Raw genomic sequence first — 141,031 nt, 5'->3', positions numbered from 1 at the left:
CTTTTTCTCTCCCTCTGCCCCTCTCCTCCTTTCATGCTCTCTCTCTCTAAAATAAAAATAAAATTTTTTAAAGTATATTTCTTTGTGTATATAAACCACAATTTCTTCATCCATTCATCAGTTGATGGACATGGAGGGATTTTTTTGAGTCTATTATGGTTATGGGGGGGAGGGAGGGGAAAGTGGGTGATGGGTATTGAGGAGGGCACCTTTTGGGATGAGCACTGGGTGTTGTATGGAAACCAATTTGACAATAAATTTCATATTAAAAAAATGAAAATAAATAAAAACATACAAAAGTTCCTACCAAAAAAAAAGTATATTTCTTGCTAGAAATACGTGGAACCGTATATAGACCAGGCTAGAATTTTCTTCCTTTGTCAAAGGATTACAGAGACTTCCCCATGAGGCCATGGGCTTAGGGAAAGTTTGCAAAACAACAGTAGATGGATGAAAGTCTGAATTATACACCTTATGTGTGCCATCAAGTCCTGCTCTCCATCTAAGTCACTTTTAATTGGTGGAATGTTTTTTCCAGTTTGCTTAGGGCAGTCTCAGTTTTAGCACTGAAAATCCCAAATCCTAGGAACTTTCTCAGTGCAGGTAAACTGGGAAAGCAAGTCACCTTGGTTACTGCACACACCCAACATCATGGCTTGGATTAAATGAGATCCAGTTTATAATATGCATCTCCAGCAGCATGTTCTCTTAGAGTCCCATGATCAGGTATTAAGTTTCTACCCACCCACCGAGGCCTAATAGCATTTCAGAAGTTTTCCCAAAAGGAAAGAGTAATTTTCTAGAGAAAATATAGCTTTGCTCCAAAATCCTAAAGGCCTACATTGTAAGTTCCTTCAGGAGCTTGCCAGAGCCTCTGTAGTATCCAAACATATATGTATATTATGTACAAAGAAAGTACAGGAAGCTCTAATATATCTGTTCCCCCTTCCCCTACACAATTTCTCCAATTTTTAATATGTTGCATTTGTGTGGTACATTTGTCACAACTGATGAACCAATATTTATACAAAAGTTCAGAGTTTACATTATACAGTTCTGCGAGATTCACTGCAGATCTGGACAGATGCATAATCCTATAGTCTGCCATCAGAATATCATATAGAATAGTTTCACTCTCCTAAAATGTCCTGTGCTCCATCCATTCATCTTTATTCCCTTCCCCTGGACCACTGGCAACCACTGATCTTTTTTACTGTTTTCATGTTTTACCTTTTCCGGAATGTCATATACTTTGAATTATGCAGTATGCAGCTTTTTTCAGACTGGCTTCTTTCACTTAGCAATATACATTTAAGGTTCCTCCATGGGGTTTTTTTGGTTTTTTTTTTTTTGTTTGTTTTGTTTTGTTTTTTTACAGCTTGATAGCTCATTTCTCTTCTTGCTGAATAATACTCAATAGTATGAATGTACCACACTTTGTTTATCCATTCACCTATTAAAGGACAACTTAGTTGTTTCCAAGTCCTGGCAGTTATGAAGAAAGCTTTTATAAACATTCCTATGCAGGTTTTTGTGTAAACATACATTTTTAACTCATTTGGGCAACTACCCAGTTGTTCAATCTTGACTCATATGCCAAGCCTATGTTTAGCTTTCTAAGCTGACACACTCTTCCAAAATGGCTGTACTATTTTGCATTCCCACCAGCAATGAATGAGAGTTCCTATTTCTCACATCTACTACACCTGCATTGCTTTACAAGTTGATGATAAACATGTGAATCTCTTCCTCTCAAACTTCACTGTTGCAAACTGAGGTTTCTTTTAGGTCTAGCTCTTTGAAAGGCCCTAGGCTGAGGAAAGACCTATAAAAAGGTAAATGTTTATGAACATCAGAACCAATTTCACTATAGAATGTAAGCTTCCTAAAAGTTTCTCTTACACAGGCTGCAACCTGATTAACCCCAGATGAAGATCTTCTATATCATGAGGGGAAATTTTTGAAGGTCAGTTTGGGAAGTGGATGGCTTAGCTGAACATTTGCGTCTTTAAGCCTCTTTAAAGCAAGTTCACTTACACATCGACTTGGGACTTTTTTCCAAAGCTGCTATATGTGATGATTCTCCCAAGATATATCCCAGTAAGAAATTAAGCCTTGTTAATGGGAAAGGAATATCGCCCACTTCTATTTTCATGCAAATGGTCCCAGCAGGATAAAAAGGGGGACAGTGAAAGTGATGACACTGATCTAATTATCTGCAGGCCAATATCACCAAGTTCTTGAAAGGAACCCACAGAATGGCCTGACACAGACACACAAAACACAGCCAGGAAACAATTGGGACCTTAGCAACAAGGCAAAAACTGGCTTCTCTGTGCATAAAGAGCTGTTTTATGAGCATTTCTTGTTACTTTCCATTAAGTCCCACTACCTCTTCCAAACAAGGGTGCAGTCTATTTTTAATTGATGCCCCCTTGCCTAGAATCACTGACATGTACCTTTCCAACCTCTGCTTTCCAGGACTATTGTCCACTCACACAGCTTCAAGCCCTGGTTTCATGGGAAATGTAACACAGAAGAATAGGACTTCAGTGGATACAAACCCTCAGCATCCAAACACAACCTGTCTCTCACATCATCCTATTAACCACAAAATGAAATTAGGTTAAAAATGTCACATTTTAAAATAAGGAAAATGAGGGGCGCCTGGGTGGCTCAGTCGGTTAAGCGTCTGACTTCGGCTCAGGTCGTGATCTCACGGTTTGTGAGTTCGAGCTCCGCGTCGGGCTCTGTGCTGACAGCTCAGACCCTGGAGCCTGTTTCAGATTCTGTGTCTCCCTCTCTCTGACCCTCCCCCGTTCATGCTTTATCTCTCTCTGTCTGAAAAATAAACGTTAAAAAAAATTTTTTTTTAAATAAGGAAAATGAAATCCGAGGAGATGAGGCCACTTGACAAAACATTCAAAGCTAGCTAGCAAGTAGAAAGAGAGGAGTCCCAAGTCTAAGACTCTTTATACTGCACCACATTGCAGCTCTGTTAAGATGTCAACAAAATGAAGAAATGAGAGGTATGCTCCAAACAGCAACATTCAGTGCAATTCAGCAAACAGTTTCCTGGTTTGTGCTTTAGTTCCCTGCATCCAGCCTGCTTTACCTGGGATCCAGAGCCCTCCCAACCTTTCCTGAGGAGCCTCTTCTCCGCATGGGATGGGCTCCGGGGCACCTGGGTGGCTCAGTGAGTTCAAGCCCCTCATCGGGCTCACTGCTGTCAAGCCTGTCAACACAGAGCCCACTTCAGATCCTCTGTCCCCCTCACTCTTCCCCTCCCTCGCTTGCTCTGTCCCTAAAATAAAATAAAATAGGATGGGCTTCATCTCATCTCTCTCACCCATCTCTCTCTCAGTTAATCTCTTGTTAACTATGGTCCTATATCAAATCCTGGCTGCCTTATCCCCACCTTGTAGTTACCTAAGTACCATCACTGCCTGGGGCCAAGTCATGCCCTGTCCTGTTCCCAGATAAGTCTTTGCCTCCTAATACCAGCTCAGATAAAATCAAGTTCATTACAACCCCTTAGGGTCCTGGCCATCCCCCTTAGGGATCGGATTTACAGTTTACTTCCCCTGGCCCTGCCTAAATCCAGCCCATCCACTTCTCTAGGGCCTCATAGTAAGGTTCCACACACTCTAGCAGAGGCAGTGTTTAGTAGGCAATTATCAAAGACTCTGGAGTCAGGCATTCAGGCCTGGGTTTGAATCCCATTAAATGAGCTGGGCAAGGTATTTCAGAAGTTCTATAAACTTCTATTTTCTTACCTGTCTATGGAGAATGATACAATGTACCTTGTGAGGAATCAGCACACAGTGATTGTTCAGTAAAGGCTAGATGTGTCCAAGATCATTATCTTCATTTATATTTAGTCAAAATTCTTTTACTGTTATTGAAGAATAACTACATTCAAATTAAACGGTAATAAATTGCCTTACTACTTAAAAATAGCTAACATTATTTAAGGAGTGAATAAATGATTAAATGAATGATTAAATAATTGAATGAATCAATCAGACTATTGGATATACCTGGTACAAATGAATCAGTTCACTTAAACAAATGAATATTAAATACCATCATGTTCCAGCTACTATGCTGAGTTCTAGGTAAATAGCAGTGAATAAGACAGATGGGATCTTTGCTTTCAAAGAGCTTATGGTCCAACAATTACTCTCTCCTTCCTTTGGTTTTTGATACAAAATCTACAATAACATTGCACAAAATGTATTGGAATTATTTGCTTTGGAAGCTGAGTCCCTTGTTGGCCTGTGAGAACCATGAAGGTAAAAGCTGGGTCTTCAGTACTGCCTCAGGGCCTGGTAATGATTCACGACCTTAGGTACTAGCCTAATTTCCCATCCTTAACAGAGATTTTGCTCTGGATTTATGGATCCAGAGAGTGAATTTTAACTATATATATCTTAAAGGAAAGTGCCGATGTTGTAAAATGAGTCCAAGATAGTATGTCAACTGAAGGGAGCAAGGGGTCAATGAGAGCCAGACTGCGCACCAAGGAGTAAGCCCATGGCAATGCCCAAATTAATTCTGGAGACCAGCATTGCCTGCTGCTCCCTGATGCTCCTGCTATGCATTTGGGTAAGCAGCCCAGCTTAAAGAAACAGAACTACATGGACACTGTTAACCTGTGGAGGTTTAAACCTACCCCAGTCCCAAACAAAATTTGGACCAAGACTGAGGAAATTTGAGAGTGGTCACCCTTTCCCTTGTCAGGAAAACCAGCTGTGCCTTTAGAGGCTCAGGCCTGATGAGAAAAATGAATTCAGTCAGCAACTGGACACTTGTACCAACAAGATGGGCCAAGGTTTCTTCACCTGCTTTCTGGTGCCACAGATATGGGGGAGGACAGAATATATGGACGAACAATAATTCGCCTCACTTATACAACGGATGAAGAACGGGAAGCCTCAATGCAACTGCCTCACTCCCGTCAGAGCTTGTAGCTGGACATCATGAACATCGGAAAGCATGTGGTTTTCAACTGTCTCACAGAGGAACCCTTTGGAGTAAATGGTATCCAGGAAGTCATTTCATAAGGCAGATGATGGCAGAGCTCTTGTGGCTGGAGTGAGGACACGAGGATACGAGGCCTGCTCAGCCTCCTCCTTGTCCGCCGCAGTTGGCAGGGGTGGGAGGAAGGGAGCAGGAAGGGAGAGAGCTGGGGAGAGGATGAGGAGGTTGTGGTTCATAAAAAGAAACCACCCCACTGCAGAGCGTTGGGATTTCATATTCTTTCAGGGTATTATATACCAAAACAATGGTGAACGGGAATGGTCAGGAATGAGTAATAATGGGCTGCCAGGATCCTTGTTAACCATGGTGATTATCTCCCAGCTAAAGTCAACAGGCAGCAGACCGATAAAAGACACATCAGTTCTTCTGTTCACAATTCAATTAAACCTTTTTTTAAAAAAAAATATGGAAGCCAATTTATTCAGATATGCAAGCTAGGTCTCTACTCGGCAAAGGGGCATTTGTTCCTTATCCCTCATCTTCTCTCACTCTTCAAAACCAGAGAGGAAAAGGTGCCAAACCAGCTGATCAGAAAGGTCTGCACTCATGCAGGACCTTCTTTCAAAGGCCCTTTGGAACCAGAAGCCTGCATCCCTGCATCCGCCTGTGGCCAAGCATCTTCGGACTTCCCCTCGCTCACCACACCCCAGCTTTGGGCAGCTGCTCCCCAGCTGCAGCGGCTGCCAGCCCAAAGACTGGAGAAAGAGGAATAAACTGTTGCCATTTATCACCTGTCAAAAATTCAGACTCTGCTTGTCCTGAACAGCATAGCCAGACACAAAAAGGAGACCACCAGTCAGAGGATAAGAAGGAGGGCTGAGGGGCCTGTATCCCACTTGCAGGGAAGAAGAAAGAAAGGTAACAATGGTTTGCCAATGTCCTTCTTCTTTTTTTTAGATTTTTATTTTTTTATTTGGAGAGAGAGTAGGGGAGGGGAAGAGAGAAAGGGAGAGAGAGAATCCCAAACAGGCTTTGTGCTGTCAGCAATGGCACCCCATTTCTATTGTCTTTCTGTCTAAGTAGGAAGGCAGAGTCTTCCAATGTGTGTCTCTTTAGAAATAAAAAGATCAGGCTGAGGGTCTCTATTCTACCCCTTAACTGTGTGCCTTCCAGGGGCGCCTGGGTGGTTAAGTTGGTTAAATGTCCAACTTTGGCTCAGGTCATGATCTCACAGTTTGTGGGTTCAAGCTTCACATCGGGCTCTGTGCTGGATCCTGCCTCGGATGCTGTGTCTCCTTCTCTCTCTCTCTCTCTCTCTCTCTCTCAAAAATAAATGAACATTAAAAAAAAAACAAAAAAAAAACTGTGTGCCTTTCAGAAACTTACTTGATCTAAGACCTGTTTCCTTCATCTGTAGGAGGACAATATGAACACCTGCTTCAAGGTTTTTGCAGAGATCAGCTAAAAAATATGATGAGGCTTGTGAACTGTAAAGCACCGTATGTGTGATTACTGAGTATCTAAAGACTCCCTGGAAGCCATCTGGGTCTGAGTGTTACCGTCCCCTTGTTTCTGTTTTTTCCTGTGTAGAACCATGTAGAACCATCAGTGCCCAGAGGGACTGAAGGAATTAGCAACTTCAGCGCTGCCTGGGACAGCGGTCTAATTATACCACCACAGCAGCTGCAAGGTAACACAAGGTTTTGAACACTGACAGGCTGGGGATCCAGTGTTGCTTCTTACCACTTCTGTGACATCTGACACAATATTTTCTCTGTGTCCCATAGGGCTAATAGCATACACCTTCAAGGTTAAGTTTAAGTGTCATACTGTCTAAAGTGCCCATGGGCGTCTGGGTGGCTCAATCGGTTAAGCGACCAACTTTGGCTCAGGTCATGATCTCAGGGTTTGTGGATTCAAGCCCCACATTGGGCTCTGTGCTGACAGCTCAGAGCCTGGAGCCTGCTTCGGATTCTGTGTCTCCCTCTGTCTTTGTCCCTCCTCTGCTCACACGCTGTCTCTCTCTCTCTCAAAAATAAATAAACAATTAAAAAAATTTTTTAAGTGCCCAGATCATTAAGACAAAACAACTGGAAATCGGTACTTTTGTACTGGAGATGTGAATTTCACAAACTACCATTTCATATTTTCTTTAATTTTTCCAATCTTCCTCAAAAGTTGCAGGAGCAAGAGGATTGAAAATTTTCAGTTAAATGGTATCTCTTTCTCTTCTGGTTTAACAGTCTCTTTTCTGTATCCTGGTATCTCGGAATAAACGCTGAGGATTTCTTTTTTTCCTCCTTCCTCTGATCCACCCCAGGAATGGTATTTGGATCTGTGAAGAGGAGTAAGATAGGTTGCCAACATAGGTTGGTGGCAGCTGGGGAGGAGGTCCTCACATCTCTTCAGGAAACTCCTTATACCTGGTCCCTAGACTGGGACACACGGAGGTGTTACTGATCCTACCAGATCTCTGGGGATGTCCTACACCAGTCTTCTCAGCACATCGGAGCCCCAGCACTGAGCTGAGCAGAAACTTCTGAACACGCTGTGTGCTCTTCACACATCAGGGGAAGAGGCACTACCTATGCCACCTAGCTAGACTGCTTCTTGGCCACAGCTCCCTAGTCTGGCCGGACTCAGTGCTAACCCACAGGCACAACTTCTACTAGAGGCGGACAGCATCCCTGGGCCCTGGACCCAGGCCACTAGTTTCAGTGCTTTCACTTTCCTCACACTCATCTGAGGACTTCCATGGTACAGACACACAGACAGGCAGATAGACAGACACAAACACACAACTCAAGGTCATACCCTCAAAGGGGACTGAGGGGCCGGGGGAATGAGGGAGGACTCCAGTGTCTATCTTATCCTACCTCTTCCATGCTCTGTCTTCTCCTCCCAACATTAACCATGCTAGGAGAGGTGGGATGTCTTCCCGAAGGGCAATACTATTTCCTGAAATTTTTGTTTCACTTTTACATGAATATATGTGTATGTGTGCATGTGCGTGTGCGTGTGTGTGTGTGTTAGGTGAGGATAAAAAAATGTATTTCTTACCAGGAATTGTGGTCAAAAGGTCTGAAAATCACTGGCTAAATTTAAATTCTTGTTAAAAATTTAAGCTTTGCTTTTGATATATAAGGGTAGCTTAAGACCTCTAGAAATCCATCTTTTTTGTCAAAAATGCCTGACTCTGAAAACTATTGTCTTTCTAAGGATTCGGCAAAGAATTCAGGTCTGAAACTGAAAGCTGAATGATGAATACTTTGCTCTAGGTGGTATCTGCCCTTCCAGTGAAAGATAATGACATTGAGTCATTGAATAAGAAGCCACAGGGCGCCTGGGTGGCTCAGTTGGTTGGGCGTCCAACTTCAGTTCAGGTCATGATCTCAAAACTCATGAGTTCAAGCCCCGCATTGGGCTCTCTGCTGTCAGTGAGGATCCTCTGTCTCCTTCTCTCTGCCCCTCCCCTGCTCATTCTCTCTCTCTCTCAAAAATAAATAAACATTAAAAAAAAAAAGGAGCCAAAGATAATAAAATTTATATTAAGATTCATCTGACTAGTCTAAAATGTATGATCCTCAATATAGCTTGTAGAAAAGCATGTATGCCCCTGGCAGCTAGGGCCCATGGTAATAACACAACTTATTACCCCCTGATGTCTTGCCAGACATCTCAGAATCAAAGACATTCTGACTGACTTATATCCTATTACAAACAGTCCATTAATAATCCAGTGATTATCTTCAGCAAAATTGGGTTATTCATTATTCCTAGAGTCAAATTTAGGGGTAGGCCAGCCAGGCCATTTCCCAAGATCCCAATTTATAAGGAGAGTGAAAGCAGGTCTGGATCATACCATATCCACACAAACGGTTTTAAACAGTGACAGCTGCCCAGTTTCACTAGGAAAAAAAATCCACCAATAGAGTCAGGAGAAAGCCTCAGAGTACCTTGCGTGATATGAGAAGAATGCCTTGGAGTTTGGCTTAATCAATGTAAGACCACCTCCGTCAGAATTCCATGCTCCTGATGGGGCCCTCACCTCTCTCTCTTTCCCTGGCTCAACACCCATAGCCTCACACTACTACCGTCTGCCTCAAGGCCATCAGAATTAATCTCATATGCCCTTTATGCTAAAGTCGGACATCAAAAGGAGTCTGGCTTGGGGCGCCTGGGTGGCGCAGTCGGTTAAGCGTCCGACTTCAGCCAGGTCACAATCTCGCGGTCCGTGAGTTCGAGCCCCGCGTCGGGCTCTGGGCTGATGGCTCGGAGCCTGGAGCCTGTTTCCGATTCTGTGTCTCCCTCTCTCTCTGCCCCTCCCCCGTTCATGCTCTGTCTCTCTCTGTCCCCAAAAAAATAAGTAAACGTTGAAAAAAAAAATTAAAAAAAAAAGGAGTCTGGACATCCTCATCCTCTGGGCTTTCATCCCCATTTGGTTCTCTATATCCTCTTTTCTGATGCCACTGACCTCAGGAGATACCTTAGGAAACCCTTCCACTGTATCCACCTGGAAATCAAAGCCAGTCATCAGTAAACCCTTATATCCTCAATCTTTACTTTGCCTTCTTGTTCTAATGGAAACCTGATCCTTCTGGGAGGACACTGCTTCCCCAGAAACCCTCTCAAGTGGTTGTTTTTTAATCTCCAAACTCCTTGGTCTATAGAGTCCAGGTGGAGTAAATGTTCTCCTTGCCCATTATAACGCCTCTGCGTGTCCCTAAAACTCCTAGTTTTTATTTTTTTAGTGTTTATTTTTTGAGAGAGAGAGAGACAGAGTGCCAGCAGGAGGAGGGGCAGCTCTGAGCTGTCAGCACAGAGCCAGATGTGGTATCGAACTCGTGAACAGTGAGATCGTGATCATGAAGTCAGCACTTAACCAACTGAGACACCCAGGCACCCCTAAACCTCCTAGTTTTAAATCATGTCACCAGACCATACTGCCCACTACCCTCTCTTGGTTGCTGTCATCTACTGACCTCTAGGTCATGCTTCCTCATTTCTTGGAAACTGTATTTCACTTTTATTCTTACTTAGTTATAATGTAATAATTTCATTGAGACATAATTTCAGTAATCATATAGATGTTCCTTCCTGTATCCTGGTTTCTGTTTTCCTTGGTCTCATCTCCTCCGATGATATTACCCTACAGCCCAACCCAGCCACTCATTCCCATAGTCTTATCCAACACCTTACTGTGAATCAATAATAGCATTTATCTCATCTCAGTTTCAAACATGCCACATTCTGATCAACACCATCTCGTATCTTTCCAGTCTTAGTATCCCAGTTCCAACAAATCTTGGACCACACAGTAACCCGCAATGCATGGACCCCACTCCTTTTCACTACCACCCACTCTAGCACCCTGCTGCAGTTTCACTTCTCACTTGACCCAGCTTACAGTCCACGCTCTGTCATTATAATTTCTCCGCTACATGCACCTTCAACTTTCTTTTCCCTTTCTTGCTTCACTGTACTCATCTTGAAAAACCCCAGCCTCAGTGAGATGCACCTCTTCACTTCTCCCAGCCTGCTTCTGAGCAGCTGAACCTGGCTGGAGGTAAATACACAGCCGTGCTGACTGGTCTGACTTTGTGTTCCTGACTCCTAAACTAGAGCAGGCTCTTGGAGCTGCTCAGGAATCAGGTCCATGGTCTAGTCTCTCTCATGCTTTCTTAAGGAAGTAATTCACCCATTTTCCTCTCTTTAAACCTCCATCTTTTCTTCCATCATTGCTTCTTCTTTCTCAGGGAAAGTAGAAACAGTCTACAGAACTTCCTGCAGCTGCATCAGCCCATTTTCCCTTAGACATGTGTCTGTGCCCACATTCTCTACGTTCTCCCCTGTTCCTGTGAATGAAAAGTCTTTGCTCCTACCTAGGGCCAGTTCTGTTGGCTGTATTTTGAAAGCATCTAAAAGCCAACCTCTTCTCCTTACCCATATCATTATCTCTTTGGCCCAAGATACTAAACCTGGTTTACTGCAATAAATCTCCTGACCAATGTCCCTACTTCCTCCCCTGATTCCTAAATCTATCCTCTAAACTTTTTAAAATGTGTCACTCCTCTGCTCAAAACCCTTCAGTGGTTCCTATCTCCTTCAGAATAAGAGCCAAGAAGCTCCATAGAGTAAACCATTCTCTATTCTCTGAGTCCTGTATGTACCACGGTGATAACACTTCTCACACTGAATACTAATGAGCTTATTCACTGGTCTGTTATTGCCTACTCTATTAATTCCTTGAGGACGTGGGGTGGGGGGCATTTTCTTTTTCTTTTCAATTTTGGTACTCTCAGCCTCTAACACAGTGCTTAATACCTAGAAGGAGATCTATAAATATTCATTGAATTTTAATTGCACATAACCACAGTGAGTCTGCCTAAACCTAATTTTTCTTGCAGGAAAGTCCCGATATATTCCCAACTAGACTATAAACTCCATGAGGATTAAGATTGCGTCTGCTTCATTCACAGCGCCTAGCATGACATCTACTATGTAGTGGGTGCTGGGGAAATGGCTACTGAATGAATGAGTGATGAATAAGTAATGAAATAAAGGTCCTACACCTCAGGCTGACCCAACCCCCACCCCCACCCCCCCGCCATGAAATGCCACTGTCATGTCCAGAACAGCAACTTGTACTTTTCTGAGAGAAGGCTTAGAGCTGTTAACTTCTTTCAGCAGTGCCGAGTTGGCAAAGGGGAACTGCTAGCCTCGTTTCCCGGGCTCAGCTGGCTGGGCTCCGAGCTCCATGCCTGGCTCTGGGGTAGGGGGAGAAAGGGAAGGCAACTATAGATCACTGCTTTGGTGAAGTGAGCAACACTTGCTTCCGTAAAGAAAATATCTTCTCTATTTACCTTCACCTCAAGTCAGAAGAGCTCCTGACCAGCCAGCTTTGTCCCCAAACTCTTTCTTCTCAGTCTCAGGAAGCTAGGAGCCAGAGCTCACTCCTGTTCTGGTGTGTGGTCTGAGTTTCAATTCTGTCTGGCAGACAGTATGGAGGACCCCAAGTCAGCAGGGTCATCAGAATGCTAAGAGGAAATCTGATTGATGAGCAAGTGTCAGCAGGAATGAATGGGAGCCTTAATTAATGACTTCTGCCCTATTTCAAAGAAAGGTTCCCTTACACCCAGTTCTCTCTTTTCTCTGAAAAAAAAAAAAAAAATTGGGGTGGGTGAGGAACTGAGGAAGAAAAGGAGGAAAAAACACCCCTATAATCCAAAGTTTTCTAAACGACATAAAGGAGACTTCAAAGACAGACATGGTCAGTTTTTTATGTGCAAGACTGGTTCAGTGATTCTCTCCTCTCTTTGTTTCCATGGACAGCTAGGCTCCATTCCAAAGCTAAAAAATAAAAGGCCACATTGTTCTGAGGGGAGCTTGCTTTTACAAGAAATTTCCTCCTCACCACTGGGGCAAATTAACTGCCTCGGCCCTGGGTGCTCTGGGAGTATTTCTTCCAGAGCTGGCTCAGCAGGCCAGCCCTCCATTCCTGCCCTGCTTACTCTCACCAGAGGAGAAGTATAATCTGCCTAGTCCATTCAACAGACTTTGCAAACTGACCAGCCTGGTGAAAGATCACAAGTCAGAGAGATGAGCATGGTAACAGGTCTGATCAGGGTTCGTGTGCAACAGGGGCAACACTAGATTCCAGGATTCCTAGAACGGGTAGTGTCTAAACTGAGGCTTACGTTCAGGAATTTTAGTTGATAACCCAGTATTGAACATCTGCCACATGCCTGGCCATGTAGATGGATGATGTAACAGAAGGTAAAGAGGAAAGTTCCAAATCACAGCTCAGGAAACCACTTAAACTCTCTGTTCTTGGAATCCTCATCTCTAATGTAGATTTCATCAATATCTATTTCCAGAGGTTGCTGAGGGAGTGATGAAATGAGACAATATAGGTAAAATTCTTATGTGGTATGTGCTTGGGACATAGAAGCTAATCAATCCATGATAGTTTAGAAAGGGGAAGGGGAACCCTCCCAGTCTAGTGAGAACATGAAACATAAGTAGTCACATTGCGTCCTAGTAAGTTCTAGCTGCTATAACAAATTAACATAGACCGGTGGCTTATAAACAACAGAAATTTATTTCTCACAGCTCTACAGGCTGGAAGTCCAAAATCTGGGGGTCCCACAGTCAGATTCTGGTGAGACCCCTCTTCTGGGTTGCAGACTGCCTCCTTCTTGCTGTGTTCCCATTCACGAGGGCTTCATTCTCATGACAAAATTACCTCCCAAAGCCCCCCACCACTCCTAATACCATAGCATTGGAGGTTAGGGTTTCATTAATTTGGTGGGGGGGGGGGGAGGGGGGCACATTCAGTCCATTGTGCTTTGTGATATTACAAAGGCTACAAAAGGTGTACACAAATATAAGTATGAAGTAGAGTGTACACAGAATAGTAACCGTGAAGGGAAAGTTTCAGCACAGATTTAACAAAGAGCCAAATTCGATCTGAGTGTTGAAAATCAAATAATTCACCAAGTAAAGGAAACTGGGAGACCATCTGAAGAGGAGGACCAGTAAAACTACATCAAGCGTCATACTCATCAAGGATGAGGGGAGATTCAGTAACAGATGGCACAGTGGGATGACAGAAGCCACCAAACCTACCAGTGGATTGGACATGGGTTGAGGGGCAGTGGGAGAAGTCAAAGATGGCTGAGGATGGGCTTGGTGGCAGGAAGATGGTGATGCCCCAAATTAATCTCCCAAGAAACGAGGCAGAGTTGCTCATTCAGGGCAAAGAGGAAAGAGCAGATTGAGTGGATCCACAAATCCCAACCAGTGGGGAAAATTCAGATGCTTTTATGCTTCTGGAAGCGGTGAGCAGGAGAGAGGACACTTAGCTAACTTTGGCCCAACATCCTCAAATTGTAACAGACCCCACTTCTGCAACTCCATCACCTCTATGAATTACTGCTGAAACCCTCATCAGATATTCCTCTGGCAGCCCTGTCAAGCAAGTGAGGACACTTGTCCTCACTTTAAAGAGATGAAAAAGCTGGACCAATGAGTAGCCCTTAACTGAAAAAACTGTAGGTCTGTTAATGAATTATCTTAAGTGATGTCACTGATTGTGTTTGAGTTAAAATCCAGGATCCAGTTTGCTGAGTTTTGTAAAAACACCTGAAACTAGTAAGTCAAATTGTTTTCCAATGAAAAACTAGGTCTATATGAAGTTAATATACAAACATTACTTTTTACAGATAGTTTTTTTTTCTTACCACTGTACATTTTTTTTTTTTTTGCTAGAAAATACATGCACGTGGTAAAGAAATTCTAAAGGTAGAAAGGTTACAATGAAAAGGAAATCGACCTGTCTCTAGCCACTTCCATTTATCCCTTCCAGAGGTAACTTACCAATTTCATGTGTATCTATATTCTTCTTATATAAATAAAAATATATTCTACACTAATAAAACCTTGTTTGTATACTTCCTTTTATTTACACAAATGCTATTATACTATGCTAACAGTTCTGTACCTGTATTTTCCCACTTAGCAATTTATCTTGGACATTGTTCCATCTCATTATAGATACAATTGTTCTGACTTTTTCACGATTTTCGCATTACCAAAAAAAAAAAAAAAGCCTTTATTAAATATTCTGGTATTTATTTATATACATATTTTGGTACCTTAATTTACAGTTTTTAGAATAAAGTCCAAGAAGTGGATTGCAGAAAAAGAGGATATGTTAATTTTAACTTTTTTTACTTATTGCCAAGTTGCTCTCTTGTTAACATTTCCATTAGCAAACTATGTCTGATTTCCTTCACCCCCACCAATGCAATGTGTTATTAAACATTTCCATTTTTGCCAACCTGGTAGGAAAAAAGTGGTTTTATTGTGAATGAAGTTGACTATTTTTTCACATGCTTAGCTGCAACTTGTATTTCCTTATTTATAAATTGGATATCCTAATTGTTGAGCTTTCTTAGTGAGTTATGGATATTTTTGATACACTACGTGTCAGGCACTGACATAAATCAATTCTTTGGGTCCTCATAATAACACCATAAACTAAGTTCTATGTCGCATCCCCATTTTCTTAAATGAGGAAACGGAAGCTCAGAGAGACTTCATAATTTGCCCAATGTCACACAACCACAAAGTGGCGGAGTCCGTATTTGAACAGAGCCATTCTGGCTCCAGAACCCAAGAGTTAGCTAACTGCTATAGAAGACGGCTTCTTAGCATTGTAACCCTCTTCTTCATCTCCTGTCCTCCATGTACTGTATGGCACTGGATGAAGCAGGGCACAAATGAATACTTGACCCAGTAGGAACACCAAAGGCGGAAGAATAAGGCTATTCAGAACAAAAAAGGGCCTCCCCTCTGTGCTCTGTCAAAAAGGGAGAGAAAGTGGGAAACTGGTTTTGAGGAGATCAACTTGTGGCCACCTCAAGGTCAGTGAGCCCTTAGGACCAGGGTAATCTGCATGAGTCTTAGGGCCCCTTGAAGAATGCTAATACAAGGTGCTTCATTTATCCAGATATTTCAATAGAGGTCTGGAGGCAACTTGAGCTGCTGTCCTTCAGAGAATGTGCTCCCGTAGACTGCTCTTGCTCTGGTCCTTCCCCTCCCCCACTCCCCCTAAACCACTGTCGCCAATGCATTTCATAAAAAAAGAATTGAGAAATTTTATTTCCAGAGGATGTAGAATTTGAAGATTACTGGAATCCCAATTGAAAACAGCCTTCCACTTGCACATCAGGATTGGGAAACCAAGGTCCCAAACAGGAAGTGATTCATGCAGCTCTTTCTATAGGGGCCAGATCTCAAACTTCTGACCCTGGTTCCCACCTCAGTACTTTTTATACTGTTGGGGAAATGCAATTATAAACTCTCTTCCCGATCCAGAAAACTTCTCCACAAAGGTTGCAGAGAAAGAAAATAATTTTACTATTAAATAAGCATTAAACCAGAATATGATGCATATCATGGGCAATCAATCCACAGAGATTACAAAGACAGAAAGAAACCTCACCCTTTTATATTGTTTCCATGAGCTGAATTTTTTTCCCTTTAAAATTCATATGTTGGAGCATCTGGGTGGCTCAGTCGTTTAAGTGTCCGACTTCGGCTCAGGTCATGATCTAGCGGTCAGTGAGTTCGAGCCCCGCATCGGGCTCTGTGCTGACAGCTCAGAGCCTGGAGCCTGCTTCGGATTCTGTGTCTCCCTCTCTTTCTGCCCTCCCCAGCCCACACTCTGTCTCTGTCTCTTAAAAATAAATAGACATTGGGGCGCCTGGGTGGCGCAGTCGGTTAAGCGTCCGACTTCAGCCAGGTCACGATCTCGCGGTCCGTGAGTTGGAGCCCCGCGTCAGGCTCTGGGCTGATGGCTCAGAGCCCGGAGCCTGTTTCCGATTCTGTGTCTCCCTCTCTCTCTGCCCCTCCCCCGTTCATGCTCTGTCTCTCTCTGTCCCAAAAATAAATAAACGTTGAAAAAAAAAATTTAAAAAAAAAAATAAATAGACATTAAAAAAATTAAAAAAAAATTCATATAGTGAAGTCATAACCCCCAGCCCCTCAGAATGTAAGTATATTTGGAGATAAGGCCTTTAAAGAGGTAGTTAAAGGGAAGGCCCTAATGCAATCTGACTGGTATCCTTCTAAGAAGACTAAATTGGGACACACAAAAAGCCACCAGGGGTGTGCGCACAGTGGAAAAGTCATGTAAGGACACAGTGAGAAGGCAGCCATCTGCAAGCCAAGGAGATGCCTCAGAAGAAAGTAAACCTGCTGACACCTCCAGTCTCCAGAAGTGTGAGAAAATCAATTTCTGTTGTTTAAGCCACTCCCCCACCCCATCTGTAGTACTTTCTTATGGCAGCCCTAGCAAATCAAGAGCCAAGCAGATGCAACCCATTTTGTTCATGTTCTCAAGATAAATGATAATATGGGGTGCCTGGGTGGCTCAGTTAAGTGTCCGACTTTGGCTCAGGTCATGATCTCATGGTTCATGAGTTTGAGCCCTGCGTCGGGCTTTGTGGTGACAGCTCAGAGTCTGGAGCCTGCTTTGGATTCTGTGTCTCCCTCTCTGCCCCTCCCCCACTCATGCTCTGTCTCTCAAAATTAAGAAATGTTGAAAAAAAATTTTTAAAAAGATAATAACTAGTCCTCAGTTAAGAGGACGTGGCAGCACCATTTGTCACACTCAATGCATCCTAGATTCACCTGGTAATTGAGGTGGCCAACTGGGTTGGCTAATTGGCTTTATAAAAAATATTAAAATTGGGGCACGTGGGTGGCCCAGTTGGTTAGGCATCTGATTTCGGCCCATGTCATGATCTCGCAGTTTGTGAGTTCGAGCCCCGCATCAGGCTCTGTGCTGTCAGCATGGAGCAGCCTCTCTCTGCTCCTCCCCTGCCTGCTCTCTTCTCTCTCAAAAATAAATGAACATTTAAAATATATTTTCTGTATCTTTATGAAAGGAAGTATTTTCACAAGTTGAAGCTGGGCACCCACAGAAGTTAGGCTCCTACCTTTCCACAGAACTGGGAGATGGGGGTGCCATCTGTTGCAAGATCAATTGTGGTGTCATTGCACAACAATGTGAGCGTACTTAACTCCACTGAACCATTTGCTTTAAAATGGCCAACACATGGGGCGCCTGGGTGGCTCAGTTTGTTAAGCATCCGATCTCGTGGTTTGTGAGTTCAAGCCCTACACTGGGCTCTGTGCTGACAGCTCAGAGCCTGGAGCCTGATTCAGATTCTGTGTCTCCCTCTCTCTCTGCCCCTCCCTGCTCTTGCTCTGTCTCTCTCTGTCTCTTAAAAATCAATAACTAATTAAAAAAAATAAAATGGCCAACATGATAAGTTTTATGTTATATATATTTTACCACAATACAAAAAGGAGAAATGGTTCCCAAGTCCTTGAGAAAGACATTCCTGGGTTGTAAAACTGGCGGGATGCTTTTAAAAGGATTTATATACGTCTCAAAGGGACGGAGAAAGAATTTATAAGTTACCTAAAGAAAATACTCCAAGAAAAAAGAGAAGTCTTTTCCTTACTCTCAACAGGGAGAATTAAGTCTTTTATTTTTAGTTTGTATTTACCCTTATATTCTAAATCTTACCCCCTAATCACACTTAAGGAAACTATGGCCCAGAAGGATCAAAGAGCTTGCCCAAGGTCACATAGCTGGTGAATGTCAAAGCTTGGCCTTGAATTCAGGTGTCCTTACACCCAGGCTAGTGCTCACTCCTGAAATACCCCCAGAGACAATAAAGTCACTCTACCTATTTGTGGAGAAGCCACATCTTATCTTGCAGCTCACTGTGGGGCTATCATGCATATTAAGCAGGCAATGTCCTTTGGCAGTATCTGTGTGGCTACAGCCAACATGATGTCTCCTCTCAGCTTGGGCCAAACAAACTACCAAGAAGCCTCCCTAGGGTCCTCACTCCCTGCTGCAAGGGGAAGGAGAATGAGACCATGAACAGTACCTCTGCCACAGTGCTTAGGGAAGTTCTTCTGCCTCCCTTTCTAATCTGTCTTGACTTGGACAAGTGGTATAATTTCTGTATTTCTAAACCACGAAAAGCCCTGTGAAGGCAGTAAAGAGGAAACAAAGAGGAGAAAATCCTGGTGCTTGGCCCAATGTGGTGCCATCACCAAGAGCCTGGATTATATGTTCCAAGCACTAACAATAACAGCAACCACATTTCAACAGCGCTTAATGGTTTCCAAAGTATGGTAAAACCATTATTATCATCACAATAACACTCTGAGTAAAAAGGAAATCTTTTATACACACCCACCACCTTCCTCTTCCCCTTCCGCTAACACACACGCGCGCACACACACACACACACACACACACCCCACTTCACCTTCCAGTCAAAATACATACATACATACATCTTTCCTCTCATATCCTATCCAATTTTTTTAAACTGTTAAGACATGCAGGAGATTGACCAAGATGGCAACACAGGGGCTTTTGAACTCCCCTCCTTTCATGGACACACTGAATAAACAGCTACAGTCAGAACAATTTCCTCTGAAAGAAACCCAGAAACTAGCTGAGCAACTCTTACACATCAGGCAAATGAGAAAATGCCCACATTGAAACAGGTAGGAAAGGCTGAGACACCCTCTTATTAGAGAGTCTACCTCCTGGGCAGTGCCATGCATTTGGGAAGAACTCAAGTCCTGAAGTGCACAGAGTTTGGACCCCATTTTTAGTGCTCTACCTTTTTTTTTAAAGTATATTAATATATTTTAAGAGAGAGACAGAGAGTGAGTGAATGGGGGAGGGGCAGAGAGTGAAAGAGACAATCCCAAACAGGCTCTGCACTGACAGAATAGGGTTCAAACTCACGAAACCATGAGATCATGACCTGAGCCAATATCAAGAGTCAAGAGGCTTAACCAACTGAGCCACCCACGTGCCCCAAGTGCTCTAATTTTTAATACCCCTAAGTGATGGACCCTCCAAAGCACCCAGCTCTGAAAGCCAACAGGGGTGGCATTCATGAGTCCCACAGAACTATAGTAAACAAAGAAGCAGTTCTTAATGGGTGCGCAAACACTCTCTCCCAGGGCTCAGTGCAGAAGGAGCAGGCAAAAATGACCATTTTCCAGTCTTTCCCTGAAAGGACTCTCCATCTGTATACTTTTGAAAGCTGCTGTCTGTGGGTCGGGTTTCTAATTTACTACAATGGATACCTTCCCTACTTTCTCCCTCTAGTCTGTTTCAATTCACCAGTATCAACCTGGAAGGAGATGTACACATTTCTGCACCCAGTTTTTGCAGCCATCACCCAAGAGATGGGTCCCCATATTATCTGGCTTTGATAGCCAACAGGGCTTGCGTCCACAAGTCCCATGGGACTGTAGCAAATAAAGACGCAGTTCTTAACGAGAGCAGCAGTGCACCCACCCTGTGGCTATACACTTGGGCCAAGCACAGAGGAAACAAGCAAAAACATGAAAGGGGTTACTTACATACTTTTCTAACAGCTGCCTGAGGGTCCAGCTTCCAAACAGCCTTCATCTAAGTGCTGAATTTGATCTTCCCCTTTGGGACACTGCTGGGTCTTGGCACACCTACAACCAGGTAGTCCTTCAGAATTGAAGGAGGCATCGATTTTTCAAGAAAAGCAGAAGCCAAAGGAATTCATCACCACCAGACCTGAAACTGTAAAACTCCTAGAAGAAAATACTGGGAAAAAATTCCTTGAGACTGGCCTTGGCAATGAGTTTTTGGATATGACACCAACAGCATAAGCAATAAAAACAAAAATCAGTAGATGGAACTCTATCAAACAAAAAATGCTTCTGCACAGCAATAGAAACAATCAACAAATGAAAAAGTAACCTATGGAATGGGAGAAGATATTTGCAAACCATATATTTGATAAGGGGTTAATATCCAAAATATACAAGAAATTCTCACAAATCAGTAGGAAAAAACCAAATAACCTGATTAACAATGGACAAAAAACAAAAACAAACCAACAAACAAACCCAATCTAGACATTTCTCCAAAGAAAAAACTATTTAAAGAACATGAGACTAAGAGTTCAATTAAAACACCAGCCAGAGAGACATGATGCTTGGCAAACTTTCTCAGTGAGAATCCCCTGAGAAAATTAAATCTTACAGAAAATATTTTGAATAAATTCTCTTAAAGATGGTGCATAGCTAGGGTAATTTCCAGATGCAATGGAGAAAAGTGAGTTCATTACCCACCGTGGATACTTTAAACAGTGGGGCATAATTCGTTCATGAAATACATGAGAAAGACTTTAATAGCCTGAGGAAGAGGGAAGGGTCAAGAAGGAAGCCTGGGTTTCAGGCTTGGGACTTGAGAAGGTGGGAGTTCTATTTACTGAAACAAGAAAAAATACCCTACACCCACCCCTCTGGTTGTAGAACATTCTGCTCCATCTACAGTAATAGTGCCTGTCCTTTCTCCCTGATTTCCCTAGATGTCTCACAAGCAGTAGCTTCATGTCCCAAAACCAAGTTGTCATTTTCTATTTGCCTACATCCTCTCTCTAGCCTCAGTTGATTGGACTGTATCCTGGAGATGACACAAAGTCAGTGTTTGGGAATCATCAATTCAAGAGCAGGGTCTCTGCAGATGTGTGTTTGCTGTCTCACACAGTGCCTGACACACAACAGAACTCCACACGTACTGAGTGAATAATTAGGAAAGCGTGTATGATGACTAAACTGTTTGGGACTTCTTAAGCAAGAAAGTGACTTAAGATTTGTGTTTAAAAGGATTACTCTGGCTACAGTGTACAGAATCTCCTAAAACAGGTTTTCCCCACCTTGGCACTGCTGGTATTTGAACTGGATAATTCTTTGCTGTGGGAGGCTGTCCAGGGCATTGTAGATATTTAACAACATCCCCAGCCTCTAGCCACTAAGTAGCATTCAATTCAATTATGAAAGCCAAAAATGTCTCTCCAGACATTGGCAATTTCTCTGGGAAGCAAAATGATCCCTGATGAGAACCACTGTCCTAAAGGGAAAAGATGAACGATCCTTCAGGTGACCGTTCACCAAATAATGTTATAGAAGGAAGAAGGAAGTGCAGTCACGTTGGTTAAGAATGTCTACTAAGTGCTGGGCACTTTACATGTTACCATATGTTAAAGAAGGGTATGGGACATGAGAGCCCTACCCCACACCACCTGCTCCCTGAAATCCCTTCAGGATTACCTGACATCAAGCTCCCAAATGATTAAGTCCTAGGACAGATGCCATCACTTTCCCTAGCCCCACTTGAGCACAGTGAAGACTAATTCCCACGCCATGTCAAAGAGGAGTATTTGACATTGCTCCATGGGTATTAATTTGTTATTCTGGGGAGGACTCAAGATCACTTTTCAGCCAGCTCCAAGGGGAAACAGAGCAGAATTTCTTTGGCACAAGTCGGTGAAATTTCAGGACTTGGTTATCTTCTTCCTTTGCCCAAGCCCTCATCCAAACTTGGGGAGCCGATCCTGGGGACCACGCAACAGCTGAGCTAAGAGCTAAATGCTGGAGCTGGCCAGCATTCTTGGGGAGGTCCAGCTCAGAGGGTCCTGACAGGTGACTGTGTTCACTTAGCAGCCTGGGGGCTCGGTTTGCTCCTCTCTGCTCCCACCATCACCCGCTGGCTGCTGCTGGTATTAATAACCTAAGCAGCAGGAGGCTTTGCACCAGAATCGGGGCTGTCTGGATAATTATCTAGTGGCCTAGGACCAGTCAGTAAATTACTCTGTGACCTGGGAATTCAGCAGGTTACCACCATCACTCAGGCCTACTCACTTTATTGCTCTCCCCTCCTGCTGCCCTGGCATTTATTTGTCTAGTTTACATTCTGAGCATCGATTTCATGCCTTTTGTTTTCCATCTTAGAGGTAAGAAGTAGACCCCTTGGAGAGACTAGTTCTCAGGTCAGTGTAGTGACACAGGGAGGGAGAATATTGGAGGTTTTGTTTTGTGCAATCACTTAGTATGCTCCCAGCACACCAGCACCTGCTCTCTGTGGCACCCCCAAACGTATTTCAATCTTTTTTGTCAGAGCTATGACACATTCCGGTAAATTACCTGTTTATGTAATCTTGCTTATTGGGGAAAGGAAAGTCAGAGAAAAAACATCTCGTGTCACTCCCACCTCACACACTACACTTCAGCTATACCAATCGGGAACAGCACATTTGAGCTACAGTTCCCAAATGCAGGAGTCTCTCCTTGGAGCATTTGTTCCCTTTATCTAGAGCACACATTGCCCTCACCTTCACCACACGCTTACTCACCTTCCAGGTCTTTCTTAAATGTCACTTCCTCCACCCAGAAAGCTTTTCCCCACCCATCTGTAACACTGTCAGGTTACTCGTACCCCTTTGGGACTGCATAGCCATCCTAAGCCGCCTTATAGGACTAACTCCAGCTGGTTGCAATTACCTGTTTTCTTGCCTAGCCTGTCTTTCAGACTGTGAGCTTGGTAAGAAGTGTCCTACATCGCTTCTAGGCCCCCATTTAAAGTAGCCAAAGAAAATTCATAAGTAGACATAGGAAGATATCCCCCTAACTCTACCTTCCCAGCAAACCTGATTCCCAGCTTCAGTTCAGCCAAGACACTCATTTATGCAACACCATTCTCTAAAGATGGCTGTTTCCCAGTGGAGAAACTATAGCTCCAGCTAAGGACCTTATTCCCATTCCCTGGAATTATCTACTACAAATCTCTCCCTCTTTTCAATGTACCAATTTCTATAGATGCACCTGAAGATACTCCTGTAACTCTCATTAAATGTTTACTTTCACCTCATAATCCATCTAAAAAACACAGATATTCCTGGATCAGCTGATTAAACTGCTTTATGGCCTCGATGAAGACATTTGTATGCAGTCACTCTTGATTTCTTCTTGCACAGAAGGAGTTCATGATCTCTTACGTGCCCTCTTTTCTGAAAGTTTTCTCATCCTAAAATTTGAAGTGTACTTTGTACTTCTGCAGCATAAAGGGGGCAACAGTTCCCATTTTGCTGCAAACCCCTGACAGACAGAATAGAAATCAAGAAATTAATTAAAATAAAGAATTTACCCACTTTCTTCACAAAGGTGCAGTGTGAGATCATAACCTGGCTCCTATGTACTCCTCCAACCTGTCACACTCCACTGCTAATCACAGTTCCTCTCTGCACAAATGCTTTTCTAGCCAATGTACTTTTATAGCTATGCTATTCCAACTGCTTACAATGCCCTGTTCCTCTGTACACCTGGAAAACTTCTAAATATGTTTGGAAGCCCAGCTATGGTTAACTCCTCTGGGAAGTCTTTCTTGATCTCAAGTGTAGCCCACCCAGCACAATGAGTAAGAGTTTAGACTGTAAAGTCAGACAGATCTGGGACTTTAATTTGGCCCACCACTTACCACTGTGGAAAAGTGACTTAGCTGATCTGACCAAGCCTCAGCCTCACGATAGTTTCTACGTCACAGGGCTACAAGGATTGAATGAAGTAACTTAGGTGAAGCAGTTGGCTAAGCTCCTGGCAAATAATAAGCACTATATAAGAGTTAGCTATTATTATTGACCTCAAGTTAGAATTAACCAATTCTGATGCACATTTATCAAGCTGAATTTACATGCCTGCCTCCCCTACCAGACTGCGACTTCCTTAAAGGCTAGACTTATTCAGAACTAGGCATAATGCCCAGCATACAGTAAGTAGTCAACAAATGTTCTGCTGAGTTAAAATGAATTAAACACTTAGAAGAGAATTCTTAAAAGAACAAATATTAAAAATAATACTTTAGGGGCGCTTGGCTGGCTCAGTTGTTTAAGTGTCTGACTTTGGCTCAGGTCATGATCTCACTGTTGGTGAATTCAAGCCCCGTATCAGGCTCTGTGCTGACAACTCAGAGCCTGGAGCCTGCTTCGTGCTCTGTGTCTCCCTCTCTCTCTGCCCCTCTTCTACTTGCACTCTCTCTCTCTCTTTCAAAAATAAATAAACATTAAAAATTAAAAAAAATACTTTAAACAAAGTAAGGTAAAATAAAAGTGAGCATGTTATTTGAAAATGTTCTAGATTGGCTGTGACACTTTCATATTTATGTTCACATTTTCAGTATGGTTCTCACAGTGGCTTTAAGTGGCAGGCATTATTATCCTGAGCTCACGAATTAGAGAAACAGACTCTGAGGGATCTAATTTTGGCCCAAAGTCAACAGAGCAATTTGCAGAATCCAAACGTGTATCACTTTTCTCCCCTCTTATGCTTCTCTTTCCTGCCCATCCCTTGCCCCGCCCCAAAAAGGAGTAGTGAAGCCACACTTTAACTCAGGTGTAAGATGTTAAGCTTCCACAAGTGATCCTTCAGCCAGCACTCAACGAAAGCGAGCGCTGATGAGACCTGGGCCCTTCTCAGAGAAACCATTCCCGCTGGTGACCATGGCCCCGGGTGTCTCCACACGCTGTGGGGAAAGCAGGCATGTGCTGTACAGTTTGCCCTCAGCATTCAGAGGAAACACTTGCTTTCTGCCAGTCCTTTGGGTTCCTCCAGACTTTTCCTGTGCTTTTTGTGCAGCTGAGAAGGTGAAGCGTACGGGTATCAAAAGTGGCAAACAGTCCCTACCTCTAGAGACAGGCATTTACTAGAAGAAAGAACGGACCAATGGCTTCCCAGAGCATTGTTCAGCCACATTAGAGAAAGGATTAAGCAGATACATTCAGCTATTCTAACAGATTTTCTTTAAGCCTTGAATACGCCTCTCACACTCACTCAGATAATCACATTAGTTTTGTCATTAAAAGCTCCCTTTTATAGAAAGTACCTAAACCGCTTAAACCACCCAGAGAGGTTGCATACATTATCAAACACCAAGACAAACAAAAGGGATTTTCTGTTCCACATCTCAGTTTTCCTTATTCCACAAAAAAAAAAAAAAAAAAAAAAAAAAAAAAGGGGGGGGGGGGGGGGGAATAGAGGTAGCGATGATTTTTCAAATAGGCAGTGGTTGGACAGCAATTCTCATTCCCCCCTTTCCTTGGCAGTTGCAACTGGGAGGACTGGAAAACCCCTTCAGCACTGAGGCCAGCAGAAAACAAAAGTTAAAACAGACATGGAGACAGCAGGGCAAGGAGAGGGTAGAAAGGAGAGGGTAGAAAGAAGTGTGCTTGCTTCTCTGCACAGGAAATTGCATTTGGAACCAAGGAAGGATAGAAAAGCACAGGATCTGGGATCAGAGAATTTAAGAAGAGAGGGGGGATAGAAGGGAGTCACTTCATTTCTCTTGGCTTCATGATCTTCCTGTATAAAATGGAGGTAATATCTGCCAGGCATGTTGAGGAGCTCACATGAGCAAAGGCAGGTGGCAGCGTTCTGCGATCTATAAAGTATGATACCAGCATTACAGGGGAGGTTTCCCTTGGCTTTCTTTTTAGGAACCCTAGTAAAATGGAAACTATGTCCTTCTGTCTTTCTTTCACAGTAACATGATCGGTGCCTAACCCTTGGTACATAATGTGTACTTAATAATTTTCCTTTAAAGCCTTCCTCAAACCTTCAGGGCGAATCCATCACTTCTGTTTTCATGCTCCCACAGCATCCTGAGTGCAACACAAATTCTTAGCCCCATCACCCGACATTGTGACCATCTCTCCCTAGTAATTAACACTGAGCTTCTTGAAAACAACTGGGCTTTGCCTTTGAATTCTTACTACCTAACACTATACTGCATAGTCAATTAATGTTTGAATGAACAAATGATAAACAAAGGGACAATCCAAAGAATTACAGTTATTTGGTCCAGGAAAAGTAAATTCAAGGACTAACTTGAGAATCAGTCCCCAAAATACATACAGGTTATTACATTTTAGAGAGGAGTGTGTCTGTATTAAACATTGTGCTATTGCATGGTTTACAGCATAAGGCTATTGGATGAATTGAATTAACAATAAGTTTTTCATCTTCTTTGTGGGGTAAAACTTGAGAAAAGGGCCTTAGATTACAATAGCGATTTAGGTTGGACTAGAGTTTTTCAACATCAGCATTATTGGCATTTTGAGTCAGATGACTCTGCTGTGGCAGGCTGTCCTCTGCATTGTAGGATGTCAAATCACACTAGACACCAGCCCACCTCAAATTGTGACAACCAATAATAACCCCAGACATTGCCAAATGTCCCCCTGGGGGGCAAAACTGACACCAGTTGAAAACCAGTTGGTCTAAAGACTAAATTCCTGCCCGTGAGGGTTATGTGGCATCAGAAAAAGAGACAAGGGTTGCTTGGGTGGCTCAGTCAGTTAAGCATCTGACTCTTGACGTTGGTTCAGGTCATGATCTTGCAGTTCATGAGATGGAGCCCAGCATGGGGCTCTGCACTGACAGCATGGAGCCTGCTTGAGATTCTCTTTCACCCTCTATCTCTCTGCCCCTCCCCTGCTCTCTCTCAAAATAAATAAATAAGCATTTAATATGAGACAAAGAAGATGGTGGAACTCTGACCATGAGTTTCTTTAAGACATAGCGGATGGTTTGTTTTACTGATTTACATTGTACCTTCCATTCTGAAGGCAGGTATTAAACAAATGAACTGATATCATGGTAACATATAAAACATCTTCTGTCAGCTGCAAGGGATATTTCTGAAACAGGAATAATCCGACAGCTTTTGTTGATGAGAGAAGGAAGTCATTTATCATCTAGTTACTTCCACTGTATTGCACTTATTCAAGGTCACTGATTGTACACCCTCAGTGTCATAGATCTTTACATATCACCTAAGCAAAAAGTTTTCATTTAGAGTTTAATATCTTAGAGTTACTGACTGGATGGTTTTCTGTAAATCTTTATTTGGCTATTTACCTCTGGGCTTCAGGAGCTACAAAACAGAGAGAACAGTTAAAATCATCCCCCAAAGCCATAGAGGAAGTTTGATGACACATGTGAACATCTCTGCAGTGGAAGAAGCATGTGATTCCTTGTCTCGCTCTGCATCCACATGGCTGGTGAGCTACCGTTGGTCCCATAGTAAGTTAACAGTATATTCAGGTGTCCAAGCTTGTTTTTTTTTTTCAAACTACTTCATTTGTGTTATAAAACAGCATTCCTTCTCCCTGTTCAACTACCTACTGAGGCATTCAAACCGGCCAAGACACATCTATCTGGTGAAATTTTGGCTGAGAGTGTTCCTCCAAACACTGTAAAATCTATTTTCAGATGAAGCCAGATCAGCAAAATATATACACACCAGTAGTAAATTTCATTAGCTCATTATAGAATAATTGCTGTACTTTGGTGTTAAGACTTTCCTCTGTACTAAAGGATCACATATGGATGAATACAATGAAACCTAGCCATATATGTAAAGAAGTTGAAGATCTCATTATATTTTTCCCCTTTCTGAGGCTCCTTTAGAACATTCCTGCCTTGGCTTCTCCAAGTTGATTGGTCTGGTTTATCTTACACACTGTGTGAACTGTTTAACTGACTTTGTTGTCTTCTTTGAAGATGGCTGCTAGAAAAGTTAGCCAACTTTTCTTGGCCCGTCTTCTGAAAATATATAGAATTCTGTAACAGTATTTCTCAATGGCTTCCTCAAATGCTGTTGAAAAGGGGGTTCTGGATCAAACAAGTTTGGAAAGTGTTGCATTCTTGGTGATTCACAATGCACATGGCATATCAAAGTTTTGAGAGATTCTGTAATAAAGATAAGCTGTTTACATTTATTTCAAGCATTTGCATCACGTATACCTTTTTAATGACCTACCCACTAACATCTGGCCATATTAGCATTCTGTAGAACCTAGCTGATAAATGCCATTTTATGGTTTGCATACTTAGATCCATTTTACATCTCTTTCCCTTTTAAATCTCTTCTGTCCCATATGCTGTGTTTAATCTATTATCTTTAGAACATCTGAAATCCTTTCAGAATGAGGTGTGACAAAAATTTAAAAACAATAAATAAACTGTTAGCTATATGACCTTGGGCAAGTAACTTTCACACTCCAGGCCTGAACTTATTAAAGGTGTTAGCCATGTTAAACACACATGCAGAACTAAGACTGAATTTGCACTTTGCTACTGTAAGCATCCATCCTCCGATCTTCATTAGTAGGTAACAAAATCTATTGAAACCAGCCCCTTCTTTCACTCTTTGCATTGAAAAATGGCTTCAGAGAAATCCATCCACTTGCATGTCTCCGTTTCTAGTGTTCTAGTTCCCACCTAACCTCAAGAGAGGTTCATCCCCTTGATAAAGACTGCCAGGCTGATAGAGTGGGAGAGGGAGCCAGGAACACACTCAGTTGAAGAGAGGGTAAATCAGGAAGTCTGTGTTCTAGAGGTATTGAGTACTAGGAGATCCCCTTTCCAAAATCCAGGGAAGCCTGGGGCAGGAGGTCACATGATAACATCAGAGATGTGAAAGGTACTTGCCTATAGAGACAGAGGGATAGAAAGTTTGGCCTTTCCACCCCGTAATGTATCTATTCATATAAATTTACAGAGGGCCTACCAAGACCTGGCTGCCAGGCTCCATCCTAGATGCTGGTTACGAGAAAGAAGGAGGCATAGTTCCTGTTCTCAGAGAGCTTGGTCTTCCTAAGAGGGTGAGAACATTTAGCAAAACATTACAATTGGGGATATGTGTGTTAAATTAGAGGAAGTCGGGCACTGTTTAAGGTACTAGAGATGCAGAGATGAATAAAACAGATAATCCTTACCTTGGTGGAGCCTACATTAGAGCTGACATACTAGGTGTGAACCTTGTTCTTTGAGAGCGTAAATAAGGAAACCATTCCCTTTAGGAAAGCTGAGAAAGAACTTCACAGTGTAAGTAATCAAGTTGATCTGGGCTTTGAAAGATGCACACAAGTTTGCCAGTGAACACATATTGGAAAAACATATTGGGGGGTAATGCTAGGAAAGGAATTTCAGAGGAATTTTAGTGTGACTGAATGGCAGAGCATAAGGAAAGTAATAGGAGGCAAGTAAGAATGGGAAATGAGTGCAGAGAGGTAGATCCCAATTTTAAGCCATGGTTGTACCACAGCACAAGTGGTGGGTTGGCTAAGTGTGGTCATATGTCCTACAGTTGTAGTACAAGATGTTTGGGGCTTACTTAATGTATCATGGTAAGTACGATACATTAGTGGCTCCTGAAGTTTCCTGAACACTAGAGTCCCGTGAACTAACATCCCAGGCTTTGATTACTATCCATTCACCATGGCTTTCCAGCCCAGACTGGATTCCAGACCTTTACATCCAACAGCCCTACTTGACAGCTAGCTCTACTTGGTTATTTCAAAAGTACATAAAACTCAGCCTGACAAAACTGAACTGAACCCATAATCTTCCTGCCAAACCTGGTCACCCTCTGTCCTCTGATGCTCCTTGCCAGTGCATGGCACCACAATCTATCCAAGTGCATAAGCCAGAATTCATCATCCTTGACACCTGCCCAACTCATATTTCATAGAACACATCACCAAATCCCATTGACATTCCTTACTAAAACTCTCACATTCCTTCACTTCTCGCTGTCACCTCTACCACCCTAGTCAGTGCCACCCTCTTCTCTAACATGCACAAATGCCAACAGTGGTCTCTACACCACATGCTTGCCTCCTACAATGCATATTCCACTCTATAGTCAGCATGACCTATTTATTTATTTATTTATTTATTTATTTATTTATTTATTTATTTTTAATATATGAAATTTATTGTCAAATTGGTTTCCATACAACACCCAGTGCTCATCCCAAAAGATGCCCTCTTCAATACCCATCACCCACCCTCCCCTCACTCCCACCCCCCATCAACCCTCAGTTTGTTCTGTTTTTAAGAGTCTCTTATGCTTTGGCTCTCTCCCACTTTAACCTCTTTTTTTTTTTTCCTTCCCCTCCCCCATGGGTTTCTGTTAGGTTACTCAGGATCCACATAACAGTGAAAACATATGGTTATTTATTTATTTTTTAAATGTTTGTTTATTTTTGAGAGAGAGACAGAGAGGCAGAGTGTGGGTGGGGGAGGGGTAGAGAGAGAGGGAAACACAGAATCCAAAGCAGGCTCCAGGCTCTGCGCTGTCAGCACAGAGCCTGACACAGTGCTCAAACTCACGGACTGCGAGATCATAACCCGAGGCAAAGTTGGATGCTTAACCAACTGAGCCACCCAGGCGCCCCTAGCCAGCATGACCTTTCTATTTTTTAATTCATTTATTTTTTTACATTTTATTTATATTTGAGAGACAGAGACAGAGCATAAGTGAAGGAGGGGCAGAGAGAGAGGGAGACACAGAATGTGAAGCAGGCTCCAGGCTCCGAGCTGTCAGCCCAGAGCCTGACACAGTGCTCAAACTCATGGACTGCAAGATCATAACCTGACCAAAGTCAGACACTTAGCCGACTGAGCCATCCAGGCACTCCCAGGATGACCTTTTGAAATGAAAATCTGTTCATGTCATTCCCAACCAAGGACTGTCAATGATTTCTCATTCCCTGTAATGATTCCTTATCATGGTCTACTTGAATGAGCTTTCTCCCTGCCCAAGCCTGCAGATTTATCTTATATCACTTCCCCTATGGTCTGCTATCCTACTACAGTGGCCTTCTTTCAGTTCTTGGAATATGCAACACTCAGGACTTTCACACATGCCATTTTCTCCACTCCGCTTCCTATACAGCTCCCATTCATCATTTAGATCACAGCTAAAACATCACATCTCAAAAAAGCATTCTCATATTCCTGTAGACTAGCTCAGATTCCCTGCCAAAATAGCCCCCACTCTTCATGGTACTTATACCAACTCATTATAGAACTTGACATTTCGTGTCTTTCTTCCACTAGACCATAAACCTTATTAGAACAGATACTATATTTTCTTTTCACCATCGTTTTCTCCAGGTCCCAGAATGCCTTAAGCCTTGTAGATGGCCTTAAGCCATCATTTTCCAAACTTGCGTAACTATGGATCTTTCTCCTACCTAAGCATTGGCATTTTGTTGGACATTTATGTTCTGAAAAACACTGTGTGATAGATAGATAGATGATAGATAGATAGAGTTGTCTGAACTGCTCTCTCTCCATCCTAGTGTATCTCTGAAGCCATGGTTTTATAACCTCATCCCTTTCTAAACACCTGTGGGCTTGTTAGGTGGTGCAGCCACAGGTGCCTGAGGACACCATGCTGGGATGTCATCATGGTCCTTGTGCCAACAGAAAAGAAGCTGGTCGGCAGAGAAAGAACAAAGCAACCATGGGAAGGGAAGCCTTAGGCAGGGCTCCCACACTCAGATGGAATTAGGCAAGACAACAGGAGTGAGGCAAATTGACAGGGCATGTCCTGTCTCAAGATATTCAAACTCAGAATTCTTTCAACTGCTGGTTCTCAAAATATGATCCCCCAGTATCCTCTAGAAACTTGTTAGAAAGGTAACTTCCCAGGGTTGACCGCCAAGACATATTACAAACTCTGGGGTGAAGCTCAGCAATCAGTGTTTTCAGTAATTCTAATCAGTAATTACTGATGCTCATTTGCATTTTATTCTGCTGGCCAAACTATAAAAATCTGAGGAACAAATCTCGCCCACAGGCTGGTGACCTCTGTTGAAAGCAAGACAAAACAGAAAGTAGCAGTCTTTTTTTCATGACTTTCTAGACACTGGCTCCCGCCCCCCCCCCCCAATTCCTGGTTTTATTCAAATCCTGGAGCTATGCCTGCATAGTTTCAATAAATTTCCTCTTTTGCTTAAACTAGTTTGTTGAGGTTTTGTTACTTATCCAAATAGAGATTTAGCTACATCAATGTAAAAAACAACAGCAGAACAAAACAAAACAAACCTGGATTTAAGGCCTGGTTCTACCAAAAATGAGCTATGACAAGTCCCGTCTCTCTGAGCCACAATGCCATCACCTACAAATGATGGGGTTGGACTGGATGATATCTAATTTCCCTCACCTTCTAATACACTAGACACTGATTCCTCTGGATAATCTCTTGATCCTCCAGATCCCTTAAGAAAGTTTCCTAAGTTTCTTTAGTTCTATCCATTGACTGAGGTAGTTAAAATACCAAAAATAGAAAATAGAAATACTCCAATTCTTCTTCTTTTTTTTTAATGTTTATTTTTTTGAGAGAGACAGAGTGCAAGCGGGAGAGGGGCAGAGAGGGAGGCACAGAATCTAAAGCAGGATCCAGGCCCCGAGCCATCAGCACAAAGCCCGACGCAGGGTTCAAACCCATGAACCGTGAGATCATGACCTGAACTGAAGTTGGACGCTTAACCAACTGAGTCATCCAGGCACCCCAGAAATACCATAATTCTTTACGTCTCTCTTTCCTTGTCTTTCAAAAGCATCATCTATTAATGAGAGAGATGCTTTAAATAATAACTTATTTCATGTTCTAAGTCTTTTTCAATGTAAATTAAATTCTAGCATTGTAATTAGGCTAACCTAAGGTTGTTGTCTGTAATGAAATGTACATTGAAAAATGTGTACGTAATACCAAATTATAATTGCATACAAATATAGTAATTTTGGCAGTTTTTCTCTTCACAAAAATGTAACTTATCCAAACAATGTTAAATTAAATGGCAAAATATTTTAAAGACTTTAAACAAGTATAAGGTTTCAAGGAAAATACCATAAAATCAATAGTACCTAAAATAAATAGTACGAATATCCTCTACTAAGCCCATAAACCCTGCTTATATAAAGAATAAAAACTAGTATTGTTTTGACCCTTAAATTCTCACTCCAGCAGACTTTTCTCTGATGCTGAAACGAAAATAGTGACCAAATGCTTTGATGGACAACTCATTACAATGAGAACTGAAGGCTTCCGAAACCAGACAAAGATTTTTTTTCTGTATCTCCCAGATGCCGGGAAAGTAAGGGAAATATTTCAGTTTCCCACCCAAGAATGAACTCTATGTCTGCACTTAAAAAACAAAAATAACTGCTTTAGAAATGACTGAACTCAAGGTACAGTTTTTGAAAAGCAGAAAATGTTCCCAAGGCAGGGTGAAGAAAAAAAATTATTGAGAGAAAATAAAAAGAAGGGGGAAGAAATCTTTCAACAGAGTAGAAACTGTTAGTCTCTCTGTGTGTCCCTGAAAGGTTTTGATCCAACCCTATTTGTTATCCTAGAAAAGCTCCTCTGAAGAAAGGTCTCAGTGTAAGAACTGCTTGAAAGAAGCCAACCCCTTGGAAATAGGAACGGCTCAGCCATTTATTAATGTCAAATATGCTGCCTGCACGAATCAGTCAGCTTGTCTCTTGGAAGCCATACAGAAAAGTTCTCGCACACCTGCCTCTTGGTGCCTGGACACTTCTGACTTTAATGACAGCAGTAACAACCACCAGAAAATAAAATCTAAAAAACAAAATGCTGAACATGACTATATTCTACTTTCCAAGTAGTTGATTCATCAATTTTTAAAGGCTTCTTGCTGAAGTATCATCAGTAACCACAGCATATAAAAGCTTGCTCAGATGTAAAAGCAAAAGCAAAACAGAGTCATTCTCCTAAACTGGCAAAATGTAACCAAATTACCACAAAACTGACCTTAGAAACAAAGAGAAATGGAGCAGAAAAAGGCCAGATTTCTTACTGGCAGTACCACAGTGGCAAGTATCCCAGAACTGAGAAAAGCTGCCAAGTAGAAGAGAGAAAATTAAAGGATTTTCCAAAAGCAGCCAAGCCCAATGCACACAGCATTACCAACAGCTGGAGTGAGCTTCAGAAGCAACACACAGGTATAAGGTCCAGCCTTATTCTTTATTTACAGCACAGTCAAAATCATTAAATCAAGTACAAAAGAAATGGCTTCCATTTCCTGGATTGGCATCAGACATCCTTCCTACCAGCTGCAATTACATCATTTTTGTCTATCTTCTGCTGTTCTTTTTTGAGGGAAGGGCTAGGGAGTGACAAACGGACCAAAGAGACTTTACCCTCAAACCCAAGAGGAAGCTCTGCTTGCAGAGAAACAAAGGAAGTGACCCTCCCTCTTGTGAAAGGCAGTCAGGAACTCTGCTCCAGTTATGAGGGCCACTGATGGTGTAGGAAAGCTGTCACAAAGAGATTCTTCCCAGGGGTGGTGTGAAGAGGGCGACGATTCAGGGTGTGGGATGGCTGCTATCACCATCATCACCCTCTCTTCTATCTCAACCTTTGCCTCATCAAATCTAATGACAAACCAAAGCAATTACATGTAGAAAACCAAAGTGAATGGGAACGTGGGTAGAATGAACAGAAAAGAAACTGAAAGTGATCAAAATTTCTCAGTGCTTCTTTCTCTGACTGGCATAGAAATCTCTGATCCATTGCTTCATGTGTCTAACTTCCAAGGAGCGGGCTAATAGCACGGTCGTGGGGTCAAAGGCATTTCTGGCTCGAAGATCTAGATGATGGGCCCCTTCTGGGATGGTGATCGCAACCAAGGTGTCTGTGATATCCTTGGTTACTCCACCTCCTGACCAGGGGTCTAGTTCACCATTGCTAAGTGAGGGAAAAAAGAAAAAATAAGATTGTTAGTTTTTCATATCTACACCCAGATAAGATAGGAGAAACCTATTATGTGCATAACATCAAAAATTACAAATTTATAACCTGGGGGATTTGATCTGAGATCTAATCTGTCATATAAAAAGGTGCTTCATGCTGGAATTTTACTTAATTTCTGTAACTAGGTGCAAGAAATAGAATCAGAGAAGACTGAAGGTGGTACTATATGAATCAACCCAGCTTCTACTAGGACATGGAATATAGAAGCCTGAATTTTAATCCCAGCTTCATCACTCAAAAGCTGGATACCTCACACAAGTTACTGACTCAGTTTCTTCATCTGTAAAATAGAGATAACAAGGCTGACCTCATAAGGTTGTTAATAAGGGCTAAACCAGATGGCACATGTGGATGTACTGAATAAGCACAGTGTCAGGCACAGAGGACTCCTTCAATTAATGCTGGTTTCCTTACTACCTAGGACCCCAACTCAGAAAATTTGGGCATTACTCAAAGATCTTCATTTTATATTAGCTTTAAACTTAAAGAAATGGTATTTTATTAGTCTTGGCTGTTTCACACAACACATTTCAGAATGATGTAAACAGGATCAGTCATTAAAATAGGCTATTTAGTTTAGCTGAGTAAAAAGCCAATATACCACTGACAGTATTCCTAAGAATATTATCAACAGCTCTTACTGAGCCATAATTCACCTATCACAAAAGTCACCCACTTAAAATGCACAATTCAATGGCTTTTAGTATATATTCAGAGTTTGCAACCATCACCACAATCAATTTTAGAAAAGTTCATCACCCCCAAAATGAAATCTATACTCATGGCAGTCAGTCCCTATTCCCTTCCCCATACCTCCTCACTCTCAGCCCCAAGCAACCACTAATCAATTTTCTGCCTCTATAAATTTGCCTTTATCTTTACATTTCACATAAATGGAATTATACAATACGTGGTCTTTTGTGACTGGCTTAATTCACTTTGGCATAATGTTTTCAAGTTTCATCCATATTGTAGCGTGTATCAGTACATTATTCCTTTTAATTGCCAAATAATATTCCATTGTATGGGTATATTACATTTTATTTATCCAGTCATTAGATGCACATTTGTGTTGTTTCCACTTTTTGGCCATAATGAACATTGTTCCTATAAATATTCATATACAAGTTTTTGCTTGGGTGCAGGCTTTCATTTCTCTTGGGTATATACCTAAGAATGGAATTTCTGGGATGTATGGTGACTTAACCTTTTGATGCACTGCCAAACTTTTTCCAAAGTGGCTACACTATTTTATATTCCCACTAGCAATATATGAGGGTTGCAATTTCTCTATATCCTTGCCAATACTTATTATCTGTCTTCTTGATTATAGCCATCCTCTGTGGGTATAAAATGGAATCTCATTGTAGTTTTGATTTTAATTTCCCAAATGACTGAAGGTATTGAGCGTTTTTTCATGTGCTGACTGGCCATGCGTATGTCTTCTCTGCAAAAAAATGTCTCTTCAGATCCTTGACTGTTTTTAAATTGAGTTATCAACTAATATCATTTGATCCATTTTAAGTTACTTTTTTGTATGGTTATGAAATAGGGATCCAACTTCATTTTTTGCTTGTGAATATCCAGGTTTCTCAGCATCATTTCTTGAAAAAAAATACTCTTTCCCCAATAATTTGTCTTGGCCCTTGTCGAAAATCAATTGACCATATATATACCAAGGGTTGACTTCCAGACGGTCAATTCTCTTTGACTGATCTGTATGTCCTTATGGTAGTATCCTAATATATTGGTTATGGTAGCTTTATAATAATAAATTTGAAAACAGGAAGTATGAGGTATGAGTTCTTTAAATTTGTTCTTTTTTTTCATAATGTTTATTGAGAGACAGAGACGGGGGGGGGGGTGGGGAGTGGGGGAGGGGCAGAGAGCTAAGGGGACAGAGGATCTGAAGCAGGCTCTGCACTGACAGCAGAGAGCCCAGCCCCATGCAGGGCTCAAACTCACAAAGTGCGAGATCATGACTTGAGCCAAAGTCGGACACTTAACCAACTGAACCACCCAGGTGCCCCTGTCCTCCCTTTTCAAGATTATTCTGGCTATTCTGGGTCCCTTACACTTTTAAGATCAGCTTGTCAATTTATGTGAAAAAGCGAGCTGAGATTTTCATAGAGATTGCACTGAATTTGTAGATCAATTTACAGACTATTAACACCTTACCAATATTATCTCTTCGACAAGAACATGAGATGTCTTTCCATTTATTTAGATTTTAATTTCTTCCAACAATGTTTTGTAGTTGTATAAGTCTTACACTTCTTTTGTTAAACTTATTCCTAAGTATTTTATTCTAGATGCTATTAGAAATCAAATTCCTTCCTAACATTTATTAACTCCATATCTGCATAGAGTAGTTTAGAATTTACAAAGCCTTGACTATTGTAACAACTCTGTGAGGTAGGTTTAATAACAACTCTTTATAGACAAGAAAACTAGTACCCAGAGAAACTAAAAGATTTGCCCATATCATTCATCTAGCAGCGGCAAATCTGAGATACAAATTCAGACCTTGTAGCTCCAGTCTAATGTTCAATCTTTCATGCACACATCGTAAATCAACAGCACTCTTGACTTGTATGGTGCAGAATAAGAACATGAGCTTTGGGATCAGACACACCTGGGTTCCAGTGCCAGGTCTGCGCCTCACCTTCCTAATCTTATGGAAGTTTAGATTCCTCAAAATAAAATAAAGACTGAAATACCTGGATTAAGAACCTGGTAGCTATTAGATTACTTTCCCCTGGTACTGTACTTTTTGGTATATCTTTATCTACATATCACTTATGGAACATTTCTATATGCTTTCTGACATTTGTTTCATGTACATTCCATTTTGCTGATATTGTTACAAAGCCTGAAATAACAAATATTCAAGGTCACATTATCAGATATATGAAATTGTTCCCATAATTTGCGTAATCATTTTTAAAAGTCTCATCTATAAGTACAATCTATACAGATGCCTATCCAATAATATCTTTTTTTAAAATGCTTATTTATTTTGAGAGAGAGAGAGAGAGCATGAGCAGGGGCCAGGCAGAGAGAGAGAGGAAGAGAGAATCCCAAGCAGGCTCTGCACTGTCAGCTCTCCAACTACAACTCCATGAGGGCAGGGATTTTTGTCTCTTTTGTTTATTACTGCCCACAGTGCCTAGACCAGAACTGGCACATGGTAGGAGCCAGGTGTTTATTGTGTGAATGAAAAAAAAAATTTTAAGTGTTTAGATGTCTGCGGCCTTGTACCAAATGCCCTACAAAGAGATATATAAATATATGTAGGCAAGTTCAGGCATATGAAATCACTTCAGTACTTTTTATGTGGGAAACCAAAGTTAATATAAATGATCAATATAAATCTAGAGAGACTAACCTTCAGCTGTGTGTAGTAGTGAGAAGAACCACTAACTAAGAAGATGTAAGTTTTATTGCCCTACCAGCCCATGACTTTAAGTAAGTCACCTAACATATGTGAACCTTAATTCCCACATATATAACAAAAAATAAATTTTTTTAAAAGATAATGCCCCTCCATCATAGAGATCTTGTGAGGCTCAAGTTAAATAATATATGTGGTAGTAAGATATAAACTATAAAATACTACACAAATGTGCAGTATTATTACAATAATTATCATATTCTGTAAGTATGAGAAGTATTAATACTTCTGAGAGGTAAATGAATCATGAAAAGGGATGTGAAAGCATGTCTCACAGACATTTGGCCAGAAAAGTAATGTGGTCAACATTTTCCGTGAATGTACAAGCTAAATGAGAAAATAAGCATTTAGGTACATTAAATATATGTGTGTTTGAGATACAATTTTAAATTCCTTTTACAATTCCCACCACATTTCTCTTTTAAAAAAAAATTAATTCAACTTCAACTTAATAACATCATTCTTGGAAAGAAATCACTCCAAAAATGTACATTTTTGGTTTCGTTAAAAATGAAAAGGAAAACTCACGTGCAAAATAACAGTCTTAGTTTTCAACTACCAGATAAATTCTTAAAGTAAACTACACAAGGGGTTAGATTTTCCTAAGTGAACAAATCGCCTTTATCATTATTCCAATTTAACAGGACCAACCCAGATAGGAAACTCTCCATTATTTGCAAAACAAAAAAGCCATCCCAACAGCCACATAATAAGCAAACTGCATTTGATTTAAAAGGTCATCTGAATCAGCCCAGTGGCTTAGCAACAGTGTTTGGAGTTGCCGAGAGACCCAAGATGCACATGGACTTGAATTTCTTGGTCCTAGACACGTGAAAGCTTAACCAGCCACTGGGACATTTACCAAAAAAAATACTGGCTTTCATGAGAGAGTCTAGATGCCTGGATAAAATTCCCAACAGTGAGCTTCTAATCACTAGCAACAATTAATTTGCCTGAGAAATGATATTAAACTAACCAGCTCCTCAGGGACTCCCTTTTGGATTTATATTTAAATTACTGAGCATGACCATTGGTAAAATAGTTTCTTACCAGTTGGGGTTGGGGAAAAAAAGGAATCCTTCTAACAAAACAACCGTACAATAAAAAAATTGTTGAAATGGAATGATTAATGGCTCCTAGTTATTAACTCCTCATTCATTCAACAAACGTTTACTGAGTACCTACTATGTGTTCAACAGTGAACAGACAAAATGTCCTCATGATGCTTACTTCCATGATAATCTATTTACTCATTAAAGTAACCTTGTTTGGTAGTCATTATTTCTAACTTTTATATATTGGCAATTTGCCTGAGTCTATACAGCTAACTTGGTCTCCCTCACTTCAAAGCCCAAGGTTTTAATAGCACTGACAAATTTCCTGTCTGATATGGACTAAACTTTCAGGAAAGCAGTCACAGTTGGACTTGGAGATGACCTAAGGAGAGAAGCTTGGACATAAAGATACTTTCCACCTGGTTCCTTGGACATTTTCTTACTCATCAACCAAAACCGTTTTCTAGTTGGTAGCCACTAAGTAGAGACAACAGAGGCACACCTAAGGCTGTTTCTTTACTTTGGGAATGTGTTTACTTTAGAAAAGCAGGACAATTTTGAATTTTTAAATATACTGGGGACGTCTAGGTGGCTCAGTCGGTTAACCTTCTAACTCTTGATATCGTTTCAGGTCATGATCTCATTCATGGTTCTGACATCGAGCCCCACATTGGGCTCTGTGCTAACAGAGAGGAGCCTGCTTGGGATTCTCACTCTCTCGGCTCCTCCCCCACTTGTGCATGTGCATGTGCATACACATGCACACACACGTACACACACTCTCTCTCTCTCTCTCAAAATAAGTAAACATTAAAAAAATAATAATAATAAAAAATAAAACTTCTATACTGGATTTCCTCACACCTAGCAGCATAAAGATTTCTTTTTAAAAGTACTTGCCACTGTAAAAAGATAAACTAGTACCTTCACATAGTCCTGCCTTTACACTCTCATATGCCTCTACAGACTTTCTAAACTTTGTATTTTGTTCCTTGTTTTTATCAACACACATATTTCTTGGGCATCTAGTATGTGCCAGGTACTGGATGCAAATGCTGAAAGCACAGATACAATTAAGTCAAAGTCTCTGCCATTAAGAAGTTTTCAATCTCATGGGGCAGACAGAAACATAAATAGATCATGTCCAGAGTGCTAAGTGATATTCACAGGCCTAGGGGAGCTAAGGGGATGGGGTAAATCTCACTTCCCTGGAGGAGTCAGGGAAGGTTTCTGGGAAGGTGCCTGAGTTTTAGGAAAAGGAGAAAAAGATGAAGGGGAAGGACATGCAAAGACGAATAACTCCCTATGTCTAGGACATGAGTACAAGGCAGAGTGTCCTTCCATTTATTCATTCAACAAATCTTTTTTGGGCACATATATTTGCCAAATCTGGGCCAAATACTTTCTTGGGTTAACTCTTAAGCATTATGCAACTCTGTAGGGTGAGTTATTATTATCATTTTATAGAAAAGAAGTCTGAGGATCTAAGAGCCTAAGTAATTTTTCTTAAAATAGCTCAGTTTACCTTTGCAAAGTTCTATTGGAAAGTCCTCTCTTAACACTGAGTTAAAAGTTTCTAACATTGAGCTAGAATTTCCACTTCTTGCTTCAGTTCTATTCCCAAAACTTTTCTCACCAAATCTGCCCCCTCCCCCAATGATGATGATGATGATGAGTTTGATAGCCTAAGGAAAATAATATAAAAGGGCAAATAGATTACTAAGATACTCATCTATGGTTGAATCCCATAACTCATACATTAAACTCATACATTAAACAAACTCATACAGTGCTCGCTTCGGCAGCACATATACTAAAATTGGACTGATACAGAGAAGATTAGCGTGGCCCCTGCACAAGGATGACATGCAAATTTGTGAAGTGTTCCATATTTTTTTTACCCAAGGTATACAGGAGTGCTGATGCATAGGGCCACTTGTACCCCAATGTTTATAGCAGCACTTTCAACAATAGCCAGATTATGGAAAGAGCCTAAATGTCCATCAACTGATGAATGAATAAAGAAATTGTGGTTTATATACAGAATGGAATACTACTTGGCAATGAGAAAGAATGAAATATGGCTTTTTGTAGCAACATGGGTGGAACCGGAGAGTGTTATGCTAAGTGAAATAAGTCATAAAGAGAAAGACAGATACCACATATTTTCACTCTTATGTGGATCCTGAGAAACTTAACAGAAGACCATGGGGGAGGGGAAGGAAAAAAAAAGTTAGAGAGGGAGGGAGGCAAACCATAAGAGACTCTTAAAAACTGAGAACAAACTGAGGGTTGATGGGAAGTGGGAGGGAGGGGAGAGTGGGTGATGGGCATTGAGGAAGGCACCTGTTGGGATGAGCACTGGGTGTTGAATGGAAACCAATTTGACAATAAATTTCATATTAAGAAAAAATACATACTAAAATAAAAAACTAAAAACAAAAACAAAAACAAAAACAAAAACAAAAAAACTATTGGCCATGTCCAGAAGGTAAAATTTGACTCTCATTTTAAAGAGATTGTAAAAGAATCACATTTACAGTTTAAACAATGGCTCCAGGTTAAGAGGCCTATATGCTATCTCTCTACTATTTCCATGTAGATTTGGGGACATTTTTTAAGTAACTTGTTTTTCTCTTAATAGCTGATAGGCTAAGGTTCAAACCAAAATATGGAAATTTTAAAATCACAATCACATACACATAGAGTCTACTCAATTAACCCTGATGTGAGCCAATACCCAATACATCCCTTCTAAAGAAGCAATGTAACATAGAGGAGCAAACACAGGTTTTGTAGTCAGGCAGGCCAAGGTTGAGATCTGGTTTACCACTTAGTAACCATTACAAAGCTGGATGAGGTTTGGCAAGAGACTGAACTCAGCGACCTTCGCTTTCCTCCTAAGTAAAAAAGAGACTATAACAACTACTTCAGAGGACTGCTGGGAGGATTCAATTAGGCAATTTATTTAAAGTGCCTCATATAGTGCCTGAAACAGAACAGAGTAGCCACCTCAAAAGTGTTTGCTGAAAAAATAGTGAAAAATATTTACTATCAATTAATAATAACAAGGGCAGTTAACAGTAACAAGGGCAGTACAAATTGAGAACAGCAAATGATACTTCATTTTGTGCTAGTTTTTTTAAATAAAATATTTAAGTTTTGTTGCTGTTACTGTTTTTAAGCCTTTAAGCATGTTTGTAATAGAGTATAAAAGTGTATCTCTGGCTCAGCATCCTGTCTTTCAAAGAAAGACATGATGGATACCACTCCTGTATTCTACATTGTTTTACTATCAGCAGCATTTTTCTGGTTCTACCTTCTCAGCTATTCTACAAATGTCTTCATCAACCAAAGTTTTTCTCTGCACCAGTAAAAACTCACCTAAAAACAATGTTGCTGTGTGAACTGATGTTTCTGCCTCCATACACAGTAGTGATCCAGGCGGGCCTTGGTCTCACACCCCACTGTTTAAAACAGTCATCAGAATATTCCCTAAAGTTCCATGAGCGAGGCTCAAACATGTCATCGATACCATTAGTACAAAAAGGCATGACCATTTCTGTGCAAGCCTAAAAAAGGAAAACAAAAGAGAATCCAATGACAAAATAAAGCACAAAGAGTTAAATAACTTGTCCAAAGTTATTCTGCTGGTAGCAGCAATCTAGGGTTTGACCTCAGGTGGTCTGGCTTCAGAGCTCCTGCTCTTTACCTATGTCATACCACCTCTCATTATTCCTGGAAAGGCTCAGCTGAGAAGTAACAAAAGTTAGGGCTATATATTCTTCATCGGTAAATTGCTTTCTTCCACATCTATTATCATATTTAACCCTCAGGAGGGAAAGTATTAGTATTAGTATTATTAGTCTCATGCAGGTGAAGGGATGGAGGCTCAGAGAGTCAAGTCAGACTCCCCTTCTTTTCTTCATCCATAAAATGCTTCCTTTTGATAGGAAGCATTGCTTTTGATAAGACTTACCAAGAGATATTGTAATGTTAGTATCTTTTTCAACGAACTATATTTAAAGGTGAGATCATGTCATATTTATCTTTGTATCTTTGGAGTCTAGCAGGTTGCCTGGCACATGGGTACCCAGAAAATATTTGGTGATGATTAAATACATGAAGGAAGGAAGGAAGGAAGAAAAAAAGATAATGGAGCCCAGATTTGGACCCAGGTTAGTGACAAAATCTTGTGAACTATCTTACAGTACAACCATATCAGCGGGAAATTCCACTTGAGGAAATTATGCAAGCTTACCTGATAGCTCCAACCCTGGGTTCCCAGATTGCTAGTTGTTGTCTCTGATATATTCAGGCATCTCGCCTGGCCTGAGTAATTGTAATATATATTCAGAGCTTGGAAAATATTCTGCAGCAGCTGTGCATCAGATAAACTGGGATTGTTCAAATACTTGCACACTACCTGTCATTTTAAAGAGACATAAAAGAAGAAGAGTCAGAATATATTTATAAAATCATAATTTTAATGAAATAAAGAAGAAATATGACTGTGATTTGCCTATAAAATAATCTTAAACATCTAACAGCACTGCTTGACAATTTCTATCTCTTGAGTATAATCCTGTTCATAAACGAATAAACCATTACTCTCCAAGTGTAAAATTTAAATTACTCTCCAAGCTATAGAAATAAACCAAAGGCATTGTATGGTATGCAAAGTATTCCACACCTACCACTGTCGCCTCATCTTTTTTGCACGCTTTGTTCCAGCCTAGCAAAACCATTCTCAACACACCAGGGTCTTTTTCTCCTCTTTGCCTTTGCTCACCCTAAAATACCCTTTTCTCACTCTCGCACTCCAGTAATGTCTGGCAAACACCAATACACCTTCTATAATACTTAGCTCAAGTATCACTTCCTCTATGAGGCCATCATTAGCTATGCCCTCAAGTTGGGGAGAACTAAATCACTACTCCCTTTGTGCTTCTACTTACCCTGTACTTGCTTCTATCAAAACCCCTGTAACACTGTACTGTACTCATTTGATTCCACAACATCCCCCTCAGCACTCAGCAAGGTATCTGACAACTAAATGCTAGCTGAATGAATAAATACATTTTTGTGAAAATGTAAAATTTATAAAATTTCTTATGGAAAAACTATACCAAGCTCCAGTATCTGTGGTGTGATAAGAAATATATCAGGCAGCAACCCAGCTTCCAAATATTCCTGCCACTAGATTATCATCAGCATCTGAAATCTAGTACCTAAAAATCACAGAGAATACTTGGGGTCAGAAGTGAGGGCAGGAATGACTAGATAGAGGCATGGGGGAACTTTCAGGGGTAGGGAAATAGTCCTGATCTTCATGGAAGTCTGGGTTACACAACAAACAGTTCACTTGCGATTTGTGCAATTCACTGTATATAAATTTTATCTCAAAAAAAAAAAAAAAAAGAAATACTGAACTTTAATTAATGATGATAAAGGTGAAGTATCCCTGAGAAGTATACTGATGTCTGCAACTTATTCTGAAATGCATTTTAAAAATAAGATGGAATGACGGATAGAGGGATGGCTAGCCAAAAATATCTGTGCTAAATCAAATCTAGCAAAATACTTTTATAGAATTTAGGTGGTATTTTTAATGGGTGTTCACTGTCCAATTATTTCAGTATTTCTGTGTTTGAAATCTTTCACAATAAAATACTGGGGAAAAATCACAGGCAATGGTTTCACAGCTGCATAATACCACCACTTACTGATTACTGAGCTCTGGGTTTACAACCATTGTATTATATAATCCTCAAGCAATCCTATCAGATATATTATTGTCCATTATTTTACAAAAAGAAACTGAATCTTATGTTAAATCACTTTACTCGAGGTCATCCACCTAGTAAATGTTAAGATCTAGATATAACCCAGATCTCTCTAGCTATGAAATAGGCATCTTATCCATTATGCTACACGGCTTAGGGAGCATCCTTTGTAAAACTGCAAATAGCCCCGATGGCAAGGGAAACACACTCAGCCTGCATCATGAAGTCAGTGATTTGGTCCTTTCTCATTTTATATGGAAAAGATGTATACAACAGGCAAGTCTGATTTTAAAAAAAGAGACAGGAAGAGAGAGGGACAAGCTGAGAGAAAAAGGAGCCAGGAAAGAAAGAGCCTAGTTACCCTACTTCAGGGAGAGACTCCACGCAACAGGAGCAACAAGGCCCAGGCTGGGGACATGCCCAAAAAGGAGGCACTGAGAAAGGAAGTGAACAGCAGAAAGCAAACCCAGCCTCTCCTCCTAGTTCTGTTTAGGACCAGTTTCCAGCAACACCTTTCTGAAAAAAGAGGAAATGTGAAAAGACTGCAGAAATGAATCATAAGGAAAATTCAAAGTCTCTCTCCAAATGCATTCAGCACAAAAATATTTCTGTGAAATGTTGAATGGCACTTTGTGAAAAAAAGGTTTCAGAGTCAAATAATTTTAAGAAATATTGTGTCAGCAAATGTGAACAGTTTACTTGACTGCGGGAATCCTCAGAGCCTTTAACATGCTCAACTACAACATGACTTTCCAAAAGGGATAGAGAGTATGCACTACTTCCAGTAAGTTTTTGGAAATAACAAATGTAAGAAAAGTCAGAAATTGGGGCGCCTGGGTGGCTCGGTCGGTTAAGCGTCTGACTTCGGCTCACGTCATGATCTCACGGTTTGTGAGTTTGAGCCCGCATTGGGCTCTGTGCTGACAGCTCAGAGCCTGGAGTATGCTTTAGATTCTGTATCTCCCTCTCTCTCTCTGAGCCTCCCCTGCTTGTGCTCTTTCTCTCATTCTCTCGTTCTCTCAAAAACAAACATTTTAAAACATTAAAAAAACAAACAAACAAACAAACAAAGCCTGGGACCAAAACATACATGCTTATAGTTTATTTGGGAATGTGATCCCAAAGAAGATAAACGACAGGGACAGAAAAAGGTAAGGAAAAAAAGGTGATACGGAAATGTGTACCAGGTGGTCACCACCACGGCCTTCATAAGGCGCCTATAAGGGATCTTCATGGAATTCCTCAGAACCCTTGTGCACTATGGGTGAGAATATAAATTGGTACATTGTGGAAAACAGTATGGAGGTTCCTCAAAAAATTAAAAATAAAACTACCATAAAATCCAGCAATTCCACTTCTAGGCATATATTCAAATGAAAGGAAATTAGGACCTAAAAGAAATATCTACACCCCCATGTTCACTGCACCATTATTCACAATAGCCAAGATAAGGAAACCTAAGTGTCCATTGATGGATGAATGAATAAGGAAAATGTGAGATGTATATAAATGAAATGGAATATTAATCACTCTTTAAAAAGAAGCCTTGCCATTTGTGAGAATATGGATGAAACTGGAAGACATTACACAAGCCAGATACAGAAAGACAAACATTGTATGATCTATTATGTATAGAATCTAAAAAAGTCAAACTCATAGAACCAAGGTAGAATGGCAGTTGGTAAGGGCTGGGGGAAGGGTGATGGGTAAATGCAGAAATGTTGGTCAAAGGATATAAACTACTTTCAGTTATAAGATGAATAAGTTCTGGAGATCTAATGAAGATATCGGTGACTACTATTAATAATACTTGAAATCTTCCAGGAGAGCCCCGCGTCGGGCTCTGTGCTGACTGCTCAGAGCCTGGAGCCTGTTTCAGATTCTGTGTCTCCCTCTCTCTCTGCTCCTTCCCTGTTCATGCTCTGTCTCTCTCTGTCTCAAAAATAAATAAACGTTAAAAAAAAAAAAATTAAAAAAAAAAGAAAAGTCAGAAATTAAGATGTCCAAATAACCTGGATATACCTTTAAAAAGTAACAGCGAGGTCATAAGAGTAAGATAAACCTGAAAAGGTGTACATGAAGAAACAGTACTGAGCTAACCTCAGAGCTTCGCAAACCTGTTAAGCCTAAAGCAATAAGAAAATGAAAGCTGAAGAAAAAAGGCAAAACAGTGTTTTACTTTTCTACAACTTTCATTTATTCATAGTAAGTCAAAAAATACCTAACAGTTGTTGGAAAATGTCCCTAAGAAATATGCCAATCAGAAACACTCAAGAAAATATGGAAATCAAGAACCAATCACAGAATTTGTTAAACTACTTATTGCCAACAGTTGGTCAGCATTGCTTCCTGACTGTGGACACTAACGGTGGATTCAGCTGTTTCCAAATGCAGCCTAAAGGTATGGAATGGACCCGCGGAATGCATAGGAGAGCATTATGTCCAAGCACAGCACAGTAGATGAGGCAGGGTGACAATGTAAGCCAGGCAGGAGGAAAAGGGAGCGCTGATGAGCAACAACAAACAAGTTGCCTAAAACTCTGTTAAAGAACAGTAGCAAGTAAGTGTGACTCACATGCTGGCATCAGATCCCCTCTCAGAGCTAGAACACTGGGCCTCTGTCAGGCAAAGAAAAGGAGTCCCCATGAATAGCCATCTCTGCAAACAGCAGTTACTGTCACTCCTTAAAAGACACAGGCATGGCTGGGGACCGGCACCGGCTGACAATACTTGGGTTTCGGCAGTGCCAGTTACTCAGAGGGAACATCGTGGTCAGAAACTTGGCGTCTACTAATAGAAATTCCATATCCAGATTAAGGGCACTCCTGGGCCCACTGTCCTCTGTAAGGTCAGGGCTCCCTTGGAGCACTGGGTCCAGTTCCGAGCACCACACTTTAAAAAGGACACTGACCAACATGAGAAAATGTAGAGGGGAGCAATCAGGATGGGGAGTTGAGGAAAAGTTGAAGCAATCCTACAATTGTTTGTTTGTATCATTTTTCCAATCTTTCAGTACTACAAATAAGGCTACAATAAATAACCTTGGGCCTAAATCTTTACGTACACCCTGAACTGTTTTCTTGAGATAAATTCTTAGAGGAGTTATTAGTTCAAAGGAAATAAACATTTTTAAGGCTTTTGCTACATCAAACTGCCTTATAGAAAGAAAGTGCCAATTTATAATCCTAGTGGCACATTAGATAGAAGGCCTAAAAAAAACTTCTTTTTGTAAAATATTTACAAATTTTTTTTAGTAAAATATTTACAAATTTACTAAGGGAATTTTATTATTTTAGGTGCTTCTAAAGTTCCTTTCTAAGTGAAAAATTCTGTGAGTACAAGCATCATTCTCTAGTGTAAACAACACAATCTCTACATATCTCTGTACACTACCTTAACAATTATGGTAGCAAAGAGTGAATAAAGTTTTCAAAAAATTACTGGAGTTATACTAGCAAAACCTCAGCACTATTCCCATGTTTATTCAAAAAAAGATAATCATGTACTTTTATAAAAGATCCACAGGATGCACAAAACTTCTCTAAATGTTAAGTTGAACCATATGAAGTTGCCATGTTTATAAGTCAAACACAGTCAGATATCAGCATCTTTGGTTCAACTTCATCTAATACTCCCTTCACCTTAAGCCTGATAATGTGCAGTTATTAGCCAATTGAGGAGTACAAGTACTTGGCCTGTTGATTGTTAATTGAGGGCCTGTAATAACAAGGAAAGAGTCCCTGCCAACCACTTCCATTCAGAATACTCAACACTCATGTAGCCCCTGTACTATATTTCCTATTTATCTTGTGGACACTATCAAATTAGCTTCTTCCAAACACTTTTTATATAAGGTATAGCATTTCTATTTAGGTCATAAATTCAGTGATATGAGAGCAACTGGGACTGAGGCTGCTAGTCCAACTTGTGGTTCCTTGTGGTCAGGTACTTTCCCTACGATGACCCAGGGGAAAACATATAACGCCCATCCCCATATCACAGAGGAGAAAACAAGCTCAGAGAGGTCTAGCTAAAGATATACAATTTTAAAACTATGAATATAAGTTCTGAACCCACACTTTGGCCACAAAGTCCTAGTACAACACTGCCTCTTTGTTACTATATACAACAATAATAGCTCTTGTTATTATTATATAATTAGTATCAATTTAGTGCTTACTAAGCACTGGGTCCTATTAAATTCTCATAATGACCCTAATAATTACTAGTAATTACAATTACTATTATCCCCACTTTGCAGATGAGGAAACTAAAGAACAGAGAGGTTAAGAATCCTGTCCCAGTCACACAGCCAGAAAGTGGCAGAGCTGGCATTCAAATGCAAGATTCGCTGTGGAGCTTCCATTTGTAACTGCCAATACTACACATACTCAACTTCAAAACTGTAGTGTAAGAGAAAAATAACAACACAAACAGTGCCTAAATATACCTGTAGTCTCACGCTTAATTTTTTAAGCAAAAACATTGTTTTAACGTTTATTCATCTTTGAGAGACAGAGAGAGACAGAGCATGAGTGGGGAAGGGGCAGAGAGAGGGAGACACAGAATCCGAAGCAGGCTCCAGGCTCTGAGCTGTCAGTACAGAGCCTGATGCGGGGCTCGAACTCACAAACTACGAGATCATGACCTGAGCCGAAGTCGGATGCTCAACCGACTGAGCCACCCAGACACTCTGCAAATTTTTTTATTCTTAGATTATCTTTATATTTTTCTAAGTTTGTTTTACATAAAAACTTAAATAAAAGGGATTCTGTGGCAATGTAAAAACCAAACAACTTTTTTTTTTATCATGCAACAGAAAAGAAAACTGTAAAACAGTAGAGTAATTCATATGAGGCTCAAAAATCAACATATGAAATAGACTTAATTCACTTTCTATTTCCTAGAACAAAGATGAACATTCTGGAAAAACTTAAAAAGAGCATTAGAAGTCCATTTTAATAATTCTTGTTTTAAAGAGTGTAGAAATCATGGTGAAAGAACATTTCAATCTTAGTACCAAACTAATTAGCTCTATACCCAGATATTTAGAATCTCCCCTTTGATCCCACATACACTAGACAGTGTAAAGATAATGATTTGTTTAAAAGCTTTATGTGTCCCCTTACCTATAAGGATAAACGTCTGAATAAGAGAAATAAAAAGGGGGCAAAGAAAATTTTTTAAAAGAAGGAAAGAAGATGGGTTAAAAAAAAAAAAGACCAACCTCCTCTCAGAAAGTATGGCCCATCCACATTAGAGAAAGGATTAAGCAGATACATTCAGCTTTTCTAACAGATTTTCTTTCTCTACGGCTTCAATACCCCTCTCACACTCACAGATAATCACATTAGTTTTGTCATTAAAAGCTCCCTTTTCATAGAATGCACCTAAACCGCTTAAACCACCCAGAGAGGTCGCATACATTATCAAACACCAAGACAAACGGAAGAGATTTTCCATTTTATGTCTTATTATTTCACTACATCTAACTGCATGCTCAGAAGGCCAAGCCAAAAGATTTGGTGAGTTATCAGCTAAAAAATTATTCCAAAATCAATAACCGCTATAGTATCCTTAAAAACTGTTCTTTAAGCTGAGAAGGGACCTAGTAGTTTCTATGCTGACAGAGCAGTCAAATGACAGAGAGGTTTTCTATTTCCCTTTTCTCTTCTTCCTTGTGCTCTCTCAGCCAAGTCCATGATTATTTCTGCATGAATGTTGCAGCTTCTGTTAACAGTAAACAAAAGCAAATGGAGTCTGAGTGTGCAAAGCCCACAAACAAATTAAAAAGAACGATACTTGAGTTGACACGGAAAAGGCATTCAATCACTGCCTCTGGATCTTTCAGAACCATACAGGGTCCAGGCAGAATTGGAAATCACCTACTTTTTTTCATAACCCAACTGTTACACATTATCTCACTATCCTAAGCCTAAGTTACAGACTTAGAAAAGGACGGCTGTTTGTCAGCCTTTTAAAAAGGAGGAAGTGTATCAGAGGGAGGAGGAGTTATGGTTAAATGGAACTATCCAAGTGAAAGAGCGGTCCCCAACTGGGTAGTGTTCCTGGGATTAGTGGGTTGGGAGAACAGAGAGGAGGTCAAGAAAGGAGAAATAGAATGAACAGTGAAAGAAAGTGATCTGAAGCTAAAAGTTTGGGAGGGAGACATGTAGTAGAAAAACTTTGAAATCATATAGGATAAAAGTGGAAATAGAGGCAATGGAAAGTTCTCAAGCAGGGGGCAATGAGAGATTTCTTTTGGTTGGGTGCAGGCAAGAAACAGAAACATAAATATATTATAAGCAACCAAGAATTCCTTAATATGCCAAAAGAAAGGATAAAACCAGTAAGAAATGACTGAAGAGAATAACAAGAAGTAGTCCTGGAGAAAAGAAGTAAAACCCGATTGTCGGGCAAAGACACAAATTACCTTGCCTTAAAAATAAACTTTTATAATGCATATATACAGAAGATAAAAGAAGGACTGTGCTAAATCAAAAATAAATGGCAGAATATTTGAGATATACTCTACTAATTTTGAATGAATGAATTTTTAATGAATACTTAGGAGAGAGGAAGGATAGGATATTTATTTACATGTGAGATGCATCAGCAAATTTTTCAAAAGGAACATTAAAGAAATGGGGAGAAAAGCAAAGTTAGTGTTCCTTGTTCCAAATCATAATACAAACGAATACAAAAAAGCTGTATTCTTCTGGCTTTTTTCTAAATCAGGGGTTGGCACACCCCCAGGCCAAATCCAGGCTACTGCTTATTTTATAAATAAAGTATTATTTCATAGTCTTCCTCATTTACTTGTATTTGCCTATGGCTACTTTCCTGCCACACCTGCAGAACAGAGCAACTGTGACAGAGACCAAATGGCCCACAAAACCTAAAATTTTTATTATTAGCTGTTTACAAATAAAGTTTGCCAACTTCTGTTCCAAATACCAAGGGAATTCCCTGTATGTTTTTGATTTATGTATTTATTTTGAGAGAGTGACAGAGTGCAAGCAGGACAGGGGCAGAGTGGGAGACAGCAAGAATCCCAAGCAGGCTCCGCACTGACAGTACAGAGCCCAGCGCGGGGCCTGAACTCATAAACTGTGAGATCATGACCTGAGCCGAAATCAAGAGTTGGACACTCAACTGACTGAGCCACCCAGGCGCCCCATTCCCATATGCTTATCATGTGACAACTCATTTGTTCTTCAAATGGGCATAAAAATGCAAACTTAATTTTCACTTTGTAAACAGACTATAGTTAAATTTGATAGTTGTCACAATGTGGCTAGAGATCCACCCCAAAATCCAGCCAAATCCTCTCCTAATCCAGTGCGATATGGTAAAAGATCAGAGGCTCTGAACAATGGTAGACCCAAGTTCAAATTGTGCTTTCCCCATTTCTTGACTGAGCTTAAATTTCCACTCCATTGTACCTCTTTTTCCCAGAGTATTTTTGTGGGGATTATATGAGACAGCATATATGAAAGTGTTCTGTAAATAGTAAAATAAGAGAGATAAGGCATTATTAGCATAAAGACATGTATGGAGGCTAACTGGCTCAAATTTAGTTTTTTTCCCATTATTTTGATTCAGGTTTTCTTACCATGAGAGAGATCTGATCTTTTAAATAACTCTGTATTGTCTAAATTCAATTGAATTCAATACAAATTTACCTCTGGCCTGCTATGTGCAAGACATCCACTTCTCATTCTAGTTTTTAGATGAAGAATAGGATCTCTAATAGCAAATGACCTTGTTCTATTTGGGTTACAAAGTTTTAAGTAAAATGTTCATTTAATAGTTCAAAGGGACTTATGGGGCACCTGGGTGGCTCAGTCAGTTAAGCGTCTTGACTTCAGCTCACGGTTCATGAGTTCGAGCCCCACATCGGGCTCTGGGCTGACAGCTCAGAGCCTGGAGCCTGCTATGGATTCTGTCTCCCTCTCTCTCTGCCCCTCCCCTGCTCACACACTCTCTCTGTCTCTCTCTCTCTGTCTCTCTCTCTTTCTCTAAAATATAAACATTAAGAAAAAAAAATTTTTAAATAGTTCAAAGGGACTGTTAAGTTCAAAGTGCTTTTGAAAACTGGTTTTCATCTGACCAAGTCTATTTATATTTCCAGCACTCATTCTACCTGTAGAATCAATTATATTCTCTAAACTTAACCATCAAGTTAGCCAAACTTTAATTTTAAAACTAATAAGAATATTCTTTACAAAGAAATGCTTAAAAGAGGATGAATACACAATAAAGAATTTTGTCATGAAAAGAACTTTAAAATTTATAGTGCGATGTATCTTTACAGTTTCCACAGTACTTTCATGTCTAATATTTTATTTGATCCTCAGCACAACCTTATGGAGAATGTAAGTATCATTACCTCACTTTGCAGAGGAAGACAGGGAGGCTCAGGAAGAAGACAGCCTTGCCCAAGATCACACAGCTGGTATATGGTGGTTCTGGATCAAAGATCCAGAGTCAGTACTCCTTCCACTCCACCCTGCTGCATGGGGATCACTCCTTTATGATATGTCGAGCACTTAGAACACATTAGTAGTTGACTGAGTCATAGCACTATGATAGCAGCTGCCTTTTATTAAGCACTAACCATATATGACATAGGTCTATGTGTCTCAGATGTATGACAAAGATGGAGTGAATTGTGCATGCAAAGTGTACAGCACAGGACTTGGCACACAGTAATCGTTCCATTAGGAGCAACTACCGATCTTAGCTCTAAATCATACAACTCTATAATCTATACATTTATCTCCTTTACTCAAATCACAGGAAACTGATGTTTACAAACATTAGGTAAGGTGTCCAAGGTTGAGTAACCAGAAAGTGACAGAAGCCAGAATTTCTGCCCAGGTTGGTCATACTCAGAGCCCCTTTGTCATTGGAAATTCCTCTGATGCTAAAAGTCACAGAAAGCACCAGTTTAAAAAACAAAACAAAAAGAGAGAGAAAAGTTCATATTAAAAGTGATGAAGGAGAGGGGCCTGACTTTTGATTTTGGCTCAGGTCATGATCTCACGGTTCATGAGATCAAGCCCCATGTTGGGCTCAATGCTGACAGCATGGAGCCTGCTTGGGATTCTCTCTCACCCTATCTCTCTGCCCCTCTCCCTTCTCAAAACAAATAAGTAAACTTAAGTAAAAAAAGGTAACGAAAGGATATTTTCCTATTACCTTGATAGGCCAAGCAGGCAAAGGCTGTAAAAAGTTAGACTCGTAAGGGTAGTCCACCATTGCCAGATTTATCCAGGTTTCAGAGATCCAGCCTTTCAAATGCTGAACATCCTGCGAATTTCTTAATGGGGTACATAAGTGAAGGGCTTCAGAAAGCCAATGCAAGCCACTGCCTGAAAACAGAATCACATTGTTGGAATATAAAAAGCACTACTTGACAGAAGGCTTTACCGATCACTTGGTATTTTAGAAAATTCAATCTTCTATACCATTTCTCCAAGTATGCTTTTTCAACATTCAATAAAATATTTTTAAAGCAACTGGAAAATCCCATGATAAACAAGTTGTCTATCTTCATGGGGTGTGCCAGAATTTATTTGAATTATTTCCTGTTTCAAAGATACTTTTGAAATAAGTAAATAAATAAACAAATGGAACATCAGAGAGCAATCAGAATGCATAAACCACAATGAAATAAAACAAACAGAAGTATCTGACAAACATAGTGTTGATCAAAAGACAGCAGATACAAAACATAGTACTATGTTCTTGATTACAGTGGATGATTATTATACTAATATACCATATTGGTTATGTTTCACTCCATGAAAATTCATCAAGTGATGTATTTTGATTTGTGTACTTTTCTGTATGTTATACTTAAAAATAAAAACAAGCAAGTGTTGAATTTAACAAGTGAAAGGTAAAACACTCCATGATTTTATTCTATTAATTAAAGCTTACCTGTTCTTGCGAGTCGAGTAATAGCACCCCAGGAATTGTGGATGGTCTCTGAACAATTTGGGCCACTTTTCCTAAAATCTTCAGTTACGATCTTCATAAATACACCACAAGGTACCAGATTACCAAAATGCCAGATGGGGGCAGAGGCTGCAAGAGCTCTAAATTGGAAGGAAAATAATAAAGGCAAACAGAAAAAAAATGTAACTCATCAAATTCAAGTTTTAAAATTGAAACGGACATTGAACAAAAATGGTGAGAAAAATAACAGCTGTTAATGAGATAAAAACCAGAAATCTCAGTACAACAGAAACAAATATCTAAGTATGCTGTGACAGTATTAAGTGCTCATGTCCAATGAATAGCCACTTCTTCAAAGAAGACATCCAGATGGCCAACCAACACATGAAAAAATGCTCAACATCACTCATCATCAGGGAAATACAAATCAAAACCACAATGAGATACCACCTCACACCTCTCAGAATGGCTAACATTAACAACTCAGGCAACAACAGATGTTGGCGAGGATGTGGAGAAAAAGGATCTCTTTTGCACTGCTGGTGGGAATGCAAACTGGTGCAGCCACTCTGGAAAACAGTGTGGAGGTTCCTCAAAAAATTAAAAATAGGACTACACTACGACACAGCAATTGTACTACTGGATATTTATCCAAGGGATACAGGTATGCTGTTTCGAAGGAGCACATGCACCCCCATGTTTATAGCAGCACTATCGACAATAGCCAAAGTATGGAAAGAGCCCAAATGTCCATCGATGGATGAATGGATAAAGATGTGATATATACATACAATGGAGAATTACTCAGCAATCAAAAGGAATGAAATCTTGCCATTTCTAACTATGTGGATGGAACTAGAGCGAAATTAGTCAGAGAAAGACAAATATCATATGACTTCACTCATTTGAGGACTTTAAGATACAAAACAGGTGAACATAAGGGAAGGGAAGCAAAAATAATATAAAAACACGGAGGGGGACAAAACATAAGAGACTCTTAAATGTGGAGAACAGAGGGTTACTGGAGGGTTGTGGGAGGAGGGATGGGCTAAATAGGTAAGGGGCATTAAGGAATCTACTCCTGAAATCATTGTTGTACTACATGCTAACTAAGTTGGATGTAAATTTAAAAATTAAAAAATAAAAAAAGAAGTGCTCATGTCCAACATAAATGCATTTACCCAACCACCATATGAGGGTATTTCATCCTGAACCAGGCTGCAAGCATGCCACCATAAGAGCCCCCTAGGGCAATGACAGGTTGATTTTTAGCTCCTGGGATTGTTCTTTTCAAGTATTTGATTAACACTGCAAAATCTGCCAGAGCTTGTTCTGATGTCAGATAATTCAAGTATCTGGAATCCTAAAGAAAAGTAACAAAGAACAAGTATAAATGTGCACATAATAGCAGCTTAGGCATAGCATAGATCCAGGGAAAAAGCCAGTCAGATAAGTTTTACTCCAAATAGAATTTCTAGGCTATTGAGTTAAAATGCCCAGTCAACGCAATAACAATGCTGATTTAAATAAATCATTAAAAAATTATTTCAAGTTTGTGCGAAGAACATAATGTATTTTGCATTCAAATGTAATTTCTATTAAATGCTATTTACCAAAGACCTTGTTGAGGTTGTAGAAACAATAGAAACAAACTGTAATATTTAATAGTAAATGTGATGGAATACAATTCTCAGCTTAACAGACAACTGCTGTATTACAATTTTTATTACTTTTTTTTAATGTTTATTTGTTTTTGAGAGAGACAGACAGAGAGACAGAGCACAAGCAGGGGAGGCGCAGAGAGAGAGGGAGACACAGAATCCCAAGCTGGCTCCAGGCTCTGAGCTGTCAGCTCAGAGCCCGAGGCCAGGCTTGAACTCATGAACCGCGAGATCATGATATGAGCTGAAGTCGGATACTTAGCCAATTGAGCCATCCAAGGTGCCCCTACAATTTTTATTTTAAATTTTGAAACATTTAAAATGGCTACTGGGGCACCTGGGTGGCTCTGTTAAGTATCCGACTTCGGCTCAGGTCATGATCTCGTAGTTCATGAGTTCGAGTCCAGCCTCAGGCTCTGGGCTGACAGCTCAGAGCCTGGAGCCTGCTTTGGATTCTGTGTCTCCCTCTCTCTCTCTGTCCCTCCCCTGATTGTACTCTCTCTCTCTCTGTCTCTATCAGTCTCAAAAATAAACATTAAAAAAAATTTAAAAAATAAAATGGCTACTATACAGGCAAAGGCAGACTGAATCTTGTGAAAAACTGAAGAATCATCAATAAAAATCAAACTCATCCTTCCTTATCAGAAAGATTATCATTATATCTGCATACCAACAACTGGAAATTACCCTGTTGTAAACAACTATAAAATTGGAGTTACAAAATGCAATACAGCAACTACATCCAGGCATTAGAAAACAGGCAACACAAGACGTTGATCCCTGAGAGAAGGATATTCATAAAGTAAGCCCCATGATCACTGTCTCTCTGCCTAGAGACAATTTCCTCAGTGCAACGTAGGGGGGTAAAGCTCAGAGTCCTGCTAAACTAAGGGAGCTAGTAAAGTGTATGATTGGACTCATAGGTGGAATTTGAGAAACTCAACAAATGAACATAGGGGAAGAGAAGGAAAAACAAGATAAAAACAGAGAGGGAGGCAAACCATAAGAAACTCTTTTAAATACAGAGAACAAACTGAGGGTTGCTGGAGAGGGTGAGGGCGGATGGGTTAAATGGGTGATGGGCATTAAGGAGGGCACTTCTCAGGGTGACCACTGGGTGTCATATGTAAGAGATGAATCACCGGATTCTACTCCTGAAGCCAAGACTACACTGTGTGTTAACTTACTTGAAAATTAAAAAAAAAAAAAAAAAGTATCTCTCCTTTAAAAGAAAAAGTCTTATTCCTCTCTCTTTGAGCTTGGGCTGGGCTTAGTGACTTGGTTCTAATTAATGTGTCAGAAGTGACGTATAACTTCCAATGTTAAGTCACAATAAGCACTGCAGTTTCCACCTTGCTCTCTCATGAGCCACCCAGGGACCCCAAGATACATACTTTCTGACCTCTTACCTCCTCTTTCATTATCTATCACTAGTCTTTACTTCCAATTTTCTATGTATAGTTGAGTGTCATTTTTTTCTAATCCTTGCATAACATTTGTAATATTAACCCCCATGCTACTGACAAATTCTGTGAGCACATGAAGGGAAAGAAGCATATCAAAAAGAGCCCTTAGTTCCATTTTGCTAACAAAGTATGAACCATGGGGATCTAGGTGACATTATGTTTCTATCTGCAACAAGCTGACTTCTTCCGATGGTTTCAAGATCTATCAACTCTCCTAATCAGATAATTATGCAGAATAATAAGCTAAAGAATTGAGTTTCCCCCCATAGCCCAACAAATATCAGCAAATAGTTCTGTTCTTCATTCACAACACAAGAAATTTTCATTTATTTTATTTACTTATAATATGAGCTAATAAAACCTCTGAGAATGAAAATTAAAACTCTTTTCAGGGGTGCCTGGCTGGCTCAGTTAGTTAAGCATCTGACTTCAGCTCAGGTCATGACCTCATGGTTTGTGGGTTTGAGCCCCACGTTGGGCTCTGTGCTGACAGCTCAGAGACTGGAGCCTGCTTTGGATTCTGTGTCTCCCTCTCTCTGCTTCTCTTTCTCTCTCTCAAAAATAAACAAACACAAATATACATATATAAACTCCTTTCAAAATAGGCAGCCTAGAAAATTACTGGCCCCAAGTTCTTCTAAAAAGATGGTATATACATACTGGTAGTATGCATAATGATCTTAGGTAATCTTTTTTATTTTAATACTTGTTTTAATGTAATTTAGAAAAAAAAAAAACTAGTACATGAAACCCTTGTTAAGATAATGCAAAATTTGAAAAGTTAGTTGTTCAAAGACAAGTATTATGTAAATAATAGCACAGATAGCAAATTCATATACCCAGAATCACAAAGTACATGAGTGACTCAGTTGAGGAAATAGTATCCTTTTTATTGGGTGTACAGTCTGTGGCCAAGGCCAAAACTCCTTTGAGATTAGGAAAGGTCAGAAGGGAATCCAAGTGGCTATTTGGACTCACTGAGACAGAGATAATTTGTCCTTATCTTATTGAAAAATACCTTTAAAAAAAAAAAAGAAAAAGAAAAATACCTTTTTAAACATTTGAGTGCTCATTATACTTTTTCCTGTGGTAGACCCAGTATATAATACATTATTAATATAATATATAAGTGTATAATTTATAAAGTAGAATAATTTACTGATATTTCTGAAACAATGAGAAGTTCCCCTCACATTCTCTGCAGCCATATCTTAAGATTTCCCACTGAGTTAAAAAATGATCAACATTAGAAATGATAATATTATAGTTTAAAAAGGGCTTGGAGGCACCTGGGTGGCTCAGTCGGTTAAGCATCCGACTTTAGCTCAGGTCATGATCTCATGGTTCATGAGTGAGCCCTGCATCAGGCTCTGTGTGGACTGCTCTGAGCCTGGAGCCTGCTTCAGATTCCGTGTTCCCCTCTTTCTCTGCTTCTCCCCCTCTCGTGCTCTGTCTCTCTCTGTCTCTCAAAAATAAATAACATGTTAAAAAAATAAAAATAAAAATAAATAAAAAGCACCCAATCTGTTCAACTGCATATAAAAAAGGAAAGATTAAATACAAATTATTGAAATTTCAGGCTATTCAAGCTAAAGCTATCATTTCTTTCTTAAAGTGGAACATGTAATTAGAACATGTAATACTCTAAACTTCAAAAAAAAAAACCTTTTAAACTTAAAATTAAAAACTACACAGGCATACCTCAGAGATATTGCAGGTCTGGTTCCAGACCACTACAATAAAGTTAATATCTTAATAAAGCAAGTCCAATGACTATTTTGGCTTCCTAGTGCATATAAAAGTTATGCTTACACCATACTGTAGTCTATTAAGTGTGAATTAGTATTATTTCCAAAAAGATGTATACACTTTTTTTATTTAAAAAAAATTTTTTTTTAATGTTTTTATTTATTTTTGAGACACAGAGAGACAGAGCATGAGCAGGGGAGGGGCAGAAAGAGAAGGAGACACAGAATCAGAAGCAGGCTCCAGGCTCTGAGCTGTCAGCACAGAGCCCAATGCAGGGCTCGAACTCACAGACTACGAGATCATGACCTGAGCCAAAGTCGGACACCCAACCGACTGAGCCACCCAGGCGCCCCAAAAGATGTATACACTTTAATTTAAAAATACTTCATTGATAAAAAATGCTAACCATCATCTGAGCTTTCAGTGAGTTTTTTTGAGCTTTCATCTTTTTTACCAGTGGAGGGTCTTGCCTAAATGTTGATGGCTGTTGACCAGTCAGGGTGGTGATTGCTGAAGGATGGGTTGGCTTTGGCAATGTCTTAAAACAAAACAACAATAAAATTTGCCATATCAATTGACTCTTCCTTTCATGAATGATTTCTTTGTAGCATGTGACGCTGTTCAATAGAATTTTCCCCTCAGAATTTTTTTCAGAATTGGAGTCAATCTTCTCAAACCCTGTAGCTGCTTTAAAGTTTGTTTAATTTTCTACATTCATTGTTGACATTTCAGCAATATTCACAGTATTTTCACCAGCAGCAGTTTCCATCTCAAGAAACCAATTTCTTTGCTCATCCATAAGAAATAACTCCTCATCCATGAGAAACAACTCTTCATCCATTCAAGTTTTATCACAAGATTTCAGCAATTTAGCACATCTTCAAGGTCCACTTCTAATTCTGATTCTCTTATTTCCACGACATCTGCAGTTACCTCCTCCACTGAAGTCTTTCTTGAAACCCTCACAGTCATCCACAGGGTTGAAATCAGCTTCTTCCAAACTCCTGTTCATGTTGATATTTTGACCTCTTCCCATGAATCCTGAATATTCTTCATAGCATATAGAATGGTGAATCCTTTAGAAGGTTTTCAATTGACTTTGCCAAGATCCATCAGAGAGGAATCACTCTCTGTGGCAGCTATACCTTACAAAATGTTTTTTGTTTGTTTGTTTGTTTGTTTGTTTTTTCAGAGAGAGAATGAGCAGAGGAGAGGCACCAGAGGATCCAAAGCAGGCTCCCTGCTGACAGCAGAGAGCCCGATGTGGGGCTCAAACCCAAGAACTGCGAGATCATGACCTGAGCCAAAGTCAGATGCCTAACCAGCTAAGCCACCCAGGTGCCCCACAAATGTATTTCTTAAATAAGATTTGAAAATCAAAGTGACTCCTTGATCCATGAGTTGCAGAATGGATGTTGTGTTAGCAGAAATGAAAATAATATTCATCTCGTCGTACATCTCCATCAGAGGTCTTGGGTGACCAGATGCATCGTCAATGAACAATAATATTTTGAAAGGAACTTTTTTCTTCCCGAGCAGTAGGTCTCAACAGTGGTCTTAAAGTATTCAGTGAACCATGTTGTGAACAGATGTATAGTCATCCAGGCTCTGTTCTTTCATTTATAGAGCACACACAGAGTAGATTTAGCATAATTTTTTAGGGCCCTAGGATTTCCAGGATGGTAAATGTGCATTGGCTTTAATTTAAAGTTACCAGTTACACTAGCTCCTAACAAGAGAGTCAGGCTGTCCTGAAGACTTCAAGCCAGGCATTGACTTCTCTTTATAAAAGTCCTCAATGGCATCTTCTTTCAATAAAAAGCTGTTTTGTCTATATTGAAAATCTGTTGTTTACTGTAGCCACCTTCATGATTTATCTCAGCTAGATCTTCTGGATAACTTACTGTAGCTTCTACATCAGCACTTGCTGCTTCACCTCGTACTTTTATGTTATGGAGACAGCTTCTTTCCTTAAACCTCAGGAACTCTGCTAGCTTCAGATTTTTCTTCTACAACTTCCTCACCTCTCTCAGCCTTCATCACATTGAAGAGAATTAGGGCCTTGCTCTGGATTAGGCTTTGGCTTGAGGGAATGTTGTGGCTGGTTTGATCTTCTACCCAGACCTCTCAAACTTTCTCCTTACCAGCAGTAAGACTGTTTCACTTTCTTGTCATTTGTATGCTCACTGGAAGAGCATTTTAATTTCCTTCAAGAACTTTTCCTTTGCATTCACAACCTGGTTAAATGTTTGTTACAAGAGGCCTAGCTTCCAGCCTCTCTCAGCTTTCAACATGCCTTGCTCACTATACTTAATCATTTCTAGTTTTTTATTTAAAGTGAGAGACATACAACTCTTCTTTTCATTGGAACACTCAGAGGCCAGCTGGCCTCATTTCAACATTTTTATGTCTCAGGGAATAAGGAGGCCTGAGGAGAGAGACAGAGATGGGGGAATGGCCAGTTGGTGGGACAGTCACAACACACACATTATTTATCAATTAAGTTTGCCATCTTATGTGAGCATCTTCTAGATCACTGATTGCAGATCACCATAATAAATGTAATAATAATGAAAAAGTTTGACATATTACAATAATTATCATAATGCAACACAGAGAAACAAAGTAAGCAAATGCTGTTGGAAAAATGGCACTGATAGACTTGCCCAACACAGGGTTGCTACAAACCTTCAATTTGCAAATAACACATGATCTGTGAAGTCCAGTAAAGTGAAGTTCAATAAAACAAGGTATGCCTGTACTTACCTTGAATGAATTGTTACCAAAAGGTAGGGATTCTCCATAGTATCGATGTTCAGCAAACACCAACATAGCTTTCAGTTCCTCAGCCACATCCCACATGAACCCCTAGGGAGAATTTACAAATTCACAGGATAAAAATCATTTTTTATGTGAAACAGTCATTGAACCTTTTGCCAAGTCATATGAGATGAATGTTAAACCAGACCAAAAAGAGCTCTGAGAAGTTGCACAATTTATATTTGTTCTACAGATAAATAACTCTTGTTTCGTTGTTGCATGTTAATCTCATACTATAGTACAGTGAGATAATTAAAAATAAGCCCAAGTCACTCAACCACCAATCATTCCAACTCTCCTTATTCTGACACTGGAGCTGCATAATCAATATTTTGTCAAAAATAGTCTTCAAATTGCACTGTGTATAAAATAGTCTAGGAAAAACTGTAGATATCTAAGTTAGCTGCCTACCCATAAACATTTACAACATAAAAGAAAAAAGAAATACGAATAAGCATACTGGGCTCCCTTGGGTTTTATATTAATCTTATTTTCTCAAAAATAAGTAGTAGCTAACAATAGCTAATAATAATTGAGTACTTACAATGTGTCGGGCTGCTCTAAATACTCCATATATATTACTTCATTTGATTATCACAACAATCTAAGAGATAGGTACTTTTAGTAACCCCATTTTACAGACAAGGGCACTGAGACACAGTAGTTTAAATATCCTGTAACAGTCACACAGCTAGAAAGCGGCAGAGCCAAGATTCAAGCACAGGCTACCTTCACAGTACAATCATCAAATGCTTTCAGATCTTATTTCCATACTTAATGCTGGTCATTAATCAATCACTGAATTTTTTCTCTTACCTCAAGTGGTGCTCTCAGAATCCTTCTCAACAAAGCACTCTAGACAGCCAACATCAATCGATTAGATTTAAATTTAGCACAGATTAAAAACTATTTGTCATTCCTAGGGCACACTGCTGTTTTTTAATGAACTGCTGCTTCCTAACAAGGGCTAAGAACCTCTAAAAGTTTTTATTCATCTTGATCAATAAATGAACAATTTAAAGAGCTACATGCACATGACGATGGAGAATTTAACCTGTTATCTGTGATGGTTTCAATAACCTTCACTTTCTCTCTTAACTCCTTGCCCATTTCCTGCCATTTATCTGCAGACCCTGTAACAACCAGCTCAAGCATGCCCTCCTCTGCCTGCCCCATTTTGGCATTGCTGATCAGTCCTGCCTCTCAACATCACCGTGCTAGGTATAGATCTCTATTACTACACTGAAATATTTGTTTATATGTGTCTTACCCTACCAGACTATGAACTTCTTTTTTTTAAAGTTTATTTATTTATTTTGAGAGAGAGAAAGCACAAGCAGGGGAGGAGTAAAGAGAGAGGGAGAGAGAGAATCCCAAGCAGGCTCTGAGACACCAGCCTGGAGCCCGACTAGGGGCTTGACACAAGGCTTGAACTCACAAACCATGATATCATGACCTGAGCTGAAACCAAGAGCTCAACCCAGAGTCACCCAGGTGCCCTCAGACTGTGAGCTTCTTAAGGGTAAGGATCATCTATCAAAATAGCCAGGCCTCTGGGGAGCTGAACTCAGGCTTTCAAAGGAAGCAATTTAATTGAACATTGATTGTAGTCAGTAATTTTTGCCTGCATCTATTTCAGGGTGTTTTTATTTTTCAGAAGAGGTCCATGTAATATATTAACAATTTAATAACACTCTGTGCCAGCACTGTCCTAAATTCCTAACTCTTATTTAGTCCTCACAGCAACTGTATGAACTAGATTATTATCACTACACCCATTTAACAGGTAAAAAAACCAAGACACAGAATAAGAGACTGCCCAAAGTCACACAGCATAATGGCAAAACCAGAATTCAATCCTAACCAGTCTGTCACTCTTGACCATTCTGCTACAGTCTCTTAATAAATGAACATCCAGATTATGTGATAGTGCAACCAGGACATTTTAGTATAAAGGGAGGTGTCTAGGGCTGGGAAAGGGCCAGGACCCTTCTAAGGATCTACATCTAGTCACTTCCCTGGAACTGTTCCTACACTGTGTAGCTCTTCCTTTCTGTCACTTCTAAGGTAAGCCTTAAATTATGCTGCCTGTCAGAGCAGTGGAGGCAAGAACATCTGCCTGTCTATAAGAAAGAGGAAAAAGAGCTGGGAAAAATAACTGGACACGAGAAGCTGCCCCATGGCCGTGGCATAAATGGGAAATCACACATGAGAAAGAGAAAAAGACAAAGCAGCCTCAGTTGTTTCACAGAATAACTAAGCAGGAATCTGATGGAAATAAATCCTGATTTCACTTGTCACTGATGTAAGAGAAATAGACATCCTAGGATCTGAATTATTTGATTTCAACTAACATAGACTCAACAGTCTTAAGGAAATATTGAAAAATGAGAAATGCAATAACATTATAATTGGGTCGATATCTTTGCTTTCAATTCAGTTTAGTTCAACAAACATTTACTAAGACCTCTTGAATACCAGGCACCGTGGCGGACATTGGCAATGGAGAAAATGTGACTCAGTCTTCAGTTTAAGGTAATTCACAGACTAGCTTTTTGGTAGAAAATTGACATTTTCTAGTCATAGCGCTAGAACATAAAAAAAAGGAAAATATCTTCCTTTCAAGTGTCCTTCTAAAGTAAATTTTGTTAATGGATTTAAGTGTTATTATAAAAGACAATAGAATATATGGTCAGGAAAGCAAGCTAACATCTATACTATTTTTTTACTCACAAATATAAGAAAAATAGTAGAACAGGAAAGCTAAACTAAAATATAGCTACAACTTTACCTCTGTCCATTTCTATTTGACAATCAAACTTGCATTTTGTTTTTCTTACTTGCACTGGCATTGTTTAGATTTTATTCATTCATTTAACAAATATTTATTGAGCACGTACTGTATGTCTAGCACAGCTCTTAGACTGAAAATACAATACTAAACAAAAAAACAAAAATTCATGCCCTCATGTTTATATCCTGGAGACCATAATCAAAACAAACAAAAACCAAAAAAATCTATATGCAATAATATTCCTCTTCCCATGTCCCTCATATCCTTATTCACTCTAGAAATAAATTGGGATTAAAAAAAAAAAATCTAAGATTCAATTGTCCAAAAATAGTATTTCACTCTTTTCATGAGTAATTCTTTAAACTCTAAAGAGCTTCTTGATTAAGTACAGTAATATTTGGTCATATATACCGCAAAACATTTTTTTCTAGTTTGTCATAATAAAAGGCAAAGTGAGCATAGGAATTTCACAAATTTGCACATACCGTATTATTGCAAAACCAGACAATGTCCCCTTCATTACCAGTGTAGAAAAGTATTGATCCATCATCTTTCTTCCAGTGTTCATCAGCTAGTAAGTACCGCTGTTTAAAAGTTTTATCTGTAGTAAATCCAAAATGATCAACCTATAACAAAAACAAAGCAGACAAATTTCAGAGGAAAGTAAATGAGATCAACAAAAAAGTAATTAAACTTATTCTTTCATTAAAACCGAACTAAGCTACAAAAATATTCACAAAACTTCTTAAACTTCATTTGATTTTAATTACAAGGGCACTTGGGTAGCTTAGTAGGTTAAACATCTGATTTTGGCTCATGTCATGATCTCGCAGTACATGAGTTCAAGCCCTGTGTCAGGCTCTGTGCAAACAGCTCGGAGCCTGGAGCCTGCAGCCTGCTTCAGATTCTGTGTCTCCCTCTCTCTCTGCCCCTCCCCTGTTTGTGCATTGTTTCTCTCAAAAATAAATAAATGTTAAAAAATTTTTTAATTGATTTTAATTGCAGTAGTAATATTGGCACTGTTATTTTGAAGTTACTTTCTTTATATTGTAAAATAAAACAATGTTAGGGGTGCCTGGCTGGCTCAGCTGGTAGACAGCATGTGACTCTTAATCCCAGGGTTGTGAGTTCAAGACCCACGCTGGGTGTGGAGCCTACCTAAACACAACAACAACAATAAAACAATGTTATTGGTACTCAAGATTCTCAGTGATAAGATAACAGAAAAGATAAAAGATAACAATTATAAAATCAAGGAGTTACTTAAAAACACAGTATGGTAAAACTGAAGTGGAAATAGGATATGAATTCATTAAATTGTTAAAATACAGATATCCCTTATGTTTTGAATTTTCATTATCCAAACTTTCAATATCAAAATTCATGGATTAAACAGACCACTGAAAAGGTCTATAAACACTGTCACCCCAGTAACAATTGACATTCCAAGAACTAGGATTTTGGTGTTTAATACCATTCCACACTAAAAGGAACTAGGGCTTGTCAGTGAAGTGGCTGACTAACATTTTGGGACAAGGAAGCTAAATGATAAACCTATACATCTTGCTGTGCATGGAAGCAAGGAAGTGCTCAAAAATTAATGCAGCGATGTCTAACAGATATAGGAACCAACTACAAGGGACTATATTATTGGCTTGTTTTAACAAACTGAATATAAAACAAGTTGAACATATAAAGAATAATGATTGTAGCTGATTGAAGCATTCAATTCACAAAAATCTACTAGTTCAGATGGATATCAAAAAGGAAACAAATACATATGGTCATATGCCACCATTTAAGGTATTTATTAAACCAACTCCTAATTTAGAAATTGGGAATACAAAAAAGAACTCAATATTTAACCTGGGTTTCCAATAGAATTGTGTTTCAAGGTACCAAATAGTCCCAGTTAATGAAAAAGACCTCTGTTTAATTAAATGTCAGCTAATGCAGAAGGAATGACAGAATTAGAAAAATGACAGTTTTGCAAACCCTTATGAAGTTACTGATTCAGGCAAGAATTACCACATGGTGTTAAAAACATTAGGAGAATAAATGACAGGGAAATGAAGATTCATCTTAGTGCCAGAGTAATATCATGGAGAGTGCTCTCTTGTCACCAGGACAAAATGGAACTTTACAATGGAAGAATCAGGCTGCCATCACCTCAATCTAGTGATGAAAATTAGCATCACTAACAGTGGGGCAGGCACAGATTATGCACCTCCTCACGTGGTACAACACAAAGCAAACTTCACCTATGATAAAATCGTGCCCAAAATGTTCAACTTGTATCTTTTTCCACCCTTTAGATCTAATTTCTTATGGATCTAATTTCCTGTTTCCAGGAAATACACAGTGTAGAACAAGCGAAAGGCACTCTGAATAAGCAGTTGGACAAATCCAAATGTGCGATAAGACAATGGTAAGGCAAGTCATGATAAATAAATTAGATTAAACAAAATTTAAGGAACAAAATAACCAGATGCAATGCATGATTCCAGATTGTATCCTAGTTTGAACAAATGATACAAATGATAATTAGGACAATTAGGTTAATGTGAATATGGACTAGGTATTAGAAGAATCTAATAACTTGTTAATTTTGTTAGGGGTGATCATATTGTGGCTGCATAAGTAAATGTTTTTACTTTTTACACCTGTATATTGAAGGATTTAGAGATAGAATGTCATGCTGTCTGCAATTTACTTGAAAATATTTCAACGCAAAAAAAGTAAGATGAATTTAAAGGAAGAAATTTTAATCTATGCTGAAAGAGACAAAATACACACTGAGACTTTAAAACGTGTATAAAACGTGTCAAAAATGATAAAAATGACATAATAATTTCAAGCTTAAAATGAACTTTAGGGGCGCCTGGGTGGCTCAGTCGGCTCAGGTCATGATCTCACGGTTCATGAATTCAAGCCCTGCATTGGGCTCTGTGCTGACAGCACAGCCTGGAGCCTGCTTCAGGTTCTGTGTATCTCTCTCTCTCTATTCTTCCCCCACTTGCACTCTCTCTTTCTCTCAAAAATAAATAAACATTAAAAAAAATGAACTTTAGGGGGTGCCTGAGTGGCTCAGTCGGTTGAGCTCCTGACTTCGGCTCAGGTCATGATCTCACAATTTGTGGCTTTGAGCCCCGCATCAGGCTCTGTGCTGACAGCTCAGAGCCTGGAGCCTGCTTCAGATTCTGTGTCTCCCTCTCTCTCTGCCCCTCCCCTGCTCACGCTCTGTCTCTCTCTCTCTCAAAAATAAATAAAACTTTTTAAAAAAAGGTTTTTTTTAAGTGAACTTTAAATTTTGGGGATTTTTTTAACCTTTCACTTAATAAACTCACCATTTAAAATATAATTATCAAATCCTACAACATGGCAAGATTCATGCGCAATCTACCTGAATTTACAGTGTTATCCCACAGTACAGAGGCCCACTGAGCCTTTAGGATCATAGGGCCAGAGGCAACTGGGTAGCTCAGTGGGTTAAGCATTCGACTTTTGATTTGGGCTCAGGTCATGATCTCACGATTCATGAGTTCGAGCCCTATGGGCTCTGTGCTGACAGTGTGGAGCTGGCTCGGGATTCTCAATCTCTCCCTCTCTGCCCCTCCTCCATGCACATGTACTCTCTCTCTCTCTCTCTCTCTCTAAATAAATAAATTAATTAATTAATTAACTTTTAAAAAAAGGATCACGGAGATGAATTTCTCTAGTACTTGGGAGACACAGAAGTGAAAATGCTGCATCTGGTCTGAGGCAGACCCAGTGATCCAGAGCTGCTCCAGCCTGTCCAGCCTAAACCAGGCTCTGCAAGACTTCCGTAGGCCATTCTAAAACAGATGGGACTCCATAACCCAGCTCCATCTACACACACATACCTACTTCACATTCATACCAGAGGTCCCAAAAGGCAAGTTTCTCAAAACTGCACTAAATTGCATACCTCCTGATGTCCATGATCATTACTATATATAGTCCTAATACATAAGCTATTCTAATCTAAAGATGGCCTCCCTCAGGAAAAGAAACAGTTTGTATAGAACAGGTTTATAATAATGATGTCCATGTGCTAAAAACCAGTAGCATTATGTATGTTAATTCAACATATATAATCAATCACTCATTCAACCAGCATCTATTGAATGGCCAAGTTCTCGTTCTGGACCAAGAAGTAAGTTAAGCAATGGGATAAAGTGTTGGCTGAGCCACAACCCCTACATTTAATTTAAACTAGGGGCGCCTGGATGGCTCAGTCAGTTAAGTGTCCAACTTCGGCTCAGGTCATGAGCTCACAGCCTGTGGGTTCAAGCCCTGCATCGGGTTCTATGCTGACAGCACAGCCTGGAGCCTACTTCAGATTCTGTCTCCCTCTCTCTCCCCCTCCTCCACTTGTCCTCTGTCTCTCTCTTTCTCTCAAAAATAAATAAACATTAAGAAAATTAAAGACAAATAAACTAATTCAACTATACCCACTCAGCCTAAAAATAAAAGATAGCAAGAGAAACAGACAATGGAGGGAAGATAGACAAGTGATTCCACTTGCCTCCATTCAGTAAGTATAGCGCTCCTCCATGTGAGGTCCCTACAAGTCAGCATCAGCATCACCTGGGAATCTGTTAAAAATGCAAATGCTCTGGCTAAATCCCAGAACTACTGAATCAGAAATTGTGGATGGTAGAACCCAGTAGTCTGTGTTTTAACAAGCCCTCCAAGTGATTGAGGTGTACAGCTGAAGTTTTAACAATGACTAAGTTAGCCTAAGCCACAAAATGGAACATGAATCTGCTATTCCTTCTCTTGATCTAGGTTTCAGAATACCTCTAATACTATAAACATCTCACCATTCTGAATGAGATTCTGGTGTTTAAAGATGTGCATTACCACCCAACATGGTCCCCAAATACAAGCCAACTTCATCATTTGAAGCTCAAAAGGAAAAACCATCATCTGTTTCACCAAAAAAGAAAAGACTGGCTGTGCTGGACTTAAAGAAAGTAGGTACATGTCTCTCTAACAAGACACCTTACCATGCGATTCTCAAAGATTATTCTGCTTCTTGTAAAATGAGATATTGTTGTACCCTTAAAAAGTAGCCCACAAAAAAACGTATTTCAATAATCCAGTCTAAAGGTTTGAAATTTGAAACCATGTAGAATTACAAGGGCCACAAAAACTTTAGAACCAGAGAAAGCCAACTTCCATGTGTGACCACTGTCTGGCCACTACTGCTGTGAGCAATTCATCCCTAACTATTTAGATTAGGAAGAGAAGGGAAGAACTCAGGTAGAGAAAGCAGGTTTGCAAATTAATAGACCTAAACTTGAATCTCTACTGTGAGGCCTCAGGCAAGTCACTTAACCTTTCTGAGCCCAGTATCTTCCTATATAAAATAAGGATAACACAATTTAAAGGATTGCTGGAGTGTCTGGGTAGCTCAGTCAGTTAAGTGTCCAACTTTGGCTTATGTCATAATCTCACGGTTCATGGATCCGAGCCTTTGTTTTGGGCACTGTGCTGACAGCTCAGAGCCTGGAGCCTGCTTCGAGTTCTGTGTCTCCCTCTCTCACTGTTCCTCCCCCCATTCACACTCTGTCTCCCTCTCAAATAAAGATTTAAAAAAAAGTTATTTTAGGGGCACCTGGGTGGCTCAGTCGGTTAAGTGCCCAACTTCACTCAGGTCATGATCTCATGGTTCGTGGGTTCGAGCCCCACATCAGGCTCTGTGCTAACAGCTCAGAGCCTGGAGCCTGCTTAGGATTCTGTGTCTCCCTCTCTCTACCCCTCACCGGCTCACATTCTGTCTGTCTGTCTCTCTCAAAAATAAACATTAAAAAATTTAAAAACATAAAAATAAAATAAAATAAATTATTTTAATTAAAATAAATAAATAAAATAAAATAAAGGATTGCTGTGATGATTAGAGAAAGTGTACCTAAAGTACCAGGTATAGTTTCTAATGTATAATAAGTACTTAATAATTGTTAGTTCTCCTCTCCATCCCATTTGGAAACCAATCCTAAGCATGGGGTACTTAGATGGGGTAAATAAGGGGGAGGGAAAGGATAAAGCTCTTCAGAAACAAAACAAAACAAAACAAAACTCTAAAGCTCTTCACTTAATTATAGGAAGTACCCTTGGAATGTTGAAATCTCCTACTTTTTTAGTGTTTCACCTAAATATTAAATAGCTAGAAACAGGCTATGAAATCCTGTTTGCAAAATATTAGTTTACACTTTTCTTGGCTTTTCCTAGCTTCAAGAATATCAACTTCAGGCTACAAAACTGTAGAATGTTTCCAATACCTAACGGCCCAGCACACTAGGGGCCGTGTGCCCTCTGCCGTTGAGAACTAGGATCCACATGCCACTTTCAGCTCTGCTCCTGAATAAAGAGATTTCATAAATCACAGCATGAAAGGGAACAAGGGCTTTAGAAATCATTTGATCTGTGTTCAATTGAAGAAACTGGGCTCAAAGAGGTCAAGTGACTTGACCAAGGTCACAAGTTGGAGGCAGAACTAGAGGTTTTAATTATTTTTGCAATTTGGTTTACTGAAATAACTAAAATAGATAATAGTGCTGTAAAAGCAACAAAGCATGAACTCAAAAAGCAAACACACCTCTAGTCACATACAGCAGTTCTTTCTAAAATGTGGTCCCAATAGTTTTCAAGAGATACTTCCCTCCACCTTGTAGATAAGAAAGAAATCCATAAGAATGTGTAGGCAAGAAGGAACAAAGAGAATATCCTTTAAGTAAAATTTATTGTGGCAAAAATAACTATTGGACTTTAAAACTGTTCAAAGAATAAAGTTCACATCCAGAAGAGCCTATTAGAACATTATACCTGTCACCAACAATTTGGATGGCAATTTGGGGATGCAGGGGAGAAAGGAAAGTAAATCACACAGAGCACCAACTACGTCTCTGGCACCATGCTGGGGCTTTCTTTATACAGATCATATCACCATCTTCCCAGTGGAGCTCTAGGGGCACTTTCATTACACCAGTCTTACAAAAAGGTTGCCGACACTCAGAGAGGTCAGAATACTCTCACACGATAACATAACTAAAAAATAAAAATCAAATACAAGTTTTTCATGTGTTTTTATCCCCTACCCAATCCTACCTCCAAAGAAACCCAGTCTGATTTTTCGCTGTAACATACTACTGCAGAGAGAGCTACCAATGTCAACCTTAAGCAGGAGACACTATACTAGCTTTCTCCAAATTTGTAAAATGAAGGACATATCCTCCAGCCATTTACTAATGGTTAAAGTGAAGAATATTTGGAATATTGGTCTTTTCACCAGCCTGACTCAAAAATTGTTACTATTACTGTTTTCAACCCATTTAATTAGTCACTAATAAAAAACAAAATCACAGAGATGCCTAGGTGGCTCAGTCAGTTAAGCATCAGACTCTTGATTTCAGCTCAGGTCATGATCTCATGATTGTGAGATCAAGCCTGGAGTCAGGCTCCGTGTAGAGCGTGAAGCCTGCTTGGGATTCTCTTTCTCCCTCTCCCTCTGCCTCTCTCTCTTTTTCAAAAAAATAAAATAAAAAAATTTTTTAAATTACATTAACTCTTATACAATAGCCTTTCATTTTAGAAAACATAGTACACAGTTTTATTTATGCACCCAGATATATGATCATAGCTAATTGAAATTTTACTAAAGGTATGAAAAGTATACTCAGAGATATACAGGAAAAAAAAAATGGACTCATACCTCCAATAAACAAAAGTACCTTAAAAGAGGGCTCTCTGGGGGCGCCTGGGTGGCGCAGTCGGTTAAGCGTCCGACTTCAGCCAGGTCACGATCTCGCGGTTCGTGAGTTCGAGCCCCGCGTCAGGCTCTGGGCTGATGGCTCAGAGCCTGGAGCCTGTTTCCGATTCTGTGTCTCCCTCTCTCTCTGCCCCTCCCCCGTTCATGCTCTGTCTCTCTCTGTCCCAAAAATAAATAAACGTTGAAAAAAAAAAATTAAAAAAAAAAAAAAAGAGGGCTCTCTGGTTTCCAATTCTAATCCAAAGATGCTAAAATGAAATAAGACCCCCTTTCTTCCACTTGATGTGTATGTCCTGTATTAATTTTGGAACCATGGCATAATATTCTGTTAGAGTTCCTAAATGGAGACACATTGTTTCTAGGCAAGGTTGATCTCTCCTGAAAGGGTAGACACCTTCATGTTGGAAAGACACAGGTTTTCAAAGAAGGAACCAAAATCTGGAAGGTAAGGCTTAGGCAGGCCATGGGTCTGTACCCGAAGAAGGCTGGATATCTACAAGTGGAATCCTACTAAGTTAAGTTATCCCTCATACAGGAGGTAGCCCAAGCTAAAACAAGATCAATATTCCTTGAGGATATTGTGGTGATGACAAAGGAAATGGTCCAAGTCCCTCCAAGAGGAAGGTGAGTCTAAGTGACAGGATTGTCCTTCCCTTCCCACAGGGATGTTCTCTTCATTGCCATCCTTTGCAGGTCTAGTTTCCATTTTAACAAGGAAAGTGGAAATTTCCTCAGACATACCCTTCAAATGAAATCATCATTCTGTATAATAAGACACTGTTCTGCACACATCCTTCTGTGCATATTAACCAGGAGAGAGAATTGTATTCCCCCCTTCCATACTTTTTTGGTAACCTACTCCTAATCTTAAAAAGGAAACAATTAGAAATAAATTATTTAAAGAGAAAATGACATGGGGAGAAGTATAGAAAAGGGGTGATATGGGAGAGTCCACTGTAGAAAAAAGTTAGACCATCTGGTCTCCTATATTCATAAATGGATAGTCAGAAAGGCAAGAACACAATAGCTACCACAGTGTACCTGTATAAGACAGATGCTTTAGTGACACCTGGGTGGCTCAGTCGGTTAAGCATCTGACTCTCAATTTTGGCTGAGGTAATGATCTTGCAGTTCATGAGATCAAGCCCCACATCAGGCTCTTCACCAAGAGTGCAGAGTCTGCTTGGGATTCTCTCTCTTCCTCTCTCTCTCTTTCTCTCTCTCTCTCTCTCTCTCTGTCCCTCCCCAGCTCATGCATCCCCTCCTCTCTCTCAAAATAAATATTTTTTTAAAAGACCGATACTTTAGGGCACCTGAATGGCTCAACTGGTTAAGTGTCTGACTTCAGTTCAGATCATAAACTCATGGTTCATGAGTTTTAGTCCTGGATTGGGCTCTGTGCTGTCAGTGCAGAGCCCCCTTTGGATCCTCAGTCTATCTTTCTCTCTGCCACTCCCTGCATGTGTGCTCTCATTCTCTCTCTCTCTCTCTCTCTCTCTCTCTCTCTCTCAAAAATAAACATTAAAAAAAGATATTTCATAAATGTTTTAATGTTTGTTTTTGAGAGAGAGAGAGAGAGAGAGGGACAGAGTGTGAGCAGGGGAGGGGCAAAGAAAGAGGGAGACACAGAATCCAAAGCAAGTTCCAGGCTCTGAGCTGTCAGCACAGAGCCCGACGCAGGGCTCAAACTCATGAACTGTGAGATCATGACCTGAGCCAAATTAGGACACTTAACTGACTGAGCCACCCAGGGGCCCCACTTAAAAAATATATTTTTTTAATAAATAATCATTGAATGAATATAGTTCAATTCTTCTAATCAGTGGCTCCTCACATTTTTATGTATGAAGCCCCCTTGTTAATGTTAGAATTTTCATACATGCTCTATTTAATAGTCACTGCTTGAGAAAATATACAGGAGAAGCTAATATAAATTTAATACTGGTATAAATGAATACACAACAGCATCTAATTACATTTGAGAAAACAATATATGCTTGGCAAGAAAATGGATTCATGCACCCTCTCCAATAACTGCGCAGTGCTCAGTTACTCCCTTTTCCTCTGACCAAGTACTGTATGCCTCAAGGGGGAAACGCATTCTAAATTACCAAAATTCTACAAAAACAAAATGCTCTCTGCTCTACTACTAACACAGAGGTGGAGATATCCTGCCCTTGAAACACCTAAAACATTACAGTAAATCAAGAAATAACATGTTTTTGAAAATATGCTCTACGTCACTCATCATCAGGGAAATACAAATCAAAACCACAATGAGATACCACCTCACACCAGTCAGGATGGCTAAAATTAACAACTCAGTCAAAAACAGATGTTGGTGAGGATGCGGAGAAAGAGGATCTCTTTTTGCACTGCTGGTGGGAATGCAAGCTGGTGCAGCCACTCTGGAAAACAGTGTGGAGGTCCCTCAAAAAATTAAAAATAGAATTACCTACATCCTAGCAATTGCACTACTAGGTATTTTTTTTAACTTTTTTAATGTTTATTTATTTTTGAGAGAGAGCATGAGCATGAGCAAAGGAGGGGCAGAGAGAGAGGGAGACACAGAATCCAAAGCAGGCTCTAGGCTCCAAGCTGTCAGCACAGAGCCCAACACGGGGCTTGAACTCACGAACCACGAGATCATGACCTGAGCCAAAGTCGGATGCTTAACCGACTGAGCCACCCAGGCACCCCTGCACTACTAGATGTTTATCCAAAGGATACAGGAGTGCTGATTCAAAGGGCCACATGCATCCCAATGTTTATAGCAGCACTATTGACAAAAGCCAAAATATGGAAAGAGCTCCAATGTCCATCAGCTGACAAATGAATAAAGAAGATGTGGTACACACACACACACACACACACACACACACACACACACTGGAATATTACTCAGCGATCAAAAAGAATGAAATCCTGCCATTTGCAACAACATGGATGGAACTAGAATGTATTATACTAAGCAAAATAAGTCACTGAGAAAAAGACAAATATCATATGATATCACTCATAGGAATTTAAGAAACAAAACAGATGAACACAAGGAAGGGAAGCAAAAATAATATAAAAACAGAGAGGGAGACAAACCATGAAAGACTCTTAAATATAGAGAACAAACTGAGGGTTGCTGGTGGGGTGTTGGGTGCAGGAATGGGCTAAATGGGCAATGGGCATTTAAGGAGAGCACAAGCCTGGGTGTTATATGGAAGTGCTGAATCACTAAATTCTATCCCTGAAATCATTATTACACTATATGTTAACTAACTTGGATTTAAATTTTATTATTAAAAAATAATTAAAAAAAAATACTACTTACCTAAAAAGAACTCTAAGACTTTGGGGGTAAAAAAAAAGAAACATGTTTTGTCAAAAAACAGTTAAGTGTTGGATCAGACAACAATTCTGGCATCATCTGTTGACTAACTTTGTGCAAGCATCAGATGATCAGTAATCACATGATCAACTCCCAATGGCTTTAGGAAGCTTTGTACCACTAGAGTTACCTGGCCACAGCTTAAGCTCTCAAATTAGAAAGTATTACTGTGATTACTAAATACATACATTTTAGGAAATATTACACAGTCAGAGGGCGCTGTTGTATAAGTAGTGGGAGAGCCTATTAAGTTTTATACACTAGATTCATAACATTTCAGATTAGATCTCAAGTCCAAACTCTTAAATGAGATATAGTGATGCCAATTATTTTAAAACTCTTTTTATTTTATTTTTTTTAATGTTTATTTTTGAGAGAGACAGAGCATAAGAGGGGGAGGGGCAGAGAGAGAGGCAGACACAGAATCCGAAGCAGGCTCCAGGCTCCGAGCTATCAGTGCAGAGCCCAACGTGGGGCTCGAACCCACGAACCGTGAGATCATGAACTGAGACGAAGTCAGACGCTTAACTGACTGAGCCACCGAGGCACCCGAAATCTATCTTTTTAAAATAAAGATATAGTCACATAATTTAAATATGGCATTCATCATCCTTTTTAAAGTAAGGGTTCAAAAATTCATGCTTTTAAAAATCAGAATAGTGGTTACTCTTGTAGGGGGAAAGTGACACTAAAAGAGAATAAGGGGATTCTAGAATTAGAATGGTGCATTTTTCTATATGTATAGGATAATCAACAAAATAGACTTGTAAACATTTAAGATTTCCTCCAAGATACATGTATATGTATATATGTTTATATTTCTATTTCACTATAATCATATGGAAATTATACTGTACTAAATCACATCTGTATTAGATTTTCTTTCATTCAAAAATATGTACTGAAGGGCACCTGGGTAGGTCAGTTGGTTGAGCGCCCAACTCTTGATTTCAGCTCAGGTCAGGATCATAAGATCATGAGATCGAGTCCTGTGTCAGGCTCTATGCTGAGCAGGGAGCCTGCTTAGATTCTCTCTCCCTCTACCCCTTTCCACCACTTGTGCTTTCTCTCCCTCTATAAAATAAAAAATAAATATATGTATTGAGTACTCATTAAATGATAGGCATTAAGGAAAGAGAACTAAGATACAATTCCATCTGTCAAGTTTTGAATTTAACAAAAGTGGTGAACATGCTAATAAACAATCACAGGATGGTGTAGTTAAGTTCTACAAAGGGCTATGGGAGCTCACAAGAGGTAGTTACCATCCTGCCTGAGGCAATCATGCAAGGCTTTACCACAGAGGTAATATCCAAGCTTAACTCTGAAGAGTAACAAGATTTTTTCAGGTACAGAAGAAACAGAAGAGCATTTCAAGTAAAGCAAACAAGGTAAGCTGTGCAGAACAAGCCTATTCAAGAACTGTTGTTGTTTTATGGCAGGAGGTATACAGTTTATGAGGGGAAGAAATGAGAGATCAGATTATATTCATCAGGCTGCCTCCAGATATAGCAATGAAAATCTTCCTATAAAGAGAAACTTACCTGAAATCTGAGCTTGCATCTCTAAACCAACATTGAATGAAACTGGTTCACTGGAAACAGCCTTAATGAGGCAGAGACTTGTCTGGTTTGTCCACTAAATGTCCAGGGACTTGTATAATGTCTAGCACATAAAAGAACATCAGTGAATATACAGAGAATGAATGATTGCATGCATACATCCTAGCTCTGCTATTGGTGTAAAATTAGACCCAACGGGGCTTCAGAGAACAGCATGGTTCAAAGCAAAGAGAATGGAGATCAAAGTGCCCAAGAGTGAAGTTTGTGCAGGCTCATTTACTGCATGAGTCTACTATTGGCTTTGGAAGAGTTGCAGAACACTGTAAGTGGCTGTGCCTTTTGACCCAAGCATAAAATCTAAAACCAATTCACAATAGTTTAGCCTTACCCAGGATGCTGAGGACACAGGAACTGCATGCCCTCTGCTGAGAGTACAAACAGGAAGATAAAGAAGTATGAAATTAATATAGACAATAGACCAGCATCTGGGTGTAGGGGCAGGGGGAAAACTAATAAGCATTCTTCTGAAGTATATAACCTAAAATATACCTGACCTTGTGACAGGGTTATAGTCACAATTTTCAGGACTGGAAAGAATTTAAAGGTGTGGTTCTCAGCCAGTGCACAGTTACCTAACCTGAATGACAGTTTCCTGTAAAATGTATATCATAACGGCTCATTCAGCAGCATACTGGTATTTGGTAAACCCAAATATGCTACAAAATGTTGATCTGATCAATGTGTAAGATACACTTATTGAACAACAGAGTTTTATAAAGAAGGAAGAAACACAATAGAAGTATCATGGCCAAGAGCACATGATTAGACAAAACAGTTGAAACTATATATACAAGGAGGCATATCATGATGCAGGGGGAGTCTGAGGAGGCAAGACAGAATGCGGTCAACAGCACAGATGGAGGGATTTGACTTGGACAGGAGGAAGAACCTCTCCTTCACTGAGAAACAGATGGCTGCAGGAGGAGTTACATTTCTAGGTGGAAAGGGAAGAAACTGAAGGGGTTCTAGCTAAAATGCCTGTTACACAGCAACTTAGTTTCTTAATCAGTGAAGTAGGGGACAGGGCATAGTGTTTCAATGATTTGAAGATAGAGGTAAAAGTGTGACATGGAAGAAGGAACTGATGCTTAGGCCTCCTAAGGGTCCCTGAGGTGGAGGCTGAATTTGCAGGCATAGATAGCAATCTGCCTAGTTGTAGGTTTGCTTCAGCAGAGATCCACAACCCAGGAGTAGGAGTAGAGACATTTAACAGCTATATAAAACTAGGATGGGAATTCCATAAAGAAGCTGACAGAAGGACAGGGGTAAAAAGACCGGAGATCATCCCTGATCTCTACACAAACATGAATACCTAGAACCACGAGGTCCTCTACACCACAGACAAATGCTATCGAAATCCACTTGCTGACTTGAAAGGGAATCTAAACTCTGTTATATTTATTCCATTTCATGGAGTAAAAAATCTTGACAGAACTCATATATGCAATATGTATTTCAATGATAATCTTATAAAAGTTATATAATGCTGTATATTACCAAACAAAGCTTTACATGTTAATATTTTCCTGCTTTGTTAAATATAATATGATGTATTACCATCATTTTTCTTCCTTTATACTCTAGTGTTCTTTAAAAAATTTTTTCTAATGTTTATTCATTTTTGAGAGACAGAGAGCGCAAACAGGGTTGGGGCAGAGAGAGAGGGAGACGCAGAATCCAAAGCAGGCTCCAGGCTCTGAGCTGTCAGCACAGAGCCTGAAGTGGGGCCGAACCCACAAACCACCAGATCATGACCTGAGCCATAGTCAGACGCTTAATTGAGCCACCCAGGTGCCCCTATACTCTAGTGTTCTAAATGTTTCTGTACACACAAAATATTCTTCTGGTAGCACTGTTATAATCGTATACCATCCCAGAACTTCTGAGAGATGGAGGCTGGTATCTGCTATAGTGTAAAAAAATAAATATCCCAGCCCTACCCCTAAAAAGGCAAAACCATGCTTTCCACATACAGGACCACAGGCCTGTGGTATAAGTAACACCATTCAATCTTCTGTACTTCCCCTCCTCTGAAGGGACGGTCCTCCTGCAGAGGGCTGTGATGACTTCTCAGATCTTCTCCAACAGAGCAACCCTGTTTCTTACCCATATGACACTTTCTGAAATGTTCATAATCCCATTCACATCCTAGTTCAATTATGTTCCTCTCATGCATGGCGTGCCCAGAATTTAGTAAAATGCATGAAATGCAGTCTAATGAAGTGCCTTCCTCACCACCGGCCAGAAATAAATAATTTGTGAGTATGTTCATAGATATTCCTCCACTGCTACAGCCTACTTTAAATTAAGAGTTCAGGAAAGGTGTGTTGGGTTGAATAGGGTTTCCCTCAACCCCCCAAAATTCATATCCTTCCTGGAACCTCAGAATATGAATTTTTATGGAAATAGAGTCATTGTAGATGTAAATAGTTAAGATGAGGTCATACTGGAGCAAGATGACCCTTAATCTAATACACTACTGTCCTAATGAGAAGAGACACAGAGACAAAGACAGAGAGGAGAATGCCATGTAAAGGTACAGATGAATAAAAGAAAGACAGCCATGTGACAACAGAGGGAGACAATGAAATTACACAGCTACAAGCCAAGGAACACCAAGGACTGCCAGCAACCAGCAGAAACTAGCAAAGGCATGAAACAGATTCTCCCTTTGGTCCCCCTAAACAAACCAATTCTGGCAACAACAGAATTGTTACAACAGCTCTAAGAAACTAACACAAACAGCTGTTTGTTACAACAGCTCTAAGAAACTAACACACAAGTATTCTCCACAGAGTGGCATTGAAGGTAAAGCCTAAAGGAGCCAGCCAGGGGAAGAATTCCAGAAAGAAGGAATGGAAAATATAAAGGCTCAGAGGCCAGAAAGGGCTTACTTAGCATGTTATAGAAACAGAAAGGCGTCAAGAGTGTCTGGAGCATGGTGAATAAGGGGGAGAAGAATATGGGATGAGGCTTAGGGTAGGGAGTTTAAATTTGACATTAACGGCAATGGGAAGCCCTAAGAGCTTTTTTGTTTGTTTGTTTGTTGTTTTGAGAGACGGGGGGGGGGGGGGGGGAGAGCAAGCGCACAGAGAAGGGGCAGAGAGAGAGACAGAGAGGGAGACACAGAATTTGAAACAGAGCCCCAAGCAGGGTTCAAACCCATGAACCATGAGATCATTATCTGATCTGACCTCAGACACTTAACCAACTGAGCCATCCAGGCACCGCCCCCTCCCCTTTCCCTAAAAGCTTTAAGACTTGTTCCCATCCATGTCTTAAAGAGATCACTCCAGCCATTCTGCTGAGTCAGGCCTAGAGAAGACGATTTTTAAAAAGGGAGAAAGAATAAACAGAAGGTTACTACTGAAAGGGCCAGATGAGAGATCACTGCAAGACTGATAAATAAGCTAAGTTTTAACCCAGATCTCTCTCTTTTTTTTTTTTTAAGTTTATTTATTTATTTCAAGAGAGAGAAACAAGCAGCGTAGGGGCAGGGAGAGAGGGGAGAGAGAGAATCCCAAGCAGGCTCTGTACTGCCAACACTGAGCCCAACACAGGGCTTGAACTCGCGAACCATGAGATCATGACCTGAGTCAAAATGAAGAGTCAGGAGCCTAACTGACTGAGCCACTAGCCACCCAAGCCCAGATCTCTTTTAAATTGTTTCATATATCACATATAACAATGTTCATTTTCCAAAATCATAATACACCCAGGAAAGGTCACAATGAAAAAGGGCCCAGTGTATAATATCAGCAGTATATGCACAACAGCCATCAACAAAATGAAGTCTTCCAAACCAGTGTAACCACCATTGCTGCTCTTTAATGACTGATTCTGCACTGAACCTGACTGTGGGCATTCTAAATAGTAAGATCCCCACTAAACTAATACAAGACTTCCAAGGCCATCAGGCTCCTCCTAGTAAATAGTGGAAGTTAATAAAGTAGATTCTATTTCCACCTTTTTCCTCCAAAATCTAATTAAAGAAATTGTACAAAGTGAGACCCCGAAGTTCTCAAACTTTACGGCCTCTGTTCCCCTCTGATGAGACAAAAGCCATCAGGGACCACAATCTTTACCTTGTTACCTCTGTCAAATGTTACCACATGCTAAAACGCATCTCCTCCTCCACCATGGAGGATCTTCTGTGAATCACACTGTGAGAACCATTGAAACAAAAATCTATAGCATTCATTTTCAGAGATTGCTTTAAAATGAATTATTTTTAATACATTGAATAATACAAGATTTTAAAAGCTTTTAGCATTCCAAAATATTAAACTTTACGAAATCCTCACATGAAAATCATCCACAAAAGGAAGCAACTGAAGAAAAGTAGCTGCCTAAGCTTCTTCCTGGGGAACTCCAGCATCAAAGTTCTCAGTCCCGATTTCACTATAAAATGGTCTCTAGAGACCTTTAATCATCAACTTAAAAATACACTCTATAGACTACTCATTGTTTTCAGCATTCATCCGGTCTGAGTGATAAGGACACTGTAAAAAAGATAAAGGAAAGGGAAAAGGATATCCTCAGCTGAAACCAAAAAACTCAGAACAATGACAAGTTCAAACACGACCAAGTTGCTTCTTTGATTACTTTCAGGTGCTTTTGCCATTGTGTCACCATCTTGTATAACAACTTCCCAGAGTTAATAGGATGTACAGAGAAGTGACAGTGAGTAGTTACAGTCATTTATTCATTTAAAAGCATTTCTTGAGTGCCTACCATGGGTAAGTACTACAGACAACAGTGGACAAGCTAGATATGGTCACTGCCTTTACAGTGCTTATAGTCTAATGATAGAAACAGACAACAAATAAGCAAAGACACAAATAAACACTCAGAAACCATAACAGAATACAGAGATACACCTAATTTTAATACAATGGTCAGAGAAGGGGTCTCAGAGCAGGTAACAGTTAATTAAGCCTTTAATCTCCACAGCCTTCTATCAGTTATGTCACTGTGTGAAGAGGTCCAGGGGATTCTATTCAATGCCATTTTCTACGCAAAGCAGTCCTTGGCCTTCCTGCCTTCTTTGTGCTTCTCTGGTAATTTTAGTTCTCTTATAACATTTTTCAAATGTACTCTTTCACGGTAGTTATTTATAGACACATATCCTATCCCTGCTGTATACTATTATTAACCCAAACCTAAACTAACCCTAAATAAGATGTTAGAATCTGTTGATCAAACGATTGTGTATTAATCCCACTTGTGCCTGTGAAGAGTGCAAAGGCTGCACCTAAGGCCTAAATGTACATTCTCTCATTTGTTCTTCACAGAAATTCTAATGAAGGTGACTTTTCCCACCACATCATACTGCCTTCTCTTTTTTGTTGTTCTTTTTTTTTTCTTTTTTTATTTCTTAAATTTACATCCAAATTAGTTAGCATATAGTGAAACAATGATTTCAGGAGTAGATTCCTTAATGCCCCTTACCCATTTAGCCCATCCCCCCTCCCACAACCCCTCCAGTTTGTTCTCCATATTTATGAGTCTTTTCTGTTTTGTCCCCTTCCCTGTTTCTATATTATTTTTGTTTCCCTTCCCTTATGTTCATCTGTTTTGTCTCTTAAAGTCCTCATATGAGTGAAGTCATATGATTTTTGTCTTTCTCTGACTGACTAATTTCACTTAGCATAATACCCTCCAGTTCCATCCATGTAGTTGCAAATGGCAAGATTTCATTCTTTTTGATTGCTGAGTAATATATAATATTATATATATATATATATATATACACACACACACATATACATATATACATATATATATATATATATATATATACACACACACACATATACATACATACCACATCTTCTTTAGCCATTCATCCATCGAGGGACCTTTGAGCTCTTTCCATACTTTGGCTATTGTTGATAGTGCTGCTATAAACATGGGGATGCATGTGTCCCTTCGAAACAGAACACCTGTATCCCACGGATAAATGCCTAGTAGTGCAATTGCTGGGTCGTAGGGTAGTTCTATTTTTAGTTTTTTGAGGAACCTCCATACTGTTTTCCAGAGTGGCTGCACCAGCTTGCATTCCCACCAACAATGCAAAAGAGATCCTCTTTCTCCGCATCCTCGCCAACATCTGTTGTTTCCTGAGTTGTTAATGTTAGCCATTCTGACAGGTGTGAGGTGGTATCTCATTGTGGTTTTGATTTGTATTTCCCTGATGATGAGTGATATGGAGCATGTTTTCATGTGTTGGTTGGCCATCTGGATGTCTTCCTTGGAGAAGTGTCTATTCATGTTTTTTGCCCATTTCTTCACTGGATTCTTTGTTTTTTTTTGGGTGTTGGGTTTGATAAGTTCTTTATAGATTTTGGATACTAACCCTTTATCTGATATGTCATTTGCAAATATCTTCTCCCATTCTGTCGGTTGCCTTTTAGTTTTGCTGATTGTTTCCTTCGCTGTGCAGAAGCTTTTTATTTTGATGAGGTCCCAGTAGTTCACTTTTGCTTTTGTTTCCCTTGCCTCCAGGGACGTGTTGAGTAAGAAGTTGCTGCGGGCAAGATCAAAGAGGTTTTTGCCTGCTTTCTCCTCGAGGATTTTGATGGCTTCCTGTCTTACATTGAGGTCTTTCATCCATTTTGAGTTTATTTTTGTGTATGGTGTAAGAAGCTGGTCCAGGTTCATTCTTCTGCATGTCACCGTCCAGTTTTCGAGCACCATTTGCTGAAGAGACTGTCTTTATTCCATTGGATATTCTTTCCTGCTTTCTCAAAGATTAGTCATACATTTGTGGGTCCATTTCTGGGTTCTCTATTTTGTTCCATTGACCTGAGTGTCTGTTCTTGTGCCAGTACCATACTGTCTTGATGATTACAGCTTTGGAGTATAGCTTGAAGTCTGGGATTGTGATGCCTCCTGCTGTGGTTTTCTTTTTCAAGATTGCTTTGGTTATTCGGGGTCCTTTCTGGTTCCATACAAGTTTTAGGATTATTTGTTCTAGCTCTGTGAAGAATGCTGGTGTTACTTTGATAGGGATTGCATTGAATATGTAGATTGCTTTGGGGAATATTGACATTTTAACAATATTTGTTCTTCCTATGCCGGAGCATGGAATCTTTTTCCATTTTTTTTGTGTCTTCTTCAATTTCTTTCAAAAGCTTTCTATAGTTTACAGTGTATAGATTTTTCACCTCTTTGGTTAGATTATTCCTAGGTATTTTATGTTTTTTGTGCAACTGTAAATGGGATCAATTCCTTGATTTCTCTTTCTGTCACTTCATTGTTGGTGTATAGGAATGCAACTGATTTCTGTGCATTGATTTTATATCCTGCAACTTTGCTGAATTCATGAATCGATTCTAGCAGTTTTTCTGTGGAATCTTTTGGGTTTTCCATATATAATATCATGTCATCTGCCAAGAGTGAAAGTATGACCTCCTCCTGGCCGATTTGGATGCCTTTTATTTCTTTGTGTTGTCTGATTGCAGAGGCTAAGACTTCCACTACTATGTTCAATAACAGTCTGCCTCCTCTCTCTTACTCACATCTGAACCCCCACAGCACAAAGCACAATGGGTACAGCACTGTTTCATCAATAACTGTTGAGTTGAATTGGAAAGAAAAAGTGAGAAGTGTAATGTGACACCAGAGGACCAAGTAGCCTACCTGAACCAATTAACTCTGCTCTCACCCCTTTTGTCTACCAGTGACACTATGTTATCTTTCTATCAGGTATGTTAGCATCAGGAAATATGGACAGATCCAAAAATTATCATGTTAAAATCCAACTCAATACTGACTCTCTTCAGCAAGGACAAGGCCCTTTCATCCTCCCACTACTTCCTGACTGCCTACTGCATGTGCCTGGCTACACCAGACACAAGGATAAAAGACACAGTCTTTGCTCTAAAAGAGGTCATAGCCCAGTTGAGACAAGCAAGTAAAGAAACTATTTCTACACAATGGATGCTATCATGAATCCAGGTAGCACAAGATGTTCGTTATAGCAGCAAAGAGGAAACACAATCTAACTAACTGCTGGTATAGGAGGCTGCAATGAAGACAAACACAGAGGACATGATAATGCCTCTACTGGGACCCTGCCCACCTCTTTTCCAACCTCATCTTCCATTGCTTATCCCTCTCCTATTTCATAATTCAGAAACCCACTGGACATAATATGCTTTCTCAAGTCTCCAGGCTACTGCACGTGAATTTTCCCCTGCTTGGAATATTTTCCTACCCACGTCATTACAGAAAACTCCCTACTTCATCCTCCATCCATCCAAGTATTCATTTAAGAAGTGTCCCCTCCATAAAGTTTTCCAGGACAATCCCAGGCCTACAGAGTGGCTGCTTCTCCAGTGGAAAGAGCACAGCTTTGCTGCCTGACACGTCCTGAGTTGAAAACCCAATTGTGCCACGTTCCAAGCCAGATGAGTTTCAGTACATTTTTCACATCTCTGAACCTTAGTTGCCTCATCTTTAAAAGGAATATTAATATCTTCCCTAGAAGGTAGTGTTTGTATAAATCCCTGACCACAGTAGAGGCTCAAAATTTATTGAATTATGCCAAATACTCCCTGATGATTGATAGCCATCAGTAATTACACATTGTGGTATATATTTTTAATGTTTACTTGTTTTTGAGACAGAAAGAAAGAGTGTGAGTAGGGGAGGGGCAGAGGGAGAGGGAGACAGAATCCGGAGCAGGCTCCAGGCTTCAAGCTGTCAGCACAGAGCCCAACGTAGAGCTCAAAGCCATGAACCACGAGATCATGACTTGAGCCAACATCAGACACTTAACCAACTGAGCCACCCAGGCAGCCCACACTTTGTGGTATTAAACACACACACACACACACACACACACACACACACACACACAAACACACGCATAAAAGTACATTACAACCATAGCAATGTTTTCACAACAGTTGGCATGTGACCCCTGGGAAACCTTAAAAAGCAGTTTGATAATACATTTTCCCCAGGAGCAATTCTGTTCTCATTAAGGCAGTAAAAATAATGAAAGATAGAATTTACATAAAGGATCTTCTATAAGAGAAGAGAATTGCCATAAAGAGTAAAACCAAGGAAATCTTCACCTCAAAAGTTTATTTCATTTAAAAAGCAAAGTTCGTGGAAAACAAACAGCACATTCTGAAGGAAATTATTCAAGAGTAATAATTATAATCTCCCAAAACTACTTACAATAGGACATTGTCTCCCTTTAAAACTATAATCCAAGCAGCCTACAATGAGAAGGTAAACTATTCACAAGTAATACTTTCATCCCACAGCCTAGTACCTCTTAGAGCTCCCCGTTTTTAAAAGAGTCATTTTTGTTTGGCCCCAAAATGCATGACTATAAAAAAAGAAATAAATTTTCTCCCTTATAGTATTCTGCTTTGCTCATTAATGTTTAGAAATACAGTCTAAGTCAGGAAACCTCAATTATAAGCTCTGCTACTTTGCAAACACATCAACACTGAGAAGAAAAACAAGATGGTGAATAAAGAAGAAATGAATGTTAAGTCCTGGACCAGATGGCTTCAAAGGTGAATTCTATCAAACATTTAGAGTTAAATACCTAGTCTTCTCAAAATATTCCAAAAAATAGAGGAGGAAGGAAAGCTTCCAAATTCTTTCTACAAGACCAGCATTACCCTGATACCAAAACCTGATAAAGACACTACAAACAAAGAGAACTATAGGCCAAGCTCTTGATGAACTTGGATACAAAAATCCTCAACAAAATATTAGCAAACCAAATCCAACAACACACTTAAAAAATAATTCACTACAATCAAGTGGGATTTATTCCCAGAAGGCAACAATGATTCAATATTCACAAATCAATCAGCGTGAAACAAGAAAAAGGATAAAAGCCACATGGTCATTTCAAAGATCATACAGAAAATGCAGAAAAAGTTTGACAAAGTACAACATCCATCCATGATAAATATCCTCAACAAAGTAGGTTTAGAGTGAACATACCTCAACAAAATAAAAGCCATATAAGAAAAACCCACATTTAATATCATACTTAAGGGAGAAAAACTGAAAACTTTTCCCCTAAGGTAAGAAACAAGACAAGAACGTTGACTCTCACCACTTTTATTCAACATAGTACTAGAAGCCCTAGCCACAGCAATCAGGCAACAAAAAGAAATAAGAGGCATCCAAATTGGTAAGAAGTAAAACTTTTACTATTTGCAGATGACATGATACTACATATAGAAAACCCTAAAGACCACCAAAACAACTACAAAAACTGATAAATGAATTCAGTAAGGTCACAGGATACAAAATCAATATACAGAAATCTGTCATATTTCAATATACTAATAGTGAAGTCGCAGAAAGGGAAATTAAGAAAACAGTCTCATTTAAAATTGTATCAAAAATAATTTTTAAAAAAACTAGTAATAAACTTAAGATGGTGACACGGTGCCTGGGTGGCTCAGTCAGTTAAACGTCCAACTCTTGATTTCAGCTCAGGTCATGATCTCACGCTTCTGAGATCACTTCTGAGAGAGAGATCTCACTCTCTCTCAAAAATAAAACAAAACACCTTAAACAAAGAGGTGAAAGACCTGTACTCTGAAAACTATAAAACACTGATGAAAGAAATTTGAAGATGACACAAATGGAAATATATTCCATGCTCGTGAACTGGGAGAACAAATATTGTTAAAATGTCCACAGTACCTAAAGCAATCTACAGATTTACTGCAATCTCTATCAAAATACCAATAGCATTTTTCATAGAACTAGACTAGAATAATCTCAAAATTCATATGGAACCACAAAAAGACTCTGAATACCCAAAGCAATCTTGAAAAAGAGTAACAAAACTGGAAGTATCACAATCCCAGATTTCAAGATATACTACAAAGTTGTAATAATCAAAACAGTATGGTACTGGCACAAAAAAACAGACACATATATCAATGAAACAGAACAGAGAGCCCAGAAGTAAACCCATGATTATATGGCCAATTAATCTTCAACAAAGGCAGAAAGAATACCCAATGTGATACAGACAGTCTCTTCAACAAATGGTATTGGGAAAAGTGGACAGCGACATGCTAAATAATGAAACTGGACCACTTTCTTACACCATACACAAAAACAAACTCAAAATGAACTAAGAACCTAAATGTGATACCTGAAACCATAAAAATCCTAGATGAGAGCACAGGCAGTAATTTCTCTGACATCAATCATACGAACATCCTTCTAGATTTGTCTCCCATGGTAAAGGAAACAAAAGCAAAAATAAACTATTGGGACTACATCAAAATAAAAAGCTTCTGCACAGTGAAGGAAATAATCAACAAATCTAAAAGGCAACCTACTGAATGGGAGAAGATATTTGCAAATGATACATCTGATAAAGGGTTAGTATCCAACATATACAACTCAATACCCAAAAAATGAATAATTCAAATAAAAACTGGGCAGAAGACATGAGCAGCAGACATTTCTCCAAAAAAGACATCCAATGGCCAAAAGACACATGAAAAGATGCTCAACACCACTCATCACCAGGGAAATGCAAATCAAGACCACAATATCACCTTATACCTATCAGAATGACTAAAATCAAAAACGGAAGAAACAAGTGATAGTGAGCATGTGGAGAAAAGGGAAACTTTTTGCACTATTGGCAGGAATGCAAACTGGTGCAGCCACTGTACAAAACAGTAGAGATTTCTAAAAAAATTAACAATAGAATAACCATCTAATCCAGTAATTCCCTGAGTATTTACCCAAAGAATAAGAAAACACTAATTCAAAAGATGTATGCACCCCTACATTTACTGCAGTACTATTTATAATAGCCAAATTATGGAAGCAACCCAAATGTCCATGGATAGATGAATGGATAAAGAAGATGTGGTGTGTGTATGTATGTGTGTGTGTGTGTATATATATATATATATATATATATATATGTATATACACACACATATATATGTATATATACGTATATATACATACGTATATATATGTATATACACACACATATATATGTATATATATGTATATATACATATATGTATATACACACACATATATATATGTATTTATATATATATATATATATACACACACACACATATAGTCTTAGCCATAAAAAAAAATCTTGCCATTTGTAACAAAACGGATAGATCTTGAAAATATAATGCTAAGAGAAATAAGTCAGTCAGAGAAAGACAAATACCATTAAATTTCACTCATATGCAGAATTTAAGAAACAAAACAACAAAGAAGAAAAGAAGCAATCAAAAAGTAGACTCTTGGGGCACTTGGGTGGCTCAGTTAGTTAAGCTTTTGCCTCTTGGTTTCGGCTCAGATCATGATCTCACGGTTTGTGGGCTCAAGCCCCATGTCAGGCTCCATGCTGACAGTGCAGAGCCTGCTTGGGATTTTCTCTCTCTCCCTCTTTGTCTCTCTCCCTATGCTCACTCACTCTCTCTCTCTCTCTCTCTCACTCTCTCCCTTACTCTCAAAATAAATAAATAAACTTAAAAAAAAAGTAGACTCTTAGAGAACAAACTGATGGTAACAAGAGGGGAGGTAAGTGGGGCAACGGGTGAATAGGTGAAGGGGATTAAGAGTAAACTTATCATAATGGCCGCTGAGTAATGTGTGGAATTGTGGTACCATCTAAAAAATAAATTGTACACCTGAAACTAATATAACACTGTACATTAATAATACTGGAAATGAAATAAAAATTTAAAGAAAGTGGAAGGAGGGGCACCTGGGGGCTCAGTTGGTTAAGCATCCAACTTTGGCTCAGGTCATGATCTCAAGGTTTGTAAGTTTGAGCCCTGTGTCGAGCCTGGAGCCTGCTTTGGATTCTGTCTCCGTCTCTCTCTGCCCCTCCACTGCTCAAGCTCTGTCTCTCTGTCCCTCTCTCTCTCTCTCAAAAATAAACATTAAAAATATTTTTAAAGAAAGAAGAAATGGATGTATATTATTCCTACAGGCCCTTGGAAAAAAAAAAAAAAACTCTGAAAAGAATGATTTAACTATCAAGGGAAAATCTCTAAGAAATACCACGTCCCTTTTCTCCCAAACAGAATCTTCCTACAATAGGAAGTAGTTATCACCATGCAATTCTCCTTCCTCCGAAATCTTGTGCTATATATCTCTCTTGCAATAATTTACATACAACCTAGTAAAGATTTTTGCTTCCAGGCCTTACCTCTCCATTATAGGAGAAACATCTATCTTTGTAGAGCCCATATAGTCTACATTAGTGTTTCATAAAAAGGAGGTTGTGATCCATTCGTGGGTTATAAACTGAAGTTAGCAGGTCACAGTCAGCATTTCTTTTAAACAGAATTGCATGCTATTCAGCAGCCTGTCTACAGAATTTGAAATTATGTCAATCAGGAAATTTTAAAACTCTAAATGTTCTGAACCATTATGCCCCTGTGGGGATATTAAATCTAGGGCAAGTATGCTTTCTACCTGAGAGATAACTACCTGTTAAATCACATTCCAAGATATAATTACAGTTCAGGCAACAAGAGCCATTTCAGACAGTTAATGCATAGTTAATGAATGCTACAGACAATAAGTATTCTGGGAGCCCAGGGAAAGATAGCTGATACTAAGCTGAGTCAATTGAAGGTTTCCCTGAGGAGGTGGGGTTTAAGCAGGGCCCAGTAAAGATCTAGATTAGAAAAGAGGAGGGGAGAAAAAAACACAGTGCCAGCTGGCCTGGACTGAGGCTGATAGAACAAAGGGACTGAGGAGGCTACTGTAATAGTTTAGCTTGGAGTTGTGTGGGTAGAAAAAAGCTAATAACCCTGAACATGCAAAGTAAGTGGCATGAACTAAGAAGGAATCATGGAAGAGTCTTGATGGTTAAGTGGACTCTGGTCTGGTGTAGAGGTGAAAGTGAAGGAATCAGATGATTCCAAAATACTCTAATCCTGGATGACCAGGAGATTAGTGCCATTAATAGTAATGTGAAAAAAATCAAAGGAGTTTTAGAAGGGAATGTTATATAATGACATTAATACTTGTTATTAAAGTTTAACTTGCTTTGAACACCCATACCTCTCAATTGCACTTAGGTATCCATATAAGGGATATTATCCAGTATAAGCAGCATACTATTCTTGAGGCACTTACTACTTGGAAGAACCAAGGCTGATACTCAGCCAGTTATTATAATATTGAAATCCTTCTATACCAGTTGGCAAATAATTATCTTAGTAACTTGAGTGATGTCTGCCCCCATTCTATGCCCACCAATCCTGCTGTCCCAGTTCCTTCTCCAGACCTCAGGTCTAAAGAACCAACCCACAGCACTGCAAGAACCCTCAGTTCTATGATCAGTTTCTGTTCTGATTGGACAGAGTCTATACCATATTGGTAGTACTAGACAAAATATAAAATAAAAGCAAGTGTTAACAGCATTCAGAAAAGGGAGAAATCACCTCAGGTTGGGTCAGTTACTCATTTAAACCATTGTTGAGGGCATACACTGTGGATACACTGATAGGTGTGGTCCCAGCACTCAGGCTACTCACATCCTTATACGGAGACCAACATATAAACAAATCATTGCAATCCAGAGTAACTGAGTACAAAAGAAGCATTTATAAAGTACAATGGAGGACACAAAGGGAACAGTAGTCAATACCCAGCTTGAGAAGAGAAATAAAGAGAAATAAAGTTTCACAGATAAGGTGATATATAAGACCTGAGCCAGGAAAGATGTACAAGAATGCCAGGCAGAGAAAGGAGGAAGACAAACCATTTCGAGTAGAGAGATACCAGTACTGTGTGAGTCACATCCCAGCATAGTGTGTGTACAAAACACTGTGTACACACACACAGTGTGTACAAAACAATGAAGTGACCGATGTGTAATACTTGGCACACAGTGTCAATAATAAATAACTATAGAATAAATATTAGAGATTCTTTTCTAGCAGATTTACTTCTCTGATTATGTTTTTAAAGGCTGATCCTAAAACTCATTTGTTTTGTCTAAGCCTACACTAGCTGAGCAAGGAATGGGGAAACCAACATATCCTGGGAGGCATGAGGTCAGTCAGTTTGGAATTTAAAAATAAAGCACATTATGGGGTCCTATGTGGCTCACTCGGTTAAGCGTCCAATTTCGGCTCAGGTCATGATCTTACAGCTCCTGAGTTCAAGCCCTGCATCAGGCTCTGTGCTAATAGCTGAGAGCCTGGAGCGTGCTTTGGATTCTGTGTCTCCCTTCTCTGTCTGCCCCTCCCCTGCTCACACGATGTCTCTCAAAAATGAATAAACATTAAAAAAAATTAAAATGAATAAAATAAATGAAAAATAATAAAGCACATTGGGGTGCATGGATGACTCAGTGGGTTGAGCATCCGACTTCAGCTCAGGTCATGATCTCGTGGTTTGTGAGTTCACGCCCCGCATTGAGCTCTGTGCTGACAGCTCAGAGCCTGGGCTGACAGCTCAGATTCTGTGTCTCCCTCTTTCTCTATGCCCCTCCCCCTGCCTCATGCACGCTCTCTCTCTCTCTCTCAAAAATAAACATTAAAAAAATTAAAAATAAATAAATAAAAACAAAGCACATGGAATTCACAAATCAACTAGAGTTGCCTGCACTTGTTAGATGTGTGTAAGCAAAGATGAGCAAAGGGCAGTGAATGAATTGGAGTGTGAAACAGAAGCAAAAAAACAGCAGAAGACTTCACTCCTTTTCCAATTAACAAGGGCTTCCTGGAGGGGAATATTTTATAACAGAAGGAACAAGCAAGTGCTAAACAAGCCAGATGTCTTGAAGATCAAAGAAGTATTTAAAGAATAGATCTTCAGAGGAATACCAACAGGAAAGAGTAAATGTATGTATATGCTTGGCTGGAGTATGAAATGGAGAAAGATCATCTGGAGAACAGAGACTATAGATAAATGACTATAAATTCAAACCAAGAAAAGGGTTTGGCAATGTTACAGAATTTAACTGCAAAAAGCCCTTTTGGAAATCTTTAAAAACCGTGATCCATATTTTTTGGAGAGTAAGTCTCCAAGCATCTTAGCCAATATTCATTTCATCATGTTACATTCAAATTCTTCAGAGATGAACCAAAGCACTGGGTGTATGTAAGTAACAGCAATAGGCTCTTCTATACCTTGCCTAATGTTTATTTGCAATTAATGTTTTCAATAACAGAGGACATGACATGCAGTGTCATTCTATCAGCTCAGCTCCACATGTACAGAGCTTGGTACTGCACCCTCCCAGATCCACAGATGAATGAGACCCAAGGTTGCTGCCCTTGAAGAGATCATGGAGAGGTGGTCAGCAAATATTAATTCTCTTCTCTTTTAAACTGTGGTCATTTTCTAGAAATCACACTATATAAAAAGGCAAACAAAAAGCCTGTTTGGGTCTGCACTACCCTCACCAGTCATTGTCATTTAAAGCTAATTGTTTAAGAGAAAGGAAGCATCGTAGGCGGAGGAGAAGGGAGTCATCATCACTGCTTTCTGAAATTGTTGCATGAGCAGCTCCCTCCAAGGAAGAGGCCATCAGTGCTCAGGAAATGACAAAGGTTTCCGACAGTTTTAAAGGATAGTGTCTGCAGTGTGACCCATGGTTCAAACTGCATAAAAATAAGAATTCACTGACAAATGATAACAAGTACTTCCTCACTTTCCTCTGAGCTGAATCAGAGCCATTGTTTGGGTTGTAGTTCCTTGTTTAAATTAGGTTATTAAATCACAATGATGCTGGCCAAACCTGCAGTCATACACCACCAGGAAAACTTAATAAAAAATACCAGTGTGTGGCAAGGTTTAAATGCACACACACACGCAGACACTTGCTTTTGCACTAATAAAATCTGACCAGCACCAAGCATATCTTTCAAAAACTGTTTCCCCCCGCACCTCCAGAAAACCATAAATGAATGTCCTGTGACGTTGCAGAAAGAGAAAGGAATTTGCAGACAGATCTGGGTTTGAGTACCGGTTCTGCCAACTACCAGAGCTATTTGAATTTGAACAAGTGACTTCATGTCTTTGGGCTTGTGTTCTTGTACGTAAAATGAAAAAATACTGCCTATCTTAGAGAGGTCTTATGTTGATTAAGTTGGGTAATGCATGCATGAGAGTGCCTAGCAAGGAGCTGCATGAAGTCAGAGCTTGATGTATTACTAGGACATTTTGTAGAGTATATTTTATTAGCATTCACCTCCCCAGTCTGAAACCACTGCCAAATACACACACAAACATCTACAATGGTATGTTATGTGTTTAATAGTACTACATATGAGAAAGAAATTGTGACATTAAAACTTTAGCAATTTGTTCTGACTATTCACTTAAAACAGTTATTTTTTTCTTTTCAAATTTTTATTTAGATCCTAGTTAGTTAACATACAGAGTGCAACATTGGTTTCACCACTTAAAACAATATGACCTTGCAAAGTGAAATTAAGAAAAAAACTTGCAGTTATCATGGAACTGAAGACAGCAAAAAAGCAATGACTTGATGACAGTAAGAGCCCCTTACACACCAAATATCATGTGGCCTGATATGTGATATGTTTCTGCTTTTGACTTTCAATCCAGTCCTGTGACAGTACAATACACCTTTAGTACACATTCATCACTGTATGAATTGTATAGCTCTGAGGAAAAGTATGTATCACAGAAATAAAACATGACTGAATATCCACTTCTAAAGAATTTTAAAATAATCTGTGACATCACTTTCATCACCTCATATGCTGAAGATTATAAATCCACATCTCAAAGCACTACTTATTTCCTCTAAGGTATCAGAATAATAGAATTACAATCATGATTCAAACAGCCAGGTTTCTCATAAAAGTAAAGGTATTAGCTTAAATTTTCAGTCTAATATTCTTTAAAATAATAACACTTTATTAAACAGAAGAATAACAGTATCATTCTAAGCACCACATTTAAAGATGAGACTACCATCCAGGCTTTTATAGAAAACAAAATACCTAGGTCTGGTTAACTGAACTTTTTTTTTTTTAATTTCTTTTATTTTATTTTTTTTTTTACCCCTCCCCCTTAAAATTTTTTAATCTTTATTCACTTTTGAGAGACAGGAAGAGACAAAGCATGAGCAGGGGAGGGGCAGAGAGAGAGGGGGGACACAGAATCCAAAGCAGGCTCTAGGCTCTGAACTGTCAGCACAGAGTCCGATGCAGGGCTTGAACCCACGAACCATGAGATCATGACCTAAACCAGAGCTGGACACTCAAACGACTGAGCTACCCAGGTGCCTTCTTTTATTTTATTTTAGAGAGAGAAAGCAGAGCAGAAGAGAGGGGCAAAGTGAGAAGGAGACAGAGAAAGACAGAGAGAGAACTCCAAGCAGGCTCTAAGCTCAGCATAGAGCCCAGAGCGGGATTCAATCCCACAACCCTGGGACGAAATGACCCCAGACGAAATCAAGAGTCAGATGCTCAATCAACCCAGGCACCCCTGAATTTGACTTTCTAATCAAGGAAGACTTTCAAAAGCCAAGTGCCAAAGGGTGACCTCTGTTCCTTTGAGTTACTGGAAAAGAGAGGAACATTCAAGTGGAGTAGAAGATGAATATATAGCAGTGACCAGTCCATGCAGCATAGATGAGGAACATTTACGTGAACTTCAACATACTCCAAGGCCAATTTTGTACACAGACTGTTGGGAAAGCTTAAAAAGGAGGCTTCCTTAATGGAATTAGGGTAAACTGTACAAATTTATAGGGACAATTTCTAAAGCAGTGACCTCACTCCTGACCTACCACTTTAGTCTCCTCCTTTATTTCCTTGGATAGTACCTTTTTTGGGATCATCAGTGGAGGTCTCTTAACATCCTTTAGTCTAGAATGTATAGAGCCACCCACAAATACCTCACAGTCTATATCTTAGATGGTTTCATAGTTCCCTTCTCCTGTTAACATGGTTCATTTATTTAAAGCCCATTCATGTAAAAGTATTCTTTCTGTAACACAAAAGCCAAGTCAGAAGAAAGTTCTGTATTATTAAAACCTCCATTATGATTTTTTTCTCTCCAAAATTAACCAACCTAGTGCTAGAGAATTAAGATTCCTTTTATTCTACTTTATTACTGTTTAATCTAGATTTCCTTAACAAATGTGACTGCCAGGGCACCTGGGTGGCTCAGTTAGTTATCATATCTGCTCAGGTCATTATCTCTGTGCTGAGAGCTCAGAGCCTGCTTCAGATCCTCTGTCTCCCTCTCTCTCTCTGCCCCTCCCCCACTCACACTGTCTCTCTCAAAAATAAATAAACATTAAAAAAATTTTTTTTAATGTGACTTCCACACTATCTCTAATTAAGGCCATGAGTTACACAAACTTCTGTCTATTCCAGAAATACAGTTAGTACAGAAACAACATCGATCAAGAGCTCTGATTTCAACAGAGCTCAGTTTAAATCCTGGTACTACCACTTATTAGCTATGTGATCACAGACATATTACTTTACCTCTGAGCCCTTTATTTCTCTGTAAAAAGAAAGGTAGTACCTCCTTGCAAAGTGGAAGATAAATATATTAAGAACACTTATGTTTCTTTTGGGATGAGCACTGGATGTTGTATGGAAACTAATTTGACAATAAATTTCATATAATAAATAAAGAAATAACAACAACAACAAAAAAAGAACACTTATGCAGTATCTGTCACAAGGTGAATGCATTTACTCTGGTCAGCAGAGCAGTGCTTTGCCCCTTACCACTTCAACACCAAGTTATATTCTTAAAGTCAATGACAGATTCAGAGAAGGAGTACCCATACCATGCGTGTGCAAATGGAAATAGTGGCAATACTGTCCTCACACTGTTGAGGGCCAACCTCTTGCCTCTCCCAGTCTTACTGAACTTTCAGTTCCTCCAACATAGACTGTTCTTTTCTATTTTAGGATCTTATACATGATACACCCTCTACCTGGACAGAAATCTCAATCATCTCCCTTCTCCTGGCTAACTCCTGCTCAGCTTCCCAGTCTCTGCTGTGATACTATAGCTGCCTATAGGTTTCTCTAATACCCAAGACTCAGGACTCAGGACTCCATCGTAGATCCCACAGCAAATTACTTCCTTAAAGCATGTGTTGTCCCACTTGTAATTACTTGTTATTGTGTTTTTTCCCACTAAACTGTAAACTTCATGAGGTCTGTCTTTGCTTTCCACTTATCCCCATTTATTAACACAACACGTGGCACATAGGAAGAGCCAGTAAATGTTTCTGAATGAACATACAACTGTGCTGTTTTACCATATAAATGTTAGATATCCTGTCTGCTATAAGAGAATGATATTTCCCTGTATCATACAACCAACTTGAAGAGCTGCTCAGGGAAAGCTCCTAAGGAAACTGTACTTTAATAAATCTGCCTTTTCCTAACCCATGTGGGCAGACCCCACAACATGAGCAACAGGAAAGAGAACATTGTGAGCTTGACAGAGACACAACAGCTGATCCTCTTCACGTACAGCACTGAGTGGCAACCTAGAACTGACACATATGTAATAGAAAGTATGGATTTACAAATACACATAGCTAATTGGTTTCTTTTTGCAAATGCAAACCCAAATCATAAAAAGTACTGCCTTTTACCTTAGCTCTCTAATAAATATGGGCAGTATAGAATTGCCACAGAAGTAAGCTTTAGGGGGACATTTTTCCTAATGTTTTCATCCTTTACCCTTTCCCTGGCCCTCACCCATACACAACGGAAAGAGCAAACAGAAATTGCTGCACTCCCTCCCACTATTCTTTCTCTGTACATATATGAGAAGGGTCAGTACAGATAACTAGCTACAGCTTCCAGATCGTGAAAATAAGAGAATGTGAAGAAGTGGGCCTGTTTTTATTTGCCTGGCATTCTATAATGTTTCCCAAAAGGATTTAGACAGTTGAGAATCAAGTTTCTATACTGTTTCCCTCCCTGCACACACACACACACACACACACACACACACACACCCCTCCCTTACCTCAATAGGTAGAGAAGCAGGAAAAGGGAGAGGGAGAAAGATACAGATTCAACAAGCATTTGTAAAAATGATACTCTATAAAACTATAAAAACTATGTAAAACTATGGGCAGCATTCTATAGAGGATTATGGATACAAGACAGAGTTTCTGCTTTAAAAACGAATAAGACAAGGATACAAAAGATTTTAAAGCAAGGCTAGAATAAGACACATGTCATGAGAGAAGTACAAACAAAGATTTGACTTTCACACATTTTCCAGGATATTAAGAAATGTCTCATGGAGGAGGCAGACAGTATCTGAGATGGGGCTTAAAAAATGGATGGGATTGGTAAAGCAGGAACAGCATTGGGAAAGGTACTCCAGGCCAAAGGAACAATATGGGCTAAAGCAAGGAAACAGGAAAAGAATGAGCGTGTGTGAAGAATAGATTAACACACTGGAAAGGTGGGTTGGGGTCACAAGGTGGAAGGCCTTGAATGCTACAGGATTTTATTCTAAATAAAGCAAACAATAAGGAATCATTGCAGGCTCTGAGCAGAAAAGTGGTTTGATAGGAGGAGATGTGATTAATGTGACCCATAGGGACTACAGTAGAGGGAGCACTGCAGGAAGCAAGGAGGACCTTCAACCTCATATAATCTACCTTTTACTGTCCCTCACCCCATCCTCACTCCCTTTCTGACTTGGCTTAAATTTCATGGTCAATGAGTAAATTACTCCCTTGCATATGCCCCTCAGTCCCCATGTCTCTCTCTGACTTTCTTTTACTGATTTGGCAAAAGGATAATCCTGGCTAAAAAGAACTTTCCACCAACTTCTCACTCATACCCAAGAAAGTAAATGTAGCTAGAGAAACACACAGCCTGTCAAATGGTCTAATATGTATGAGGCTTCAAAGCTGCCTGCATCACACTGCATTTTCCTAGTCCATTTACTTTCCTTCTCTGCTAGTGAAGTATTTATGTTCTCTTTCCTCTTCACTATCTTCATCCCCTACTATTCTCTCCTTGGGTACATCTTTCCAGCCATACTGGCCTGCTTGTAGTTGTTCCCACCAGGCACACACCTACCTTAGGGATTTTGTACTTACTCTTTGCTATGCCTTGAATGCTCTTCCCCCAGTGCCTAGAAGAGCCTTACAAAAAGTAGGAACTTAACAAAAATTGAGTAAATGAATTTGGAAACACATTGTACATTCAAGTTTTCTATTTTGCTTTTTTCACTTATCATTAATTGATGAACATCTCCCCACACTACCAGATATACTTCAAGGCCACCATTTTCAAGAGACAATAATATTCCCTTTTATGGATATATAATAAATCATTTACAATTTGGGATTGAGAAACCAGCAAATTGACAAGTGGGATATTTTGAATATTTCTTCTTTTGATTTTTCTGAACCTTCCTAGTTTCACCTCTAAAATTGAGCATGATATCTACCTCACAGGGTTGTTGTAAAGATTGAATGATCTCATGGTTCATGAGACTGAGTCCGACTGTGCTGTTGGCAGAGCCAGCTTGGGATTCTCTCCCCCCGTCTCTCTGCCCCTCCTCTGCATGTTCTCTCTCTCTGTCTCAAAATAAATAAATAACTTTAAAAAAGTATTTATTTTTATTTATTTTTATTTATTTTTAATTTTTTTTTTTACATTTATTTATTTTTGAGAAACAGAGTGAGACAAAGCGTGAATGAGGGAGGGGCAGAGACAGTAGGAGACACAGAATCTGAAGCAGGCTCCAGGCTCTGAGCAAGCGGTCAGCACAGAGCCTGATGCGGGGCTCGAACCCACGAACTGTGAGATCATGACCTGAGCTGAAGTCGGACACTCAACCGACTGAGCCACCCAGGCACCCCACAAAAAAGTATTTATTTTTAAAAGTGATTGTAATAATTAAAAGTAGGATATAAAAGAGTTTAAAATAATACCTGGCCCAGATAAGACAATCAATAAATGTTTATTCATTCACCGCTCATAAACAACTATGACTCTTCTTAAACTGTGAATCATAATAAAAAATATTTTAAAAAACCCAAATTTTATAAACACCCCAATCACATACACACTGTCAATGCAAAACTGTCCCTTTGATGAACACTTACAAAGCATACATCAGATTTTTTACATAAATCTCTATATCAATTTTGTTTCCTTTATTATGAAAAAAAACGGCAAAACAATCTTTTTCAATTACTGAATGACAGTATGAATAAATAAATTCCTTTATTTACTACATGCTCCAATGTATATATACATCAGGTCAGTGAACTATCATGATAAGGGTAAGTTGAGCAAGAAAATATTAAGTAGACCAGCCTTACTTCAGGGACTTTTTGAAGTAATCTACATTACAAATGTATTAGTCCTTTTCCATATTTTTCAGATACAAGCTTAAGTATGTATGACTGCAATGGCCAACAAGTATGTGAGGTCTTCCAGGATATAATCATCTCTGCCTTCCTGGGACCTAGTCCAGTGCCTGACATATAAAAGGAATTAGATGAACAGTAAGTAGGTGGATGGGTGGGTGGGTAAGAGACTGAATGAGTATGGTAGTCATTAGTGCTGTTTCTCCTTCTAGGCACTCCAGAATCAGTATTTTTTGTCTCCCCACCCTGTCCTCAGATGCAGCAATGTAGTCTGTTTGGGCCAATGAATTATGAAATGAATGTGCCATTTCCAGACTGGAACATTTATTATCATTTCATGTTCTTTTTCCACTGCTATGGTGATCATGAAAGTATATATTGAGAGGAAGCTTCCATAAGTCCTTTAGTCTTGAAGTGAATGTAATAAGGGAACCCTCTGCTCACCCCAATGGAAATACAATTTGAGTAATAAATTTTCGGGGGGTTAAGTCATTAAATTTTTGGAGTTCTGCTACAGCAGCATAACCTATCCTATCCCAACTAGTATAACAAGCAAGGTTATAACATTTACTTTAGAACTAGAAACTCGTTAGAGTTTATTTTCAGAAAAACAAAATGGGACAGTGCATCTTGAACATGTAACTCAACATTTCTGTATGATCATTCTCTCACCTATAAAGTGGAATAATAATAGCATCTACCTCATAGGACTGCTATAGAAATTAAATAAATGAATGTCTATTAAGTACTCAAAACCTAAGGCATATAAGGGGCACCTGGGTGGCTCAGTCGGTTGAGTGTCCAACTCATGATTTCTGCTTAAGTCATGATCTCACAGTTCATGAGTTAGAGCCCCATATTGGGTTCTGTGTTGACAGTGTGGACCCTGCTTGGGATTCTCTCTCCCTCTCTTTCTGCCCCTCCCCTGCTTACGCTCTCTCTTTCTCTCTCAAAATAAATAAATAAACTTTAAAAAATCAAAAACAAAAAACCAAGGGCATATAAAGTTTTCAATCAACAGTAGCAGATTACTAGTATTATCAGTGCATTAGACATTTATATACTGCACATTTCATTTTATTCTCTCTCCTCTTACTCTTTATTCATTTTAATTTTTAGCCAATTTTTTCCATTCAAAGAAAATCTTTATTAAGAACTATTATGTAGGCACACCTGGGTGGCTCATCAGTTAAGCATCCAACTCTTGATTCCAACTCAGGTCATGATCTCATGACTTGTGGGTTCAAGCCCCACATTGGGATCCATGGTGATAGCATGGAGCCTGCTTGGGATTCTCTCTCTACTTCCCCCTGCTGTTGCCCTCCCCCCAAAAACAAATAAACAAATAAACATTAAAAAAAAAAAAAGAACTATTATGTAGATGGCACTGTGCAATGCACTAGGAATATGAAGACAAATAAGACATATCATCAAAGTATTCTTCTTCCCTATGATTCTTCTTTCTTCTCCAATCCACCCATAACCAAGCAAACTTCAAAATCATAAATATAGGGGCGCCTGGGTGGCGCAGTCGGTTAAGCGTCCGACTTCAGCCAGGTCACGATCTCGCGGTCCGTGAGTTCGAGCCCCGTGTCAGGCTCTGGGCTGATGGCTCAGAGCCTGGAGCCTGTTTCCGATTCTGTGTCTCCCTCTCTCTCTGGCCCTCCCCCGTTCATGCTCTGTCTCTCTCTCTGTCCCAAAAATAAATAAACGTTGAAAAAAAAAATTAAAAAAAAAAAATCATAAATATAGTGTTCTATGTTATAAATACTGTGTTAATTGTAGAGCTAAGTAATTTAAAAAAAATTTTTTTTAAGGTTTGTTCATTTTTCAGAGACAGAGCGTGAGTGGGGGAGGGGCAGAGAGAGAGGGAAACACAGAATCTAAAACAGGCTCCAGGCTCTGAGCTGTCGGCACAGAGCCCGATGTGGGGCCCAAATTCACCGACAGCGAGGTCATGACCTGAGCTGAAGTCAGACGCTCAACCGACTGAGCCACCCAGGTGCCCCATATAGCTAAGTAGTTTTAATTAAAAAAAACCCTTTATATGAGTCTGTGTCTAATTCAAAGTTCAGATGGAAAAATTGTTCATGTCTACTGTGCCAAATGCAATTAATGGCAAAGGTAAAAAACACAACCTGTATTCAAATCCCCACTGATCCTGATATAGGGCCATACAGACAGGAGGCACTCAGTGAACAGAATGACACATGTATCACAGATTGCATATGGAATCCTCTTATCTTACATAAGAGACCTTACACTGAGATCTAGAGGTAAGCAACTTGTCCCAGGTCATTATATGAGTTAGTAACAAGTCTGGTTGATACTAGAACCCAAACTTTGAAAATGTTTAAGTACTTAAAGTCCTTGTAATATGCTGCAGAGGGACATAAATATGACAGAGCAAAACCTTAAAATTAATTTTTACTGAAATTACATTTTAGCATTAACTAGTAAAACATTGAGAGCTATTAGAAAGATAGTGTTAGAGGGGCGCCTGGGTGGCGCAGTCGGTTAAGCGTCCGACTTCAGCCAGGTCACGATCTCGCGGTCCGTGAGTTCGAGCCCCGCGTCAGGCTCTGGGCTGATGGCTCAGAGCCTGGAGCCTGCTTCCGATTCTGTGTCTCCCTCTCTCTCTGCCCCTCCCCCGTTCATGCTCTGTCTCTCTCTGTCCCAAAAATAAATAAACGTTGAAAAAAAAATTAAAAAAAAAAAAAAAAAAGAAAGATAGTGTTAGATTTAGTATTAGTATCAAAAAGAGAAGATACTTGAAAAACCTAAAATAATGCATTCACTGTCATATTGTCCCCTCCACAATTTACCAAAACACAAAATAGAACAGGAAAAAAATAATAGAAATAGCTTATATGCTTTCCGTTATCAGTCTTATGTAAAAGAAAATTTTTTCAAACAAGGAAAGAGTTAATTTCTTTGCCTTATTTCTAAGTGTATTAAATTATATCTCACAGATAAAAAGGCATATATTACTATTGTGTAACTGAAAAGTTCATACAGATTTTCATATTTTACAAAATAACTATTTTAGGTATGCTAAGTGATGATTTAAATATTCTGTGTGGAGAGGGGGTAGATTAAAGCCACATGCATTAAGAAACCACAAGATAAAATAAAAATATTTACCATTTATTGAGTGAAGTGATATAAACTGTGCTATTTAAGCCCTTTACACATACTAGCTCATTTCACAACAAATCTGTGAGATGAATAATATAATTATCCCCATCTTGCTGATTATAAAAATAGATGCTCAGAGAAACAGAATTTGTTATCAAACTTGTATGGTATTCGATCTCTATCAAGTTCCTGACTCTCCATAATTTAGATCAAGGTTACTTCATCATATCTAAGGGATGGATGACATGATCTCTAAGACCACTTCTGGCATTGATTCCATGATTAAAAACAGAAATCAGTTCATATAATATTTGTGACATGTGGTCCAGGCCGTAAGGGGAAACCATCAACAGATGAACCAATTAATAATAAGAAGAGAAGAGGGCAAAAACTAAAAAGAAGAGGAGGAAAAGAGCAATATTTTACTAGACATTAGGGCCACCGTGACATGAGTGGGAAAGGAGAACCTGGAGTAGGAACTGAAAGTAAAGCTGTAACAAATAAAAATAGCTCAGCCCACTGATGGGATTACCTCACAGCAGGCAAGGAAGGAGCTGTGTGAAGGCCTTGCAGAAGTCAGTGGCCATGAGCTTAATGTTGCATGAAGATGCAGAATTCTAACATAAACACTGGTCAGTAAATAGGAATAGTTGAGTATAGATGACTGACCACTAAATTTCTAGAAGAGGCATTACCACAATGGTCATGCATTTGGATCAATCTGAAATGATAACACTATGAGAGTGTGGTTTTAGGACAGAGTGGGGAAGAAACCAGCACTACTCTATTACTTTCCTTAAGTTCCTACCATATTCTAGGCACTGTGCATGTGCTTTCATGGGTTACCATATCTGGCCCTCAAAACAACCTTGGTAGAAGTGATGGTTAATTTTACATGTCAACTTGGCTGGGCTATAGGGTCCAGATATTTGGTCAAACATTCTGGATGTTTCTATGATGGTATATTTTTGGGGATTAACATTTAAATCACTGGACTTTGAATAAAGCAGATTTACCCTCCATAATGTCGGTGGACCTCATCCAACCAGGTGAGGGCCTGAATAGCAAAAAAAAAAAAAAAAAAAAAGAAAAAAAGACTGACCTCTCCTGAGCAAGAAGGAATTATACAAGTAGGCTCTCTTTGGTCTCAAATTGCAACTCTTCTCTGGGTGTCCAGCCTGCCAGCCTCCCCTGTACATTTTGAACTTACCAGGCCTCCATAATCACATGAGCTAATTCCTTAAAATAAATCAATCTCTGTGAAAAGAGAGACACACAGACACACACAGACACATTCTATTGGTTCTGTTTCTGTAGAGAAGTCTGATTAATACAATGAATACTGTTTCCTAAGTCACCACTGAGGAAAATGAGAGCCTCAAAGGACCCATTCCCTTTTCCCAGTACATCACATAGTAAAATGCTCTCAGTACTCAAATTCTACTGTGACAGGCTTGGGTGAGAGGTGAAGAGTAATGAGAAGTAGGGAAACATTGTAACCACAAGCCATGGATTCCAAGGAGTCCCTTACAACACTGGCATCACGCATGTGCCCAAAGCCTGGATGTGAACAAGTGAGGTACTATCCTTTCTCTGGTCTCCCGATTCAGTTACTTCGGATAAAAGAAATCAAATATTCCTACTAAATCAACAACATTTGAAGACTCTGAAAGAAGAGAAAAAATAATTAGTAAAGAATAGAAGTAAAAGATGAAAATAAAAATAAGTGATTTGTGTCAATTAAATGATGACAGACTTTGCCTTGTTTAGGCTTTTTTGGATAGTCATTCATTCACTCCCTCCACAAATATGTATTTTGTACTTTATAATTTTTATGGGCTCCTCTGGGTACTAGAGTGTGCTATCTAGGTATGGGGGACACACCAAAATAATAAGTCTGCAGAGCGAAAAAAGATCAACTAAGTTGCCCTAAAGTGAAGAACACTTCACAGAAGAGGGGACATTTCAGTTGGGATACAGGTATGAGTTTAACTTTAGGAGAAGAGACATGGTATGCCAGATAGAATTTTTAACCACTGTAAAATTCAATTGAGTCTACATTCTATGTTGCTAAAAGTATATGTGTGTGTTGGGGGGCAAAGGAGAGGAAAAGGCCTCCCCTAAGGCGTTTTTACCCAGACCATAAATGGAGCTTATGTTCATATAAGGATAGCTGGGAATAGCTTTGTCAACTGGACAGATATAACTACAGATAAAGAAAATCATTACAAGGTTTTATAAAAATTAAGCCTTGAATAAAAACTGAGCCTTACAGTTATAATAATAACATTTATTTTTAAAAGGCATAAAAGCATACTGAAACTAAAATTACTCTGTACGTTAACCATCTGGAATTTAAATAAAAACTTGAAAAAAGAAAAAAATAAAAGGCATAAAAATATTTCATGTGCTCTAACTAAAAAAAAAAAAAAAATCAAGTTGAGTTTATACAGACATGGTAAGTCCCAACTAAAAATCTACAGTCCAGAATTGGTAACTACTATAACTATTATTATGCAATAAATACATATGTGGAAGTTTTCTCCAAAAAATGAAATAAAATTCAACTGGAACTTATGTAATGGATATTATTATTATAGTAATAAATAAACATGTGGGATCTGTGTCCTAAAATACAAGCTAAGCCAGAGGGCAAAGGTGGCTGAGTAAAGCCAAACAGATTTTGCAAGCCACCAAGAATGGAAAAAGAACTGATCTTAAATTATGTTTCTAAACAGTAAAGTGGTCAAAAAAGTAATCTATAATGAAGGAATATAAATTAAGTGCTCACAGATCATTTGGTCTCTCCCACCTTTTGTTCCTTTTCAGCTGCTAGTTCTCTTTTTCATCATTTTTAAAGAGATTTCAGACACCCTCATTCCAATAGTTTCCCTTCAATTTTACTTTACCGATGAAACTCTGCAAATAGTCGTATACAAAATACAAATATATAAAACACACCAAAGCATAAAGTTCAGGCTCAAAGAGTTCGGGGAGAGAGAGGTTACTGGAGCACACTCACTTGGGCCTTCACCTACCACCTCTCTGAGATAGCTTCCCAAAGACCCCTAAATTTTCCTCAGTACAGTGTGTAACATGTCATTCCTTGTTCAAACCGCTCAATTTGTAAATGAGGAAGTCATAGCCTAGAGAGTGAATTTAAGTGAGCTGCTTGAGAAAAAGGCCCGTTTCCTGGTGTCGCTGCTGAAATTGAAATGCTTTCTCTTCCTCAGAAACTCTAATTTAAATTTCCGGGTTAAAAATCATTTCTTATCAGTTACAAATTCATGCACCCCTTCTATCCCAAATTCCTATTAAAATTCACACAGGTCAATAAGCCGAACTTTAAAAAGTGTCTACTCATGGTCAGATATTCTGCTAGGGACATGTTATCTGTTTTCATTCAACCATCACCAAAGCCCCAGATCAAGAAACTGGGTTCAGAGAGGTACTGTATCCTTCCCAAGGTCACGGAGCTAGCAGAGTGGAATGCTGATCTATGCTACTCCAAAAGCCAAACCTCAGACTCTTGCATTCTTTCTTTTTTTTTTTTTTTTAATTTTTTTTTTTCCAACGTTTTTATTTATTTTGGGGACAGAGAGAGGCAGAGCATGAACGGGGGAGGGGCAGAGAGAGAAGGAGACACAGAATCGGAAACAGGCTCCAGGCTCTGAGCCATCAGCCCAGAGCCTGACGCGGGGCTCGAACTCACGGACCGCGAGATCGTGACCTGGCTGAAGTCGGATGCCCAACCGACTGCGCCACCCAGGCGCCCCTCTTGCATTCTTTCTAATCTAAAACTTTCCCAAATCTTTGCCTACCTTTACACAGGCCCCCAGAAATACAGAATTGTAAGGGATCCTGTCATTTCACACAGGATGTACTTTTCCATCCAGACTTGTAGAGTGCCTCATACTTCAGCCAACACAAAGGCATCAAGCCTACTTTAAACTCAATCTTCAGAACCATATAAATGCTAACCCCCAGCCCCATGCTGACCGTCAAATTCTGACATACCTCTACAACTTCCTTTACAAGTATGGGTTACATGAATGTTCAGTCTTATGGAAAATAGGAAAAGTTAAAAACCTTTTTTTTTTTTAAGTTTATTTTGAGAGTGGGGGAGGAGCAGAAAGAGAAAGAATGAAACAGAGAATCCCAAGCAGGCTCACGCTGTCAGCACAGTGCCCGATGTGGGGCTCCATCTCAAACCTGAGATCATGACCTGAGCTGAAATCAAGAGTCAGATACTTAAAGGACTGTGCCACCAAGGAAAGGTTAACAACTCTCAACAAAAGGGCTACAAAATCAACTTTGAGCTGAGCATGAGATGACAGACTGGTGTTTTAGGCTGAATACTAAATATTATCTAATAAGATATTGGAAGTGTGTACTTAACGGCGGCTTTGGGACAAAGGATGGTTGTCACTACCAGTAGGAGCCTGAGTTGGCATTAAATAATTTTAATTTGATGGGAAGTCAAATTACGGAAGAGAGTTGGACCCAGAGCTGATATTAAAGTACTGGTAATGGGAGAAGAGATTTTAAACAGAACTGGGGCTTGGTGCCACCCTCTGGAAACTGTGAGCCCAAGATTAGACAAGTCCTAGGCACCAGGGGTCTGAAACTCCGGGTGGGCTCCGGTGCCTCAGCTGGGGTGGGTTAGGCCCGGTGACCTGGGAAGCCCCAGGGGGACTGGGAAGCCCCAGTCTTCTCCCACGCCCGCCCCGCCTCGCCTTACCTTCTGTTGGAGGTAGTGAACCGTGTACTTCGTGGGTACAGCGGGGCGGGATGTGAAGCTGGCTGACCTGTGCAGAGTGCTGAGGGCCCTCAGGGCCAGCGGTACGGGGATGACCTCCCGAAGCATCAGGAAAGCCAGGAGCAGGAGCAGGACAGTGTGGCGCCCCATGGCCAGGGTGGCAGCTGCAGAGTGAGTGGGAGCGAGACCAGCAAATGCGGGGAGCTAGAGTCCTAAGCTCCACCCACCGCAGATGGGCTCCTCCCCCGTGAAACCCAAAGCCACTCTGCCCCACAGCAACACAGCCCAAACCTGGTAACGCAAACCACACCGCCCGCTTCCCAGAAGGCGCCGCAACTTTTCTATTTTCCTCCCGTGCAGTCTCTCTCTTTAGAGTCCACCTTAATTGCGATCACACTCCAAGTCTGCCCTTAGCATCTCAGGACCCCTCCTACCTGACTGCCGGAATCCCATCCTTTCCCTGAGCGCTCCCCAAGCCCACCTTTCCCCGCCATGCCCTGTCTGCCTCAATTCCACTGCCACACCCCTTGCCCTCAGTAAACCCCATATAATGGTAATAATAATAGCTACCATGACAATTTATTGAGCGTTCTTTACATGTCACTATTATCGCTAGGCATAATGGCACACATACCAACTCATTTAACTCAAGCAGCGCAGCAATCTTGTGTGTCCTGTATGATTACTACTCCCATTTACAGATGAAGAAACTGAAATACCGAGAAGTGTGGGGACTTGCACTGGGTGACTTAGGAGGCAATGGAGCACAGCTTCGCAGACCACTCGGTCTGGCTCCTTGCACCCACTTCCAGTATGTTAGCCAACCACCTCCTGTGGTACTCTCTGTTCATGAATCACCCCAAACTTCTATGTTGCCTACATAACTCATCCCATAACGGGAGTCGCCCAGGTAGCCCCCGAATCCCGCTTGGTCCTGGGCCCTTCTCCCAGGATACGCCCCCCTTTCTTCTCCCGGCTCCGGGTAGCCTCCCTTCCGTCTTCACCGCGCCGCCAACCCCTTTCGCCCAGCTACCACTCCTCCTTCCAGTCACCCTGCTGAACCCCGATTGGAGAGGTGCTACCACCCTTTCCTGAGATTCCTATGCTACCCCCCAAACCAGCTTTATAGACTGTGCCACTACCCCACCAGTCAGGGAAGAACATTCGCCAAACCCTATCTCTCTACCCCCAATTCGACGAAAACGGTCGTACCCGAATGCTCGCAGAACGCGGTGTTCAATCTCCACCCTCTGCGGCGCCTTCTTCTGATTGGCTCTGAGGGACCAAGGCCAAAGCGTCACTTCCTGCGGAAAAGGACGCGGGAGATTCGATTCAAGGCGCTTGGCTGGTCGCTGAGTCCTGGTGGCCTGCGCCAACGAGCGTCGCCCGGGCAGGTCTCGGTTCTGTGTCTCAGGTGAGGAGCTGTGGGGAGAGAGTCACGGGGCGCGCAAAGGACGAGGCCCCTAACGAAGCCTTCATTGTCGTTATAAATGAGACTTAACAGCATTCTATTTTGTTTCTTCGGGAGTTAGTCTTTTCCGTAAAACAGTGGTCGGGAGGGTAAAGAGTAAAAAGGTCGGTCATTTAAATTTTAGTGCTGTTGATAACCGCTCAGCGAACGTTTACTCAACATTTACTGTGCCATCGAGCTAGTTACGGGGGAGTGTCTGGAACCGGTAATACGAAGAGGAAAAGTACTACTCCAGCTTTTGAGGTGCTCAGAGATATGGTTTTAGCAGGCTGCTATGACGAGTAATACGTACGGAAAGGGAGTCTTTTCCAAACCTCTTTGACGGCCTGGAGGGAAAAGTGCTTCGCTTAAGTGACCAGTGTGCTCAAACCAGAAACTGGTAATTTTCTAGACTCCTTCCTTATCTCCTATCCAGCCACTCATTACCAGCCTCTTAAATATCTCAAATCCTTAAAGTTCTCGCCACTTAAGTCATCAGCCTCCCAGCGAGTCTTCTTTCAATCATGTTACTTTCCAATCCAGTCTCCATATTGCCAGGCTAAATGTAAATCAGATCTGATCAGGGCACCCCCCCCTCCCCCCTTTAAAGCCTTTCCTTGCTTCCTATTTGCCCTCAGGTTTAAGTCTAAACTCCTTCACATGTTTTACAGGGCCCTTCTCACCTAGTCTTTGCCTACCTCTGTTTGTTTTTCACCACTCTAGGCTCCAGTCCTACAAAATGCCTTTTTTGAGTTCCTCAAATGCACCTTCCCATCTCACCTGCAGACCTCTTCTAACCCCATCCCCAACGTAGCCAATTCTTACCTCTTCTTTAAGTCTCAGTTTATTAAGCCTTTTCAGTCAGGAAGGCTTTACTGCCCTGCAAGGTTGGGCCACAAAATACCCAGTAGTTATTTCATAGATAGTTGTAAGTGCCTCCCTCTGCCAAGAATTGGTAGGCCCTGAGATTACAATGGTAAAGAAGTTAGATTCTTCACCTAATGGAACTTAAACCTTTTATGCAGGGAGTTAAGGATAACAGGGGAATCTGATGGAGTTAGGTTGGTCTGGGAAGGCCTCCCTGAGGTCTTAAAAAACAATTCAGCCAAGTAAATTTGAAAATGAATTAGCTTTATTAAATGATTCAGGCAGCATCTTATCTAGCAAGTAGAAGGGAGCTCTGAAGAGTTGTACAAAATGGAAGGTTTTTATAGGAAGGAGAGTGAGGCAAGAAAATTATTACAAAAAAAAAAAGGATTGTTCCAGGCAAGGTCACTTTCCCTCAGGGGGGAGAGCGAGGAATCTTATACAGATTACCTTTGTAGGAGGGAGAGAGCCTGATGTCGGCACAGATCGGAAAATTCCTTACTGACTAGTTAAGACTACATTTCTGGGGAAGGTTGAAACTACAGTTAGATTTAGATATTAAGCCCTGGTTTGGGGACTCTGCCTAAGTGACTCCATTTGGGATCTGTGATTTTCTTTTTAACAGAGGAGTGGACAGTTTACAAGGCTTAAAAGGTGAGAATGATCCACCCACCCAATAGAGAAAAGGAAGAAAATTCCAGAGTGAATAGGTTGTGCAAAGGCCTAGAGGCAGGAAAGAGCTTGGCATTTGGGTGTTCAAGAACCTAAGAAAAGACCAGTGTTGCTGGAATATATTCAGAAAGAACAGGTGATGAGTCTGGAGAGATGGGCAGGGACCAGATCACGTGGTTAGGTTAATGCAGCAGCAGAAGCAGGTGATGGTGGTTTGGATTAAGATGGTGGCAGAATATAAGGGAGGGAAAGTAGATGATGGTTTTTAGATATGGAAATAGATCCAAGGACACACTGATGGGTATAATGTGGGATCTGAGGGAAAAATAAATGAAAGATGACTCCTAGGTATTTGACCTGACTTAACTGGTTGGAGAGTAGTACCATTTGGTGAGATGAAGAAAATTGTAAGAAAAGAATGTGATGTCTGTCAGATCGGATGGCGGCCCCCAAATGTGGGGAGATAATCGCATAGAATCCGGTGGCGGTGCAGGTGGTGAAAGGATTCATCCAAGGCAGAACAAAGGAGATAGAAGTTTATTGAATACACCACAAGGGAGCAATGGGCAGGACAGCAAAGGAGAGACCATCTGCCTCAAGGCAGTGGGGGTTGGGGGGCCATTTTTAAAGGGAGAAGATGAGGAGGTGTGGCTTCGAATGGAATTTTCCCTTTTTTGGTAACTGGTCCATTGGTCTGTTAGGGCCTACGGATATTTTGAGGTGGGTCACCTGACGGGCCTGTCTGTATTCAGCCAGGTGGTCACTGTGTGCCTTTTTGCCTTGCTCTACGTTCCATTGCTCAAGACTGTTGTCTAAAAGCAGCTTCTACAAAGCAGTTTGAGAGGAAACTAAGAATTCAACTTTTTTACCTTTTTTACTTGAGATGTCTATGAAATATCAAAATAGTTGGCTCTCTGGTAAGCTGTTGAGATGTGGAAATCTGGATCTTGCAGATATTATATGTACCTTATAAATTTCTTGAACACTAGAGCCTGTCTTTTCTATCTGTAACTGTCCCCTTTCCCATCCCTAGAATAGTACTGCATGTATCATAAATTCATTAGACAGACTGTGTTGTACTAAGATATTCTTGGGTAGTGTTTTGAGTTTTTTGTTGTTGTTTTGGGTTTTTTCTTTTAAGTAGGCCCCATACCCAGTGTGGAACTTGAACTCGGTGTCCTGAGATTAAGAGTTGCATGCTTGGGGTGCCTGAGTGGCTCGTTGGTGACCATTGGCTCAGATCATAATCTCACAGTTTGTGAATTCAAGACCTGCATCGGGCTTGCTGCTGTCGGCACAGAGCCTGCTTCAGATCCTGTCTCCCTTGTTCTCTGTCCCTCCCCAACTCAAGCGTGCTATCAAAAATAAACATTAAAAAAAAAAAGTTGTATGCTCTATGGACTGAGCCAGCCAGCCGCCCCTCTTGGGTAGTATTTTAAAAGTATTTTGGGGGCTCCTGGGTGGCTCAGTCAGTTGAGCGTCTGACTTCGGCTCACGTCATGATCTCATGGTTTGTGGGTTCGAGCCCTGTGTCAGGCTCTGTGCTGACAGCCTTGGAGCCTGAAGCCTGCTTCTGATTCTGTGTCTCCCTCTCTCTTTGCCCCTCCCCTGCTCACGCTCTGCCTCTCTGTCTCTCAAAAATAAATAAATGTTAAAAAAAAATTAAAAGTATTTTTCACTGGGGCTCCTGAGTGGCCCAGTTAGGTAAGCAGCCAACTCTTGATTTTGGCTCAGGTCCTGATCTCACAGTTCCTGAGTTCAAGCCCCATATCAGGCTCTATACTGACAGCACTGAACCTGCTTGGCATTCTTTCTCTCTCTCTCTCTCTCTCTCTCTCTCTCTCTCTCTCTCCCTCTCTCTCCCAAAATAAATAAATAAATAAACTTAAAAAAATTAATAAAAGTATTTTTCACCAATACTTCTCCAAACAAAAGAGGTTTTCTTTCTTTGTTTTTTGTTTAATTTTCCGTCTCCTGCCTTCTCTTATCCCTTTCTAGAATTTTCATGTTGCTGTCAGTAAATCATTTCTCAAGGATTTGTTATGACTACTTTTAGAAAAATTAGACAATGTACCCTTGGGGGTGACCTTTAGATAGTTTTAAGTAAACAGCTCAAAATAGTCACCCTTCCCATAGGTGAGGCCTCTTGGCCTATATAGTATGAAACAGGAAATCTGAGAGCAGCAAAGTGACAGGTTTTCTTGCAAGGCAAGAACAGTTTGGGGAGTATGGAAGCTGCCCCATGATGGGCCTCTTTGACATGAAGATTCTTTTGAGTTAAAAAACAATCAAAATCTAGCAGATTCAGGAAAAGCTTTGTACTTCCTCTACCGACTTCTCCTTAGTTCAGGATGACATATACAGTATACCTCATTTTGCTTGACTGTCTTTGGAATTTCCATGTCTGTGTGGATTCCTGTACGTATGCGTGTATTAAATTTGATTTCTTGTTAACCAGTCTCATGTCAATTTGATTCTTAGTCTAGGTAAAAGGACCTTGAATGAGACAGGAATTTGTGTCCCCAGCAATATTAAACACTTAATTAAATTTTTCTCCAAGATCTAACGTTTAATAAGAATTATTGTAGGGGCACCTGGGTGACTCAGTCAGTTAAGCATCTGACTTTGGCTGAGGTCATGATCTTGAGGTTTGTGAGCATGAGTCCTGCTTTGGGCTCTGCTCTCAGCGCAGAGCCCACTTCGGATCCTCTGTCTCCCTGTCTCTCTGCCCCTTGTGTGCTTGTGTGCTCTTTCTCTCTCAAAAATACATAAACATGTTTAAAAAAATTATTCTGATTTTCTAGGTTAGCCCAGAGGAGAAAAAAAAGTATGTTAGTGTGTGTGTGTATGTAGGGGCTAGGGGCATGGTTTTTCATATTAAGCTGCTTTCTAGGAAATTGATAGTGAAGGAGGTAAGCTGAAGGGTCCCCAGATAATAGATTAGAGCAAAGATTTACAAAGTAATATGAAAGATACTGTAATGCTCTCAGGCTTTACGATTTAACTATAACCATGTTAATCACAAGTGTTGTTCACTATCCGATGGCCTCATTGGCTAGCCAGTGATTTTCAAGCCTAGGCAGCATAAACATTATCTGAGAACTTGTGAGACATACAAATTCTCTGGTCCTCCTCCCAGATTTACTGAGTCAAACTCAAATTGGGTCCCAGAAGTCCATTTTGGTGATTTAGGCCTTCTAGGTGATTTTGAGGCACACTAAAGTTTGAGAACCACTTGGCTAGTATGAAAACGGATAGTAATCAATGATTTATGTATCTGGGCCCATTGTCAAAACCATCTCTCGTGTGAAAAAGATTCATCAGCTGTATTAGCCTGATTCCATTAAAATATTTGATTCACGTAATGCCCCCTCTTCAAGCAACTTTCTCTTTATAATTTGGCTTGACATACAGTTATACCCAAAAGAAAATACGGGCTTAAGCTTTGTCCCCTGTGATTATAATTTTTCATGGCAAATTAGTAAAGCACGTTTGGATATGGTTTATATTCTCATATAGCTTGACTAGAAAGAAAGAAAGCAGGTATTCCAGAGCATTTTTATAAAGTTTCTTTATTTATTTTGAGAGAGAGCGAGAGTGCAAGCACACACACAAATATAAGGGGGAGGGGCAGAGAGAGGGAGAGAGAGGGGATCCAAGCAGGCTCTGAATTGCCAGCACGGAGCCCAACTCAGGGCTCAAGGCAACGAACCACAAGATCATGACCTAAGCTGAAACCAGGAGTCGGATTCTCAATAGATGAACCACCCAGGCACCCCTCCTTGTTTCTACTTTTATGTATGAGAGATTGAGAGGACCCAAGATTTGCTTTATATGTTATTGCTGAGTTCCCTACCTAGTGTTTTTTTATATTTATTGGTTTTTAAAAGTATAAATGTAATGCATTTTCAAAATACCTTTTCTTTTTTTTTTTTTTTTTAAGTTTATTTTCAGAGAGAGAGCATGCAAGTGCACATGAGTGGCAGACGGGCTAGTGAGAATCCCAAGCAGGTTCTACACTGTTACTGTGGAGCCCAGTGTGGGGCTTGATCCCACTAACCATGATGTCATGACCTGAGCCAAAATCAAGAGTCGGCCACTTTACTGATTGATGCACCCAGGTGCCCCCAAAATACTTTTCAAACAAAGATTATGTGTTTGCCTATTTTCCTTTCTCCCCACTCCTCCAAGCTAAGACTAGAAAAGTCTCCTTGTTATATTTTCTCATAGCATTATGTACGTTTTTTTTTTTTAAGAGAAGGAGCATGTGAGCAGGGGGGAGAGAGAGAGAGTGAGAAAATCCCAAGCAGGCTTCATGTTCAGTGAGGAGGACAATGCAGGGCTTGAACCTACAGTCCTGGGATCATGACCTGAGCCAACATCAAGAGTCAGATGTTTAACCAAGTGACCCAGGAGCCCCTAGTTTTTTTTATAGAGTTTACTATGTTAAAATTCAGTTAAATTTTTTATGTGATTATTGTCTGTTTTGCCCATCACTTATATTATCCCCAGTACCTGGTATTTAGCAGCTGCACAATAAAAAATTGACAATATGTATTGGAATATGGTTTTCTGGCTGTGCTGGAGCTGAAAGAACTGTAACGCTATATCACCATCCTTATCAAAAGCAAGAGGTACTAAATGTGAAATTGTTCCCAAGTCTATCATAAGGTTTCATAACTTTAGTATATATTTATTCCTGATGCTTCATTCAGTTCTCCGTCAAACATGAATTTACCACACTACAAGCCAAACAGTAGAGAGCTAAAACCAACTAGATAACAAGTGTCCTGAAGGAAATACTATAAAAACAGCAAAAGGAATAACTAACAGTGACTGCCTGAAAGGATCTTAATGCATTTTTGTCCACCAGACAATTAATGAGAAGCCTTCCTTCCATTTCTGAAGTTTACCAGGTGAAACATAAATAGTAAAAATAGTTTAATGACCTTTTTCATTTTGCCAGTAATTTGTAAATACTGTAGTTTTTTAGACATACTTATTTGATCCACTAGAGGGCAATAAACCCTTACATAAATATAATTTAATCAATTTTACTTTTAAAATCTAGCAATTAGTGCTTGCACAGTGAATTTAGAAATAACCCAAATATTTCTGCTTGTGTTTTTCATTTGTTGGTGAGCTGTCTGCCCAATTAGACAGTAAACATCTTTTCATTGTTTTCTCTACAATAGCACAGTGTCCTAGTTAGTTATCTTTTAAGGTTTATTCTATTTCCTAAGGTTTGAATTTGATAACAGTTTGTCTAAGAATATGATCTGATGAATGCCCATATAGTTGTGGTACAATATTTTGTTTTACTTTTTTGTGAGAGAAAGAATCTTTTTCTTTTTTTTTTTTTTTTTAAGTTTATTTATTTTGAAAAAGAGCAAGCATGAGCAGGGGAGGGGCAGAGAAAGAGGTAGACAAAATCCCAAGCAGGCCCTGCACTATCAGCACTGAGTCCAATGTGGGGCTTGAACTCATGAATCATGAGGTCATGACCTGAGCTGAAGTTGGACACTTCACCAACTGAGCCACCCAGCGAACCCAGAGAATCTTTTTTTATGTCTAGAATTTTTTTGAGGGAGAGCGTGAGCGAGGGAGGGGCAAAGGAAGAGGGAGAGAATCTTAAGCAAGCCCCACACCCATTGCAGAGCTCGATCTTACCATGAGGTAGTGACCTGAACCAAAATCGAGTCAGACCCTTAATTGACTGAGCCACCTAAGTGCCCCTAAAATTCTATTTTAGAGCCCTAAAGAAGATAGTCTCTGCTCATAATTTGACCACAATTAAGGGGGAACAATGGAAATGAAGATATAATGTGGATGATTAAAATAAGTTTTAAATAAGGTATTATATGTGAAACTATTCTGTGCACTCTCTATATAAATATAAGATTATTTTGTGATTTGGTAAAATTGTGTATTTAGTGGTATATGGCAAAACTGGCTTAGGTAAAGGAAAGCTAAACATCAAGAAGAAAGTTAACAGCTGAAGTTCAGATTGACAGTTTTTGAGCTTGGCCCTGGGGATATAATGAGATGGTCCCTCTAAGATCTTACACTGGTTTCCAGCAAAAAAAACATTAAACAGGTAAGTTTACTATGATGTGGAAAAAAGTAGGGTCTTTAACCTGAGAAGCTTCCTGGAGATGAAAGCCCCTGAGAAGACTCTTAAAGAAGAATAAGCATTAGCCAGGAAAATGAAAGAGCATTTTAGAGGGAAGAATGAAAAGAAGCAAAGGCAGAGAAATGTAAAACATATTGTAATGGGGAAATGTTGGAGGGTTGAGAAGAGAACGAGGGATGTGTTCTCTTTAAGCATAGATTACTGACACATAAATAATGAGAGAGAATCAAGAGAAAAGGTATTTGGGAGAATAAAACCAAATGGAAATGATTAGAGTAGACAAAGAAAACAGATGGTAGGACTATAGAAGTACAGTAGTATAAGATGCAGAAAAAAAAGAAAAGCCATCATCTTTTTGTTAAAAGAGGAAGCCTTTTGTATTTTTTAAGTTTATTTATTTGGAGGGTAGTGGGGCAGAGAGAGAATCCCAAGCAGGCTTCATGCTGTCAGCACAGAGCCTGACATGGGGCTTTATCCCACCAACCAAGAGATAATGACCTGAGCTGAAATCAATAGTCAGAAGCTTAACCGGCTCAGACACCTAGGTGCCCCAGAGGAAGGCTTTTTAAATGGAGCTTTAAATGAAAAAGGAAATTCTGTTATATTGCATATACCTACTATCATGAAATAAAAAATTTCTTAAATTGCAAAATTCTGCTTATAGTTTTCTATTCAGAATATTGAGAGTATAATATATTCTGAGCACTGGAGATATATAGTAGAACACAAGTTAGACTACATCCCTTTCTTCAAGGAACTTTCAGACTAGTAGGGGTAGAACAAACAAAAATAAGTAAGATAATATATGCATTTTCATGGTTGGATATATCACAAGCAGCATTAGTTCTATGAAGGAATAAAATGGGTGATGCCACAGAAGCTAAGAGGAAAGCTGGTGAGTCTACTTGAAATAATGTGGGGCTCTCTCAGGGGTAACATTAGAGTTACAGATTACTCTTCTCAGAAGCTTCTGGGAAGAGAAATTGGTGTGTTTGAGGAGCAGAAAAAAGGCGAGCATGGACTGAAGTGCAGAGATTAAGAGGGAGTGTGGTACAGGGTGAGGTCAAGGAGGTAAGGCTAAATGACCAAGAGCCTCATAGACCATTGTAAGGAACTGTGGCTTCAATCTAAATAGCATCATTTTAAGCAGGTAAGAGACAACATTTTTCAGGAGGGAGCTGTGCCTTTATCTCCCATAGCTCACAGATAGGTGTACCACCGTGTTACACTCTACCCCAAACTGGATTTTAGAGATTTAGAGGGAAGATGCCTTTGCTGACTTACATTCTATCATTTGTTGTGTTGGAAAGGAACTTGAGGTTAAGAGCACTAATTCAGTATTCTGTGACCTTTCTGCCTTCCCCTTGTAGCCCATTCACCTACTCTACTTTGCCCTTAGAGATTGCCTTGTGACCTAAGAGGACAACCAAATCTGGGACTACATATCTGCTTATGATAAAACCTTACTGCTCACGTTATCCTAAGGGTCCCAAAACAAGGATTAACAACAAAGAATTAGGATTAGATTTTTTCTTTTTTCTATGCTCCCTTTAATAACATAGGTCAGTGATTTATATAAATCCCTTTATGTTTCATCTTTTTATTTTTAAGTAGGCTCCATGCCCGATATGGGGCTCAAACTCATGACCCTGAGATCAAAAGTTGCATGCTCTACTGACTGAGCCAGCCAGGCGCCCCTTTATGTTTCATCTTTGCAGGTTTTCATCTTACTGCCTAGATGGCAAGATTTTATTTTCACAGAAATATTTGATTGATAGAATCAGTATCACTTTGTTTGAATTTGCTGATGCCAGTCACAGAAACAGTTTCACCCATTTTCAGAAATTGAAACCTTTTGCCATATGTTTACAAATGAAAATTTATTGATGCAACTCTATCTTAAACATGCTTTGAATAAGCTAATCCGTTTAAAAAAATTTTTTTTAAGTTTAAGTTTTTTATTTTGAGAGAGAGAGAATCCCAAGCAGGCTCTGTGCTGTCAGTGTGGAGCCCGACACAGGGCTTGATCCCACAAACCACGAGAGCATGACTTGAGCCAAAATCAAGAGGCAGTCGCTCAACCGGCTGAGCCACCCAGGGGTCCCAAGCTAATCAATTTTTAAATTTTTGATAAACCAACATTTGAATTTTTAAAAAGAGGAGACCATTGCTATTTTACTGTTCTGCTTCTCTGAGTGTTTTATACAAGGATCTTAAAGTACTTTGTACTCTCTTGACCATGTAACATTTCTATTTTTCTGTTTGCAGAATCAGAATTATCTTTTTTTTTTCATTAGGCTGTGTAAAATATATACACCGAAATCTAATAAGGCCATTTTTTTTCAGCCAAAAAGAACCATTTACCAATTTAGATTCTTTAAAAGAATCATGTAAGTTTCTTTAAGTTCCTTCCTATTAATTGAAGAAACAAGCTCTTATAGCTCTTTTAAATATGTGAAAAGGTCTAAATGATATCTTTCCTGGTTACTGGGATGCAGCATTTATTAAAAAACAGAATATTTGTTTGAGCTACTTTGTTTTAAATCTTGTTTTCTTACTATTAATAGTTTTAATTAGGCAGAAAAATAAAATGAGTTTTCCAATACATTGGCACTTAACCACAAAAGCCATCTATCTATTTGCTTTACAGTGGAGGCTAAGTTGTTTTCCTAAGAGATGAATTATGTACATACAGTTAAAGATTTTCCAATCATCCCATGGCTATTCTGTTTTGTAGGACACAGTAAGAACACATGAATGGAGGGAGAAGATTTCTTCTTGCCTCAGTTCTTGCTCTCCAGAATTCCAGTTTTATCTATCCATCATGTCAGAAGTGCTTCTCTCGACTAACCCTGATCTCCAAAAGGTAAAAATAAAGCCTGTGGCGGCGCCCTGGGTGGTTCAGTCTGTTAAGCGTCGACTCTTGACTTTGGCTCAGGTAATGATCTCACGGTTCATGATTTCAACCCCTGTGTCAGGCTCTGCACTGACAGCATGGAGCTTGCTTAGGATCCTCTCTTTTGCCCCCACCTCTGTCCCTTCCCTTCTGCTCTCTCTCTCTGTCTCAAAATAAATAAATAAACTTAAAAAAAAAAAAGTAAAGTCTGTAAGCATGAGAGGAAATACATGTGTACACTATAGATTTCCTACGACTCAAGGGCAAGTAAGGTTTACATCCATCATACCAGAAACCATCCCAAAAGTGGAAAGGAAACTAACTGTGCTAGAGCATTTACAGAAAGGACTTGGTGAACCAGGACTATAGGTGAGAAGGGGACATGTGATCCATTAGGGGAGCCAGAGCATTGGTCTTTAGGCTGGACAGAGAAGCAACAGTAGAGGGGGAGTTGCCAAGTTCAGATCTCTCTCAGGCCAGGTGGAGCAGTTAGTGTGTGTTTCTGTGTGTCTTTTCTGCCTTCAAAGCCCTGAACAAGATTCAAGCTACTCTTCCTTCCCCTTGGGCTTACTCTGAGGATGTTCTCTTGGAAGTTTTGGTTCCACGCAAACCAGGTGGTGCCTGATCACCTCCAGATCCTAGGCCCTACACATGGACCTGTACAAGAAGACCCATGGGAGGAGAAGGCACCTCTGGGAGCAGCCCAGGAGGCACCAAGCATCCAACTCCAGTCTAAGGAGACCCAGTTCCAGTGTGAATCTCTGGAGACTTGGCCTTTCCCAATGAGTGAAGATGACACACAGTCCAGGGACAAAGGATCACTGCCACAACCACTCATTACAAAGTAGAATCACAGGTGTTCTCAGAAAAACTCACCACTGACACCTCTACTTTTGAAGCTACCTCTGAAGTTCAGAGCACTTTAGAGCAGCAACAGAGAAATCCCGAATTGGAGAGAACGAGGCGGTCCCCTGTCCAGGAGAAATGCTTCAGGCAGATGATTTTCACTCATAAGAAAACTCCCACAGGGAAGACCGTAAATGTAGTGAATGTGGTAAAGTCTTCATTTATCACTCACACCGTATATCCATGAGACAATTCATTCTGGAGAAAAATGCTGTAAGTGTAGCAACTGTGGGAAAACCTTCAACCAGAAGTCAAACCTCATTCAACATCAGAGAATTCATACAAGAGGAAACCCTACAAATGTAATGAGTGTAGGAAGTCCTTCCGGTGGAGTGCTCATCTTCTTTGGCATCGGAGGTTTCATTCAGGGGAGATGTTGAGAGACTAAGAGAAAAATTACCAGGTGTACCCTCAACTGCAAAGAAAAGAGCCCCCCCCCCCCCCCCCCCCCCCCCCCCCCCCCGCCGTTCCCGGAACCAGCCAGGGCGTGCCCGGTTGTGGTCTGACCTAAAGGCGGGAACCAATCAAGTTCTGCTGAGTGTTCAAATTTAAATGACAACCAATAACAGCTCTGTAACCACGAAAAATCCCTAACTTGTTTGTGCCTGTCTATAAAAGAAGCTGTAAGATCCTCCTGGCTCCTGACCTCTTAGCGTCACCGGTAACGAGTGCGCGGAGGTCCGGGTTCGAACCTGCAATAAACGACCCTTGCCGCTTGGCTTTGACTCTGGACTCTGGTGGTTTGTTCTTGGGGGTCTTTCGAATTTGGGCATATCAATGTCCTATGAGTGTAATGAGTGTAGGAAGACCTTCAGTCAGAATTCATATCTAAGTCAGTATCTGAGACTTCACAGTGGAAAGAAACCTTTTTTATGTAAAAAATGTGGGAAAGCTTTTAGGTGGAGTTCAGAGCTCCTTAATCGTCAGAGAATTTATTCCAGAGAAAAGCCTGCCCAATGTACTAAAGGTGAAAGTGCCTACAGACAGAATTGTACTTTTGTTTAATAAATTGTGGGACTATGGGGCGTCTGGGTGGCTCAGTGAGTTGAGTGTCTGATTCTTGATCTCGGCTTAGGTCATGATCTCACAGTTTGTGAGATCGAGCCCTGCATCAGGCTCTGAGCTGACAGCTGCCCCTCCCCAGCTCACTAGCTCTCATTCTCTCTCTCTCTCTCTCTCAAAATAAGTAAATAAACATTAAAAAAAAAAATAAGTTATAGGACTAGATTACATAAAAGTTAGTTATAATAAGTTCTTTTGAAAAAATTCACCGTACCAGGACATAAGATTTTCTTGGATTGGTTCTACTTTAGAGGAGAAAAATAACTTCTTGAGAGTACATCTCAATCCTGATGAAAATTTAGTCCACTTCTGGAATATCCCTAGAAATAGGGTTTTTTTCTTTGTTTCCTTATTGTTTGTTTATTTTTGCGTTATACCTAGATTATTTTTTTAAATAAATTCCTTGAGAACAGAGACTGTTAGAAATCTCTACCTTTCAGCAGCTTGAATGGTGCTTGACACATAATACTTTATTGTGGTCCTGAGATACAGGCCAATTATACCTGAGAGTCTAAGATTCTTTGATTTTTAAAGTACAAGTAAGGGTTAGGGTTGGAGTTTTTTAAGAACACTTTCTTTTCTGCATAGAGGATATATAGTAAGTACTTAGTAGTATGGAAGAATAGTATGCCAGCAATATTCTTTTTTTTAATTTTTTTTTAATGATTATTTATTTGTGAGAGAGAGAGAGCGTGAGTAGGGGAGGGGCAGAGAGAGAGGGAGATATAGAATCCGAAGCAAGCTCCAGGCTCAGCAGTCAGCACAGAGCTGGACAGGGGCCCTGAATCATAAGATCATGACCTGAGTGGAAGTCCAATGCTCCTGCTCAATCGACTGAGCCCCCAAGCGCCACCCCCACTCCGCCCCCAGCAATAGTCTTAAATAGTCTGTCTAGTTAGCATTCAATGGGGAAGGATTAGCAGTTCCAACACCCATCTAGACTTTAAGGGATCTTTCCAGAAGATCCCCTTATCACTTGTTCTTTTATTGAGCCATTCTCTCAGGTATGCATTTATAAACTCAGAACAACCCCACTTGTGGTATTCATCATTAAATCCTCAGCATCCAGGCCAAGGTCTAGTTTATAACAAAAGCACAAAAACGTTTGTTGAATGAATGAATGACAATATGATAGTTTCTATAGGTACACTTTACGTATTGCAGTATGTTATGGTGATTAAAAAGCATAATTCTCTGGAGCCAAACTGCCTTTTCAGGAGCCAAACTCCCAACCCTGCCACTTGAAACTGTAGCCTTGGGCAAGTCACTTGAATTATCTGGGCCTCAAAATGGGGAAGGTAATATCTGCCTCATTGGGTTGTTATAAAGGATATAATGAGTTAAGATACATGAAATGCTTATTAGGACATTGTGTGCTACATAATCAGTAGTCTATACATGTGAAATATTTTTAAAACTGGTTTTGGGGTGTGTTTTTTTACCAAGTCATTTATTTTAAAGATAATCTGCCTCAGGGCACCTGGGTGGTTCAGTCACCTTTAGCTCAGGTCGTGATCTCATGGTTCACAAGTTTGAGCCCCATGGTGGGCTCTGTGCTAACAGCTTGGCCTGGAGCCTGCTTTCGGTTCTTTGTCTCCCCCTCTCTCTGCCCCTCCCCCTGTTTGCACTCTTTCTCAAAAATAAACAGTAAAATTTTTTTTAAAGGTAATCTGCCTCAAAAATTTAGGTTGAACAGTAGTGCCATTGTTCCCTCTTGAGTCTGGTAATAATAACAGATAACATTAACAAACATTTACCATACACGTAAGTACTTTGCTAGGAGCTTTGTAAGCATTATATTTTTTAATACACCAGCCCTATGAGGTGATGCTATTGTTAATGCCAGCCTTCAGAGGAGAAAAATTAAAGCTTAGAAAAGTTAAATAACTTGCCCCAAATAACACAGCTATCTAGTTAGTGGCAGAAACATATTCAAGCCTAAACAACATGACTACTGGCTATATTCCTAATTACCAAGTTACCTTCAAATTAGCAGGGGAATATGTATCCAGAATGACATCACTGACCCCCTTCCAGAGCTTAAGATGCCCTGGTAAGGGAGCTCTGACTGAACTGTTTCGGTACATAAAACCCACAGCAATTGTCCTTGCATGTAGAACTATAGTCCACAGAAATATAACCTATTGTCTCTATATATTATATTGACATTATATAAAAAATACATCCCTGTGATTTCCAGTGTGTATCTTTTCTACTGTTACTTCTGCTTCCCTTTTTTCTTACTTGGAATCATTTGTAAGCCAACACAGGAAACAAATTCCTCACCCTCTTGGGGCACCTGGATGGCTGAGTTGGTTGAGCATCCAACTCTTGATTTTGGCTCAGGTCATGATCCCAGGGTCATGGGACCCCGCCCCGTGATTGGCTCCATGCTGAACATGGAGCCTGCTTAAGATTCTTTCTCTCCCTCTGCCCTGCCTCCACATTCAGAAAGAAAGAAAGAGAGAGAAAGGAAGAAGGGAGGGAGGGAGGGAGGGAGGAAGGAAAGAAGGAAGGAAGGAAGGAAGGAAGGAAGGAAGGAAGGAAGGAAGGAAGGAAGGAAGGAAGATTTCTCTCATTTCCCCACGGTTACAGAAGAGCAAATTTATGACAGAAGAATTCTATACTCTAGCCTTTACACATTTGAGAGACAATGAAGAGCAAAAGGTCTGCTCCCTAAGAATTTTATTGAACCTCAAATCTTTAGCAACAGCAAACAAAATGGGTGTTTGTGTCCTATGGAGTTAACTTTTTTCTTTTTTTAACCTTCAAAATTAGAGCAGTGATGATTTTCAAATTGCATTCTCCATGTAGGAGGTGCTTCTAGAGGGAAGTAGGAATTAGAGAAGCAGTAGTGGCCAGGGTTGACTAGTAGGTAGGCTCTAGGGCCCCCACTTTAGTTTGTAAACTGCAAAATGCTGATGCATATTTTTCTAAGATTTACTAATAGTTTTACATTAGACCCAAATGCATTATTAATACATAAGGGTAAGGTTAGATGAATGGATTAGCACAGAGCCATTTTCAGTGTGGCAAAAAGATAATAATTAGCACAGATCTAGTGATTATGAATCAGTAACTTCTTATAGAAAGGATTAACCTCTGTTCAAAATAGTCACCTTGTGAACTATGGATTTTAAGCTCCCCCTAGTGGCTATCTGGCAACCATCAATTATACAACCATCTCTACATTATTTTCTATTTGCATTTTACCACTCATTTTGAAGCCAGATCATTAGGGACACGAGACAAAAATAAAGTCGTAGGATTAACAACTACCATAAGATGTACTAAGGGGTTATTTTGCTAAATTTAAGAACCTGAAAGATGGCTATCACAGTTGTAAGACCTTGCAAACAACTAGAAAGGAGGGAAACACTAAGTAGAGTTGACAGTAATCATCACAGTATTTAATATAACTATGAGGAAGAAGCAGACCAATAGTTATTAATTTGGCAAGATCTGCACTAGATCCTTTCTTTACTTTCTTTTCTTAGATTTTGTCTCATTTTATTCTTCAACCCCATTTTTACAGATTAGAAAATCAAGGTTTTAAGGGATTTAGTAACTATCCCAAGACCTGACTGCTAGTACATAATAGTAGAGTTACAGTTGACCATGGAACTAGGTACTTTGTGTATCAAGATTTTTTGAATATTTCAAGATTATTCATTATTCTCTTCACAGATACTGTTTTCTTAATAAAAGATAGACATTAAACATCAGGTATTCTGTTGGTGTGGTGTTCACTTCATTAATGTTTACTTTGCCTCCCAATTCTAGACTGTTTATTATATGCCTCGATTTGTTAATGATAATTTACCCAATAAGAAAATCTATCTGTTCCTCCCTTCCTCCTTTCCCTCTCACTCTCTCTCCCTCTTTTTCCACTTTCTCCTCTCACACAGTTTTTCTTCAGGTTTCTATCAATTTGGTGCTACTTAAATCGTAAAAGTAGTTGTTATGAATAGAGATTCAAAAGATGTTGGTTGAAATTGTTTAAGAAGGATATAAGTTATATAAGTACATTTGTACACACAATATTATTTTTAATCTTTTCCAGATTTGTTTCCTGTAATATAAAAAAAAATTAATGAACATCTCTATCCTTTTTTGTTTCCTCCACTCTTTCAGGTCTAATTGTCCAAAATGTGGCTCCACTGGTAAAGCTGAAAATGCCAGTTACAGATATAAACTTTCCTTAAAAGTTGCAGAATCAAGCAAATTGTTTGGCATTACTGTATTTGGGAGCTGCTTAGATGCATTTTTTGGTCTTACAGCCACTGCTTTGCACAGGTAAGAATATTTAAAGCATTTTTTTTTTCCTAGCTACTCATTTAGTATACCAATAGAATTTGAAGATACATGTTTTTAAGATAGTATGCATTTAGTTAAAATATGATAGCTTGACCTCAGATCATCAGTTCCTTTAAAAGATAATCAAAGAAATAGAAAGGTATTTATTTTCTGATTACACATTGTGATGTTAAACTAGGCTCCTTTTAGTTAGACCAACTGAAGTGTAGTTAAAATATTAATTTACAATAGTCCAATCCAGATTGGGGAAATACGGAATAAGAAAGTAAAATTGTTTCAAACCATTTCAAACTATTGAAGTGGCTAAAGTCCCTTGAGGTTGAAGAAGGTATTGAGGGAATATTTGCATATCAGAGGTAGAAATGTTGTCGTTCCTCTCACTTACCTTGTGTCTTCATCTGCATAGTTTGACCTAATAAGATGTCCTGAGATGTATGAAAGATATATATAAGCAATTAAAACTTTTTCTTCCCTTCAGTCTTCCACCCTCCTCCCCCAATCCCCTGACAGAAGAAATCTCTATTTCCTTATAGTTGAGAGCAAACTGCATTGCCAGGGAAGAGAAAAGAATTGCCTCTGCTTTGAGGACAAGGGCTAGAGATTCCATTACTACTCCTACAGCCACTTTTGGAATAAATACTGGGCCTGATTACTAGGAAGGCATCTGCTTTATAATACACTTGATAGTTTTTGGCTTTCTAGGCTATGGGACACTAGAGAGGGAGCAAAATTGCCTTATTTTTAAAGACACTTTTTTCCTACATGTAACTGAAAAGGTTATACTGCATTTTCAAACTAATTGTATTTTCTTTATGGCAAGTTAAAATTTCAAATTTTTTCTCTTCATGTTTTTAATTTTCTTTCCAATCAAGGTACATTCAGGACCATAATGAAATTTCAGAAACACTGGACAGTGATGCAATTCAGAACCTATTAACTAAAGCAGTTGAAATTTGCTTCATTGGACAAAGCTTTATTTTTGGAGTGACGGTAATTGAAACTAGCTTTCTTTTTAGTATTCCTTTAACATTTCCATTGTAATAAATGATTTGACTTTTCTGAGTAGTTTTTAGGAGTCATAAATGTGAGAGTCTATAACATTTTAAATGTATAAAAAATAGGTTATACATGATCTGTTAAAACACCAATGTGACAACTCCCTCTTTCAAAAGTCAGAAGAGCCCAGTTCAAAGATTTCAGAGCTTTAAAAATCCAAATTTATTTTAAATTCAGAATACATAATTTTGTTTTGATATTCGGTGTTTATTTCATCTCCAAATTTTGTTTAAATTCTGTAGTAAAATTTGTATCAACTCTTTAGCTTTTTGATTCTATCAGCTGTAAAAGAAGGAGGGAACGAACATGGAAAGCAAAGCGTCTAAATATTGGTTACTTTAAGGATAAGTGGGAAGGATGGCCTTAAAGAATTACAAAAGTGATGTAGAAGTTACAAGAATATACTGACTCTAAAGGAATAATCATTTTCTGTCTCCTCTATGCTAAAGGAAACAAATGGAAATTTTGCCCACACTGGATTCAGGGTTTCACAAGTGGGAATAGAGCATTCCATAGCTGAACAGTGAGAAGAACTCAAAGCAGTAAATTAGGAGTTACAGAGCTTTTTTTTTTTTCCTGTTAAAGTCTTAGATGGTTCTTGTTCTTTTTCTTATTTTTTTTTATTAAAGTTTATTTATCTTGGCGGGGTTGGGGGCAGGGAGGAAGGGACATAAGTGAGGGAGGGGCAGAGAGAGAGAATCCCACGCAGGCTCTGCATTGTCAGTGCAGAGATGATGTGGGGCTCAAATTCACGAACTGTGAGATCGTTAACCAAAATCAAAAGTCAGGCTCTAAACCAACTGCACCACCAAGCGCCTCTCTTCTTCTTCCTTTTTTTTTTTTTTTTTTTTTCTTCTTTATGAGTGGGAACACTTCCTTAAACATTTGAAGTTTATGGACACTAATGAGAAATATAATAGTAGGCACTATTTATTGAGCAACTACTATTTGCTAAGCACTATAGTTTTCCAAGTATTATTGATAATACAGTAGTCCTGCATATTTATCCTTAATTTATACATGAGAAAACTAAGATTCAGAGAAGTTAAATAATTTGTCCTAAGCTCCAACCCTAGTAAATGTTAGAACCAGTCTCTTTACTCAAGGTTTATTTCTATTACTTATGCTTCTCTACCTATAACACTACAGAAATTAAAACTATAGGAGTAGGAGATGTAATTGTGTCTGTTTTAATCTTTTAAGTCCCTGTTTCACCTTTGAGTCAAAGGAAAAAATGTGTATTCTCATTTAACTTCATTTACTTTGACAGAATTTTGGAAACCAACATGGACGAGGTTCAGATTCCAATAACTTCTTAAAGCAACGTTCTGACCACAAGAGAGAAGTAAGAGCACTAATAGCTTGCCAGATTGTTCTACCAGACCCAGGTGTTGCAGGCTTCACTGTCATTGACTACTTCCATCAGCTTTTGCAGCTTTCTCATTTCAGGAAACTTCATGATGGCTCCCAGGCACCAAATAGCCACTTACTTGCTTTAGAACACACAAATAGTGATCTCAGCAGCATATGTGGCCCTGACAGCAGTTCTGGTTTCTTCAAGTCCCATGGCAGAGATAGTTTTTCAAGATTCTGGCAGGCATCACTTGAACTCACTTACACACTTTCACACCTAACAGGTGATGATTTTTCAGCTTCAGAACAAAGCAAGGCCATTGGTACTCTTCACCAGAACAGAAAGTGCATCTCTTTTTCCGAGGCCACTGGTTCCCATAGCTGCCATGATGCCTTTCAGGGTTCTTGGAGCCTTGTTTCATACATGGATAAAAAGAGTACATCCCAGAAGTTGGATGAAGAACTTGTCTTGCAAGCTTATCAGCCCAGTGTAGTCCATAGCAGTCATGAAATTGGAATTGTTGACTCTAATTTTTTCCCTTTAAAAATGCGAGAGCTCCTGGAGTCAAATAATAAAAAATCCTTCCACAGCGCAGTGGAAATTAAAAATCAATATTCCCAGCATGAGCTAACATGTGACCAGTATCTTGATTTAGATAACCCCCCTAGCCTTCAGAAGAGATCTACATGTTGTACACCTTCATCACTCAGACTTGAAGAAATAGCTAGTGGTTCCCAGGACTGTGACACTGAGATTTGGGATGATCTGCCATTCTCTGAAAGCCTGAACGAGTTCCTGGCAGTTATCGAAAGTGAAATTGCTACAACTCAGACACATGCCAGTAATAGGAAATGTCATCTAGATAATATCGATAGATTACAGGCAGACCACGTCAGGTTATCTGTGGCTTCCCAGAGAACTGGAGCCTTGCATACACCACCTGTAGCTTTAAGATCATCACAAGCAACAGTCAAGGCAAGCTGTAGCAAAGATAACTTCTTTTCCAACTGTGAAGCAAATTCAAGTCCTTGTGTTCAAAAGGAGTCACAGTTAAATAACACAGCAGAGGTTGTCTCTATAAATAGTAATGGAAGTGATATTTCTGAATATTTTCCATCAAATGCTTATCTCTCAGCTCTGTTTCCATCTTCAAAAAGTTTAGGAACAACAGTTACTCTGAAGTCTACCAGAATTCCACTACATAGGGCTGAAATTTCACTTAAGCTCACTACTTCAGAGAGTGACCATTCTTGTCTCAGTAGCAAATACTTCAATAGGTGTGGAGAAAAATCACTTTCAGAAATGAGTGAAAAGTTGGTAGCTTTGGGTTCTAGGAGATATAATGATGTTTCTGACCTTTGTAACTTAGAAAATAAACAACATTGTAGATGGCCAAAGAACCAAGATGACCGTTTTACAATTTGCAGGAAACTTACGTATCCTTCAGAAGCTCTTGGCTGTAGTCCAGATACAACTCCAATTACACTGAAAGAAATGCCTGGTAGACATATCAATAATAACTTAACACAGAACTATTCTACTGGTCACGAAGGTAGCTACGATGCTTCTGCTGATCTCTTTGATGATAGTGCTAAAGAAATGGACATCACAACAGAAATTACGAAAAAGTCACAGCATATTTTGTTACAGTGGGGAAAATCTTTGGCAGAAAGTTATCATATAGAATCTGATTTTCTAATGAGATCACTCCCTGAGAATTCCAGCCAGTTTTCACAAAAATTGTCTTTGCAAAGTATGTCTGCCACTCTATGTCCAAGAACATGCTCTTCTCCACCTCATTGTCAGTCAGATTCAGAATATGATTTTGTAGATAGCCAAGACTTTGTTCCATGTTCACAGTCAACTCCAGTTGCAGGATTCCACCAAACAAGAATTCATGGGATGAAAGGAGCTTTCAAAAACTTACCTGACCTTTATTTGGATCTTGATGGTAACTATAAAAAAAGAAAGATTTCCTCTGAAAATGATGCACAGCAAGCCACCCCTAGCTGTCCAAACAATGTAAGGACGCCGAGCCAGAAATCCAGAAGCCCTGTTATATCTGGTATTCCACAACCAGAGGTTTTCAACAATAGTCCTTTTGCTGAGTGTCTTGAAACTGAAGATGAATGGGTCCCTCCTACCACTAAAAAAGTATTTCCTTCAGAAATGCGTGGATTCCAAGCCTTGAGTCTAAGGAAATGCTCTGCTGCCTGTGATTCTCCTGATCAAAAAGAACCACCGAGAAAGAAACTGAAATGTGTCAAACGAAGAATTGAAAAATGTTTAATTAAAAAGGAGTTAAAGAACATGTTTACAGCAGGAGTAACAAAACAGAAAACTCTTAACACAAGTTCAGACTGGTTTTGCAAAGAGTCAGTTTTGGGACTTGATTCTTGTTCAGAAGTCAAATGTTGCCTTCCGTTTTCAAAAAATTGGCCACCTTCTGTGCCTGAGACTAAAAGCAGTTGGTCTCCTGAATTATTTTCATAAGTCACCTGAACCTAATTGCTAAACTTTTAAAAGTAAATCTGTTTGGAAACTTGGCTCCCGTGGTATGGAAGGCAATCTTGCCATTTTGAGAACTTGAACAGAGGCAAATAGTAAATAGGTATCGTCGTGCTTTTTAAAACATAAACCCTTTGGGCACGTGGGTGTTGCAGTCGGTTAAATGTCTGACTCTCTTGATTTCAACCAGGGTCATGGTCTCATGTTTTGTGAATTCCAGCCCCACACTGGGCTCTTTGCTGAGGGTGCAGAGCCTGCTTGGGATTCTCTGTCTCCCTCTCTCCCTGCCCCTCCTGTGTGCACGTGTGCTCTCTTTGTCAAAAATAAATAAACTTAAAAAAATAAAAATAAAAAATAAACCCATTGTTTTTTCCAGCATACATTTGTTCAAACACTTTGGCACTTTATCTTATATTGTTGATTGTCCTTTAGTAACACTGTTAATTTTGCTTATTAAAAGTATTTGTTAAAATCACATGTATATTTAGAAATAAAGCTTTTGCAAACCAAAACTTAAAGTCTTGATTGGTCTGTTCATCTCAGAAAATGCCTGCTATATGTTAGGGCCAACTACTGTGCTGAGTTTGTGATACAAAGCTACCAGATCAGTAATCTCAAAAGATTTTAGTCTGCTGGATAAGACAGACATATAACACAATTTCAGGGCAATGCAGTAAATGCAGTGATAGAGGTTTTTAATGGGTACTAAAACATTTATGTTGCTATGGGAGTGTGGTACAGAATTAATTTAACCCAGCAACATTTATGGGCTGGGGATAAGAAAGGTCAATAAAAACCTACTATTTACAGTTAAATGTGAAACTGTCATTATTTTATTTAGTAACTATTTATTGAATGGTCACTACATATCAGGCACTGGGCTAGGTGCTAGGAACTCAAAAATGAAAGTCAAGCCTGTTCCCTCAAGAAACTCAAGGTCTAGTAAAATAAACAATTAGTAAGCATCTGGTAAGTCCTATGATAGGAGATAAGCTTGAAAAGCTTAGAGGAGCAAAAATGAGTAGTTTCTAGACTATCCTTAGCAGCACCTCAGCTGTACCCTGTGAAATCTTTTACATATGTCCGGTCAGCTTCCTTTGCTGTTTGTCACAGTGGCCATTCCAAATCTTCCACTCTTAATACCTCCAACCCACACTACTCTCCTCACCTCATACATCATGGGGAAGATTGAGCTCATTTGGTATTCCTTCAACTTCCCACACCCATAGCTACCCACTTGTCCATATCTGTACTCTTCCACAGCTTCTTTAATCTCAGAAAATGATACACACCTTCCGTTTAGTGCTCATCTTTCTAGTTGGGCTGTTGATTATTATACCCATCATTGCCTTGTCACTACTGGCTTTTTGGATCTCCCCCCACCCAACTTTTATTTTGAAAATATATAAACACAGAATTTGGAAGAATAGTAAAATCATTTTTAAGATTTTGCCTTTTGTGTATGCGTATTTGTTTTTATTGTGTCTGAATGGATACATATAGTTGTTTTTGCTGAACCATTTGAAGATAAGCTGCAGATAGGACATTTCACTCCCAAATACTTCAACCTGAGTTTCCTTAGAGTAAGTGTTTTTCTTCTACAGAATTGCAGTATCATTATCATGCCAAAGAAAAATAACAGCAATTGTCCAAATATCATGTAATATTCAGTGCATAATCAAATTTTTCTACTTGTCCCTAAATTACCTTATAATTGTTGATGATGTTTAACCAGGAATTCATTAAGTTTCATTCATGGTGTTTCATTATGTTTCTTGTCTCTTCTAGAACTTTACCTCTTATTTTTCAACACTGGCTCTTTGAAGAAATCAGACCATTGTTTTGTAGAACATCCCACAGTTAAGATTTGTATGTTTGCTTCTTTATAGTAACGGTAACTTATTTCTATGTCCCCCACTATTTCCTGTAAAAAAGTCCTGAAGACTTGATTAGATTCAGGGTTTTGGCAGAGACACTTCATGGGTTATATTATGTACTTCACATTGAATTCTCATTAAGAGACAATGTCAAGCTGTCTACTGGTGATGCTAAATTAGATTGCTTGGTTCAGTTGTGCCTACCAGATCTCACTTTTGTAAAAGTACTTTTATTACTCAATTGCACTCATTATTCTTTTTGATATTCTTGCTATAATAGTCCTTGCTACCTCCCTGCTAAGTACTGTTGTTCATAACCAGGGTCCTTTAAAAAATAGGGTCAGGGCGCCTGGGTCGGTTAAGCGTCCGACGGGCTCAGGTTATGATCTTGTGGTCCGAGAGTTCAAGCCCTGTGTTGGGCCCTGTGCTGACAGTTCCGAGTCTGGAGCCTGCTTCGGATTCTGTGTCTCCAATTCTCTCTGCCCCTCTCCTGCTCATGCTCTGTCTCTGTCACTCTCAAAAATGAATAAATGTTAAAAAAAAAAAAAATGGTCACGGTCAACTTTCTCACCACTCACTGTTCAACCTGCTGCAATCTGTTTCTTCCAAATCCAATGGATTTGTCTTTTGTTTTGTTTTGTTTTGTTTTTTGAGAATCCCAAAGCAGTGAGTGTCAGACACTCAACCGTCAGAGCCACCCAGGTGCCCCAGACTTGTCATTTCTTATTTTATGTGATCTCTGCATTTCCCCCTTTTCCAAGTTACCATTCTCATCGTTTCTGGTTTTGCCTAGTTTCTGCTTCTCTTTGATTGGGGCTACCTCCAGGGCAGATCTTTTTTTGCAGGGCCCTTGTCTATAAACAGTTTGATTTTAAAATGTATTATGAAATTCATGGGCCCACATAAGGTAATGTGGTTTGTCAATAAAGATTTAGAACACTGAATAGAAAAGGTACACGCTTATTGTTCAATCAGTGCACATAAAGATTCTTTATAATATATCTCCCAACTGCAATAAAAGAATGGTAGTGCAGTTACTCACAATGCTATGGCTCTTAAGAACCTGTTTGTATTGAACTATATGGATCTTCCCTCTAGAGCTCCCTAATACCATCTTTTTAATGCTCATTACATCATTACTTAGGATGCTGCACCCATTGTGCCACTGAATACTGGCTTCCAGTGACTATCAAAGGTTGTTGCTGTGTTTCATTGATGATTACCAAAAATGCAAGCCTTACCCAGAATATGCAGGAAAATGAATAATATTTCATTTTATGGTCATATTGTATTTATCATTTGGACTTTTGTAGCATAAACACAGAACACATATTCTCACAATGTCTTTTCTTGAACTTTTTAGGCTGTAATTGCATTCCTAGGCTGTGATCTCTGGCCACACCCAGGAAGAATAGACAAGAGGCCCAGAGATGGAACAGGAAGAGGGGTTTCATTTGTACAAGGAATGTCCATTTCTCCATCGGCATGGCTTAAGTCCAAACTTATTGACACCACAATGTCAATATCAATTGAAAGGAGGACATTGGTTAGAAGGGACAATTGGCATTGTGGAGCAATAGTCATAAAAGGCCTCAGATGAGAAGGGCCTGGCCTGGCACAAGGTACAAAACCTGCAAAAGGGTAGGGGACCTCCTTAGTGCCAGTGGCAGGAGGTAAATGGTAAAGAACAACTGCCACCACCTCACAAGCCTGGGGTCTACAGACCAGAGGCAGCACCATAGCTAAAACAATGAGAGCCCATGCACAAGCCCACACACACAACTCAATCCCACAGGTCAGTGGTGACATTTGGTAGCCCCGAACCTGGAATTTGTTCAATAGGAGAGTCACCTAAACAAAGCACCATTCCTGCAGCCCAATCACATACTGCCATGTGAATGAAATATTTCTTCAGACCCAGGGCGATGCCATAGGTGCAAGACCCAGAGCTCCTTTGAGCATTTGCTGCACACCCAGCATGAGTTAGGGGGTTGGAGAGTACCTGAAAGGGGAGAAATGGTACTTATCCCAGGCACTAAGTGAAACTTAGAAAATTTCAAGGGAGGTACTTCCAGCAACCAGATCCCATGTGGGACCAGATCCAGACTCAGGGTGCCTTGCTTAGTCCCAGAAACTGGAGAACTTAGAAAATCTTGAAGGCACTCTAAAGTACCAGTCTCCCGGAAGCATGTGTGCTGGAGTAGGATCCCTGCATACTCAAGTCTCAGAAGTATTGTCTGATCATCTCCCCTTATGTCTTTGACTACCCTTTTATTTGCCTGCATTTTAAAAAAGATGGTGCCTGTCAGTGTTCTATTATTGGCCCTTTTAAAAAAAAATGTTTATTTTCTTCACAGTGATTATCACCATCTTATATTACTATGTATTTCTTTTCTATTCTTCCTATGCTATAATTTCCATTAGAGTAAGTTTTTATAGTTCACTGCTATAGTTTCAGTGACTAGAACACTTCTTGGCACCCAGTAGGTACTTGACAGATAACTGAAGGCTATCAACATTGAGATCCTCATTTTATAATGAGGAAAGCAAGATTAAAAAGGCTAATTGGCCCAAAGTAATACAGATATCTTGACCTAAAGCCTTTGTACTCTTCATTCCTTTTGTTTAGAATGCTTTCCATGTTCAAAGCATGTCTTAATCTTTGTCTTCCATCAAAACTTGTGTACTTTCTACTCCAACTGCTGAAAGCACTTCACAAGGTTACAATGAGGATTAAATGTGAATGTAAACATTAACAAACTTTGTAGAATGTTAGGCCACATACAGTTGTTAGTTCTTGTGGTTTCATCTCTTAACATCAAAGTCAGAAAGACCAGCCTGTTTCTTCAAGCTTATTTTTATCTAAATGTGAAAATGTAACTCTTCTCTAGGAACCTGAATAAATTCCAGGTATGAAAATTTAGATATGATGTCTTAATGTTACCAACATGTGGTTTCCTGCAAGGAATGGAAATAAGATATTTTAGTTCTTGAAATATTCCGAGGTGAGCACCTGGACAAAAGCACAGGCACATGACTGTGGTTTAAACATAGCTCCCAGTTTCATCTCAGCTGCAGATGTGTTTTGGGGCATATAGATAGCTTATATGAGGTATAGTCTGCCGGTTAGCAGATGTGGAATAATTGAGTCAACTGAGGATAGTTATCCTCAAAGTTTTTTAAAACACTGATTTCCAGCTTGCCAAGGAATTGTGTATCTGAAGCATTACATTGCCCAAATGAGAAGAAGTACAGTGATCTAAACATTAGCTATTTGGGGAATAAATCACATTCATACTTTTCTTCCAATGATCTGTAAATATTTGTACATGCATAAGTATTTAAAAATTCTATTCAAGTTTGCAATGTATCCCATTTAACTAATGGAAAAATCAATGTTCAAGGTGAAGTAACTTGTCCAAATTTCCTTAGTGGGAAAAAAAAATAGAATGAAAATACATAAGAAACCATTTCTTCACTGGCTAGTGGTATTTGCATCTCAGTCTTTGCAGCTTACAGCATACTAGGTCGTATTAGAATGATAAGAAATTATCTGACTGGTTTTGACCTACAAAAACAAATTTTTTGTGGTGCAAGTTAATATTAATAATAGAACACTTAAAACCACAGAATGTATAAATTCAGAAGAGAAATTCAACAAAACACATCCTTTTAATGAAGGTGCTAAAATAGCAAAAATAAGAGTTTCATACCAACTGTAGAAAAGCTATAATTAGACAATAACATAAATTTATAGTAAATGATTTTTTAAAACCCGATACTTTATAAATGCTAAATGATCATGTCAAATAATCATACTGCCTATGATCTAGTAACTAAAGAACACCATGTCAGGGAGCCCAAATGTTTGATTCTTTTATCATTCCGTTAACCCTACCTAGCATGTTCCATGACCCATGTACTCACTCTTAATCCAAGACACTGATTTCTCAAGTGCATGTCCCAATGCAGAGGATAAGAGGAAAGGATTGGAAAGGAAATGAATTTCAAGAAAAAGAACAAATCTGACTCTTGGAGTAGAGGTAGGGGAGGGATTCCTGCACCTGCCTTATAGCATATGCTAGTAAATTGTGAATAAATGAATGGGTGAATAAATGAATGCCTTTCTAGTGATGAGTATGTAGTTTCATTCCTAATTGTGAAGGATAAGATCTTAAGTGATATGTCTAAAGAATACAGAACCATATAGTGTGTTTTAGATGGAAGGGAACTTAAAGATATCTAATCTAGTGTGTAGTTAGTATTTGAGAAAATCAAGGCTTGAAATTAAATGATTAGTCCAAAGTCACACAGCTCATCAGTGTCACAGTTGGGACTAGAATTTATGTCTTCTGATTCTCAGTGTAATACTCTTTCCAGGATACCATCCACTAAAGCATCTTTCTCACCATTAGAAACAATTAGCAAATAATTTTCATACCCTGAATATAGTCTTATTTAGTATTATAATTGGAAGGACTTAAAGATTATTTAATCTAGCCCCTTATTTTACAGAGAAGAAATCTATGGTGCAAAATGTTAAATAATTTGTCCAAGGTTAGGCAGTTAGAGAATAAACAAACTCAAGTGCCCAAATCCAGAGCAGTTTCCATGTCATGCTGAAGGACACTGGTATACTTAAAAAGCTTATTAACTTCTACATGCTTTGATGGCATATTATACTCCACATATGGGCAACAGGAAATGTTTATTTATATACAAGTACATGAGAAAGCAATTTCCATTCATCTTTTAAAAAAATTTATACAAATAAAAAGTTATTAATACATTCATCCTTTGCACACAAAATACATTCTTTTTACTTTTACTCTCAGTATGAATTATTTCTTAATAATAAAAACTTAAGCTACAATGGACAGTCAGATGGTTTGGCGATTTGACAATCTTTTTTCAAGAAGGAAAATCCAAACTTTAAAGACACTCAGTATGTAAAGGAAATTGTATATTAAAAGTGCTCCTTCATTGAATCCTAGAAGATTGAATGAGTACTCCTCTCCAACATGGTTTGTAGCTGTCCCTTAAAACAATGCAGAGGACTTTATAAATTCATTCTGTGCAATGACAATTTCTACAAGACTGAAACAGTCTTCATGAAATTGATTACTGTATATAAATGATAGGCTCACTGAAAGATTCCTATGGACATATTGGGAAGTTAGCCATTATTCAGGGATCTCCTAATTGACCAATTGACCTAAGATTGTAAGTTGCATCTCCAAGTGGGATTTTAAGAGGTTCTGCTTAAGGAACACAAATGACTTGATTTGCTAGACTACTGCTTTTAAGAGAGACATGAAAATGTATACCCACATGGAAAACTTGTGCACAAATGTTCATAGCAGCATTGTTTATAATAATCCCAAATGGAAACAACCCAAATGCTCAGCAACTGATGAATGGACAAATAATTTGAGGAATATACATACGATAGAATATTATTTAATCATAAAAAGAATGTATTGATTCATGCTACATGAAACTTGAAAACATTATGTTAAGTGAAAGAAGTCAGACACAAAAAAAACACATATTGTGTAATTATATTTATACGAAATGTCCAAGACAGGCAAATCTAGAGAAACAGAAAGTAGATTAGTGGTTACCAGATGCTGGGAGGGGTGGTAGGTACAGGGAAAAGATTGATTGCTAATGATTACAGAGTTTTTCATTTGGGATGATGTAAATAGTCAAGAGTTAGATAGTGGTGAGTGTTGTACAACTTTGTGAAAATACTAAAAAAATACCAAAGTGAACACTTTTAAAGGCATGAATTGTATGTGGATTATATTTTAATTTTAAAAAGAGGGATGCAACTTCATTAAAATTTTTTGTTCACATTCCTGTTCCCTATCCCCTCTTTTTAATGCTAATTGAAGTTTTCATGCAGTCACCTTTCTACAGAGGTGCACTTCAGCTAAGTGCACTCAGGTCATTGTGGGCTTATATTTCTAACAGACTTTTTATTAAACAAAATACATGTACACATAGGACAATACAGTGTACTGTTATTATCTGCATATTAACATTTAAAATCAAGTATTATGCCTGTATAGAAG

The 141,031-nt window shown here is 39.5% G+C and overlaps 2 protein-coding genes and 1 non-coding gene across 5 annotated transcripts; 2 read left to right on the top strand and 1 right to left on the bottom strand.

Annotated features, from left to right (window-relative positions):
• Positions 1-34,230: 34,230 nt before the first annotated feature.
• LOC115525125 (prolylcarboxypeptidase) lies at positions 34,231-111,092 on the bottom strand. Of its 3 annotated transcripts, none has more exons than XM_030332119.1 (10): positions 111,069-111,092; positions 109,839-110,020; positions 66,275-66,415; positions 62,942-63,043; positions 56,481-56,662; positions 55,282-55,439; positions 54,538-54,710; positions 43,809-43,973; positions 42,932-43,119; positions 34,231-34,972 (listed from the first exon to the last, which is right to left on the bottom strand). In XM_030332119.1, exons 2-10 carry the CDS (start codon positions 110,004-110,006, stop codon positions 34,756-34,758), a joined length of 1,494 nt encoding a protein of 497 aa, XP_030187979.1. In that variant the 5' UTR covers positions 110,007-110,020; positions 111,069-111,092; the 3' UTR covers positions 34,231-34,755. The 3 variants fall into 3 exon arrangements, with proteins under 3 accessions (XP_030187979.1, XP_030187978.1, XP_030187982.1); XM_030332118.1 differs by lacking the exon at positions 111,069-111,092 and adding an exon at positions 110,491-111,039; XM_030332122.1 differs by lacking the exon at positions 111,069-111,092 and adding an exon at positions 78,511-78,631 and having other exon boundaries at positions 109,839-109,921.
• LOC115526696 lies at positions 41,337-41,443 on the top strand. The gene has a single exon (XR_003972725.1). It is a non-coding gene; the product is annotated as a U6 spliceosomal RNA (small nuclear RNA).
• Positions 111,093-111,201: 109 nt separating the features above from the next.
• On the top strand, positions 111,202-133,263 carry DDIAS (DNA damage induced apoptosis suppressor). Its single transcript, XM_030332484.1, has 5 exons — positions 111,202-111,270; positions 121,716-121,844; positions 127,977-128,138; positions 129,032-129,149; positions 130,486-133,263. The coding sequence occupies exons 2-5, from the start codon at positions 121,732-121,734 to the stop codon at positions 133,060-133,062; spliced, it is 2,970 nt and encodes a 989-aa protein (XP_030188344.1). The 5' UTR covers positions 111,202-111,270; positions 121,716-121,731; the 3' UTR covers positions 133,063-133,263.
• The last annotated feature ends 7,768 nt before the right edge of the window (positions 133,264-141,031 follow it).

Source organism: Lynx canadensis, chromosome D1 (genome assembly GCF_007474595.2).
Source record: "Lynx canadensis isolate LIC74 chromosome D1, mLynCan4.pri.v2, whole genome shotgun sequence".
Lineage (NCBI taxonomy): Eukaryota > Metazoa > Chordata > Mammalia > Carnivora > Felidae > Lynx > Lynx canadensis.
This window is presented reverse-complemented; position numbering and strand designations above follow the sequence as displayed.

Coding starts and splice junctions, on each gene's coding strand:
- DDIAS (XM_030332484.1), top strand. CDS start 121,732: ATGAATGGAGGGAGAAGATTTCTTCTTGCCTCAGTTCTTGCTCTCCAG. Junction 121,845..127,976: donor CTAACCCTGATCTCCAAAAG/GTAAAAATAAAG, acceptor CCACTCTTTCAG/GTCTAATTGTCCAAAATGTG. Junction 129,150..130,485: donor GCTTTATTTTTGGAGTGACG/GTAATTGAAACT, acceptor TTACTTTGACAG/AATTTTGGAAACCAACATGG.
- LOC115525125 (XM_030332119.1), bottom strand. CDS start 110,006: ATGGGGCGCCACACTGTCCTGCTCCTGCTCCTGGCTTTCCTGATGCTT. Junction 54,711..55,281: donor TACTCGACTCGCAAGAACAG/GTAAGCTTTAAT, acceptor TTCTGTTTTCAG/GCAGTGGCTTGCATTGGCTT. Junction 34,973..42,931: donor CACAGCAACATTGTTTTTAG/GTGAGTTTTTAC, acceptor TCCCTCACTTAG/CAATGGTGAACTAGACCCCT.